Genomic DNA, 144,179 nt, shown 5'->3' with positions numbered 1-144,179 from the left:
CAAAGGAGAGAGAAGCTGTAGAACTCTCTCTCTATTTTTTATACATATAGAAGACCTACTTATTAAAGAGAAATAGACTTTCAAAATGAAGATGGAGAGGTGAACAGAAATTATATTATTTTTCTTCACAAAATTAGTAATCAGAACTCTAAACTGAAGGGACAAAGACAGGCAGAAAATGTAAATAAGAATGTTCTAAACTATTGAAAGAAAAGATGAAGATAAAGCAGAGGAGAAATTAATATTTATTAAGAGCCTATTATGTGCTGACCTATGCGCTGAACCTATGCTACAGAATTAGAGAACTTAACATTAAGTAGAGAACATTTCTTCCAAGAATAATCCTGGGGCAACCACCCTGTAAGGGACTCAGAAGAGATATCAATGGGGAAATTGGCTCAAATTAGAAGAGCCAATTCTTCATTACTGTTGAAAAATTTCAAAAACCCAGTTACAACAGTCAACAGATAGTTCATCAAGTCGGTAGGTCTATTTAAAACAGTGAATTTAAGCAGCAGAAGTACCATAGCTCACTAGTAGAATTCTGAGGCAGAGAGACATCATGGCAATGCATACAAACTGTCCGTTGAAAGCTAGATCAGAGTCAAAGTCAGTCTCCACTACTTATAGCTTTGGCTACCATGAACAGTTCTTTGAGATTCAGTTTATTCTTATAAAAAATAGGAGAATGATGATAGAAAGTAACTATAATGGCTATAATTTTTATGATAATGACATTAATTAAGCTTACAAAATGGATCATAGAAACCAATCTTATCTTAAAGCTAAAAACAATGAACCAAAGGCAAATTGTGTTACTTCAGGACAGCAGCTACCTCAAAATTAAGTCATAATCTTCATAGTACATAAGTGCTTACCACAAGCCTTTGAACTGAGAGAAGACACAATTATATTAAACCCATACATTAAAGGTTTTATCATCAAAGCGCAAGTACATTCAAATGACATGATAGAACAATTTCCATGGTGGGGGATCAAAAACAATGTCCTAAACTAAAGAAGGCACAGTTGACACTTAAGGTCAAAATGAACACGTAACAATTTGACGACACAGAGCTGGAGACAATAAGCTAAGAATAGCAGATGAAGGAGGTTATTTAAGTCTGCTTGTCAGGAACAATAAGTATCATTATATTTTGCCTTTTACAACTGTTCATTTCATAAAAAGAAATTTCATATTTGTAAGAGTCCACTTGTAGCTACAAAATTGGGAAAATTAACACCTCACATCAAAAAGAAAAGAAAGATTCAAACTGGCAACCGCAGAGCTAATGATGAGAGGTCTGTTCTCAAGCTTGGTCTCTGCCTTGTGTACTCTGGCCTCACAACATTACAGTAGCACCTCCTGGGTAAAATAAAAGAACTTGATTTAGAGTCCACACATTCTCTTTCCAGTTAGATGCACATTCAATTGCTCCTAGGAGGATATTGTATGACACTAAGTGTTCACTGCCACAATATAAATAGGAAAAAAGTGGAAGAGAGCTAGCCCTGGCTGAGTAGCTCAGTTGGTTACTGGTTAAAGTGTCATTGCCATACGCCAAGGTTGTGGGTTCGATCCCTGGTCAGAGCACATACAGGGGTCAATCAATGAATACATAAATAAGTGGAACAACAAATAAGTTTCTCTCTTTCTCTCTCTCCCTCTATCCCTCTCTCCCTTCCTCTATCTCTAAAATCAATCAATATATATATATATATATTTTTTTTTTAAAGTGGAAGAGAAGAAAGGAGCAAACTAAAAATTGTTTTATTTGGGTTTAAAGTTCAGGTTTAGAGCCTCAGAATCTATAGTTTTAGCTCTGAAAAAATATTTAATGGTGTTAGTAGAGGTATGGCTAAGGAACTTCATGAATTATTTATCTTGAACTTAAACACTGCACACACACAAAAAAACTTTTGAATCCATCAGGAGTCACTAGAATAAAGACCCAACAAAATGTTGCTATATGAAATGCATATAGACATGAAATTCTGAGAAGCTATTACTATATATCCAAAAAGAGACATATATTTTTAGCACCATATGTTCTTTCACCTTTTGGCATCCAAAGGCTAGAGATATATCAAAATTTAGTTTATATACTATTAAGTTCAATGAAAATCCCAAGTTTACAAAAGCTCCCACTACCAACAAAAGGCATTAATATCTCCAACTAGTTTGTGGATGAGCAATTAATCTTTGCTGACCACAAATGCAACAAGGAGTGCAAAAATGCATACATCTTCTCCATGTGTAAACTTTAGGAACAGTTACACAGATTGGTTTGCAAAACATAATGCCCTAGACAGTTAAGATGAGAAACTTCCTCCATATAATTTTTCTTTTTGCTTATCTAGTCACATAGCTTGCTAAAGAGTTTTATAATTTAATATCATCAGTTTGGGCAACTTTTTATGTAGCTGAGGTAAGATATCTCAGATTATATTGCAGTGATTCCTCATAATGTACTGGAAATGCATATTAATATTAATAATTTCTAATGGGGCTTAAAATGGATATAAGATTAAAATGTGTGACAACCTGTATTTGTTTTCTGGGACTGCCATAACAAAGTTCCACAAACTGGATGGTTTGAACAACAATTTATTGTCTCACAGTTCTGGAGGCTAGAAGTCCAATACTGAACTGTGGGCAGGACTGGTTCCTTCTGAAAGTGGTAGCCTCAGGCATCCCTTAGCTTGTGGATTTCATTTACCTGTGCCTTCACATTGATTTTGCTCTGTACATGTCCCTGGGTCTAAATTTCCTCTTATAAGGACACCAGTTATATTGGAGTAGGAGTCCATTCTACCCTAATATGACTTCATCTTAATTAATTACATCTGCAATGACTTTATTTCCAAATAAGACCACATTCTGAGAAACTGGGGATCTGGACTTTAATATATCAATTTTGAGAGGGATACAATTTAACCCAGAATACATCCATAACCACAAAGTAAAAAAAAAACTGTTGAAACAGAAGACTATATAACATTTCTTATTACTCTATTCTTCTAAACCTACATCATACTTAATTCATACACTCCTAGGTTTATGTTCTCTGTGGAAATTATTAAATAATAAAAGGGGCTTTAATGTTAAAAATCACAGAACTAAAGCATGAAAAATCATCAGAGTTATTAAAAACGAACTATCAGGGTGTGTTAGAATAAGTTTTCATTTAATGGTTCCCAAAAGTATGTTAGTTAATTATGGAAACAATTAATTACGGAAAGCCTTTAGTAGCATTTTAGCATCTAAGGAATCTGTAGATAACCAATGGATGTATACACATCTTCTAGCTAACTCTTGATTGAGAGTTATGCAACATTACTTTTTCAGATTATATTATTACATAAACAATTTTTCCAAACAGGCAAAAATTGGGGCAAATTAATTTCCAAAAAGTGTTCAATTTCATTTCTCTTTCAAAGTAAATCACTAAGCCACCCAAACCTACATTACTTATCTGGGTGATAATCAGATCATATCTACAACATCAAAAAGGCTAGAATATTGAAAGAAAAGCTCTTTGAACAAAGAGCATTGGCACTGGGGTAGAGGTTCCTGTATGACCCATATCTAGTTCTGCTCGCGCTCCCCGTTTCCTGCTTTTATGTCCTAGGTGGGACCTTGGGACTAGTGTTATTTGAAAGACTGTGAGAAGTGGCCTATATCACTTCTGGGCTAAGGCGGGAAAAACTGTGTCACCCTCGGAGCGCCCGTGCCCTGGAAACTGTATGCTCTGTGTTTCTGGATCCCTGAGCTACAGTCTGAAAGGCAGTTGCCTTGGTGTAGCCTGCAGCAGACTTTGTAAACATCAAACCACTAAGTATCTGGAGTGTGTTTATACCAGAGCATAGCCTAATCTATCCCGACTGACACAGACACATCAGAATTTAGGTTTTATTTATTTATCTGTCACTTCTAAACTTCCTTAAGATTTGTCAAAAATTTAACAATTCCACCTGGACAGTCACAGAAGGCCAGCACACAGGTGACTTCTTAGAGAAATCAGACTGGCAAGACAAAAAAGGAAAGGCCTACTTGCATAGTATGAAATCCATTCTTCACCTCCCAACCCCTCTAAATGTATGGGACAGATGGAGAAACAAATTGCCATTAAAAAGTTGCCAGCTTTGACATTCCTGGGACAAAAAAATGCTTCCAAAAGGGCATAGCTCCACAAGCCTTCAAAATCTGGAGTACTAATTCACTTCATCGCCCTCATCAAATTGTTAGGAATAGTACAATGTTCACTGGAATAAAACTAATGGAGAAAACAGGGAATATTCTGGTCCTTTTGTGCAAATTAAGCATTTTATTTTAACTTTAGAACTTTTCACAAAGTCACCAAATAATTATTTTGAATTTAAGAAACTGACTGTTGACCAATCCAATTGCTCTAAAGCTATTGTTACTAAGTTATATAATTATCTATAAAGACTATACAATGTCAGACACTATATCTGGAAAAAATGTATTTGTTATAACCTGGATATTTGCTGATATATTTAAACTGAACTCTCAACAACTAACATTGCTGGGTCCAGAGTCTCCCTGCCTCTGGCTCCCAGCTACTCTACTTAATAGGAATATGACTTTAGACAAAAAAATTGTTTTGCTTCTTGGAAAATGGTAATTATTCCCACATTATGGTGAGGCTTAAAGGGGGCCTATATGTGATAATCTGTTTTCCACAGGGCCTGACACACAAAATATACAGAATAATTTTAATTAGTATTATCCTTGTAAGGAAATACATAACAGAATTAAATAAAAGACAAGTTACAAATGACTTGTACTCTTTAATTTGGGTGGGAGTAGGTGAACTGTGTTGGTGAATAGTTCAGGCTCCTAAGTTTGACTACTGGGTTTAAATCTCTATTCCACAGCTTTCTCATTATGTGTACCTGGGTGAATTGTTTAACTGCCCAATTCTTCAGTTTCTTCCCCTGTAAGCAGCCATAAAAAATATAGCCCAACTTAGAGGAATGTGCGAAATAACTGAAAAACCATGAAAGGTCCTTTTGTCACAAAATTACTATTTTTGAGATATCATATATATCATTTCCATTTAGAAAACTGTTATTAAATCTAAGTACATAAAATGTCTATTTGATCATTCTGTTGTAGTTAGTTATTCCTGAGGATAATTAAGGTATAGCATTTAATAATATGTGAGGCCAGTACTCAAAATGGCAGTAGACATATTATGGAAAATTACTATATGCTTTAAGAAACACATAAAGAGGAAATATTAAAAGGACATTAACACTTTGTTTCTAACAGTTGCATTATTTTTCATGGCTCATAATCAGATGTAGTCAAACCTGTCCACAATAATAGCATTATTGGATATATTAAAAGGAAGCTATGAAATAAAAATTCAAATCAACTTTGCATTGCTCAGCATTTCAGATAGTTACAGAATTGTGCTGAGACAATACACACAGTTGAAATAAACCATATTTTCTCTGGGGAAGGAGTTTTAAAAAAAAACAGAGTAGAGCTGGGAACACAGAGCGGGATCAAATGCAAAGTATCTTTCCATGAATTTTTCTTTGCTTAGGCAGAGTGCTGTTAAAGTAGAAAAGAAGCTGGGTAATCACATTTCTACTTTGCCACTAATCTTTTTACTAGGGAAATACTCTGCCAGTGCCCAGGAAAACGTGCACATGCCACCTGTGTCCTGCTGCCTCCATTTAAGAAAACGTTCATAAACATGGAGCTGCTTTTATCCAAATTCAGCTGAGCATCTCTACAAGGCCTCAGCCCAGAAAGGAAGAAGCTGCCCTGGGGGGCAAAAGTGTCCTCCCTCCCCAACAAGTCTCCTCTCCACACATCCTAAATGCAATAGTTGTTTTTGTTAAATTGTGGATTCCAAGAAAATCAACAGATTTTTAAAAAGCTATTTCATACCTCACTTATTTCATAATAATGGGCCAAGAATAAATGTACAATTTAGGGGTGGTGCTAAGATCAAGCCTCCTTGGCTTTCAGAACTCATTTTCAGGGGCCCATGCATTCTAAGTAACAGCTGATTTTCCTGGAGTCCACAACTGCAGCCCAGGGACTGCGCGGGAGTAAGCACGCTGTCAGTAAACTTGTCCCCTAGCCCAATGGAAACCAACAGTTGAAGTCAGGAACTCCTCTCTAGATGCCCCGCTTTCATCACCCACAAGCAGGAGTGGTCCACTTCCACTGGGACTAACTAAACTCATCTCCCCCAATCTCCTCAACTCCATCACCAGGAGTCGCATCATTCGCACTTCACCCTGCTTTCTCCACCGCCCAACCCCACCCAAATCACAGACTGGCCAGCAGTCGGCACTAATTCCTTCAAACTTTCAGGTCTTTTAAAAATCCAGTCACCTCAAGAAGCCTTAGATGGGGGAGGGGGGACAACTCAATTTCCACCTGCTCATCTCTGCTTCCCCTTCTCCCACCCACTCCTCAGCTCCCCTCAGTTCCTTCTATTGAACTCTCCGGAATACACAGTCCAGGATTAAAGAAATCTCCTTTATCTTCTACCTCTTTCCAGAATGTTGTCCGGCTCTAGAAAGCCCTAGCTCTTCCTTGAAGTCCTTAGTTCCTCTACAGCTCTCACCAGTGGTGCCTGTTGTTACTCCCACAGCACTTGTCCCCCTGGGTCTGGAAGTGGAGTGCACATCTTGGCTCTTCATTGCTGCTCCCAGACCATTCTCCCTTCCTTCTCCCTAAAAAGCAAGCCTACTTTAAATCTATCACCCATGTATATCACTCACAAACTCTCATCACTGCAGCATGTGGTTCCCTCACATTTTATCAATTTCTTCCCTATATTTTCCTTGGAATTTACTTTCCAGCTCATTATCAATCTCTGGATATATGTTTGTGGGTTCAAGATTTATGCTGTTCCTCCTTTTAACACCTTAGCCTCTCAGTTCCACAAATTCCTCTCCTGCAATGGTCCTGTCCTCTACACTTCCATAATTACCAATGCCCATGGTCAAACTCTAGTCCTTGTCAGTGCCAATAACTGCAATTCCTTTATCATCACAATTTTACGATTGCCATTTGCTGACCACCTATTTCTATAATTTTATCTCATTTCCTTTAGTAAACTGACTCCAAATATTTAGGACATACTGTGATCTCCAGTCCATTGATTCTGCTACTGTTTCGCCATTCCTCATCTTGATACCTTCTCTCTTTTTTTTACTTAGCTTTAAATTCCATGGTTTAAGATAATCATTACCTTGCTTCCTCTGTGACTTCCTGCCCATTCTCTCACTTCATTGTACTCACTTGGCAAAATCACAACACTTGTTAAATTCAGTTCTCTACCTAGTTTCACCCGACATTCATGGTTAGGACACCGGCTCTTCTCAACGTACTTTCATGACTGTGAACCTCAAGTGCACATTTACTGCTACAGGCTATCTCACTGTATGTCCTTAATTTATGCTATCACATTCTGTTCATTTTATATTTAGTGTGAGTAGAAGTGACATAAATTATATTTTCTAAATAGAAATTTAAAATTTTCTCCCACAGCATTTCAGAACTAAAAACAAAACAAACAACAACAAAAAGCAATTTGTGATAATTTTTTAAACAAAGGAAACCTTTTTGAAGTCTTTATAAATGTTATTTTAAGTGCACTCCCCCCTATTTACTACTTATTCTTTTTTTAATTTATTTTTATTGTTGAAAGTATTACTTCTGAACAAAGTATGATATATGAATCTGATGCTGATAAAATAAAATTCTTGATTTAAAATATAAAGAAATATATCAATATTTATTAAGTCTTAATTCCATCTGGATCCACAGTTTTATAAAAATGACAGAGAAAATGAAAAAAATAAAACAATCAAATAAATAAATAAAAATTTCCTGGCATAAAAAACAGTATGACTTTTCATATTTAAAAGTACTTGAAGAATGCTAAAAATGATAAAGGAGTAATATAATATCCACACCCAGACCTAACATATTCTCATAAGTTATTCAGTGCTAAGGAGAAATTCTAAATTCTAGCTTCTAAGCGAAAGATAGATATTATCTAAAAGAAGTAAGAATCAAGCGGACATCAGCATCATTGGATATAATAATAGAGTAATGCATTCAAAGTGGTGAGTAAGTTTTGAATTATATCTAAAATCTCATATTCACTTGAATACTTAATTATGTGGAAAAAGTACATGTTTTTCAAAACATGTAGAAAAAAATAAGAGCCTACCAATTACAAATTCTTTGTAGAAAAAATTTATATTACGTCAGGTGTACTCCAATAAAAAGTAAAAATATATCCAAGAAGTTAGGAAGAAATAGAATCCAAGAAACAATGGAACTAACTGGGGGTAAGTCATGTTTGGGTGGGAAAAAAATGCTCTAATGTGTAGCTTACTAGAACCCCATAGAGTAGGAGAGAGTGTCCCATATTAAAGTCGAAACAGGAGGGTGGGTGAATAAAAGTATAAAATTATTTAATGTTATAAAAACAACCACTAGAAACATGTACAACAGTGATATTACTGATAATAATTGGGGGAATGAGGAGGGATGCAAAGGGTAGTGTGGGTCCTACATCTTCATATTTTACAATGGAGAATAAATAGGTGTTAAGTGATAATTTAATGCTTTTTGTTGTTGTTTGATTTTTATTTTCCTAGAATAAATAGTCGCCTTTTAAATTTTGCTTAGCTAGTTTTGGTTGCATACATATTATTACAGTGAGCACCACACCTTACAGTGTTTGCCAAGTACCTTGATGCATTGACGCGAACTCAGAGGGGCGCCATGGGGTGTCTCACATTGCTGAAGGCACAGCAATACTCAGCATCTTCCAGAACTGGGCAAAATATTAGCTCAAGGTAGATCACAGTTTTAGTATTAAGTGAAGCTACATTCTTTCTGATGGTGTGATATCTACATTCCTGTCATTGACATATCTTTGGGAAGCCATGTTTTGCAAGTTTGCTAAGATAAAAATCAATAACTGTGGGGAAATCAATGTGCAAGAGGAAATAAATTTGTCAGTATTCCCTGTTCTGAGCATTGTACCATACTCACACTGTATGAGTAAATAATTACATCTATTTAATAATGGCACATAGGCCATAGTTTGCTGGCCACTGAACTTGACAAAAATAGTTTTTAAATTAAACAATTTGAGAAGTTGATAATGAGATAAATGTTCACATTTACAGGAAAAGTAGTTATTAGTTTATATTACTATTTATATATTTAATAAAATTTATTTAATATTTTATTTTTAGTTTATAAGCCTGAGAATTATTTAAACTTGTAATTAGTGAAATTATTAATTTGTTAGATCACCCTTATTTTAACCTGTTTAAAGAGTCAGGTGAATTTTCATTTTTATGTTTTATTCTAATCATTTCTATTAACTTTATTATAAGAAGTATTCTTGTTGAGAAGTATGTCAGTAGTCATTGTGGCTCCCACTTGATGTCTAGATCATGTTTTAATGACCCTGTGTGTAATCTTAGAACAAAAGGAAACTGTGTGTAATGCCCACTTTCAGTCACCAACACTTCATCAGAAGGAAAATGTTCACATAAACTCCAATGGCATAACCAGAACAAGTGGAGGGCAGAAAACCTCACTGGTTTCTATTTCTTATTTCTCCCTATTAAAATTCTCTGAGCTGTTGATCAGAAAATAGAATTATGATGAGAAGGTGGTTTAGGAAACTGGCAGCCATAATGTGTTTTTGTCAGTGTTTTGAAATTTTGAGACCATCTCGTCACCAAGGTAGTGGTAAATAATAATTCTCTACATGAGGAGTATATATAAAATAAAATTTAATGATCTGTCTGCACTTGCCCCTGTAATGTCCTCACACAATTTGAAGCATGAATTCTGGTTGAAAATGTATTCTGTAAAATCAAGCAAAGACAAAGTCAGAAGAAATGTAAATGGGCTATTAGAAATTGAATCCAGTTTTACTCCTGACTTTTCCAATGATTTATGTGCCCTTGTTCTTTTAAAGGTTTTGTCTAAACAATAGGATCTTTGATTTCATACCAATGAACATGGCCTTAAAAAGTCAATCTTCCATCTAAACTTTAGGGGAAGATTTTGTTCTTCAAGACACTCTAAATTCCTTGGAAATAATGTAACCAAGAATGAAAGAAAGTATACTATTTTATACATTATATGGACCTCTAAAATTGATATAAAATGCCTTAGAATGTTTGAAATGTGCTGGAGATTCTTTAAGTTTTTCTCCCTTTATTCTGACCCTTTGAAAAACCAGTGCTAATTCCGGGAAAACATCACTTAATATGGGATCTAACATTCTGCTTAATATTAAGATTTGATAACATGAAAATTAGAACATAAATACATAAAAATGTAACATCTTAAAATGTACATTTTAGCAGACCCAAATTAAACTCAAATATTTTGAGTTGAGCTATAGTTTTAGAAGTTATAATGTCTCGCTGCACTCAATGTTTGCAAACCCATCCATGCTCATGATAAGCAGCTGTAGTTTCCTGGGGAACCACACTTGGAAGGAATTCCCTGAAGACTGACACCAAAGATTTGGTGTCAGTTATTCTTCACCTTCTTCACCAAAATCTGTCTGCAAAATTCTCAGGGAAACCAAGCCAAAGGAACAAAAGGCTAGTCTTCACAAGCACGAGAAATTTTTAGCATTGTCATTGCAATTTAACCAGTTTTGGAAAAGTCAGGCTAGATTCGTGTTTTGCTTATTTTTAAACCCATGCTGTAGTTTTTCATCTCTTCCTCTTTTTAAAGAAATAATAGATAGAAAAAGAAAATAATACAAAAAAATGTAATTACTTTCATTAGATATTCTTATCAAATTTGGAATAACCTCATAGCCAGTTAATATTCTAATAAATAATACTATAATTCTGTTTTTTCCAGAAATTTTGGTTTTTTTCCAATTCTTTATTTTGTTCCTAGTATAAGTAACACATAAATGAAGACATTACTTCATTGGTTTTTGCTTTTGAAATTTCCTTCCTTTATAAAAAAGTATCAGTAATTTAAGATTGTTTTAAAAATATGAACGTTTTGTACCTTTTGAAAATATTTTGCTAAACTGAATTTCAAAACTATAGTAACTTACACTGTTACTACTTTGGATTTACTAGTTTCATGCATTTGGCTGGCATTGTTTTATATTCTTTCTTTTTTACATATTCAGTCTAAAATAATTAATTATTTTATTTAACAAACATTTTCTGACCACTTTTGTGTCAGGCATTGTTCTAAGTTCAGAGAAGCCAAATGAAGAGATACAAAATGTATCTGCTCTTATGGAGTTTAAATTCTTGACTCTGGAATCTACAGTAATGTACATTTCAGTTTTAATTCATAAGAAAACACATAACATTTGTTTAGGCCAGGAACAAATTCTAAGTGCATTTACATTAAATCATTTAATATTCAGAATATCCTGTGTTACTGAATAAATGATAGATAGATGATAGATGATAGTTAATAGATAAACTGATTCCCATTTTTCAGATACACATTTCCCATTTTTCAAAAATATTAAAGAAAAATTAGGTCAAGATAATTTTTTCAAGATCACAGCCACACAATGGTACAGACAAGACTGAGACCAGGTAGTCTGACTCCAGAGACTTTGCACCTAAGGATTATATGTTGTCTCCTCCACGATTGTCAACAAAGATGGATATTTCTCAGCATATATTTTGTCAATTGTTTTTAGATACCTTCTCATACTTATTTATTCAAATGTTGACATTGTTCTTATAAATGTGCAATAACAAGTAAGATAATATTTAAAGGAAGTGGTTGCCAGTATTAGTTGAAACTACACAGAGGTGAGTTTGAGTTTGTTATCTTGGGCTAAATACTCAGTGTCTCTAACTCTCTCTTTTCCCATCTGTAGGGATAACGCTAGGCCTATTGGAGAGTTGCTATGAGGATCCAGTGGGATAAGAATGTCAGCTTTTAGCTCAGTACCTGGCACCTAGTGACTGTACACTACATTTGGTTTAATATAAATACCAAAAGGCCTCAAATATTAGATAATAAGAAATTTACTAGAGAAGGCGTGAAGCATGGAACACTTTGGCAAAGCACAGATACTGCGGCATCAGAGAAGGGACCTTTTGGCCACAGAGAGAGATTGAGGAAGAAGAAAAGTATCAAAGGCAAGCTTTGTAAATTTTAAAACTTTGCATTGATGGAGAGAACCCTTATACCATTAAAATGTAAGACAGGCCTTCTGGGCCACTGTTGTCTGGCTTGGGGCTTCTGGCTGGACCACAGCTGTGACAAAAAAAAGTCATGATTTGATAGCCTTGGTCTGTGTGTCTCAAGGTGTGCTGAACAAGAAACTCTGGCCGTGAAGAAATTTACAACATTCGCCTTTGATACTTTTCTTCCTCCTCACTCTCTCTGTGGCCAAAGTCCCCTCTCTGATGCCGCAGTATCTGTGCTTTGCCAACGTGTTCCACGCCTCATGCCTTGAATAAGAAGCTCTGGCCGGCCCCAGCCCGTTTGGCTCAGTGGTTAGAGCATCAGCCTGTAGACTGAAGGGTCCCGGGTTTGATTCCACCCAAGGGCACCTACCTCCTCCTCGGTTTTGGGCTTGATCCCCTGCCCCGGTGGCGGCATGCGTGGGAGGCAGCCAATCATGTGTCCCTTTCACATCGATGTTTCTCTCTCTCTCCCTCTCTCTTCCTTCCACTATCTCTAAAAAGCAATGGAAAAAATATCCTCAGGTGAGGATTAAAAAAGAAAAAAAAAAGCAGCAGCTCTGGCTGTATACACATGGGTTTTCAGAGCTCTGGCACTGCTGTGTTGAATCCAATGACAGTATTTAGATTGCAGATATTTGCAATGCACTATATACTATCAATATATATCCATTTATATCTATAAATGATAATGATAGAGCAATTTCTAACTTGAATTTAGGTATTTGATGAAGAGATAAAAATATGCTGACCTCCTTTGGGCTCCATGGCATCTCAATGATCTCAGTGGTCATTTAAAGATTGTCACTTGAAGAATCAGTGTTTTTCAGGTCTTAGAGTGTCCTCAAGAACAAGCCCCAGATTTCCTTTTCCAGGGTTATTCATTACGCACACTCCCTCTCCTTTGAGACAGAAACCTGAGTAAACGCTTTTGGATCTTCTCCACCTGAGTAGACTGCATATCTCTTTGGGCCCATTAAGAGAGATGAGTGGATTTAGCCCTGGCCAATGTGACTCAATTGGTTGGGCATCATCTTGTGCAGCAAAAGGTTGGCTGTTCGATTCCTCAGTCCCAGGTAGAGGGCATGCAGGAGGCAGCCATCAATGTTTTGCTCTTGTATCCATGTTTCTATCTCTCTCCCCCTCCCTTCTTCTCTCTTTCCTAAAATCAATAAAAAATATTAAAGAAAATAAAGAGAGAAAAGTGAATTTAAATTCCTTACTCTACTCCCACTTCCTTTTTTCTTCCTATCTGTAAAGATATATGATTAAAAAGAAATGTTTGGGGCATGGCAAGTTCATTTTCAACTCAAATGGAATTATGAGTGCATTCAGTTCAGTAAAGAAGTTCGAGAGAGAATAATCCTGTTTCATGGTCTTCTCATGAACCAGGTCCCCATCATCATCTTGGTCAACTTGGTGAAACAACATACCAGTTTATTATTTCCTCGCTGGAAAAGCCCTAAGGACAACCTCCTCTACTCTTACTTCCCAAAGAATAGATACCACATGGAAGGAAGTGAAGGATTGTATGCAACTTAGTTTTACAGAAACCACATTAATTTGACTGACGGGTGGAAGAGAGTGAGAGGGAAGCTGGTGGATGTCAGCACGAAACAGATCTCTACGGCTTTGAGCAGCTTCTTAGCAAGCTACCCTCACTTGGAACTTCAGAGCTAGCAGCATGAATATAATGGACGCCTACATCTAAAGCCACCCCCTTCATTAACCATCACTGCTGTGAAAAGTTTTACTTTTCATGATAAGTAAACTGGTTAAGTGCTAGCTATTGGCCACATGCGAAATTTAGCACCATTATTCCTATTTGAACATGAGGAAATTGTATCACATGGGGAAGTCAAATTACTTTCCTAAGCCCACAGAGTCAACTAATGGCCAGTGTCAACCCCCCAAATCTTGGTCTTTTTCATCTGCTGCTGTTCTCATCTTGCCTCTCTCTTTCCCCTTGTCTTTCTGAAATTAAAATCAAGAAAGTTCTTTACACAGCCCTGCACTGATGTGTTCAACAGGTAACAGCAATGATAAAGCTTACCAAATTGCTTTTTGAAGTGGGAATGATATAAATAAAACCTAAATAAATAAACACCATGAGCATTTTAAAAATGATGTCACATAAACGCAAAGATGGAGGGAGCTGGAATTAAAGTGAGAGAGTGACAGGGTTGCAATTGTCATTTAAAACAGTTCAACAAGGAATCTCAGAAATTAAAGGATCTGTGTTGTTGCAATAGAAACAAACATGGATTGTAAAAGTGCTCAAAGAGCTAAAGGTTAAGTGTGGAACTGAAAAAGGGATGCTGATAGTTGGAGGCTCTATATAGCAATCATGTTTTCATCTGTCTCTGACATAGAGAAAACAAGGGCTAATTTTACTGTCCTCAGTTCATAACAATATAAATGAGCCTATAGGAGAAGGTGGGAATATATAGGGTAGGGGCACAAGGAGAAAAGGAAAACAGACTTTGTCATTTCAGGAGAATGGAGGGAGAGGAATGATGGCAAAGCATTTTAAGTGTGTTTTCATTCATTCTCCTTTTTTCTTTATGGTCCCAAACTGTAAATCTTAGAATGGCATTGCCTAGAAATCCTTTAAAATGCTTCATGAATTTGTTACTTTATTATCTCCTTTTATGGGTCAGTCTAAACAATACACACACATACACATATATATATTCACATATGCATACATACATATATATTCTGACATACTTACACATGGGTGTGTGTATATATATACAGGTGTGTCTGCACACACATAATTGAAAACATATTTATCTTGAGTACCACTCTAATTCAAGAACCATGTGTTATATCAGAAAACAGTAAAGACACAATCCCAGGCTTCATGGAGCTTGTAGTCTGGTGAAACACAATAAAAAATACTACAGTTTCATCAATCAACAAGAAAAAAATAGAAAAATGGTTAAATTATTGTTAATATGTTGCCAGAAAACTATTTAACCTAGTGCATTAATATGGTAAATAAAAAATATGAGTCAATTTTTGCCTTCACTAATAATTTTAAGCATTAATCAGCTACAAAAATAATTCAGATTCTTCATGACATCCAATAATAAATGGAATATGAAGTTAACTATCAAAAACAAAGTCATAGATAAGCTGAAAAGAAACATGAAGCTAAATTTGGCTTCATAAAAATTAAAACTTTTGTTCTGCAAAAAGATATGCAAGAGAAGAGAAAAACAAGTCACCTACTGGGAGAAAATATTTGCAAATCACACATCTGACCAAGTTTTGTTTTTGTATCTAGAATTGATAAAGAACTCTCAAATTCAATAGCAAGAAAATAAACTACAATAACCCAATAAAATAAAATGTGCAGAAGATTTGAAAGAAACATCTTCAAGAAATTATACTGATGGCAAATAAGTACATAAAAGGGTACTTAAAATCATTATTCATTAAGGAAATGCAAATTAAAACCACAATGTGATACCCCTATACATGTATTAAAGTGGCAGAAGGAAAGAAAGAGAAAGAAAGAATTCAGAACAACTAGAACTTTCATGTATCGCTAGTGTCAATGCAAAATAGTCACTTTGTAAATCAATTTGGCAGCTTCTAATGAAGCTAAACAAATACTTACTATTCAACCCAGGGTTCCCACTCTTAGGTAGTGAAATAAAAACCTGGGCTCACACAAGAAACTGTACATGAGAATTATACCAGACTTATTGTAATCACAAAACCCTGGGCACATCTCAAATGTTCCTCAACTGGAAGTACATGACGACACTGTGGTACATCTACACAGAGGAATTCTACCTAGCAATAAATATGAACTGTGAGACACTCCACAGAAGAATGAATCTCAAATGCGTCATGCCCAGGTAAAGAAGCCAGACTCAAAAGGCCATGTACTATATGTCTCCATTTATATGATATTCTAGTAGTGACCTGAGAGATCAATGGTTTCTAGCTGCTAAGAATGGGGGGAAACTTCAACTACAAAGACACGGCATGAGGGAAATTTGAGGAATGATGGAACTGTTCTATATTTTGATAGTAGTTGTTTTATAGAACTCTATTTGTCAAAACTCAAAAAGAGTAAAAATGATAAACAATGAAAGAAAGTGATATAAATTTTATAGTCTTCCAAAACTTTCAGTATGTCTGATGGATTTCTAATCAGTGTAGGGTTTAACACCTTTTAATTTTTAATTCTGTTCTCAATTTACAATTTTTCACTCAGTCATTTTGAATTTTAAAATCATGGAATTTTTTACACATTGGTTAAATTACTAGCTATATTATTTTGAGGAAGCTATGTAATTTCTTTGAACCTTAATTTTTTCATCTATATAATAGATACAAAAAATGCCACTAATGATATAGATTGTAAGAAATTATCTATACACACTGAGAATTACTATAAAGATGTAAGGCATTATTAATATTTTCTTAATATAATCAAATACTAACAAAGACTGCATTTACTAGAGAAAAGCATCTATGTCAATTCACAAAAAAATAAGAAAAATAATGTTGGTTAAATTCTATTAGTGAATCATGTAACAAGTCTAAAAAATAGACCAATGGACTTTGGGGAATAATCCAATATTGGCAGAAAGATGAATTAGATAATTTAATATGTATTTTCCATGCCTGATTCGCATGATTATGTAAGCAATAAACATATTTCTTCTATGATTAGGCCAAGAACATGCCAGATAAAAATATGGTTCTTTGAAACACTGGGAGAGTTTAATTTGAGAGAAAATTATGTGAGACACATTGTAATGTGTATTGCAAAATAAATAAAAGTGCATTTTTTTTCTTACTTTTCTCATCTAATATTATCAGAGGTTAGGTTTACAAAACAAAGGTATCTAATTACCAAGGCTGGCAATGCAGTTTGAAGGGCTAGGTAATGTGTAGAAGTAGAATTCATAAGCAAAATCAAATAACTAAAAGAAATTGCAGTTCCCAAATCTGCAAAAACACTGAGCTAAAAAGATGCTCCTAACAACACCTGGTACACATGCAGCCCCAGAAACTAAAAGATGAATTTGGATGAACCCAGACAGGTGGATAATTGTTGTTAAACTACTTACTTCATAATTCTTTTTCTCTTAATTTTATTTTATTTTATTTATTTATTTATTTATTTATTTATTTATTTATTTATTTATTTATGTATTTATGTATTTATTTATTAGCTTTATTTTTATTCTTGACACTATTACAGGTGTCCCACCTCCACCCAGCCCCCGCCCACCCTTCCCTCTGGCCATCACCACACTGTCGTCTGTGTCTATGGGTTATGCAGATACGCTCTTTGGCAAATCCCTTCACCTTCATTCTTCCAATCCCTCCTCCTGTCTGACAGCTGTCAGTCTGTTTTTCTCTTAATTTTAGATGTCAGGAAGAATTCAACATGTAAGACTTCAGGACATTATTCTACAGAGAAAGGAAGGAAAGAGGGAAGGGAGGGAGAAAGGGAGGAAGGAGGGGAAAAAGAAGAAACTACATGCTAGAGGCAATCCCTTTCTCATGGTCCTATCTCCAGAAGATGATGTTTTTACAACTGAGAGCTCAGGGAGAATATTTCTTAAAATTGTATTAATCAGGGGGAAATATGCTGCTAAAGAGCTGCTCGAAGCTTGTGAACAGCTGTTTCGCTTGACCCCTCAGGCCTGAGTCCCTATTAGAATTCAAATGATCATTTCAGGTAACATCTCCCAGTCCTCCTTTTTCCCCAAGAGACTGCTTCTAGGCCTCTCTTTACACTCTTCCACTGGGAGAATCAAGGGCGGGCTGTCCCCAGCAAGAGGGCACATTTCCTTCTGGAAGCGACTATCTCCTGCCTGCAGACCTGGGCAGCCGGCCCCTGCGCTCCAGCTCTCCGGCAGTGCTGGTGCGACTCTGCGGTGAAAGGACTTTTAGGGCAGCAATGCAAGGAAGGAGAGAGTAATTAGGCTGCTGAGTCCTTTTTTTGCAAAAGGGAAATCCACATCTGCCCAAAAAGTAATTCAAAACATGAAACTGTCATATTTCTTTTATTCAGTCTTCTATGGTGCCTGACTCTGGTGACCTCATTAGCGACAAATGTCTATTCCTACTCTTTTGAAATTTTTGCCTCATAAATTTGTATTTAAGTAAAGTTGAGCTACAGATATTATTAAGATTTAATGCATGAGAGAATTTAACTATCTTTTCTAATCAATACCGTCCTTCTTATGATTACCATCCTACTTTGGGGAACTTGAGGATTTTATTTCAATTTGACTTTAGCACATTCGTATTTTATTTTATACAACAGTGTGATAAACTTGTCAATGTGTTTCCAAAATTAATATGCCATATCTAATCTTAAGATTAGAAAAGTTCTTTCAAACTCAAAAGAAAAACTCCTCTTAAAGAGAAGATGATTAGGGTGCATTTTGAATTACCAAAAATATATTAAAGAAGTTAAATATTACCCTGAAAAAATATTCATATATATATAATAAACAGAAGTTAATCAAAATAAAGAATAAATAGTTTTTAAGAGTAAAAAAGGAAAACATACCAATAGAAAAATGGCAAATATATAAACTGATAATTAATTAATATTCATTCTCACTTTCAAAAATGGAAACAATTCAATATGAGAATAAAAAAATATTTTTTATCTACTGGGCAGTCAGATGTAAAATAATTGAATGATTAGTGATTCTGCAAAGACAAAGAAATCAACACATAAATACATGTGTGCACACTCGGTAATACTAAAAAGATTTCTAGAAAAACCACTCAAAAGTGTACAATTTAAACTCATTACTGCATTTGACTTTAATAGGTGAGGCAGAAACAGAAGAAATTTAACCAAAGCAGACTTTAATCTTGTATGTAATGTGCTATTTTTTTCTTCCTTCTTGTTTTATTCTATTTTAAGCAGACACTCTCTTATAGTACTCAAATGATTAAAAACTGACCAAAAGAAAACTATGCAAAAAATTCATACATTATGATGGCATACAGAACTCAGAACTTAGTAATAAAACATACATGCCGGTCACAGCAAACTAGAACCAAGAGAGACCCATGCATTAAAAATTTTAAAAGTTGACAAACTTATAGGAGCCAGCCAGGTGCTTGGGTAGAGTGTCCAGTGTACCTCAGTTTCAGCCCTTCTGGATTTACTTGGTGCTAGGTTGAGGCAGCAGTCATTCAGATAAAGAAAACATCAGTGGAAACTCTCAGGCCTCGCCAGGAAGACTACCATGCAAACCTCTGCAGAGCCATTCACCCTGCCATTGACTGAGATGTGGGGCAGGGACTCAGGTCAGGGCAGAAAGAGGAACCACATCCAAGTGGAGGAGCAAAGATCCTGAGAACAATCATAGGATACGTGTATATTAGATCCGAGCTATTAAGCAAAAGTGGAGAAGCAGGCTAAAGCCCGATCCAGCAGACTAGGACACCACTTAAGCACTCAGGAAACAAAAAGTTGGGACCTACAGACAAGTCAGGCAGCCGGGAACTGCCCCTGGGTTACTGAAGGACAGGTGGCATTTCAACAAGATGATCTGGGAAGCAAGTTCAGAGGCGTGGCTTTAATACTGGCCAATCCATCACAGGGCTAAGTCGATCACTTATCCCTTGTTTCCATTAGACAGTAAGACAGTAATCAGGACTTGAGAGGACAAAGAGAGAACTTCATGGGCATAGGAGCAAGAGGGAGTGGGGGAGGAAGCGGAGGCTAGAGAAACACAGCCGAATTTGCCTGCATTCTCTCCACTTACAAAAACAATCCGTGTACACCACTTCAGGAGAGAAAAAGCTATCAACAGCCAAGTTTTCATCCGCTGCTACACAGCGCCCCTTCTTTTTAAAAAAAAAAAAAAAAAAAAAAAATTGATTTTAGAGAGAGAAGGGAGAGAGAGAGAGAGAGAAACATTGATGTGAGAGAGAAACTTTGATTGGCTCCCGCCTGCACACCCCCTGCTGAGATGGAGCCCACAACCTGGGCGTGCGCCCTGACCTGAAATAGAAGGGGCAACCTTTTGGTGCATGGGATGACACCCAATTAACTGAGCCACACTGGCCAGGGTCCCAGTGCCACTTCTGATAAGTGACCTCTGCCAATCACTGTTGGGTTTAAATCTTGCAATGGTTATTACATACAAATTCCAAATAATTCAGTTTTGTATTGATGTGTTGACTTACAACCCCCAGAAAACGTATATGTCCTTTTGCTATGAAAAATGATATTTCTACCTACCCACCTGCATGAGTTCTGTTATGTTATTTTTAATTTTTCTATTGGCTACTTTTTACAAATGTATTTAATACTCTTAAATTGCTATGTCTTTTTACCAATTTTGAGAGTATGTAGTGAGTCTCCACAATTTAACATTTAACAGTCTTAGTAACTGCCATATCACACAAACCCACAATCCAAATGGCTTAAGATAAAAAAGGTTTTTCTCACCCACATCACAGTTTCTCAAATATTTTCTCACTTTGAGTTCCAGACTGATGGAGCAGCCAGTATCTTGAAACATGCCAGTTGATATGACAAAGGAAAGAGAGCTTTAAAGAGTTTCAAATCAGTGTTTAAATGCTCTGGCCTAGAGGTAATGCTTGTCACCTTTTTTCAAAATTCACAGGTTAAAATTGCAAAAAGTTTGAATTCATCTTTTACAATCTATTGGGGGTCCTGAAGATAAAACTCACCAAAAGCTAAGCTCTCCAGTTTTTTGGGTAGTGCTTTGTGTTTGCCTGTAATCTCAATTCTCTGGTGGATGTAGGAAGAGTTGTTAATTTTCAGTTTGCTCAGCTTTTCTCTTAATGTGAGAATGGGATTGACACTTTCCAAGCTCTTCACATCAGACCAAAAACCAGACATCTTCTGCTTTTACTTATCTCTGTTTTTAGCATACAAAATTGTAAAATTGTCATCCTAATATTCATTTTTAACAAATACTGGGTGTCTCCTTTGTGTCTGATACTGCTCTAGGTACTAGTGATTCAACTCTGAGTCCCTGTCCTCCTGAAACTAATGAGCTAATTGTCAACCATGTGAAACCCTACCGAGAGATCAACTTAGCCAAGGACAGGAGCAACATCCATTGGTTTTGGCAACGGAGAGCAGCTTCGATCAAGAATGAATGGGACAGCCATAGTTTAGAAGCTCGTAATTAAATGGAAGGAATGAGGTAGGAGATAGATGGATAAAAATATCAAGATAAGAGCAAGATCTTTTTAAGATCATGAACATTAAAGAATTTTTAAACACTGATGAGATAAAATAAGTTGCAAGAGAAATACTGAAAATTCAGGAAAATGAAAGGATAATTAAAGCCCTCTAAGGAAGAGAAGGGCAGGACTCAAAATGCAGGAGGTAAAATTTACTTTTGTCAGGAGAGAAACAGGAGGTCAATTGAGACACAAATTGGTGTCTGGTTTTGGTTCAGAAGCTAATAGTTTTTTTTGTGTGTTTTTTTTTCAGAAAATTCTAATTTCTTTGTGCCGTCAGAGACATAATCTCTACTACAAAAAGAATGTCTTCTACTAAAAGGGAAAGTATTTTGCCAAAAAAGAGAGAGATAAAGAAGGAATTGGAAGTTCAAAACTTTGAAGTACAGATCTTTAGTTATTAGTACTGATGATATTTGACTAAAAATCAGCAATAGAACATAATGACATTGTCAAGTTGCACTAGGGCCTCCTTGAGTCGGTTACTATGATTGTGTGAAATGACCAATATATCTCTTTATGGAGTTTTCTCCAGGCAAGAAAAAAGCAATTATGGGATTCCCCCATGAATGTGCAAAAGGAATGTCATTCAGCAAACCAGTTTAAAATACAATCGGAACCATCAGTGATAGCCCAGTTTCAGCAGGGAGGAAATAAAGTGAACAGAAATAAGATGAGTGGAAGTTACGAAGTACTTAAAGAGCACAAGTTTGGCTTGTAATTATGTCCACAACTCAGTTGGACTCAGAATGATCTCTGAGTTGTAATTTTAAAGATAAGTTTAAGAATGTGGCTATGTAAATGATGCCTCCCCCCCAAAAAAAAAAGGAGCAGAGAAGAAGATTGCTGGAGTTACGGAGAAAAAATGTCCAGAAAGGTGAAATAATCAGTCTTATGGATGTTGGTTTTGCTTGGGGCAACGTTAACACTTGGAGTGTTAAGACATGTGCCCAAGACTTCAAAAATTAGGAGACTAATCAGGAAGTGTATAGAATTTAGTGACAAGATGAGCACATAATTATAGTCTCATGCATTAGCTTCAGAAAATCTGGAATTTTTCACGAGGGAGGGGAGGAATGTTCTGAATAAAACCATGGAAGCAATGGGAAAGAGATGAAATAAACACAGGACACTGCCCCCAGATATGCCAATTACAGTACTATCTGAATTATGTGTTTATTATTTGATCCCTTATATAGCTTGAAGGTAGAGACATAACTTTATCATTTTATGTGACATAGAAGATGTCCCCTAAAGGCTTTTATTATATGTAAACAAATACTGATTTTTTTTTTCTAGAACAAATAGAAAACTAATTTCCAAAAGGTTTATACTTGCTGACCCCAACACTTCCTGCCACCACTGCAGGCCTCTCAATCATGAGAATCTTATTGGAGAAAAGCAAGCTATAGATCTTCTCTACTCTGCGATTCAAATCCCAAATATACATAAAATTCCATTATGCCTTTCTTCACCTTCAGGATGCAGCCCAAAGTGCAGAGCAAAAGAACTCACCTATTTTTTATAACTTACAACCAGACTATTTTTTTTTACAACCCTTTTTTCACCTTAACCTTGAACTAGTGTTTTAGAAAACTGATAATTCAATGCTGTTGTCCTTCACCTTCAACCTGAAAATTCACTCTTAGAGAAAAGAAAGAAAAATGGCCCGTGACACATGACCTAAATGAGCAGCTCAAGGGAATGGGTGAAACATGGCTCTTGGTAAAGAGAATCTCTTGGTCGTGGTAGCTAGCACATTATAAGAGGATACAGAGAGGAAGCACAGAAATGAGAGTCAGCAGACTTGAGTTCAACACGATTCCTGTGTCTTTCATGATGCAGCTCTTTAAAAAGTCATTCCATTTCTCTGGGCTACCTTTGCTCACTCGTCAAATTAGGTTAGACAATGATCTGATCACAAAGGTCCCTTTTAAAGTCCGTGATATAAACAATTTTATTATGCTTTCTAGATCCTAAATAAATTCATGGCACCTGTCTAAAATAGTTGATGGCACCTAGTTCCCTACCTCAGCTTTTCAGTACATTCTCTTCTTTGCCTTGTCATAGGATATCTCAGGTCTCTCAATTTCTATTTTGAAGCCTTCTACTTGGCAAAATCTAGGATAAGATCCATAAGACTGCATCCAAACTAGACAAGTTAACTTTTAATCATTGCTAGCTAAAGAATTCTAAGCAACTATCTCTTCCTTCTTGTGTGGTGAAATTGCCTTAGTACAATACCTGGCATGTGGCATGTACTGGCTAAGTATTAGTTTACTTCTTTATGGGCCATATGTGCCTTTGGCTAGAGCCAAATCATATGCCTGCTTTTAGCCAGGGTACAACAGAAGTACCCAAATAGTCAAACAGAAATTGACTTAAGCTCAAGGCAAAAACAGTAAGGTTGCCTGGCCCTAGTCCTGTTCCCATGACTCTATTTTTTACTAAGATATGGGGCTTGGCTTGAGAGTGAGGTAGGAGTGACTTTCTCTCCTCTAGTTACACTTACCTAAAGAGCAAACAGGAAAAATTAAACTGTTCCCTTTAACCCTTAGCATCAATTCAATTTTGCACACAGAGGAAATTTTTCAGTCTATAGTTGGTAATATAATAGCTGTTTTCAGTGTGACGGCTAAATTTGGCTGCTACTGACAATACAATTGCTGTATAAAAGAAAAAACATTGTATACAATTTTGAATAATATACCAATGACCATATATATCTACATACATATAAATATATACATATATATATACACACAGATCTGCAGTGTCCTTGACAGCTCTGCCTGACCCTCCCTTCTCAATTTGGCTGTCCTAATCAAAGAAAAAAAATTAACACTATAAGAAAAGGAAAATATGTTAAATCACCTTTTAAATATCTCTAGTAAGAATTATCAGGAAAATATTCAAGTACCAAAAAGGAAAATGAAGGCAACTGAGAGCTGATTGTGGGGCCAAATCAATTCAGTCTGCTGCAGTCACTGATGTATAATAAAACCACGTGCGATGTGAAATGGCCTGCGTATGTTCACAGTGAGAAGCAATTGGCACATGGTGTCATAAGAACTACGTTGATGCTGCAGAGTTGAATAGAGTTATTCAACATGGAATAAGATTATCTTGTATCATTAAGAATATTAATAATAGATACAGAATTAGTATCTATTTTTATCCTTAATTATTAAAGCACTGGAATCTAATTGAGAGTTTTAATATACAGATTTTCCTACAATTTTATTTTTCATCTAGAAATATAGTATAAACCCCAAGAAAAAAAATGACAAAAATAAAGTGGGTTGAGGTATAAGTATTGAACATTTGCACACAATGAAATAAGTGAGGGTTCAAACAAGTTTTACTTTTAGTATGTTTTGCAAGGTATATAAGGAGAAGAGGAAGCGGGGAGAGAAATCATTCCTGAATGACAATCTTAGGAACACCACATTAATCAGAATAAAAGACACATTTTTCCCCTGAGAATTTTGCCTCAAAGTTACCCTGCATTTACTGCCCAGTTGCTGCAGATGGGACTCTGGCACAAAAATCAACAAACAGCAGATCGATTTAACTTCAGAGAAAAGTTCACATCCTCTCACCGAATCTCCTTCGCAATACAGAGAATACACAACAGTTGTACTTTATTACTCACTTACCTATTGGGACAACTCTAAAAAAATATGGTTAGATTATCTTTGTCTTATCTCTTTTAAACTTTTTATAGTTAATAAAACAATAGTAAATATCTCTAATAAATATTCATACTTGATTTTTTTACATGGTGCACTTTATTTATACAAAATCATTTTCTCCCCAAAACTAACTTAAAATCACTTTAAGTGAATGTAACATAAAAGTATTTCAATTATTTTTTCTAAATATTTGCATTTTTTAATTGGAATTTTTTTATATTTCTGTCCCATAAAGGAAAATATGAAAAATTTCTGAAGACTCAATTCCATCATTAACACAATCCTAGTACTCTAGAGGCTCTCTATAAATATTAAATATTAGTCTCATTCATAAGCAATACTACTCAAATTGTGAAAGAAAACATGGCCCTTTGGACATTTCCTGTTTAATACAAACTTAAAGTGGAATAAAATGTCAGGTTGTTAAAAATGACAATTGTTCTATATAAAATATGATGCTTTCTTCACTTTGATTGAATTGAATACATTAAGGGAACAGAGAATTTTTTTCCATTTGAAAGTGTTAAATGCATAAAAAATGATTTAAATATACAGATTTTTAATATATAGATTTTCCCACAACAATTTTATTTCTCATGTAAAAATATAGTATAAACTCTCAGAAAAAGGAAAAATGTGACAAAAATATATAAAGTGGGTGTTAAACTACGTAAAGAGGTGTTAAAACCAGGTTACGAATAACTCTGGGACTAATTGCTAGAAACCTAACTTCTGCCTACCAAACATAAAGTAAATGTTACCTCTGAAAAGGTCTTGTTCCCTATATATTAGCAGCTGTCCTACAGCACAAACAAGATGGAATTGGCCTGGGCTACCCTGGCTCAGCCCTATGAAAGTTCATATCCGAGCCAGGATAGCGAGGAAAGTAATGTTCCAGTGGAACCATTGAGTTGTGGGTATGGAGTCTGATCTCTCCAGCTTTTCCTACTTGTTTTGTTTGTTTTTTTCCTGTTCTCTGGAACTCTTCGGTGAACCATATTTATTCCCACTTTGAAATATTTTAGCTCTTAGGTGTTTCTTCTCAAGAACATCATCTAGCTTGGTTGATATTTCTGTGATATATATGAACCTATGCGCGTGAACCATGGCTGTATGCCGAGGCAATACTGACCAGTGCTTAAAAGACATGCTCTAGAGTCTGAATGTTCAAGTTCAGATCCTGATTTATCACTTTAGAGTTGTGTCATCTGGAAAGAATTAATCCCTGTGTATCTTGGTTTCCTTATTTGTGAAATAAAAATAATAGAACATTGCATCAAAAATGTGCAACAACATCTATAAAGTGTTAGAAGACTGCCTGGCACATAGTAGGCACTTAATGCATATTAGCATTTATTAATTTGTAGGTGTGGACGGTGAGGCAGACAGGGAGGGAGAAAAGGGTTCGTGCTTCTTCTTTGGTTTCTGATATGTTTTCTGATTATCCTCTGCTCCCTTAGGGTAGAGCCAGTGCCTTCAGAAATAGTCTAGGATAGAAGACACATCGCGTCCTATATCATTATATGCTGGATAACTCATATCTAACATGCATGATTTATCCCTAAAGCCTCTGTTCTACTCTTACAAACACTTCATAACACTTCAGAGGCCCATCAGCTCTGCACTTGTTTACACACAAGAGACACATGTTTTTTCAAACATTAGATCTCTGCTGTTCCTGATAAGATACAAAGGGCTTAATACAGTCTTTCTATAGGGAATATCATTTCATGTAGTTTGCCATATAGAAAAGTTACATTTCACCTCTACATTTATTTTTAATCACTAAGATATTTCCCCCAGTCATCATTAAAGATTTCCCCTAGTCCCTTAATAAATTATTTTAAATAACATTGGCAATAAAACTTTGGCAAAGAAACATTCAAAATCTATTCCTTTTCTTTTCCAACACTGAGATAACATCCAGCTGTTTCTCTTTTCCATATGTTCACATGCCCAATTACTTCTGAATTTGTTATTATAGAGAAACAGACAAAAGGGGTCAAGATTAAAGTGATTGAAAGCACAAACATAATGAAGAAGATAAACTTAGATTTGCTGGTCCAATCCCAGCAGACACTAGCAGTTCTGGGGATTTCTCTTGAATTCTATAGAATGAATTTTATAGACAAAAAATATTCTACTACTCCACTCAATAGGCAAAAAATTGAAGAAATATGCCACTTTGAAGAAATAGAGCATAATACTCAATAAGTATATAAATCAAATACTTCCCAGGAAGATCCCATTCTGAGATACTCAGGAAACCTAGAATTAGCTGATGTTTATTCTTAATGATAATTATTCTGTAATTTGCCTAGGTATCATCATGCTTAGACAGATTAAATAAATACTAGAGGAAAATTCCACTTTCAGTCAAGCCTTTGCCGATATTTTTTTAGTTCCACATTTTTCCTGAACTTTTTATGCAATGGTCATTGCCAGAGTCCTTTGGTTGTTTAATATCTGGCAGGAGTATCTTGAGAATCTGGTTATTTCACTTATGTGGGTACTAGGGAAGGGAGGTAATTCTAGCTATGCAAATCACGTGAGCTTCAAGTTACAGATCAAATCTACCTTTGTATATTTGAGTTCGTTTTTCTTTGGCAAAACAAGCCTTCCTGTTCCTAGAAGGGAAAATTACTGAAACATACCTTATTGAGAAGGAAGCTAAAGTTGGTCGTACATCAAAAAGCTCATTAAACCAATATTTGATTATATAAATGTAAACGAATTAAAAGCACATGGGTGAAAATTCCCTTAAAAGGCACAAAGTTATATGAAATATGTATTGGGTTTTTCTTAGCCTGGCAGAGTAGAATATTAATTTGAGATGATTGGAACGTTCAAAACGAGGCCAGGTTCACTGGTTCCTCAGACGTATGCTGAAAGAATGGCATTTTATTTCAAGACAGAATTCTTGTGGTCAAGAGAGCATCCATCCATTTCTTTTTATGGGCCCTCCAATTATAAAGAGCCTCTGGGAGACTTCAAATATATGCATTATAAGAAGAATGAGGAGCTAAGGATTACTTGTTACAACTGAAACAGATAAAAAAGAAAAATCGACCTCTGAAGGATCCATGCCAAACCTCTATGTAGCTCTCTACTTATGATCCATTAAACTCATAAAATGTTCCCATAGTTCATGGATTATCAGCTCATGGCTTGTACATTTTATATGGAGTCTCTCTTATTTCTACAAAACTCTGATATTATTGCTATGCAATTCAAGTTGGTTAGTGTTAATGAAACAACCTTAGGGTCACGGAAAGTTGCACACTTGTGTATTAACCTTCATTTCCTTTGTCCCAGCTAAGAGCCGTAGTCACAGAGATAGTGCTGCCAATGAAAACAGCTTTATAGAAAACTACTAATTTTAAGTCTCACGGTTTCTGTATGTGCATACATACAATCCGCCCCGCCCCACTCTGTGAGACATGCAGCCCCGCGGTCAGGACACGCCAAGGCTTCCCCAGGTTTGCTGCCCCGCGCCCCTTGCACATTAGTTTCCACGTCACTCCCTGAACCCGCCCTGCTGTCACCCCTGCGCTTGCTGCTGCACGCTCTCCTCTCTGTTTCCTCCCACTCGTCCACTCTAGAGCCCTTTAGCCCCCTGACCACCTTCGAAGTGTTCTGTTTCCATGAAAACATTCTAAGGAGTAGCGGCCTGCGTGGATTACTCTTCCCAAACTTTTATATATTTTGTTATTTTACACGTTCCCTATACACCTGTTTCCTATAGAGAGACAATGCCATCTCGGCCTTGGCAGGGGGCGGGACGATGCTCAGTATTTTCTTCGTATCTTCACAGGGAGAGGGAGTTGCACAGGAGGAGATGTCGCATGGGGTGTTGTCTGTCATTAGAAACCGCCTTACCTTCTGCAGGATCGGCGATGTCAATTCTTGGTTTTTGAAAGTGGCACTCTCTTCCTGCCCAATGGGTGAAAATAACCCATTAGAGTAAAGGGAAGGCTGAAGTACCCACTTTGGGGCACAAAAAGAAGGCCAAGGAGAGCGCTGGCAAGGCAGGACTCTCTCGGCCTGGATACTTTCTCCATGGAGAAGGAAGGGCTGCTGGTGCAGAGGGGCTCTTCCTCCAGGAAGGCGGGCCTGCTTCACGGCGACAACCCCACAGACTCTGTAGGACTCTGCGTACAGTCTCTCCCACCCTCGTTTCCCCTCACTCCCCCCTTTACCATTTACTATTACGGTTGAAATATAATATCTGTTCTAGGATTTTCTAGGATGGAATAATAAAGAAAAACAAATCAATACTTCTCTATTCAAAGCACTTTCTGCTTATATTGTGCATATTTAAGTAGAGATTGGAGAAGGTGACACACAGCTTCATCTGATATATATGTTCCTACAACTTTCATTATTTTGCTCTTTCCGTTCTGTATGCTTTTGTATTTCCTGTCTATCTGGCTTTTCCTATTTGGATTCTGCTTCTTTTGCTTTTATTTTCTACCGAGTTTTGGGTTCCATAGGTGTTCCATTTCTGAAGTTACCAGATTTTAGATTTAAAACTCAGTAAGCAGTTAAGTTCTAAAGAGCATGAAGATTTCTAGCTCATAGCAGAGGCATGATCTCACATTTTAGCGTCCCTTCTATTCAAGGTGAAAACTGAATCTACCTTTATTCCATGTGATTTCCCCCACCTATGCACTCATCCACTTCTTGGTTATACTGTGATTTAATTCCAGATTATTGAATTATTGGTTTCACATGATATACCATTGTCATTTTTGACATTTACATGCACTTTTGAAATTTGGTGTCAGTGATTAAAAGGAGATAGAGGCTTTATTTTATTTATTTTTTGCCTCTTAATCCTCTGTGAAGTAGAGAAGACATTTTATAGGGAAGTAACTAACCTATATGTAATAGACACCAAGTGCAGTGTCTGGCCATAGAGTACTTAAAGATAAGAGCCCAGCTCTGGACAATCTGTGATTTCTATTTTTTAAAGAGTATCAGGATTCTCCAAATCAGAAATACCACTTTCAGGGCCTGTTTCTTCATTATGATCATTACAGACAAGCTTAATGATTAGACATGGGCTGCTAACTCCCACAGCCTCTGGTGACTTCTAGGCTTCCTCATCAAATGCCTATTTGCACAGCCCTAGAACTTGTAGTTTATATTTTAGAGATTTCAAGACTTCAATTTTCCTTTATTTTCCAGTAATAAGGGTTTTTCTTCAAATAACTTTTTTTCCCCTTAGGAAAACAAAATGTGTGCTATATTTTTAAGTCCTGACATATTGGAAAAACTTTTATTTTTAAATATATCTTTATTGATTTCAGAGAGAGGAAGGGAGAGGGAGAGAGAGAGAAACATCAATGATGAGAGAGTCTTTGATTATCTGCCTCCTGCACGCCCCCGAGTGCAGATCCAGCCGCTACCCCGGCAAGTGCCCTGACCGGGAATTGAACCTTGATCTCCTGGATCCTAGGTCAATGCTCAACCACTGAGTCATGCCCAGCGAGGCTAGAAAAACTTCTTATGAAATATTTAACTTTATACCTGTGCTGTACATAACTGACATTTTAAAAACATTTTCAATTTTTTTTTATTGAGGTAACATTTACATAAAATAATAGCACCCATCTTAAATAGATAAATTTTGACAAAGGTCAAAACAGTCCCATCATCACAATCAGGATATTATTCCAAAAGGTCTGCAGTCAATCCCACCTGCTTCTTTGGCCTCAGCTGACCAGACCACTACTCTGCTTTCTATCACTATAGGTTAGTTTTACCTGTTCTGGAATTTCATATAAATGGAATAACACAGCAGTGTACATCCTTTTAGGTCTGGTTTATTTTATTTGGCCTGTGTTTCAGATTCATCTAGTTGTTTCATGTATTAACGATTTGTTCCTATTTCTTCTGAGTAATAATCCATTACATGGACATACCACAATTTGCTTAACAATTCACCTGTTGATAAGCATTTAGGTTGTTTCCATTTTGGGGAATTATATAAAGTCATTAAACAGTCATGTGAAAGACTCTGTGTGATATATGTTTTCATTTTGTGGGGATAAATACATTACAGTGAAATTACTAGGTTATGTGGTAACTGAATGTTTAAGTTAAGAAACTTGCTAAATGTTTTCCAAAAGCGTTGCACCATGTAACATTCCTGTCAGCAATACTTAAGAGTTCCAAGTGTCCACCTGTTCAACATAGTTTTGTTCTTATGTAGTAGTTTCTTTAAATTTCAGCCATTCTTGTGGGTATGTGACAGTATCTCATTATGATATAATTTGCATTTCCTTATGATTAATTATGTTGGGTAACTTTTCATACATCTATTGGCCATTCACAAACCTTCTTTTGTGAAGTCTCTATGAAAATAGTTTACCTGTTTTAATTAAGCTAATGAGTTCCTATTATTTTAAGAGTTTTTCACATATTCTAGTTACAAATCTTTGTCAAATACATGAATTGCACATATTTTCACCCAGTCTTTGGTTTGCCCTTTTACTTTTTTTTTTTTTTTGTCTGTGTCTATGGGTTTTGCATAAATGTTCTTTGGCCAACTCCTTTAGTCATTAAATAGTTTTATTTCCTTGTACCAAGTAAAGAAAGTGGTATTCACATCAAAAAGTCATCTCCCTGAAATGGAGGCTTAGCCATTGCTTATATACATTATTTGGTTAATTACATGTTGATTTCTTCTTTGTAGCTGGTTACTTATCAGGTTGGGTTCCTGTCAAGCTCATGGTATTTACAGCTCTTTCTACAAAACACTGTGCTACATTTTAACATGCAGCAAGAATAGCATTTATTAAGAACTACCCAGACCTTGAGACCCTTGTCCTATCTAACAAATGGAGTTAAGCTGACTTGAATAAAACATTTTAAAAGATAAGAGATAAAATGAAAACTTAATAGTGCCCATTTTACATTTCTCTTACAACAGAAGATCAAATTTAAAATCTAACAAGGAAAACAAACTAACCTGACAGGTCCTAGAGAAAGTACTCAGAGCTCCTACCAGCCAATGGGAACTCAGCACTGTGTGAAACCCTTTTAGAGACTCAAGCATGGTGCACAGTAGGTCTTTGAACTTTAGGATGAATCTTTTATTTTATTTTATTTATCTTTATTGTTGAAAGTATTACAGATGTTCCCTTTTTTCCCTTTGATCCCCACCACCCTGCATCTACTTCCCCCCAGGCCTTCACCACACTATTGTCTGTGTCTGTGGGTTATGTATATATGCATAAAGTTCTTTGATTAATCTCTCCCCACCCACCCACTCTCCCACCCCCTCCTTCCCACTGAGACTCGTCAGTCTGTTCCATGCTTCCATGTCTCTGAATCTATTTTGTTCATCAGTTTATTTTGTTCATTAGATTCCACATATAAGTGAGATCATGTACAATTGAATCAGGAAGAATCAGAAAACCTGAATAGGCCAATAACAACTGATGAAAACAGAGCAGTAATCAAAAAACTCCCAGCAAACCAAAGCTCTGATCCGTACAGCTGCACAGGGGAGATTTACCAAGCATTCCACTTCTTATTACAGCAGTCCCTTTAACATTTCCTGCAGTGCTGGTTTGGTGGTGATAAACTCCTTTAGCCATTTTTTTTGTCTTGGAAGCTCTTTATTTCACCATCTATTTTGAATGATAGCCTGGCTGGATAGTGTAGTCTTGATTTCAGATACTTGCTTTTCATTACCTTGAATACTTCATTCCATTCCCTTCTGGCCTGTAGAGTTATCTTCTCATTTAAAGACATTACTGAAAAGAATATTGCAAGAGGTCTTTGTGTGTTAAACTCCTGAGCTTTGGTATGATACCATCATGTCCTTTTTGCACATACATTTTAATATAGCATCTCCCTTTTTCACTGTTGAGATATCTGATATGCAGTCAATTCTTTTTATTTTGTGAGTAACCTGCTTTTTCCCAGTAGAAGCTTTTACATTTTTCTTTTTGTTTTAATTGTTCTTAAATTTCATAATAATCTATCTAGGTGTAGTTTTTTCTCTAATTTAATTTAATAATTTATTGTTGTGGTAGATTACTTGTAAAGATGACCCCAACAATTTCTCCTTCCTTGCTTGTCTGCTACTTTGCAATGTGACTTTAATGCTCCTCCTTCCAGGAGAAAGAGTCTATTTCTCCATCTCTAAATCTAGGCTTGGTCATATAACTTATTTTGTTAATAGAATATTAGCCAACAGGATGTAAGCAAAGACTTAAGCAGCATCTGCACATTGAGTCTTGCCCTCTTCTGCAACTCTTGGAATTCTGAGACCACCGTGTGAAGATGTGAATGAGGCTGAGATAGTCTACTAGAGAGACCACAGGGAAGACAACTGAGGGGTCCTGGTTTACAACCTGACACCTGCCAGCTATGTGAGTGAAGGCATTGTAGACTAACTAATCCCAGCTAATCTGACAGTCTACTGCAGACCCACGACTGAGCCCAGGAGAGATCAGAAGTAAAACTACCCAGGTGATTCAAACTCACACTGCCAGCTCTCAGAACTGTAAGCTAATTAATGATCGTTTTATTTTAAGCCACTAAGTTTTGGGGACAGTTTGTTAAGAAATCATGGAGCTTTGCCCAGCTGGGAGTGGCTCAGCAGTTGAGCATTGACCTAGGATCTAGGAGGTCGTGGTTCGATTCCCGGTGAGGACAAATGCTAGGGTTGCGGCTGGATCCCCAGTGGGGCATGCAGGAGGCAGCCGATCAATGATGACTCTCTCATCATTGATGTTTCTATCTCTCTTTCCCCTCTCCTTTCCTCTCTCTGAAATCAATAAAGATATATTTTTTTAAGAAATCATGGAGCTTTGATATGAGATCTGTTTGACTCCAAAGCTTTCTCTCAATATATCATTTTGCTTTTATGAAGTTGCACTTACTATATGGTTAATAACTTCAGAACTTTATACCTCAATTTCCTCATCGTTAAGAATGATTCCATTTCTATCTACTAGCATAGGAATAAAGACAGAAAAAGTTTCAGGAGAGTACTAATTATAAAAATAATATTGAACTAAACTTATGATAAGTCCTAATGCTTTTTACCAAATAAAATTCTGACTTCTTATCTTTCTGTTTTCTTTCTGAAACTCATTTACCTCTTCAGTAAGTCAGTTTCATTTAAGAAAAAAATATAACCCTGAAACTATGAAAAAAAAAAGTGTATCCTAATTTTTTTTTAGTGTGCTATGCTGTGGATTTGCTCATAATTTTTTTCCTAAACTTTTTTCCTTAGTGATGAAATAATATTGTCATTCAATAAAAATATATAATTGTTATTATTATCAGAACACTTAGTGCTTTGACAATGCAAAATCAAACAGGTTTCTCCTAAACAGTTTCCAAATGTCTCCAGCTGTTTAGAAAAATCAGACCAGACAATGGCTAGACGATGGCCACATCAAAGTGACAAAGAGGACTCCCTCCTCCAGCAGCCCCAAACAGAGGGTCTGTGATGATGAGATCATCCCACCAAATACTGTTTGTCTTGCTTTTTCTTTATTTTCTTAACCAGGATAATGTTTGTCTATGAAATGGCTTGGCAAGACCTGTTATCCCAGAGGCTTTCCTAAACTAATAGTGCCACTGTCAGCCTAGGAAGAAAAGCAATTACATTTGAACATAGAATATTCTCTATTCTGCATTATCAAATTATTTTTCTTTTTAAGATTTCTAAAGTTTTCTTTTTCACACTATTCATAGTTAGGCCCAGCATGATACTATCAGTGAGAAACCTCTAAAATTGGTTATTTTTTAATCCAAAGTAAAATAGCTTGGGGCTGAATGGGTTCCCCAGTTCTCTGACGAGCTCTTACAGGGCCTTACTCCTACTTGTTTTCCTTTCTTCCTTGTTGAAAAGTCAATGATGCCTTCAGGGAACTCCCTGGAAATGAGAGTCAGCAGTGGATTTGTTTTCCAAAGCATTACCTGTTAGGATCTGTCCAACATGCTTGTTCTCCAGACAAGCACATTTGGAATTTTCGCTTCCAAAATAACTGGACTGAAATTAGGAAAAAATGCTCCCATCCCATTGCTGTCCTTCTTTCTTCACCCCACTCTCCCCACAGAGTGACCAGGCTCCGTGCCTAAGAAAACAGTAACAAACTCATCAGTTGTGAAGGGTAAAGAAAATTACTACTCAAAATGTAATTCATCTGCCAACCACAATTCACTACTGGACCAACCAACTACTGATTCACCTAATTTTACTCCCACATTCATAAGAATATTTTATAAAAGCTTAAATGCTCTTGAGCAGATTCCGCATAAAATACTCCTTGCAGTGGGCAGATGAACCACACTGTCTCTCGCCTCCGTGGCTTTGTACAAGCTGCTCTTCTTATCTGGAGTACCCTGATTCACCCGGTTAATTTCCACAGGGCTTACGCTTCCACTCAGGTGCGTCTTTCCCAGCCAGCTTCCCTTCCTTACTCTCCGTTAAGGCCACTCCTATTAGATGCCTCTGAGTTGCTGCCTTGTGGCTGCTACACCAATACCTGTTACACCTTATTTTAATTGCTAGTTCATCGGCCTTCTATAATAGACCATGAGCTCCTTGAGGATAAGTGTCATTGCTGGCTATATAACCAACCCCTTACACAGGGTCTAATACATTTTATGGTCAAAAAATTTTGCTGCATGAGTAAATTAATACAAGAAGCATTCATTCGGGATAAAGTATTCATATCTGATTGATTCTCCATTATCCATTCGCCACCACCTACACCATGGAAATCTTCCTCAAACTAACAGATAATTAACCCCTCCTACATTTTCAGTCTTGTGGGGTTTAGAGAATCGATCTATGATACCTTCAAGGAGTGGCTTAAGACAAAGGAACTGCTTCAGGGGTGTGCATGTGACCTGATAAGAGCTAGTGAGAGTTGGCTGCAATTCAAGGGAAGGAGCAGTCCTATTCTTTTGCAGAATTTATTGCAAGAGATCATTTCTTTTCTGATGCTCGTGATAAAGGAAAGTTGAATGCAACCTCAAGAGCTTCTCATGTCCATCTTGTGATGAAAACAGAACATTCTCGAAAATGAAAAGCAGAAGGAGAAAGCAGAGTCAAGAAGTGGGAGGAGAACTATATCCTGCTCACATTATTTGCACCTGAGGGGAAGACGCCCTGAAAGTTAGAGAGTCCCTGGACTATTTTGTTAGGAGAGTCAGTCTTATTTTTTCAATGTAGTTTAAATTAAGTCTTCTGTTCCTGCAACATAACAATTCATTTCACTTACATGGGTCAAATTTTCCATCCAAATCTTACTTTAGCTCAATCTCCCATTTGATAGAAAATGTCATCAGCTGCTTCAGGTCTTTCATAGTGACATAGAAGTAGCATAGTGGATAGAGCATGCGTTTTGGATTCAGATAAACAGACATTTTTATTTAAGTTTCACTTTTATTATCTGTGGACACCTGGCAAATCATTTTACCATTCTAGGCCTCATTTCCTCAACTGTGTCTATCTGGGAAGTTTTTGGAGGATTTCACAAGATAAACATATTTAAAATTCTTAACTTTGTGGTTATGACTTAGAAGTTCATAAGATGATCTACATTTTTGTTTCTTCCCTTGCAATTACCTTCGTTAACTTGAATTATCTCATGAATGATACGTTTCATATTCTGACATCTTGAACTTCTCAAGCATCAACACCCTCTCCATTCTGCATTTACTGACTACTGTATTAGAAAACCCTGGTCTTATCATCATTTGAGATAGCCCCATCCTATTATGTCTTCCTTTCTCTTATTCAATGTCTTTGCCTCTCTTACCACTCACATTTTCACGCCATAGTTTTGCCTTCATTGTAAATGCCAGATCAGCAACTTTCCCCAGTCCAAGCCCACATTCCATATTCATTGTTTTGATCACGTCTCTGTTTAGTTTCACTTGCACTTATTGAGCACCCACTGGACGCCATCTCTAGAGAGACACAGCTGAAGAAGACATGGGTTCCTGCTCTCAGGATCCTTACAATCTAGAAAAAGAGACAGTTGGCAGATTCTAAATTATATATAGAATAATAGAAAATTATGAAGGAGGGAGGGAGGGAGAGATAGAGAAAGAGAGAGAGAGAGATGCATGAGGCGGTATATAAGTTCACTCTGGAAGATGAACTAGCGTAGACGCAGACAGTCAAATTAAGGGGCAATTGTAACAATCTAGGGAAGAGATAATAGTAGTTAACTCAAGCTGATGCCAATGGAAGTGAGAAATTGACTGATTATGAGCATAATTTGAAATTTGGCCCTGAAATTGTTCTGGTGCCCTACATGAAGAGTGTGAGAGAAGAGAGGAGTCAGGTATAGTGTCCAGCTTTGGGGGAAGAGACATTTCAAGAATATAATTGTCATTAAGTGCAGTGGGTAAGACTGTGGAACAGCTCAGTGTAGATACCCAAAATGCAGTACACACACACACACACACACACACACACACACTCATACATACATACATACATGCATATAGATAGATAGATACAGATTATGGATATATAAATAGACATACATACATACATACATTTCTGGAGCTTACGGTAAAGATATGGGTAGAGATATACATTTGGGAACTATATGCATATCGATGGTATTTAAAACTTTTGGGGCTGGATACAGTTATCAAGGGAGCAAGTGAAGAAAGAAAACAAAAGTGGCTTAAAGACTGAGAATTGGACTCCAACATGAAAATATTGTGGACATAAATACATATGTAGAGAAAATAACTAAAATTACGTGCACTGAAATTGTAAAAATTAACAAGGTTTTTTTCTCCTCATTCATTAAAGTTTTTGATAGTGAAAATGTATTCTTATAAAATAAAGCCTGTTAAAATAAAAATTTGCTAATCATACATAAGTTTATGGATAAGAAGACAAATAACTGATTACTGAATCTTAGGTTTTATATCTTTCAAGAGTTTTTAAGTAATTCCAAATCCTAAATTGTTTTGCGAGGCAGATGGTTCCCAGACTCTCCAGCCAGTTCATCCACACTGGACTCCTGCACCAGCCCTGCCCCAGCCCAGTCTCCCAGAATCAGTTTGGAAATATTTGTGTATTATCTAAACGGATCCAGCCCCAAATCCCAAGGCCCTGTCATCTCTCACCCTGATAGAATATTTGGGCTTCTCTATATTGAGAACTAATCTCCACATTAGACCCTGCTCGGCAACTAAACTTCTGTCTTCATTTTTATTCCTGTCTCTCCTTTCCCTCATCACCTGTTATTAAAATGCACCTCCAGGGTGCTTTATTACCAAAATAAAACAAGTAGTCAGACTATGCAGAGAAGCTGTTGTTTTCTTTAACCTAACAGACTATTCTCCTTAAACACTTAATATTTTATTTTGATGGAATAATACTTGCTTTTGTAATTTTTCCTGAAATCATGTGGCTGAGTATAAAGATACAGATCACAAAGATCAAAATTACAGGTATATAAACAAAGGTAGCTTTTGCATCATCAATTTATTTATAATAATATTGGTAACAACTTCTTTTAAAATTTCCCTTTCAACATGTTTTATAAGAAACAGTTCGAAAATTTATCAAATATTGTCATTCACAGTAAAAATATTTAACGAATATACAACATCCCCCCAAAAATGTATACACACTTTAACAGCTGATAGCTCAATTTTGAAAATAAAATGTATTTTAATAAACACTGCCTTTATAATTATTCAAAGTATATGTGTACATTTTGGGGGACATCCTATATTTATCTTGAAAACATACAAACCATGCTTTTACATAAAATCAAAATTATTTATCACTATTTTATTTAATGAAACATCTTTGAGGTCATCGATGTTCTCAAGTGACAGACATATTTTTTTATCTTATATACAGTGCAGCAGCACATGGAGACCTTATATTTGAAGAACATGGATTTTAGTAATTACACTCTGGAATATGTGTTCTCCTGGAACTAATTCTTAAATGCTATTGGCTGCTTAGTTTGATGCTTGTGTTTTACCAAAATAATTAATTTTATTCAGGTCCTTCCACATCCCAGGCATGGCATGTAGAGTTAAAATAATAGAGCTCTTCCTGCATATTGCTTACAGTCTAAAACATAAAATAAATTTTATTAATTACACAGAATCAAATCATGTAATTTATCATTGCTGAGAAATGGAAAGCTTTCCAACATAATTCTTCTTTTTTATGACTTTCGAATTCCCACACTGAGTTGACAGTTAAGCACCTTGATTTCAATTTCTCAAACCAAGGTATGAAGTGAGGGAACAAATACATAACAACGGATCACTACTATTGGCCCATTTCACTTCTGCAAGGTTTTCAGTGCTTGGTGGAACATCCATTACTCTGAACCTTTATGACTACCTATTGCAAAACAACTTGATTTTACAAAATCCTCTAATAGATGTGACTATCCTCTAAGAGTCAACATCATTAATTTATTTGTTAAATAGAACATGGAAGACTTCACTGAAAAAAAAAAAAAAAAAAAGATTTTTAAAGGAAGTAAGATGGCAAACCTGCCTGGGAGAAATGGTTCCAAGCAGAGAGAACTATAGCAAACCAGTGGGGCTGAAGTTTGTCTGAGTGTTTGAAGAGCCCCAAGGAGAGTAGTGTGGCCAGAGCCAAGTCAACAGGGGTGGAAGCAATAACAATAAAGCAGGGATGTGCCTGCAGGTGGGCATTTTAGACCCTGGGGAAAGTATGAATTTACTTTGAGTGAGTTAGAGAAATATAAGAGAATTTTGAGCAGGAACATTACATGATTTGACCCATTTTTTAAACTCTTAAAGGACTGCTCTGGTAGAAAAGACTGAAGGAAAACAGTATGAAAGTCAGTGAGGAGACAGCTGCAGTGATGCAGGTAGAAGGAATGATGGTAGAGGGGGTGAGAGTGGTTATTTTCTGAATATATTTTGAATAAGTTTTGGCAAAATTTGATACTGATTAAATATGGAGATTAAGAGAAAATTAAGAAAAAAAGAATAATTCCAAGAGCAGTACAAATATGGAGCAGCCATGATATGAGGCTAGCAAGATTCTAGAGGGTTGTTGATTTGGGGTGAGGTTAAAAGGTTAACTCTGTCCCCTTTTAATTTAAGATGCCTATTAAACATTCAAGTGCAAATCTTGGAAGTTATTGTGAGAGCTGTCAGAGGATAGATGGTGTCTGTAACGGTTAATTTTATGTGTCAAAGTAACGGGGCTAAGGGATGCCCTGGTAGCTGTTAAACATTATTTCTGATGTTTCTGTGAAAGTGTTTCTGGAAGACATTATGATTTGATTAGTAGACTGAGTAAAAAGATCCATCCTCATCAACACTGGTGGGAATTATCAAATCTTTTCCTAACACAAAGAGAACAGAAAGTTGGAAGAAGAGTAAATTATTTCTCTTTCTTCTCAAGCTGGGACATTTATCTTCTGCCTTTGGACATCGGAGCTCCTGGTTCTCAGGCCCTTATACGTATTCTCATATATATAAGTTCTCCTATATATTCTGACAGGTATGTATTAGTTCTGTTTCTGTGGAGAACCCTGGCTGATACATTACTACAGCCATGAGAGTAAATGCATTCAACAGAGAAGGGAATGGAGGTAGAGAAGGTGATCCTCGAAGAGCGACAATGACGAGGTCAGGCTGGTGAGGTATCAGCTAAAAGCCCCTTGAAAATAAGTGACCAGTGGGGTGAGCAGCAGACCAGAAAGCGTGGTGCACTGCCATCACCGCGCGTATCGACGTTATCGCCATCGCCATCAAGCAAATACACAGGCGTCATTCATTAATTATTTCAACTAACTACTTATGAAGGAAGTACTATTATAGCCTACATAGCAGTTAAATAAATTTCCCTTAGTCGATAAACAATAGATTAAACAATAGAAAAGTCAAAATTTGAACAAAGTCATATGACTCTGGAGTACAGGTTCTTTAATACTGGAAGTGGCAACCAAAACTGAAGCAAAAGCTTTAAGGAGAATGAGAGTAATAACAAGCACACTGATCATATATTTTGTTCTTTATAACATTCTGTACCCAAATATCATAATCAATCACTAAAAGAGCAGAGAGGAAATGTTTACTAGTGTATACTCTTTTTCAACAGCACTCTACGTTTATGTGCACATACTGACCTGAGAAGAGGAAATGCCATGTCCTTCCCTCAAACCAACGAGTCTGGGTGCCATACTGAAGACGTGATGCCCACGGCCTTGTTCCAAGCGGGCCAAGATGTAAATGAAGAAACTGAGGTCAGGCTGCTGCCCTAAGGCGGTCACCAGCGAGGCCCTGAGTAAATCTCCGGGTTTGCTGAATCACCTCGCTGAATCTGAGAAAGGGAAGTTATACTAGAAAGATTAGGTCTAAAACTCTGTCTCTAATTCTTAGCTACTCCAAGCAATGTCTGTGCATTTTAAGCACTGAAAATTTTCATGATGTGGATTAAATTGTTCGTTAAGTCTATAATGAAATGTTTCCTAGGTCTTATTTGCTTCAAGGCTACATATAAGATAATGGGCCCCATATACAAAGTGCAAGTTTTAAAAATATAACCCTAAGGATCACATCAGTGAGGTTATACTTGCGTTCATAACTCTTCTCAAAGCATCAGACTATTTGAACTTTATTATGATAATCAATGCTGATAATGTTATAACCATCTCCCTATCTGGAATAGAATAAGGAACCCCTATCTTGGATTTTAAAAAGACCAACAGGATGTTTTCCCACTGTTCAATAATACTTAGAGAGATTGCCTTTTTTCATCTAATTATATTTGTGAAAACTTAGCAAATACAATTTAAAGAATGCCAACTGTTGTAAAACATTGTTCTAGACTTATCCACTTATTCATGTCATTATTATCAAGCCACATGTTTAAGTGTAGTTTATTAAAAACAGATCTTTGCTGGCCATTGATAATATGAACCTTTGTAATTTAACCCAGAATAAAATTATAGAGGCACATTTCCCAGTTTCTGTAATTGTGCTGGGGGGTCTCTAAGGATTTATTCAGTAGCTGCAACTCAGACATTTTTCACTAAATTCATACTGTTAAAATAATGATATAATTCCTTTAAAACAGTCATTCACAAAAGAATTAAAAAATTCATACAGTAAGCAAATCCCTCTTCCAAATAACAATTAAGCAATATTCGAGGAGATAAACTAGAATGATCCCAGGTCTGCTGGGTTACCCCAGGGCCAATTCAGCGAAGTTTATTCTCAGTGAACATTTTATTCCAGGCTGAAGTCACCCTTTCCAGTACTTAAGTCACTAGCATTCTAATTCACTCAAAACTACCCTTTTCTGCAAAAACATAATTTTTTTTTCTGTAATTTAGCCCGTTTGTTTGCCAGTCAACTATTCTATTTTAAAAGTCTCTAAGCGCAGCATTTATAGTACTGCCTCGAATCCTATCATCCTTAAACAAGTGACTCATGTGCTCCGTGGAAAGCTTGTGATAAGCTCACACGGGGATGAGACATGAGGAGGTGGGGCGGGAGTGAGGGGCCTAACCAGGAACCTTGTCACTGTGATCTAAACTAAACAACAGTGTGGTGGACAACACATTTCATGTGTGCATCATAGGAACTGACTAGAATTCAAGGTACACATTACAAAATAGTGGCCTGTAGGTGACAGAAAAAATGGTTGAAATCAAAGATCAAATTTGTAACATAGAGTATCATAAAGCATGGGTATTATTCAATCATCCCATTATTATCTATATAATTGAAGGGTGAGTACTATGACTAGGATGATACTCAAGAAGATCATAAAACCTCTTTCCAGCTTTCACTTTCTTCCTCTACCTTTAACAATTTAGTAACAGGTAATAAAAGGCAATCACATTCTGCTTTCCTTTCACATAATAGAAATACTTAGAAACAGTAAAATTCCAGAGGTATATAACAGAAGGGGCTAAGAAGAAACATCAATACCACCTGGAATGCTTGGTAATTGAAGTCTCCAAAGATAGCATTCAAAAAGTGAAGAAATGCCAAAAGCATGATCTACAAAAGAAAAAAAAAAAAAAAACTTAATAAGTTAGACTCCATTAAAATCAAAAACCTCTGAACATCTGTTCAGAGAATGAAAAAGAGTCAGTGTTCATAACTGCACAGATTGGGAGAAAATCTTTGCGGAAGATACCTAATAAAGGACTGGTATGCAAAATATACAAAAACCTCTTAAAACTTAGCAATAAGAACATAAATGACCAATTTAAAATGGACAAAAGAGCTAAACCGGCTCACCAAAGAGGACATACATATAGAAAACATGCATATGAAAAGACGTTCAAGATCATATATCATTAGGGAATTCCAAATTAAAGCAAAATGATACCAGATGCACCTATGAGAATGCTTAACATCCAAACTGTGACAACACTGAATACTGGTGAGGACCTGGAGCAACAGAAACCATCATCACTGCTGGTGGGAATGCAAATGGTGCAGCCAAGTTAGAAGACAGTTTGCCAGTTTCTTACAAAACTAAACATATTCTTACCATATGATTCAGTAGTTGTGCTCCTTGGCATTTACCCAAAGGAGTTGAAAACTTCCACATAAAAATCTGCACATAAATTTTTATAGTAGCTTTATTCATAACTGCCAAAACTTGGAAGGAACAAAGATGTCTTTTAATTAAATGAATAGATAAACAAACTGTGGTACATTCAGACAATGGAATATTATTCAGTATAAAAAGAAGTGCTCCATCAAGCCATGAGAAGATACGAAGGAACCAGAAATGCACATTGCTACGTGAAAACCAAAAGCCAATCTGAAAAGGCTAAGGTATTGTGTAGAGAGACAGAGGGGAAAGGATGAACTGGTGCTGCATAGGAGATATTTTTAGACCAGTGAAATTACTCAGTATGATACTGTAACGGTAGCTACATGTCATTATACATTTGTCATTTGTCAAAACCCATAGGAAATACAATACAAAGAGTGAACTAAAAAATCTAGTTAATAATGTGTCAATATTGACTCATCAATTATAACAAATGTACCACCCTATAACAAGACGTTAATTAATATAGGAAATTGGGGAATGAAGGTGCAGGGATATGTGGGAACTCTCTGTGCTTTCAGCTCAATTTTTCTGTAAACCTAAAGCTGCTCAATTTTTCTAAGTGAAGAAATGACCAAGATGCTCTCAGTGTTCATGAAGATAAATAAAGCCAGACTAACAGCATTGCTGGTGTTTTGCTTTATTTTGTGTGGGGGTTTTTTCATGCTTCTTTAGAATACTTGTGTGTTCGTGAGAGATAGATAAGAACATAAAATAAACAAAGAGATAAATAAATAACAAGTCTAATGTGGCACTCATAGAGATAAAAGGTGAAAAATTTGGACAATTTCCTTCATATTTGTTTTGTGTGCCTTTGGGGGCTGATCAATAAATACACATTAAATTAATTGCCCAAGTTTTTATAAAAAACACAAAAATAAATGAGCAGACATGAATGATATTCAAAAGATAAAGTTGCCAGAAGTAGTAGCTATATGCTGATCTAAAATCATTTTAGATAGTTATAATTTATATTTACAATAGGAGAATTCTAAAATTGAATTGGTTTCTGAAGTTTATCCATATATTAAAACATCTAAAAATATTCACAGTGTAATACTAATTTTAGTCCAGATTTAACACTAAGTTTAGGCCAAATGTAACTTTAATGATGCAGATAGTTCAAAACTATTGTCCATTAGTTAATGACAAAAACAAGTTCTTGAGCATCTTTTCGTCATCATTGGACTCCAGCAAAAAAAAAAAAAAAAAAATCAATATAATGTAATCTTAATAACTATACCCTGTATTTGATGGAAGTGGAAAAGCAGGTTCTAAAAAAGAAATAAACAAATAGGATTTAAAAACTACACCTCAAAAGGTAAAATTCCATGTTCTTTTACCCACTGAAATAGGAATATTGTTTACAATAGAGATATGTAAATAAGAGTGAAAATAGCAAAATTTGCTATGTATTATTATTTTTTAAAGTTAGCAAGAATTCTGCCCAGCCGGGCGTGGCTCAGCGGTTGAGCATCGACCTAGGATCCAGGCGATCAGGGTTCGATTCCCGGTCAGGGCACATGCCCGAGTTATGGGCTTGATCCCCAGTGGGGGGGCGTGCAAGAGGCAGCCGATCAATGACTCATCATTGATGTTTCTATCTCTCTCTCTCTCCCTCTTCTTTCCTCTCTCTAAAATCAATAAAGATATATTTAAAAAATAAATAAAGTTAGCAAGAATTCAAATTTACCCCTATATAACCTCTCACTCCATAATGTCATTACTCATTTTCTCTAAAGTGTGTTGTAAATGCAATGCCAGAAAAAGAATCAGTGGTACTAATTGTTTTACTACTGATAAGACTTGAAGAATTAAAAATCTGGTAACATCTTTTGCATTGTGTTATATATGAAAATACCCTTCTTCGTGAATATCAAAAAAGAAAACCCATTCGTAATATGCAGTTCACAGTCAAAAACATCAAGTCATTAAAGTGTCAGGAATGAGGACTGAGTTACTGAGCTGTAGTCTGAAGCTGGAGATCATAGTTTAGGAGAAGCCTTGCAGAAATCAAAGGACAGGGTAAAGAATTCAGGGGAGCGGTGCTCTTTCTAGCAGAAGTCAGATAACTGACAGGCGAGGAGGCTGGAAGAGGGCGGAAGACACCCTAAGATTTCTTGGAGATCAGACCCGGAGACGAGGGAAGACCACCTGAAGCCCTGGCTACACTTAGCGATGTCTTCTCAGCTGCTTACCTTGGAGTCACAGGTTGAACTCAGGAAACCAGCCCTGCAACTCTGCCTAAGGGCTCTGATGTCATCAGAAGTTCATCAGATGTTACCGGCACAGGAGCCCTAGTTCCTGTAACTGTCGCTCAGTATTATACTATGTCCACATGGCCACAGCTAGGGAGAAAGAGAGAGAGAGAGAAGGAGAAGGAGAAGGAGAAGGAGGAGTAGGAGGAAAGGGGGGGGAGCAGGAGGGAGAGAGGGAAACCAAGCTCTGAAGTTTTGGGGGGCTTCCCAACAAGAACCCTTGAAGTTTTGCATGGTAATGCGCAAAATTTTATGACCATAACACATGTTTGCCAGGACTAAAAACAACTGTAAATCAGTAATAAAGTCAGAATTTAACCTTAAGTTATGGAGTACATGTTGTTTTAGTAGAATTTGCATAATATTTAATTAGTAGGCCACCGACCACAGTTTCCATTAGAGTTCAAGTTATCTGTGCGTCATACTATCTCTAATGTGTAAATATAAGGGGAAAAAAGTAAGGTGGAAAACAAGATAAGGGCTAGAGAAATGAATGATTCACAGTTTGATAAATACTATAAATATAGTATTTAAATAAATATAGATGTTGATAACACTATATTCTTGCATTCACTAGAGGATATTATTCTGATTTCCTCAAATTTTTGCCTACTGATTTTAAGCACTAATTAGATCTAGCTTGCAACAATTATTATTGTGGTGTTTGCCTAATGGTGATTTCATGCATCCCTCAATAATTCTACATTTATTAATTAAAAATCTTGTGTGGGGAGTAGTCTCTTCAACCCTATTTATTTATTTATTTAGTCACTTATTTATATCAATATAAACTCATGGATAGCTATTTTGTTCTATAGATTATGGGCTATAATCCAATCCTATATTTATTATTTATTTATTCTGTTGCACAAATTTTCCACTTCTAACCATAGGGAGCTTTTTACAATTAGTTTCTGTATTTTTGGGGCATCCCAGTCCTTTTCATTTCTTGCTTCCTACCTTTGTGATTTGTTGGGGGGCGGGGAGTGTAGTGGTTTGATTTGATTCCTTCTTTCTTTTGTGTATCTCCTATAGGTATTTTCTTCATGGTTGCCACGAAGCTTGCAGAGACAGCCCATATTCTCTCTCCTTCCAGTGTACAAATCCGTTCGTTCCATCGGTGCCCCATGTAAGGCCATAAAGAGACCAGCCCTCCGGTTAGACAATGAAAGATGGGGGGCCTTGGAGGCACACTTCATTCCTGTCCTCTCCTTGGGGGGAGACAGGAGCAAGGTCTGCGCCTTGACCCAGCCTCCTGGAGCAGGCCCTTCCTTTCCTTTGCTCCTAGCTCGCCCGGGAGCTCAGGCTAGGCTGGCTTTTTCAGAGCTCCCCTTGCAGCAGTGCAGGAATGGACACCCTGCCTCCTAGAGCACTGAAAGGCCCAGATGGGGGAGTCTGCCCCCTCTCTCCCTGTCCCCGGGAGAAGGCTCGGTTCTGTCCTTTCCCCCAGTCTCACAGGGACCTAGGCGAGCCACAGCAAGCTGTCCCCCCTTTCCTTTGCTTCTAGCTGCCCAAACTATGGAAGCTTCCTCAGCACTCTGCATAGGGCAAGACAGAAACTGGCCCCTCAGCCACCCTGAAAGACGGGATGCCGGATACTTGTCCAGTTACTCTCTCCCCCCTCAGAGGAAGCCTCTGGCAGAGGTGGTCTCAGCACGGAGCTGTGCGGCCCTGGCAGTGCTGGGAGCAGAGTGAGACTCCTCGCCCGCCTCAGTGCAGCCGCTTCTGCTCTGGGCTCACCTGGGCCCTGCAACCTCTTCACGGGAATCCCGGCCTCTCCTAGAGGTATTTTGGTCGATATATCGTTGCTAAATTGGTGTTTCTGTGGACGAATGAGAGCTCAGACTTCTTATTCTGCCATCGTGTGACATCACTCCTTGTATCAACAGTGAAATTGCCTCAATAATTTGGGGCTGAGTATGGTCGCTGAATATGGAGAGTATAAAATGTATATGACAGGTCACTATCCACATACAGTTAGCAAGTGGGGGAGACCAGCATAGTCACAGGGAATTAAAATTCTAGGTCATTACAGGATTATTTATGTGATGAAAGAAGTATAAAAGGAGAGATGTGGAAGCATGAATGAGGGAAAGGTTAATCAGGCATTGTGGTGGTGAACAGGAGATGGTGTCACGAAGGGGAGAGCATGTGCTCGACTTACATCAGAATCCAAAAGGAGGAAAACCCAAGACTGTCATCTTCACAATTCCTTACCTGCCTGATTAAGCCCTGAGAAATGCCTCTCTGGCTTATGAATGACCCATTCGTCTCTGATAATGACACTAGAATTTCATTTTATATTTTATAACAGGTTGTGACATGACATTTTCCTCAATATTTGTCTGTACCCTGAAAAGTCTTATCTTTTCTTTAATAATTCACTATGAGGACCATACATGGATCTTAACATACTGCAGTACAGCACACACTGCCAGCCCCACCATTACCTGTCTGCTGCCTAAAATGCAAGAAGTGTTTGTTTAAGCGTCTCTTCCAAGCTTCAAGGAAATTCTGACAGTAGAAAAGATTGTTAAGCCCGGCCGGGCGTGGCTCAGCGGTTGAGCGTCGACCTAGGATCCAGGCGATCGGGGTTCCGTTCCCGGTCAGGGCACATGCCCGGGTTGGGGGCTGCAGCCGATCAATGACTCTCTCATCATTGATGTTTCTATCTCTCTCTCTCTCCCTCTTCTTTTCTCTCTCTGAAATCAATAAAAATATATTAAAAAAAAAAAAGATTGTTGAAAGATGTGGGTTTTGGCCAAGAGAAGGGTGGGTGTAAACGCTCTGAGGTTATTAACTAACAATGAAATGACTTAACTCTTTCTCTAAACCCATTAACTCATCTGCAAAGCATTGTTTTTCTTTATAATCCTAACGCCACCACAGTGGAAGCATTTTATAAATATCTGTTGGATGAATATGTTTCAATTGATATGCTTCTACAGTTCTGATTTGAAGATTTCCTTTTATTTTAGTAAAAGACTCCTGCCTCGGATTTGTCACTGTCCAGAAATCTTGCCATGCATATAAGCCATGATGACAAGAAATTAAAAAAAACAGTTTTCTTGGACATATTTAAAAGAAAACTGTGACACATTTCAATGTTTTGTGATTTAAAAACAGCAGTGTTGTCATTATCTAGCTATCTATTATACTGGATACTATAAAAATGATTTAAAATGATTGATTATATTCCAGGAGTTTAAAATAAATGGGGTATTTATGTCTAAAATTAGCTTATATATATTACTTTCAAGTAATATGTATAGAGTTATACTGTCTACTTTTAATTATATAATAGCTTGACTTAACATTTCAATTATGTTAGGTTACATAGCTAGAAATTAATTTGTAAAGAAAGAACATTAATGTCTGAGGTATATATCTAAAATACAGTTGTCCTTATGCTTTTTATTGTATTTCTTTTATATATATATATTCCTTTTATATATACAATATGCATATGTTTTTATTTATTTTAGAGAGAGGAAGGGAGAGTGATAGAGATGGAAACATCGATGAGAGAGAAACATGGATCGGCTGCCTCCTGCACGTCTCGTACTGGGGATCAAGCCCACAACCCAGTCATGGGCCCCGACCAGAATCGAACTGGGGACCTCTTGGTTCATGGGTCAGTGCTCAACCACTGAGCAACACCAGCCAGGCTGAATTGCATTTCAAATGTTAGGCAAGTAATCCAGTATTTAAAAAGCAGTTTTTAATAATATATTTTATCTTTAAACTTACTGCTCTTGTTATAGCAGAACCAATATTAATATAGTTTTATCTTCAGTTTTCTCCTAATTATATAGTTATATAGGTTATAAATGGCAGTGAGCAGTTAATAAGAAAAGTCCTACAGTGTTCTAAGAATTTACTTTTCAGAGAAATTTTTCATAAAGTTCTGTTTCATTTGTATTTATATTATCAATCTTTAAATGTTCTCATTATTATTACCATTAGCCCTATTCCCTCAATATAAATTTATAGGCTGAAAGGATATCATTTGGGATATATTTCATAATGTTAATACTGTTGTTTGCCATTGAAGGGTCTTTGAGGAGGCTCAGTAAATGGCATTCTTTTCTCCACTCAGGTTCTGAACCAACTGGGAAATGAGACAACAGAGTAAAGCACATGGGATCAAAGTACCACCAATCATTAAGCTGATATTGATGAATGAGACTTATTTCCAAATAGGAATGGATTTTCTAATCCTGAACATCATAATTAAATCAATCATGGCAGTGCTGCTGGTTAAAAATAGAATTATAGTAATAAAGGTACAGAGAAAGCTGGCCTGGGGGAACATGTCCAGGCTCCAGAACAAAGGGAGATAAAAGAGCTGAGCTATTGTGTCCAATTTATACTCCCAAGGTCAGCAGCCAGCTGGTCCTCCCCTCCTACCTCTCCACCCTCAAATCCTTGTCTCAGGGAAAGGGTGCCTGGAGATGGAAGGCGGCCAGGATTGTTTGCTAACTCTCCCTGCACTGGGCAGAAACATCAGGAGAAGAGAATTCAGTGCTCCAGCTCTGTACAATATAATTTGAAATTCTAAAATCTGACCTGCTGAAAAAACAAACTAATGACCTATCTCTGTTAAGCCACAGAGAACATGAGAAACTGTTTGGAAAAGTTAAAGATGAAAAGGAAATTCAAATGTTATTAATTGTTGTGTAACACACTAAAGTCAAAATATAAACTAAGAAATGATTTACTTTTTTTGTTTTTTACAATGACGATAAATGTGAACACAAGGCAAGCCTGGCATCTTTGATACACAGAAAATCTCATTCTTAAATAGTCCCTTCTTCTATACAGCACAATTGCTTTCCAAGGTAAATCATGACATAAAATAAATAAATAACAACAATGGGAAGAAGATAAATGACTTTAATAATTTATTTGTATTAATTTTGTGTCTATAACACATATATACATATATCTTTTATGTATAAAAATATGCATAGAATCATTCCATCAAAAATACTGAATTAATACTTTTAATTAAATTAATATCTCTTTGACAAAAAAGGGAAAAATCTTATACCTACATATTGACCTGTCACAGTTATAAATAACAATATTGTGGTTACCAATTGTTTCATTAATATGGATTTTTTTAAATGTTTATGTTCAGCCCTGCCGGGCGTGGCTGAGTGGTTGAGCATCGACCTAGGATCCAGGCGATCGGGGTTCGATTCCCTATCAGGGCACATGCCCAGATTGTGGGCTCGATCAATGACTCTCTCATCATTGATGTTTCTATCTTTCTCTCTCCCTCTCCTTTCCTCTCTCTGAAATCAATAAAGATATATTTAAAAATAAATAAATGTTTATGTTCATAGTCAATATATCCAAATATTTATTAATCTATTTTCACTCCCAGCTGATTAAAAAAACTTTTTTATTAATGTTAATTTTGAAAAGTTTCTGTGAAGCAGCAGATATATAAATAGGAAAGAAAAGTGTTAAAGGATAAGTTGAATAGAAATTAATTCAAACCCCATTTCACACTGAATTCCAGAATATGCAGTATTATTGAATGCCTATTTCATCAAGATTGATTCTAGCAGCTTGGAAATACCTTCACATTTGGGGGGGGGGGGGATTACTAAAATGTCCTCACCAAAAAATGTACTATAAATCTAGATTATGTTCTGTAAAAACTTACAATTTTTTTCCTCCTCCTGCAAAAATCAGAACAAAAGACATTATTCGACCCACCTTTCTTAGAAAAAGTGTTCAGTGTTTGGTGAAACAATGGCTACATTCACCTTTGTCTTCTTTATTTCTCCTAACAATTCAAGACCATCTTTTGTCATTTCTCCTGACATTCTTCTATATTTGTGACATTTTCCTATGTGATCATCAATTTCCTTACGTTTTATTGTTGCATGGCTAACATTCTTCATGGTTTCTGATCACCACTGATCATCAGGGAGTAATTTCAGAGTTTGCATTTAAATCTTCAAGGCTAACTGTTTTTTGCAAACATTTTTGTGGTCATGGAGAAGGTAAGAATTGAAGTAACTACCGTTATTTTTCTTTTTAATACTTACAAAGTTCACTACCGTTGTTTATTTCAAATGTTTAAATTTAGGAATATGTAGTACTTCAGGACTGGATGTACTAACAGTACTCATAGGTAGTTCAAATGGTTTATAAACTTAGACTGGAAGCTAATGCAAGCAGTGAAATTCTTGTGTGTTGGAGCCTTCTTTATAATTCCTTTCCAAATTAACAATGCTATTAAAAGATAATTAAAATATTTTCATTTCACGCTTATGTCTGAAGCTCATTATATTTTACATATATAAAAATGAAACATTAACCATGACAATTGTTTAATGTAAGGCTCAACCAATTTCTTATTTAAAGAACTATATATTAAAAATTTATTCATTTTTGCAGGCCAAGAAGCAAAACTCAGAATATTCTGTAAGTACTTAAATAACAAGAGAGAGAAAAAATTGCTACAATTTTTTGTCAACCCCTCAAAAATGTACTTATGTTACACTTTTGATTTAGCCCATAGTTTGCCATGGTCTCCCTGACTTAGAGCTTAGACAAACAAAGAACTTGGGGGTGAGAAACATTTTGCTCACTGACATTTACAATGACAACATACACATTGTGATTTTTAAGAATCTGGACTCAGTTTTATTATTTTTAAATTATCTACAAAAAATGCAATCCCCCTTTTTGTTTGCAATTCAACAATTTCTATTAGGCTATCCTCCCGTATCATAAGAGAACAATAGAAGTTGGCTCTTGAAAACATTTACCCAATAGAATATGGTCTGTCTCCCTCTCCCTCTTTTTCTTCCCATCTCTTGGAAGGTCACTCTCATGTTTTGTCTATATTATCAGAGAACATAGTAAACTGTAGTAAAGGTGGCAAAGCACACTGAAAGTTCAGAAAAAACACAGCTTAAAAATGATGGCTTTATCTTTCTTTCTTTTTTTTTGCCTCTTAGCTACATTTTTTTAGTTTAGTAGAAAAATTCTTTGTGCTGTGCTTGAATTCAATAAACTCAGAATGTGGGTGCCTATGTCACCTCTGGGGGAGGGGGTAAAAGGGGAGAAAATGGGGGACATCTCTAATACTTTCAACAATAAAATGAATTTTTTTTAATTAAAGGAGGTAGAAGATTAAGCAGTTATAGATAGCTTACTTTTAGTAAATAATTTTTTTACTTGAAATTGTTTTATTATAGGATTTAATATGTGCTAAAGCTTAGTTCTCTGCCTATATTTGCTGACAATGACATGAATACAAAATGTCCACTAGTCCTCAGCAGAAAAAAAAGTGTGGACAATATCCACAACCTGCTGTTGAATGAAGAGAGGAAACATGCCTTTTAAGTCCCCTTTACCTCTAGGATTCTATGACATTGCCACATGATGTCATTAACTGGCAAATTAAAGAAGCAATTATCACTATAATATTTGTATAAAGCATTTATATTGTGATAGAGAAACAAACAATAAAAAATAAATTAGAATAAATAACAAAATCTGATGGAGCAAGTCATGGAAGCTCATTGGTCTGTGTGACCTTCAGAATATCTAAAAAACAAAGGTGGCAAATATGGGCTTTTAGAGCAGAGCAAATGAATTGTATAATAACATCTAAATAATAAGGGTTAGGAGATGATGAATGGCCCAGTCACCTTTGCCTGGCTTCTCCCCTTAGCTGATGAAAATTCCCAACTGCCTGGAAATTTTTCCTCATTGTGATTCAGGGCATTAGACTTTATCAATAGTTCAAATATTGTGTGAATATGTTCAGTAGACACCTTGAGAGACAGCTTCCTATATGAGACAGGTTTGATGCCGTAACCGAGAGAGCATTTGAAAGTGTTTAGATGCTCCATGGGAGGGTGCTCGCAGGACGCAGACACAGGCTCATAACTCAACTGGTGTCAAATTACTTGTATATTAAGCAAAACCAGAGTTGAGTTTTAAGACACCTCAAAAAATATTTCAGGATTAGACTATTTTTAATTAACCTGTTGCAGGTTTAAAATACATGACTCAAGCCATAAAAAAACCCATAATATCAAGAATTTAGAATTTTTTAAATATAGCAAAGGTTAAGAACCTAAGAGAACTCATCTCTGGTCTCTTTGCCTCAGATGGGAAGAACCCTAGACGGGAGGTGTAAGCTGCAGCCTCCAGGCCAATTCAGTCACTCCTATTTTTGGAAATAAAAATTTAAGGAACTCCAGCAGACTCATAATTTACATATTGTCTCTGGCTGCTTTCAAGCTACCACAGCGAAGTTGAGTAGTTGCAGCAGAAGTCATATGGCTTAAAAGGCCTAAAATATTTACTTCCTGGCCCTTTATAAAAAGTTTGGCTGACCCCTGGCCTAAACTAACAAATTCAACTTTTTTAAAAAGAAGAAGAAATACTACAGTAACATAAAAAATGAAGTGGGTTATGTTGTTTTAAAATTTGTAATCTCTATACTAGAAGTATAGGACATTTCTGACACACATATTAACTATCAAAGTGACTTTGCGTCTTAGTGGAAAAAAACAACTGGAGTCTCTAAATCCAGGTGCAGGTTAGGTCCCGTTTTTAACATTCTGTTTTCCCCTAAGCCTCAACTTTCCCGGTCAAAAACTAATCAGTACCTACCATCCAACTCTCCATTCTAAATAGCTGCCTCCCTGGTGAAAGCAGACATGGTTAGTTATGCCACCGTTTTCAAGGTTTTCCATTTCATGCAACATTGGAAATTTTCTAACTCCAAAGCTCCCTCTCTGTGGTGAATCATAATAATAATATGCTCTGAATAATTTGTTTGCTGCAGTATAGCAATGTGGTAGCCAGGGTCTAAACTGTTCCAAAGAGTTGAGAAAATACAACCCAAGCCGGAGCGTACTCAGAGGAATAGACGTGCTAGCTGCAGCTGTCTTCAAAACAATTGAGAGAGATAACTTTGGTTTTATAAGGTAAGTAAATACGACCAATAAACTTCAGACTCTTGCATAATATTCTACTTTTCACTCACAAGCACCCTCATGGGTACTAAAAGGGGAAATTCTGCCAAACTCGTTGGATGTTAACAAACCTTATTCATAACACAATTTTGCTATTTAGATCTTTTCTGGATCACACCAAAAAGGCATTTCCCCCAGTTGAGAATTCAGATGAGATTTGTTTACGTCCATGTGTGGGACTGAATTCAGCCCAGGAACTAAAGCGACTGGACTGAGAGGCAGATAGCTTGGCCGGCTTCTTCCACGGCTACAAAATGACAGCAAATATCTGGAAAGCAGGGAATGACTAAAGTAACGCCAAGCCGATCAATTCCTTGGTTAATGCCATAAGTTTATTGGGTCTAAGAAATCAGAAACAACAACAAACAGACGCCAAGGGAGAATATGACCTACTTTATTGGGTGGGGGTGAAAGTCATATAAATTTTTACCTGGCACTGGAAAATAAATAACTAAATCTTTATTTACTTGTGATTACCTAGTGCCTGTCAATTTAAAGCTGTAGATAAAAATGTACTGGGCTGCAATAACCACAGGCGCCTCTGTTGAAGTTCCAATCTATGTTCTAATCTGACTCTGTCTTACCTTTTATTTTTCTCTGTAATTTGATTTCAGGAGAAGCTTCATGAAAGAAGAGCTGTGAAGTTTGACAGAGCCAACTATCATAACACATTGTAGTTATCACTGAAATAAATTTTTGCTACTTTACATTTTAATCTCTCATTAATTTGGACTAGTTTATGATAATAGTTTGTGTGTGTAGTCTTTAAATATTATTTTGTATAATTTACATTTATTTCAGGAATATATTTTAATGTCAGCATTATATTTTATATGATCATTTAATGAACATATAATATTCCTTAATATTCAATCCTTTATTGTTGATATTTATACTTTTTTCTAAATTTTGCTGTATAAACGGTATTATATTTGCCACAACATGGATGGACTTTGACAGCAAATGCACTAAGTGAAGTAAGTCAGAAAGAGAAAGAGAAATACCATATGCTGACCTCATAAGTGCAGAGAACAGATTGGTCGTTACCAGAAGCAGAGGCAGAAGGGGGGCGGAAAAGGGGGAAAGGTGGTTATAAAGTACAAACTTCTAGTTATAAATAAGTAAGTCCTGGGGATGAAATGTACAGCATGATGACTACAGTTAATAACACCGTATGGTATATTTGAAAGTTACTTAGAGAGTAGATCTTAAAAAAAAAAAAGTGTAACTACTACGTGTGGTGATGTTAACCAGACTTATTGTTGTGATCATTTTGCAATATATACATATATCGAATCATCATGTGTACATGTTAAACTAATATAATGTTATATATTAATTATATATCAATTAAAATAGAAAGAAAAACTGTTATGAAGAACATCCATCATTTCTTTATGCTGAATATGTTATTTTCTCTTATGCTGGTCAAATAATATCATCTAAATATCTAGGCTCATATTAATCTTCAGAATCATATACAATTGCCATTTAGTAAGGTGATAGCAGTCTTCACTTCTAGCCTAGTATGAGGGGGATCTGGAGGTGAGTAGGCCTTTCCAGGGAAGACACTCCATTATTATAATCATATTGTACTGACAGAGCAAACATCAGTTTCCATCATTTTTTGTGGCTTAAAATGGTAGGACCTACATCCACCCAGGGCAGCACCAAAGGTAACACAAGGCCAGGCAACAAAGTTAAAGTAACTACAGCCTCTGACTGGAGCGAACAGGTCGAGTGACCGAGAAGGAGCCAGCACCAAGTCCTTTACCTTCTTGCATCTGTCTTTTTCTTTCATCTGTTTTATGATTCACTTTTCTTGCAAGAATACAGGCTTTTCAACCTCCCAAGCACTTCTAGATGTTCACTGTGACCTAGACCTGCAGCAATAACTGTTCTTTCTTTCATCAGCCCACGGTGTTTCAAACTCAACTGATATTTGAATAAAAATAAGGAGACCTAAGTCCTATTCTTGACCTGTAACTAATTAACCTTTGGTTTTCCATCTCCAAAAAGGGTGGGGAGGGTATCTTAATAATTAACCTCTCAGTTCTCTTCCAGTTCTTTCTGTGATTGCCTGTTCCAGAAAAGGGTTGGGGGAAAATTAAAACACACAACACTCTATCATTCTAAAAATTATTTTAATTGTTTTTCTCTCCCTCTTGTAGTAGTTTCTAATAAAAATGGAAATTTTTAAGATTCTATCTTGCTAAATAAGAAAAGTTGCATAAAATTAAAAGCACGGATTTCCCCCAGTATCAGGTAAATAATGAGATTCATTAAAAACATACACTTTCTACTTCTAAAAGACAATTTACTTTTATTGTCTGAGTTCCTGCATATTATTTTTTGCTGTCTTCAAAAAATGTGTTGCATTTCGCCCAGCCGGGCGTGGCTCAGCAGTTGAGCATCGACCTAGGATCCAGGCTATCAGGGTTCGAGTCCCGGTCAGGGCACATGCCCGGGTTGCGGGCTGCAGCCGATCAATGACTCTCTCATCATTGATGCTTCTATCTCTCTCTCCCTCTCTCTCCCTTCCTCTGTCTGAAATCAATAAAGATATATTAAAAAAAAAAAAATGTGTTGCATTTCTACACACTAACAAAGAACTGTCTGGAAAAGAAATAAAGGAAAGAATCCTATTCACAATAGCATCGAAAACAATAAAATACTTAGGAACAAATTTAACCAAAGAGGTGAAAGATCTCTGTACACTGAAAACTATAAGGAATTCATGAAAGAAATTGAAAAAGACACAAATAAGTGGGAAGATATTCTGTGCTCATAGAGCAGAATAACTCATATTATTTAAATGTTCATAATGCTCAAAGTTATCTATAGATTCAGTGCCATCCCTGACAAAATTCCAACGTGATTTTTTAGAAGCTCAGTAATTGTTAGTTTCTTCACTCTATATTCTATTCACCTTCCACTTTTTTATTTAAATGTTTAGTGAGAGATACAAACACCTGATTATTCTACTTGAAAGCTAAAAAAGATTTTGCCATAAGTGATCCACATGTTCAAAGTAACACTAAAGTCTAAAAAAGATTTTACGTTTCCCTTTGTTTGGAACGAGATTATGTCATGAAAGATGCATATTAAGTCTTTGTGATATTACAGTTTAAGTGGTGCAAGATTTTTAATGTATAATGATTTAACTCTACCTAAAAGCACAAGAGATGCCAACCAGCAACATTTTTTACAGTTATTTTATAGGTCAATTTTAGTTTAATACCACATGTAAGACCTGGGAAATTACTTGGGTTATTTGAACTTTAATTTTATATGTCTGATTTAAAAAATAGAGATTAATACTTATTTTACAGGTTGTTATGGAGAGTAAATGAAATAAAATTAAAGCAATTTGGAAGTAAATACTATATAAATGACATAATTTAGGTTTTATATGCTGTTAGTAACTCAAAAGTAATTACTTTTTTCAAAGAGCACTAGCAAAAAGGGTAATTCATCTACGTAATAATAAACAGGGTAGCCTAAGATTCTTCATAGCAACATACCGTGCTAAAAGACAAGTAGGAATAGCTATGTTATGAAAGAAAGAAATTATGACTCAAGACATTACAACTAACCACTATAGCCATTAGTCATAAAAGAAATAAATAGATATTCTCAAAGGCCAAGCAACTTGGAGAATTCATCATCTAAGAACATGTCTTTTAAAAAATCTCCATCAAATAATCAAGTTAATTCAGTCCAAGACAAATAAATGTGAGGGGGAAACTGTCAAACAATGACTGGATAAATTACTGATTAATTTTAACATTCATATAAACACGTGTGGGAATGACAGTTACAAAAAATATAAATGTTCAATATCTTGACAATGTAAAGTGGTCAGCATAAATTTTAAATATTAAAAAAAATCAAGCTATGAGGGACATAAACGTGCTAATTTTCTTTTAAGATCACAAGTTAATTAGTTCAGTAAATAACTGAAATATATATTTTAAAATATTTTATTTAAATTTAATAGTTTTTATTGATTTTTTTCCTAATTTTACAAGTATCTTTAAAGAAATAATTATTTTAGTGAGAAAATATTTATAGAAGTTCAGTATTTCTTTGAAGTTTACTTTGGATTTTTTATTTTTTAAAACTAAACTTAAAATGTTTTATTTTAAAGTATCAAGATTAAATATGATTGCATTTTGTGCATTTTGTAAAAATCTATTTTGACCTTACTGCCTTCTCTTATAAAGTCTGCACAAGCTAATTCCTCACTTTTTCAGCTCTGTTTTCAGCTAGAAGTGAAACTTTAATATAGTTCTGGTTCATGAACCTTAAGCAGAAATCTGCTGGAGATAATAATTGCCTGGAAAAAAATGTCCTTCCTTGGTAATAAAGAAAAGCACGTTTCTGGCCAGCACTTTGCTTTGTTCATGCCTTGCATATAGATGCCTGGATGTAAAATAGTCATTTTGTCACCATGAAGCAAAAAAAAAAAAAAAAGATACAGAGTTTTTTATTTGCTCACTGAGCTGCTTTCTATACCATTTCTAACTTCTTGTTATGTGGGAGGAAAGTAAAATTCACTTATCTAAACTACTGTTGATTTAGTTTTTAGTAGCTTGCAGATGAAAGCAACCTTAATTTATACTATGCAACCATGGAAAACAATAAGCATGCGCACATAGAGAAATATGTAGTATGATGTCCTATTAATTATATATCGAATCTGGGTAATGAAATCCAGAGTGTGTTTTCCCTGTTTGTACTTTGATGAATTGCTTGAATTTTTCAAAATGAGAATATATCAGTTTTCTAGAGTGGTTATTCTGAAGTCTTTGAATGTTTTTTGAGGCTTGAAAAAGTTATTAACACAGAACATAAACAATATTTCTTAATATTTGATGGAAAATGATTTAGGAGACGATATTTTCAAACTGCTATTTGTAATGAAGAAAACTCCCAGATAGGTTCAAACTGACAAAAAGTATTGCTCATGCTTAATTCAATTGAGTGAGCAAAACCACTGTTTTAACAGATATGAGCAGTGCTAGCTTTCCTTTACATAACCATTGTTGACCGGTAGTACTGATCATTTTTAGCAATAACCTTAAACTGATAACATAGTGTTTCATTGACTTTTATATCTTAATTTGGTCACAGATATGAACACTTTTTCACTATATAAATGAATAGGTATGCTAAAACAAATTCATGGTATAACACACCCTAGAGAAATATTTAACTTATTTAAAGGAACATCTGGCACTCAGGAATGTTAGAAGTGTGCATTTATTTAATAATAATTGAATATGTATTATCCATATTATTTATGAGAGAAGTGTAGCTTTTAATCAATATGTTTTTTACTTAGCTCATGTTAAAATAAATGTAATTATTCTTCTTTTCTATAATTTGATAACGCTATCTCTTCAATTTTCCTAAATTAAAGAGGTTTTATGGCAGATGACATAATTAAACTGAGCATTTTTAGGATCATATAATTCAATCAACTTCAGACACTGAAATATTTAATGCTGAGTTTTGGTTTGCTTGTTTTTGCCTCCTAATTTAATTCATAATATTCTACATCATGTTATAAAAAAGATAGCCTAGTTTTATTATTTATAAAACAGATTAGTGAAGCAGAAACAGCTTAGAAAGTCAGAATACTAATCTCACCTGCTTTAAGTGAAACATATTCAGTGTGCATCAGTTAACACCTGTTAATTAGGCAAGAAGTATCTCTATTGCAAGTATTAAATGAAATAGAGCAGATTAGTTTTATTAATACTGTTGCCCAATTTTAGTAAAAAATCCCAAACTACAGCTAAGATCTTTTAGACTACTCAAAATATGTGGGATTTTCTCTCTTTTTCGCCCCTAAAATGCTGTCTCATGAAATTCTCAATCTGTTTTTGCCTTTTTTCCTCTGTTTCAAAGTTGTTTGATAGAATTCCTTCCAGAATACAATAAGGAACAAATACAAAAGTTTGCCAATAGGATTATTGAATGGAATAAAGGCTCTGCTGGATAGCACACATCTGGTTTAGCAGTGACCTTAAAAAAGAGAGCTTCTGAAGTCCACACGTTATTGTTAAGTTGTTACAGTCTTTGGTAATTCTTTCTTGATTCTGGATCTGGAAAGAACAAAAGCACAGAAACCCAAGCAATTAAGGGAAATTTTGAGGCAAAATAACTACTGTGTGCACATGAAAAAAAAAAAAAAGTGGTAGCACTTTTCCCTGGGGCGGGGGGGGGGGGGGGGCAGAGAAGATGAACCAGGCAATGTTTTTCTCATTATTGCTGCTCATGGGTCAAATGGATAAAGCAATGGAAGGAGGTTTTTCCCCCATAAATAATCAGAAGTTCAAAATCAGGTATGTTTATAAACTGGAAAAAAATAAAATTATTCATATATACATATATACATATGGTTAGCTAGATTTATATGCTGCAATTCTGTGAAGCTAAGAAAAATGTATTTTAGAGCAAATGTATGATTACATATCTCTGGCTGAACAGAGCAAAGCACAAAAGAAACCAATTATACCCCATGTTGTGAAATTACTTTAAATTCCTACTTTTAATTCTTGTTGGATAAATTCCTGATTAACTGTTCAAAATGTGTTATTACAAGTCTGCCAGCGCTCCTGGGGTCATTAAATCTCTGTGGAATACCTTACTAGCTAAAAAGGCCCGTCTTTCTCTTCTAATGGCTGATGTTGTGGGGAGAGGAGCACCGGAGGACCATGAAGAGAGAGCAGCCGCACCACAGATTCTGCACTGGCACGTTTGCTCCTTATATTCCCCTCCATCCTTCCACTACAGCATTTTCCAGATAATATTAAATAAGTCTTGTTGAATTAGTTACTAAATGAGGCTGGCTGAGCCTCTTTAATGTTCGTAGACCCACTGAGGGGGCGAAAGGGAAAAGCAAACTCCACCAGATAGATGGGATGCTCTGAAAATAAAAGACCGGGGGAGGCCCTGGGAGCTATCCAAGGTGCTAACCAGCCACGGCTTAAACTCTGTTCCCATTCTGATGAGTTTATCTTTGGGGAGTAAGGATGGGTGGAGAGAAGGGAGGAGCGTTCTTCTATCTACTATAAGTTCAACTCCTGCCTTTGACTTACAAGTTATGCACACCTGGGAAAGTTATTTAATCTAATCAATGATACGCCTGGAAATGGACATCATAGCAGTACTTATCTCATGGGGTCATATGATGTGAGGATTAAATCAGTTAACACATGTAAAGCACTTAATGCAGTGCCTGGCACAGAATAGGTACTTTATAAATGTTAACTCATTAGTATTCATACATTAAAAAAAAAAAAAGTACAAGACTCATTCATCACTACCAGAACTACTGTTACATTTTGTTACATCAGCCCCAGGTGTATGCCCCTCTCCTATTAGAATTTTATACTCCGTACAGACAGAAAGCATGTTTGCTTTTATCCATTACTTGCCCAGTGCCTAGTTCTAAATAGACTCTCAGTGCCCATGTGCTGAAAATGAGTAAATGAAGGTTGGAAATAATGGAGTAGCCATGAAGAAAAGAGAGGCTGCATTGCTAAAGCCATTTAAAAGGGGAGAAACGTGCACAGTATGCCAGCTTAGGAAAAAATGGGGTCAGGGACTTTACCAAAAAAGGGTCCCACATTTGTTGTTACCTATTAGAAGTCCTTTTAAGGCATTTTTGAAGTGTAAAATTATAAATATGTGGGCCAATTTTCACTATAAAATGCTCTGGTAACCAAGGTATTTCCCAGCTTTGTCTTAAGGCTCCCTCACCTTACAAGTTTCCCTCAGTTCACAGGCTCTACCCCAGCATTACACACAGGCAGCGTAGCATAAAAACATTACACTCTCTTAATGTTTATGGTCTCCTTGTATAGGCTGCATAAATGTTTGCTTTTTCTCTTTAATTTTCATATCATTTATTCTTTTCTTCTTGTAGGATGTCAGCAAAAAGAGACAATAGCTGATCTTTAATAATCAAAGATGAAGACCCTGCTTGTAAATAAATATATACACAGTCATAATTACAGACCAATTGATTCTGAAATCTTGCAGAAAACATATGCTTTCTTACTTATGATTGTGACAACTATGCAGAACTAGAACTGAGAGACTAAAGATATCTCCCTATGCATAAAATAACTGCATAGCTACACTGATTTGCATTTTAGTGGCATGAAAATTTCCACTCCTAGAGAAAAAAAGTTGTTTTTAACTTAAGTTTTTAAAAGTTGATAGGACTAGCTGCAAGGATCAGTGGGAAGGGAAGTATGGGTGCTATAAGTTGTCACCAAAGCCTTTAAAAATAATTTCCAAAATCTTGATTCAAATTAAGAATAAGTCATATTTTAACGACCGACGTTATCAAAGCTCTCATTCACGTTCTGTGAATTGCCTCTGCTTTTTCATGCTCATTTCAAAGAAATTAAATATAAATACAAGCGTACTATTTCAGGGATTTCTTTGGAGAACTCTGTTCAACTCATTGGCTTCATGAGACATTTAGGAAATGTACCTTCAAAAAGGCTCATGTAAATATAGATTTCCACCCTTCTCAATAAAGAAGGTAGAGTTAATTGGCTTCCAGAGTATTGCAAATTTGAATATTGAATCAATAGTATGAACTAGAAGATGAGATATATTCAAAACCACTTTAAGAAACTGAATGGTTTTCAGGTATAAAGAAAAATGTTATGATAATACAATTAATGGCATATGGATATTCTTAGGAAAGTATGTATCTCTCAAAATTTGGGGATCAGTGTAGACCAGAAAAACTTTATACAGTGAAACAAATTTATAGTGCTCACCTAGTACTGTGTAGAGAAGCAGTAACCAATTATATCCAATTTGTTGTAGTGGAAGGGGTTTATGTGTCTTATGGGAATAGAAAACTAGTTTATCACAGCTCAATTTTATTAGCCATTTAAATCAGTCAAACAACTCTTGATCCAATTTTATAGTATCTGAACATTTTGACTTCCTGCATAGAGATTTCCGAGCAGAGATGATGGGCAGAACAGCCAACATAAGTATTCTTAGTTCATTCTATGTTGTAAATCACTATGACTTAATAAGTAGGCAACTTGTATAATATATTAGTCTTTTATGATGTTCATTATTATGAGTTTCTTAAAAACAGATTCACTTTCATGGCACTGAATGAATCAAGTTTGGGGTTCCCCAAGCCATTGATAGGTGACACAAAACCAAGGCACAGCTTTTGAGTTACACTTACCTGAACCTAAGACAACCAGGCTTTTCTTAGATGCTATCTACCTCCTGATTGCCATCTAAACTGCAATAAGAAGTGGCATAAAAAGTCCATGAATGCCAAGCATGGACATTCTCCCAGGTGTGATTTTAGGAAATAGAGATATGACCCTTGTTACAGATATGACCCTTGCTGAACGCACCATTCTTCATTCTTCATGGAATAGAACAAACATGTCATGCTCAAGGATTCTTTAGGCCAGGAATTGAGAGGGCACAGGGGATGTCTTGTTTCCTTCTCAGGAGCCTCAGTTGGGAAGACTTAAGTGGCTGGGGGTAACTTGCATGCCTGAGCACTGAAGTTTTACGGAAAAATCTTCACTGACACATTGGGCACTGGGAGTAAAATGACTCAAAGGACTAGTGCAACTGTGACTGTTGAGCAGAGCACTTCCATTTGGTCTCTTCCCTTGGCTTATGATTCCCAGAGCATGGGGGTATTGCCTCTGGGAAGAGGCAATATTTGATGAGAAAGCAACCAGAGAGTGGCCATTCTAAAGAATCAAAGAAAGGGGCACAGTCACTCTCTGACCTAGCTTCAGAAATCATGCAGTTTCACTCCTACTACATACTATCATTGAACTCATTTATAACAAGTCACTAAGGCTAACCCAGAATTCTATTTTCCCCATAGCACATATTTATATGTTATTACTTAATTATTTATTGTCTGCCTCTCTGAACTAAAATATAAGCTTCATGAGGGCCAAATTTTGTTGTTCATTCATTGGTGTATTCTCAGCACTTAACACTATCTTGGCACATAATGGGTGCTAATAAATCCTTATTAAATGAATTAATGAGTGAATAGATTTCCTTGCTTTCCTTTATAGCTATTAAAATAAGCATAAATATTTATGAAACTCAAGACTTACTGAATTTTCAATGCTGGAAGTTATATTAAACTTGAAATTGGTACTCAAAAAATATTTCATAGTACACCAGACCAAGGCTATGCTACACAAAATAGGTTTCATGGTTAAGTATATGTAGGAAACACAATGTCAGTTAACCCCTTGAAAATTACTCTGCTCTTTAGCACATTAAAGGCTCTGAGAAATCTTAGCATCAAAAACAAAAGCTTAATTGTGCTCTATTTACTTTTCCCAAAGTATCACAAACCACCTCTATAACAGAGTAGTTACTTACCTCCCATGGAGCTAGTTTTCCACATAACACATTTTAATCCAACCTCTCATTCTAATTTAGCTAGAATTAATTTCTCGATATCTAGGGGTCACAAGGATATATAGATGAGGGCCCACTCTCTGGAGGTGTCACAATATGGTGATAGAATTCAAGGTACTTACTTAAGGTCAAGAAAAGTTACTGGAAAGCTGAAAACTAAAGCTTAGGTCTGCTTCCTATTAGTGAAATATTTCTTTCACAACACCATGAGCTTTTAAGATTCATAGACACAGCCCTACCTTGGACTCATCATGGACAGATGGTTATTCTCTTTGTAAAACCCCTTGAGAGATGTAATTTGTAATGTCCCTCAGTAGCCTGTCCCATTATTTATCAAGTTAAACTCAGATTGCAATAGGGTGGGATTCCATTCCAGAGGGAAAGCATTTTCTTTGTCTGATTTAAAATGTTCCATTAAAAATAATTTATGATCAATTCACAAGCACAGTTTGCACTTGTGCCTTGGCCAATAGGGTGGTGGAGCTTGGAGCAGTGTCTTCATCATGCACTCAGTCCTTGGCTCCCGGCCCCCGTTTAATGACAGCCTGAGTCTCACACACAGGCCCAGCCCAGTGAGGCTGCCAAGCCTTTGTCATAGTCATGCACATCAGTCAGTCACGGGAACGGAATGTGAAATGGTGGAGAGTGCAGTGGACCCTGAGGCAGAGGGCCTTCCAGCTCCAAACTGCTGAACACTTAACATCCAACTGCTGTATATTCTACTGAAATAATAAAATATGTAATTAAATTACCAGATTCTCTCTTCACTTCCTCAGTCAAAGATTTTAATCATTCCACTTTTATTTAGGAACATACTTCATTTATAAAATACTTTTCTATAGGTAGACATTCATTCATTTGTTTCATTATGTAATATAATAAGCAGAGTCTTAGAAAGCTGGAGGTGAAATATTACACAAGGTAAAAGACTTTGCATTCCCACAGGTCCAGTTTGCCTTCAATATCTGCCTCACCAATTGCTATGTAACCTTTGACAAGTCACTCAAAAAGCCAAGATTCCCAAATCTGAAAAATGGGAACAGTAACTACAGCTTCACTCTACTGATATAAGAACTAAATAAGAAAATGTATTTGAAAGGAACTGACAAAATGCCTGGCACATAGTAGATTTTCAATAAATATTCTTTCCTGTCTCATATAAAATTAGAATTGTATTTTAAGTGTATTGGGGAACTTAATAATCAAAAGAATCTTGGGATAAAGAGGTAGAAATGGGAGAAGTTGTTCAGTGGCCATAGAGTTTCAGGTTTGCAAGATAAAAAGAGGTTTTAGATGTCTGTTACACAACAATGTGAATATAGTGAACACTACTGAACTATACACTCAAAAATGGTTAAAATGAGAGGTCACATTAGCAAGATGGCAGGACAGAAGTTCCCCTGCTTATATTTCCCCTCAGCAACAATAATTTGACAGCCTTTCATAGACAAAAGTACCTTTAAGGGGGTCTTGAGATCCAAGTAGGAGATTTTGAAACACCGGTGGAGCCCAAGACCAAGAAGGAGCATTTTGAGAAGGTAAGTTTATACCCAGGTAGCAGACTTTTTGTCTCTAGTCCCAGCTACTGGCCTGGAAACAACCCGGCCCCCATGTGAGCAACGAGCCACCGCCTCTTTTGGTGTTGGTTTTGTGACCAATAACATCTGCAAAGGAACCCAGCAGGAGTCTTGCCTGCCACTAACCTTGGTCCTGGCTGTGGACCCTGAAGGATCCCACAGACTGGCTCCAGTCAAGCCCATCCCCATGCTGTGAGGCAGGCCCAGGCCCTCCAGCCTCAGTCCTGCAGCGTGGTGACTATAGTTCATACTACTGTGTTGCATGGCTGAAGTCTTCTACTAGAGCAGTACCTAAAAGTTCTCATACACAAAAAATAATTGGTAACTATGTAATGTGATAGATACGCTCAAATTGGAAGAAAAAATGGTTAACGTGAGTTTTATGTTATGTGGTTTTTATCACAATTAAAATATTTTAATTAGAAAAAAGAAAAAAAAACCATCAGGAAAATCCCAGTTGAAGTGCATTCTACAAAATACCTGACCAGTGTTTCTCAAAACTCTCAAGGTAATGAAAACAAACAAAAACCTGAGAAACTGTCACAGCCTAAGGCGCCTGAGGCTTGCTGACTAAACATACAATGGTGTCTCAGATGGGATCTTGGAACAGAAAAAGGGCCTCAAAGTCTATGGAAACTTAAACTAACTAAGAACTTTAGTTAATAATAATGTATCAATATCAGCTTATTAATTGTGATAGATGTACCATACTTATAAGATATTAGTAATAAAAGAAACTAGGGGGTATATGACAACTCTATGTACTATCCTCTCAATTTTTCTGTAAATCTAAAACTTCTAAAAATGGAGTTTTTTAAATTTATCTTTATTGTTATAAGTATTACAGATGTCCCTTTTTTCCCCCCAGTCACCCCTTCACCTCACTCCCATCCCTTCCCCAAGCCTTCACCACACAGTCTGTGTCCATAGGCTATGCATATAAGTTCTTTGGTTAATCTCTTCCCGCACACCCGCCTTCCCTCTGAAATACATCAGTCTGTTCCATGCTTCAGTGTCTCTGGATCTATTTTGTTCGTCAGTTTATTTTGCTCATTGGATTCCACATATAAGTGAGATCATACAATACTTGTCTTTCTCTGACTGGCTGATTTCACTTAGCACAATACTTTCCAGGTCCCTCCATGCTATCTCAAAAGGTAAGAGATTCTTCCTTTTTTTACAGCTGCATAGCACTCCATTGTGTAAATATACCACAGTTTTCTTATCCATTCATCTACTGATGGGCACTTGGGCTGTTTCCAGATCTTAGCTGTTGTAAATTGCACTGCTATAAACATAGGGGGGCATAAGTTCTTTCTGATTCGTGCTTTGAGATTTTTAGGATATACACCTAGGCATGGGATCACTGACTCAAATGGTAGTTCCACTTTTAATTTTTTAAGGAAACTCCATCCTGTTTTCCATAGTGGCTGCACCAGTCTGCATTCCCACCAGCAGCGTACTAGGGATCCTCTTCCTCCACACCCTCGCCAGCACGTGTCATCTGTTGATTTGTTGATGGCAGCCATTCTGGCAGGTGTGAGGTGGTGCCTCATTGTCATTTTAATTTGCATCTCTATGATAATTAGTGACATGGAGCATTTTTTCATATGTCTCTTGGCCATTAAAAATGAAGTTTATTTTAAAAAATAAAATTGAAGTTGATTTTAAAAACTTGAAGTCAAACCTTTTTTTTTTAAATAAATTGAAGTTGATTCCTTTGTATAGCAAGACAGTGTTCTAATGTGAATAACTATCCATGTATTTACTTGTTATGAAATGTCAGATTTCAACATGGACAACTTTTAAAAAGAAGCACAGTCATGTTATGTTATGTTGTTATGCTATGCTAATATTAATATTTCATCTCTATAACTTGTGTCTAAAGCCTAAATACTAAAGAGATTAATGTGTGAATTTTTAAAACCACAAAAAGGGCTGTTGTATTCTTTACCTCCTCATTAAAATCATAGCACTTATGTTTCTGAGTTAACATTTAGCAAATTATAAATATATAACAAAAGAAAGAGTCATAATTAAACTTCCGTGTATAGAACCCTTGGCAAAAGTAGGCTAATATAATCATCTACAGCAAGGACAAGATAGATGTGTTACATATTTGTGATCATAGGAAATTTTTAGAATTGGTTAACTGATAAAACTCAAACTTCAATAGCATTTAAAAAACTTTCACTGACACATAACCCAGCAATTCCACTCCAAAGTATCCACAGAAATGTGTCTGTACGTTTACCAAAACACATGTACTAGAATATTCAGAGCAACACCATGCATAACAGCACCATTACAGGACACTGCCTCAGTGTTTACCAACAGAAGTGACAAAAGAAAGTATGGCCTGTTTCTACAATGAAATAGCCACAGCAATGATAATAAATGATCTGTGACTAAGGACAACATTGAGGAATCTCACAAGCATAATGTTGAGCAAAAGAAAAAAGACAAAAATATATTTTTGTATGGTTTACTTCACATAAAGTTCCAAAACACACAGAACTGATTTCGTATCAGGAGAGTGGTTCTTCTTTGGGCATTAGTAAGTAGAGGGGGAATTAAGAGGCCCTGGGCTGCTGATAATGTTCTCTTCCTTGATCTGGGCAGGTTCAGTTTGTGAACCTTTATTGAATTATACACTTATAACGTGTACAATTTTCTCAATGTATTTTATACTTCAATAAGAAGCCTCAAAAATTTTACTTGAAATTAATTTGGACATGACCCAAATATTTAAAAATCTATTTAACATCAAGAAGACCCTATAGTACTAAATACTTCGGATAAAAACAGGTTTAGAATTCCATTTGTAAGAGTTCAAGATCATGTAGAAGAAGGAAATACCACATACTTTAGATTTTGTTCATACAATTCTAATGTAAAAGCTTAATGCAATTAATCAGAGCAATGAAAAGGAAAACTATAAAGCTAACCAGTTGACTGAGTTGAAAATATTTGTTTTAGAGATCTCATGAAATTCCATTTCTGCGTATCCATCATTAGACCGACACCCCTCAGTCATAGGCTCAAGACTCTTCAATCCTCAAGCCAATGAGAATTACACTGAGAGACCATATCCCAGGAAATAAGTGGGGTCTAGAGTCAGCTGAAATCCCCATAACTGGATCACTAAAACCCAGCATTTGCCTGTATATCCCTTATCTGTGAAAATTCTGTATGTTTTGGCTTTGCCTCACTTCCTAGTTTGTGTGCCAATATATCTCTGACGCTAGGGCCTTGAACTCCAGACAATTTGGCCACGATCCTGATAAGCTGCCGGGATCGAGCCAGTTTCCTCTCCTTTGGGAGATGGGTTCTGTCCCAGTCCTTTTGAATACTAGCTGAGGTCTTACATGAAACTTTTTGAGTTCCCCTTGGATCCAAGAGAATGTCACCAGCCTAACTACCTGCATTTCATTTTCTAAGTACCTACCTACACGCAAGGCCAAAGCCCTGTACACCATCGCAGCTCAGCCCAAGATTGCATTGTGCTCTTAAATATTATAACTTTGCTGTCTGACCTTCGTTCTTGAGCCACAGCCCAAAACCAGGCCGTTTTTCCAGGACGGTATTTTCCTATTCCTGATATGCCACCATTGTATTCCAAGAGCCGCAGGCAAAGCCAATGCAAAATATGATTTCATGAATAAAGCTCATAGTCACTGCCTCTTTGGCTACAGATTCAACCAAACGTACTAGTTTACATTATTTTGATTCTTAGTAACCAAAGGCATGGAAAATTCTCTAAATAAAAAGGCATTTAGGCCTGGCAAAGTCTGGAAAATGCAGAAAATGATTGTAGTTCTACATTTCAAATCATTTTCCATAAACATGTATAATCATTACAAGGTTCAAATTGAAGTTCACTTGTGCCTCACACTATAGAAATCACTTTCTATCAAATGTCAACCAAATCTGCAAGCTATTTTCATGGAGGGAGGAAAAACATACTTGGACACTTCACAGCAAAAATATGTTTTCTGGGCATGGTCAAATCAAAATAAAATTATTCACCTTAACAATTCAATCTGAAAGTAAATTGAAACAGTTATATAACATAATTTGAAAAGACTGTCGAATTTTAAAAGAAAAAATTCAAAAAGGCTGAATTCCTAAACTATATTTCAATGTGAGAACCTAAAGCCACAATTACCTTTCAAATGAATCTATTACAATAAAGTCAAAGTAAACAGTTCAACTAGACTCTTTCTGTAAAATAATCAATTTTTACTGTTTTGTAGTTCCCATTATTCAGATCCTCCTGTTTGGTCTAAAATCCCTACTGCACCGAGGTGTACCAGACCTAACTTTCAAGGCATGGAACTTGAGCCAATCCACTTATTGTCAGCTGATAAAAGGCATTGTTCATAGGTTAGGCAAGATAATGAAAGGTCCATAAAGTGGGTGATGTAGGAACAGATATAGATATAGCAGTTGGGAAAAACTCCAGATAATGTCAAAATGAATACATGACCAAGATCGAAAGAAGCAAGCTGCTTCAGGGTTTAAGTAGTTGCAGAATTCAGTAAGTGGCTGCATCTCTAAAACCTAATAACAACTGAGCAAAGAAAATAGATTTTGGCACAAAGAGGTGCTATGGATAAGTTCTGTAATTATGGGATAGCTTTGGTAAGTTGTTGTCCTAGTCAGTTCAGGCTGCTATAACAGAATGCCAAAGACTTAAAGACTTAAACAGGAGTTAGCTATTTCTCATAGTTCTGGCAGCTGGGAAGTCCAAGATCAAGGTGTTGGTGAGAGTACTCTTCCTGGTTTGCAGATGAATGGTGTCTCCAAGAGGGGGAGAGGCAGGCGGGGGGGAGGGGGGGGGAAGAACTTGATCTTTTCTCTTTTTATAAGAGCACTTATTCCCTTCATGAAGGTTCTACCCTCGTGACTTAATCACCTCCCAAAGGCCCCATTTCATAATACCATCACACTGGGAATTGGGGGTTTTCAAAAATCCTTTTGAAGAGACACAAACATTCAATCCATAACAGTTGTCATTCCTAGAGCATAAAATTGGATTAAAAAAAAGAAAATCTCCCCTTGAAACCAGTGAATGTGGTTTCTCTGACAGAAATTTAGAGAAAGCTACATCCCTTTATTAAAATTGTAAATACTTGCTGTAGGCAAACAGGATCATGAAGTTTCTATTTCATTCTGATTAACAGAAAAACTTACCTATAAGAGGTGTCTACTCTAAACTATCTAAACTAATATTTATCTCTCTTTTTCAACATTCATTACCAACCAACGTTAATGATGGTTTCAATGAATTTTAAATAATAGGTTATAAATTTTCTTGATCTCTTTATATGAATCACTTTATATACTCTGCAATGCCTAATGAATTCAAGCTTCCGATTATTTAAAACTAGCTTAGTTGTAACCTAATATACTGTCTTAGTGTTTTTATTATATTAGTTTTGGGTATGAGGTTTATTCTGCAGTTTCCCATTGACTCTTTTAGGTCTCTTAAGTAGTTTATTTACTTTTTTGTCATCTTATTTTCTTATGCATGCAGGCAGTAGGACACATTTCTATCTATTTTACAGATTATCGAGCCCACTATATTCTTCTTTTTTCTCAAATAAATAAATAATACTAGCATGAGGTTACAATTTTTCCAAATGTCCAATAACTATTTATTATATTCTCTATAGTCATAGACAACATGTTCCAATATTCTTTAAAAAGTTTATAAACAAGAAGAAACAATTTTAAAAGTTTAGGAAGAAACACAGGTCAGTAGCAAAGTAGATGAGGTAGTATATTAAATAAATAATTCTGATAAGGAAAATGAATGAAAAAGTTTTCTAGAATTAAGACTTTACTTTGGCTTCATTATCTTTAAGACTATTGAATCTAAGAACTGATTGTTGCCATAAGACTCGCTTGGATCATGAAATCAAAAGTGGAGAAAAGGCGAAAAATTACCATTCACATAATTCTTAGGAAGTGTGATGTATAAAAAGACCTTTGGACTAGGTACTTTGATTTCTGAAGATTTCCAGTTTATGGTAATAAATTTACCTGTCTTAGAGTAAAATAAATTAGGGTCAGACCTAGATTTGGAATAAGGAGTTCTCATTCTTTGTCTAAGATTCTTTCCATTTTCCCAAATTATCTCTAAAAGTTATTTTAGTTGAACATGATAGTCATTGAATTTATTAAATTCTTACTAAATTTGTATCTTTCTATTTTCTATCAAGGGGTTATTTCTAAATTATGAATAGTTTTAAGGAGTTAGGTCTTATCTGAGTTTATAGTAACTCTTCTACACTTACATTAATGAACAGTCACCAAAAAAAACTTGTATTTCTTTTGCTCTAAGTAAAATAGATTATTTTTTAAAATATTAGCATTTAGCTCAACTGACATGGCTCAGCGGTTGAGCATTGACCTAGGATCCAGGAGATCGCAGTTCGATTCCCGGTCAGGGCACATGCTCCGGTCGCGGGCTCGATCCCCAGTGGGGGGTGTGCAGGAGGCAGCTGATCAATGACTCTCTCATCACTGATGTTTCTCTCTCTCTCTCTCCCTCTCCCTTCCTCTCTGAGATCAATAAAGACATACTTAAAACAAAAACAAAAATTAGCATTTATATTTAATTTTTAAAAATGTCATACCAAGCCAAATTAATCCTAACACATCAAAATTAGAATTAATTACAATAACATTATTTATATAAGAGATTTGTATAATTCCATGTTGCCTGTTGCCACAGCTCTTGGTCAGCCACAAGATCATGAGAGTAAACCACCAATGCAATAAGCCATGCTGTACGGTGTACTGTGTCGCCAGTGTTTGTTGAATATTGTGTTCTGAGCATATTTAAGTTAGGCTAGACTAAGCTATAATGTTGGATAGGGTAGGTATATTAAATGCATTTTCAACTTATCATAGCTTTATTAGGATGTAACCCCATCGTTAAGGGAGGAGCACCCGTAATCATTAAAGCAATGGCCTAGGAGCTAAAACAATGGTGTGCCTGTTCCCTGCCTACTCCTCTAACTAATGTACCCACATCTTATCACCCTCGTTGCTATACTTAGTCCTGCCCCAGGGCTGGTACCCATTTGGCCTCAAAGAATCGATCTTTAAAAACTGGTCTATGGCAGTAAAGTGGCCGCTACGAATCTATTCTGACTTTTGATTGTATTACTTCATTCATTGATTTATTTTAAAAATATTTATTGAGTGTCTACTATGGACCAGGGATGACATCAACCCTAGAAATGAATAATAATTTAAAAGTGCACATTACATTTCATCTTCTATAGCAGAGACATCAAGGTAGATATTGACAAATTATTACCTGAAAGATATAAGGTTAGTATTTCATTTATTCGTTCATTTTTTAAAAAGCATTTTAAGTATATGTTATGACGCAGGGCATATCCTGGATTTGGGAATATGAGGATCAAAAGAGCAGGCAAGGTATTTTCTCCCTGGAGTACTTGCATTCTAAAGAGAAAGATGGGGAAGGGAGATAGAGTTGTACAGACCAGAAACAAATAAAATCAGTTTTTAAAATGTGAAAAAATATATTGTGGTTTGTGGTACATGTTGTGAAAGAAAAAGACTGAGTGGCCTGACAGAAAATAAAGGGAGATGACGCTACTTTAGGCAGAGTAAGGGGAGGCCACTTTGAGGAAGGTGATGTGAAATCCGAAGATTCTTTTTCAGATTCAAACAGGAGAGATTTCGAACATATGAAAACCATGTAGAATATGCTCTAGATGGAGGAAACAATAAGTGTAATGTTCTGGAAACAGAAAAAGTTTGTGATTATTCAAGGGAAAACACAAGTCTCCTATAACTGGAGCATAGTAAGTGAGGCAGAGATTCGTAAGAGAAATTACTTGGGGAAATAGACAAAGAACTCTGTAAGCTGTAGTAAGAAATTTGAATTGTATCCCAAATGAAATTGGGAGGTATTAAAGGGCCTTAAGTATTAAAGTGAAGTCATCTGATTTATGTTTTGAAAGATCAGTCTGCCTGCTTGGTAACAAATGGAGTACAGAAGGGTAAGAATAAAGTACTGAGCAAGACAAACTAGAAAAGCTTCACTATGGTCCAGGCAAGAGATGATGTGTTGGAGACAGTAAAAATTAAGACAAGTAACAATTTTGAAATATTTTAAGGCAGAAAAAAACAGATACTATTTTTTTAAAATATGTTTATTGACTTCAGAAAGAGGAATGGAAGGGGGAGAGAGAAACATCAATGATGAGAGAGAGTCATTGATCGGCTGCCTCCTGCACGCCCCCGACTGCAGATCCAGCCCGCAACCCGGGCATGTGCCCTGCCCGGGAATCGAACTGCCATCTCCTGGATCCTAGGTCGAGGCTCAACCCCTGAGCCATGCCTGGCTGGCCAGGGCAAAACAGATACTGATGAATAGAACAAAATAAAGTTTTGAGCAATTGGCTAGATGGTATTAACATTAATTGAAATGAGGAAACCTAAAAAAAGGAAAGGCTTATTTTTTGATGAATTGCTTATTATTGTTGTTGTTCTATGGATGGAGGGATAACAGGGATCAAGACTTTTATTTCCCTGTAAAATGTGAGATATCAATAAGACCTAGCTATTCAATAAGGAATTGTATATATGACTCAGGAGCTCCGGTGACAGGTTATGGCTCTAGATAAATATTTGAGGGTAAACAAAATAAAGATACTGGTAAAAACTGGGTTGCCTGAATGGCATCACTTATAGAGAAAAGCTAATCATCAAATAGAAGTAGAAACCAACCAATGACACCAAGAAACAGCTATTAGATCAAGAAGTGGTGTTAAAGGATATTTTTCTGAAAGTAATCCTTAACTCTTATACAAACATACATTATAAAATGAACATGTGTCCAAACTTTATTTCACTCACTAATTGAGGAAACCAGACATGTCACAACCAATTCCAAGGAGAAATCAAAGAACCATGAGTTTATATGGGAATTAAAGGATGGTGAAAGGAATTTAAAAATGGACACAAAACTCACCTTTTCAGGAGGAAGGGGAGAAGGGGAGAATTGTTCTCCCCCCCACAAGAGAGAATTTATTTTCAGATCTATAAACAAGAATCATGTCCATTGCTTTCAGTTGTCTATAATTCCCAGTTGTAAAGTAGCTCAGAGGCAAGGCTCAGAGGCCCCATGGAATTAAATAATTCCCAGAGGCTCCAGCATGGCATTAAAAGAATATCTAGTGATCTCTTTTACTTATTCCAAAGTCAATGAGAACTAAGAAAATAAGGCATCCTAGAAGCCAAGAAAAAATTGTTTCCATACAAAGCTAATGGTCATCTGTGTTGAATACTAAGAAGTACAGGGCAATACAGACAGAGAAGGATCCTTGGTTTGACAACATGGAAACCATGAGGTAACAATTTTAAAAGGGAATGGAGAGGGAAACTGGACCACTAGAGGTTGAGTAAAAAGTTGAGAAGTAAAGACTTAAAATGTAAATAGCTCTGAGAGGTCGGGGGTTTTGTTGTTACTGGTGTCTGTTCTGTACTACTAAGGACAAATATTGAAATGGAGTAGAATCTGGAACCGGACTTTGTGGTGAAGGTCTTTAAAAGAGCACTTTATCTTCCCCTTGGGCTGATATTTACCTTTCCCTATGGCAGCAATAAGTCAATGTTAATATAAGGTTTATATTAAAGTTACATTAGAAAATTAGCATTATTATTCCTAGAAAAGGGTTACGTCAAAAGGATATTTGAAGTTCAACCTTAAGTCATATAGAACAAGACTTGAACCACAACACTACAATGACTTACCTGTTATGAGCTCTCAGGCCAGGCAATATCTCTGACATTCATCTTTATGATGCGTGAAATAAGCCATCCCCACAGGTACGAAGGGATTAAATAAAATACCATTTATAAATAGCCCAGTGACTGGTATATACTAGGTGGTAGATAAATGATGGTTTCTTCCTTCCCATTCAAAATGGGAAAACAAATGCAAAGAAGACACAGGGAAGTACTCAGCATCTCACAATTAGCTAAAGCAAAAATGGTTCAAATCAGCCTCTTTTGTCTTACAAATTAATCAGTTCAAACACGAAAAGTCCAGTCAACCAATATGTTGGTGTTCCTAAATATTAGCACAGTTGGTCACACACAATAACTGCTCCTTGTTAAGGACCTCAGCCCATCCATTCCCCCAGTTAGTTCTCCAGAAATAGAAACTATCTGAGGACCACACATAGACATTTATTCACAGCCAGTATCTAAGACTAAGTGAAGGTGCCTGTAATGGTGGGTCAGTAGCGCCATCTATGTGTGAGAAGAATAACATGCCCTTTGGTGACATCTTTTCAACAGTGACCAGTTGGGTAATAAAGAAAGGAAACAGCTACAGTCTACTGCTGGGATTCTAAGCTACCTAGCTTCTGCAGAGGCCTTGGTGGTATTTTTAATTTCAACTCTTTTAAGCCAGGGATTTAGGTTAGAAATAGGCACAGTCATACGGGGCAAGTAGGAAAAATTGTTGAAAAGACCTACACCATGCTGAACAACATTTTATGAATAAAGAATAAAAATCTTTGGGCATTGGTTGGCTTAGAGAGATAGCCATGCCCTACCTAAACTACTAATAAATAATGCCTACATAAAATGAAAAATCTAAATATTTCTAAATATTTTTATCATACTTTAGTGTAGAAGAAAGTTTTAACATCTTTTACTCTTCTGAACCTCACAATAACAGTAAAGAGTAAGGAAGAACACCAATTGATATACTTTCTACTTTGTAGAAAAACAAAACTACCTTTAATTGTACTTATTTTAAACTAAAATAGAGCAAAAATGCTGACGCCTTCCAGTTATGGAAACAATTAAATAACATTATTAACAATTAAATAACATTAGTACATTATAGTTATCATTTTCATTTCTAGGCAAAAAAGTAACTTTCCATCTTTTCTAAAAGTTATCTATGTCAAACAATTTGACCTCCATAACTGAACTCAGGGCTTTTTAAAAAAAAGAAATATTTTTTAGAAGATATATAAATTCATTGAAATTTTGAATTAGATAAATTTATCTCATTCAATCATTTTCAAGCATTAATTTTTTGTGTGAGCACAATAATAAATACATCATGTTAAATGTAAGTATAGCCTTATTATCTAATATACTGACATTGTCACAGAGAACACTATTTTACTAAATTTAAGAGTCAGTATTTTATGAGACTCACTCAATAGCGGATTGGGAAGAAGATGGGGAAAGAAATCACCTTTGGGAGGTGGAGGTTTACACTGAATCTCCTGACTTCAGTTAGAATAATCATATGATCTCTTGACATTTCCTTTGGCATTTGGTAAGACCTGAATGTTTTATCAGTAGAATGTCAACATATTTAATTTTCCAGAATTTACAGGAAGAAAAAGAAACTAGGTCTTTCAAAATTCTAGCAAAGATTATTGTGTTCCTTTGAACAATATATGGGTCTCCCATGACAAAACCTTTTTTAGCTTGTAGGTGGAATAATAACTTTTTTCTCACCAGTACATTTTAAAAGGAAGGGTGGGAGGGGAAAGGACTAGAAATTACTGAGCCGCTTCTAGTTTCTAGGTACTTTACATGTAGTATCTCATTTAATCCCCCCAGCACTCATTTAAGAGAATATTAATATTTCCATTTTACAGGTGAAGCAAATGAGGCCCAGAGGGGTTAAGAAGCTTACTGAAGGCTCGTACAGTTAGTAAATGGCAGACTCAAGATTTTCATTTCAGTTTGCTCAACTCAAACACCTATGTTCCCTCGGGCACCCTGCAAAGCACACATATAAAAGTAAAAATTAATATGAAAACATCTACATTAATTTAAAAGCCAGCCACAAAAGAGTACATTATGTATGACGTTTTAGTAAAGTGTTAAAAACAGGAAAAATAATGTACAGAGTTAGAAGATAAAATAGTTGTTATCCCTGGGAGGGGGGGGGTGAGGGGTAGTGCCTAGGAAGGGGCACCATAGGGTCTTCTGGGGTGCAGATCATGTTCTGTTGTTAATCTATGTGCTGGTCATGCATAAATGTTCATCTTGTGATAATTCTTCAAGTTGTATAGTTATGATTCTGCACTTTCTACTTGTATGTTGTTAAATACTCATTTTATTCAGTTGGATGAGATCCATTCTATGACATTTAGGCTTGAATTGTTTCCATCGAAATGCTTGCTTCTCTTTAGCTTATATAAAGCCCAAATATCTTGAATTTGAAGCACTAGGCAGGCCATCTTTCCAAAATGACTTCCATCTGAGACATCTGTATTCCTATTTTTGATCCCATCAGCTCCTCAGAGGTCAGAGGTAAGTACTTAAAAATAAAAATATGAACTCTTCATATACTTCCAGCCACATCAAAAGTGACTCAGATCAAGAACTGGCTTCTGTCTTGAGAATGATGTATTTTTACTATTGTTATATCAGGCTGCTTGGCCCAACTATAACTAGAAAATACACTGCACTACTGACATAATTCTATATTTAATATAAGAGTTGTAACAAAAAGAAAGTATTCACAGTACTTTAAGTCAAGAAATCCCCCTGTTCATTACTTATTCCTGGACTGAATGGTTTTATAACCCTAAAGTCTTTGTATGAATAGCAGCTTTCATATAACAGATCATTTATAACCTCATGGAGGAAAGGAAGGAAGGAAGGAAGGAAGGAAGGAAGGAAGGAAGGAAGGAAGGAAGGAAGGAAGGAAGGAAGGAAGGAAGGAAGGAAGGAAGGAAGGAAGGAAGGAAGGGAGGGAGGGAGGGAGGGAGGGGGGGAGGGGGGAGGGGGGGAGGGAGGGAACAATAGAAGGAGTTAGGAGTGAGCTCTGGTTTTAGAGATAAATTTTGAAGTTTCTTGATATGTCACAGAACTTTTTTCCTTTGTCCATATTTTAGAGATAATACTTCTATATTATAAAATTACAAATTTACAAGTGGGAAAATACAATGTGTTCTACAAACATTACAGTAAAACAGTTTGAGATACGATTTTTAAATGAGAGAGTAGGCAACATCACCAAATCTCACCAAAAATATTTAACGTGACTCCTAATCAAGCCTTTGCACCTTATTGCTGGTCTGCAGAAAGGAAGCGGGAGAGAGCAGCAAACTAAATGGCATTCCTCCCTCTTAACCACCAGAAAACCCCCAAAATGTACCATCTTTCACAGGACAGCTGATTCACTCTCCTCAGTAAATTAGCATCGTAAATAAAAATACCATTAAAGAATGAAAGAGACTTAAGGGGTATATCAATCGATGTGCTGTGTGGTGCTGGGTAGAATCCTGGTTTGAGCAAACCACCTGTCAAGGACAGTTGGAGGACCCACCAGGGGAATTTCAGTATCGACTGAGTAGCGGTTGGCACTGTCACAAATTCTGTGACGTGTGATGATATTATTTTACTATCCCAAAATAAGGACTTAAGTTTATAAGATGTACACTAAAATATGTAGAGGCAAAATGTTATGATGACTATAATTTACTTTAAAATACATTATATTAAAAATAAAAGGCTATGAAACTATTTTTAATATTTATATGAGAGTTCACAGAACCCAGTTTATACTTACTTCAATAACATCAGAAAAATTTTTTGAAGAAATTATTAAAGGCATATTCTTTTAATACTATTATGGAACCTACTTACATCATTTACAGAATCAGCTTAAGAAGTGGTTGGTTTGAAACTGGTTCCCATTCACAGAGGTCAAAGAAAGGCAAACCACTCCAGATTGGGGAGTGGTTCTTTCAATAAGCAAAGGAACTTATGAGGCATGTCTTGAGCAATTACAACAGGAATGGATTTCCAGCACTAATCCTACAAGATAAGGGCCCCACCCTCATAACCTCCTGTAACAAAAATTATATCCCAAAGGCTACATTTCCAAATACGATCACATTGGTGGTTAGGGCTTCAACATATGAATTGAGGGGGGGGCAGGGGGCAACAACATTCAGTCCTTAGCAAGGCATGTATACATGCAATCCCAAATTATTTTTTTTAATTCTCTGCATATGAAATTAACTTAACTCCCAAGACCCTATTTTTGTGGGTAGCAAGAATGTTCAATTAACTAATTAATAATATCTACATGCTTTCAGGTAAGTTCAGTTCTATCCAATGGTTTGAAAGCCAGCTCAGGATTATTATCTCAACCTTTTTGCTGATCACAGATACCACATAATCTTTTTCTTCCTCCATTCCCGGCACTGATGTTTATTCTCAGAGGGAAAGATGTAGAAGAACTTCTTAAGGAATTAAGTGTATGTTCATTGTGAGATGAAAGGTTATTGTGGTTTCTCTTGCTCAAGTCTACTGTAGATCCAGTTACTGAATCTTTGTAATCTGTTTTCTTAGTGGGGGTGATATTGGTAGCACATTGGGCATTGTATGGATGTCCATCTGGCCTCTGGGCTGCTTCTTGGTATGAGTAATTTCCCGAAGCCCAGCTCTTCTCTGCATCACGTAGACCTCAGCTTAAAGTGTCAGTTCTCCCTTCACTGATTCACTGAACTTGCTCCTTGTCATGATTAATTATTTGTCAGTTTGGACAGACTGTGGTACCCAGCTGCTGTGTAAAACACCAGTCTAGATGTTGACATGAAAGTATTTTTTTAGATGTGATTGACAATTAAATCAGACTTTGAGTAAAGCAGTTTTCCCTGCTCAACGTGAGTGGGCCTCACCCAATCAGTTGAAGACCTTAAGAGCAAAGACTGAGGTTTCCCAAAGAAGCAATTCTGCCTCAAGGCTGCCACACAAATACTCTGCCTGAGTTTCCAGCCTACAGATGTTGAACCCAAGATTACAACAGCAACTCTTACCTAAATTTCCGGCCTTCTGACCTATATTACAGATTATAGATTTACGAACCCCCAACACTCCCCATAATCACATGAGCCAATTCCTTAAAATTAATCTGTGTGTGTGTGTGTGTGTGTGTGTGTGTGTGTGTGTGTGTGTGTGTGTGATTTCCTATTGGCTCTGTCTCTCTGGACAAGCATGACTAATATAATTTGTGCTCTACTACTCAGGCCTGTAAAAATGAAACATTTCAACATTTCTGACCTTCCTGCCTTTCTGCCAGGCAGGGTGCTTGTTACCTTTCTCTTCCACTGCCCTTTCATTAGGCCTCTCCTGGTACCTTGGTTTCTCCAAGCCCTCAGGGGATGGAACTTAACTACGAAGTGGAACCTAACTATGCTGGGCTTGCATATATTGGAAGTCTAGGCAAAATAGGGTGTGATACACGTCCACAGTCTCCAATTAAAAAAAATTCTTTTAAGGGAAAATCCAATTGTATTTCTTTCTACCTGTTCTTCTCTGCCCCCAAACTACTTTGGGTAACAGAAACCCTCGTTGTCTTCATCTCGGTTCCTTCATCTTTCCCTTGGTTCCTCGGCCTCCCTAAAAAGCTAGAAACAAGTATGGGAACAGGAAGGATGACCACCTGTTCCAGTTTTCCCAGGACATTCCCAACCTTAGCATTGAAATCCCCATCCTACGTACACTGGAATGGTTCCCCACACTAAAATGGGGACCCGGCCAGCCTATCAGGTTGTCTCACTTTAATGCTATCTTGTAATCCTCTCCATCTATTACCCACACAGCAGGCTTTTACTCGCAGAGGTCAAGAATATATATATTAAGCTAAGGGCATACTTTTATAACTTTCCAAATATTTTATAAATCCTCAGGAATTATGAATCTAGCATAAATTATAAAAGAAGGTATAGACCATGGCACTAGCAAAGTGTCTTTTTGAGAATGAATAAATGTAAGTTAGTGCAAGTTTATAATAAAATTGTTGCATATATTTAATATGGACATCCTACATCGAAGATATATCTTAAAATCAATAATATATTAGAGCCTAGAAAATGCATTATTATTTTTATTGATCTAGTAAAAACAGACAATGTGGGAATAGAATCATCAATACACAATGTTCCTCAGTCACATTCAGGACATACAAGCAAATGGACCAAGTTAGTCATGAACAGAAGACTGAGAGTCCAGATAAACACGAGTGACCTTTCAGCTGTCACTGAGTGCATATGCTCAGGGAAATTAACTAAGTAAAGCAGCAGCAGATCCTATAGATATAGGAAGGCAACTCAAAATCAGGTGGTGTGAGAAACCGTGGTTTCCAAGATATTGTATGTGCTATGACACTAGTCCTAGTTCTAAAAGTAAATTCTGTCCCTTATTTATACAGGGGCAGAAAAGCTAAAATGCAGGGACTAGAACAAGAGGGCCTATGGGCTGACACCTTGCTGATATACCTCTGCTCTGAATAGATTTTCAAAAAGTTAAGTGAGAGCAAACTGGTGCAATGGAAAATGTGCCACATAGCCAATATCATTCTAAAGTTCTACCATTATAATTATATTATACATATTATTCAGTATGCCCCTTCAGTTAAATAAATACTATTCTGACTTATACACAGTGTATTTTCAATATGAGATCTGATAATTGTTGGAAAAACAAATTCTTACTTTTTTATTTCAATGCACTTTTCAAAAACTTCACAACTGTTTGTGCTACCTTGGCTAAGGTTTTATTATGAAATAGATTGAGCAAAGTAAGTACTTCAGAATAAATGTCAAAGTGTAATTTGAGAAATAATATTATTTGCTAACAACCAAGGTTTGCCATTTCAGACAACAAATACTAATATACAAGGTGGAGCAAAAGTAGGTTTACAGTTGTATGTAAAACATAGTTTTTTAAATTTATCTTTATTGTTGAAAGTTTGATAGATGTCCCTTCCCCCCACCATTGAACCCCTCCAGCCTCCTCCTGGCCCCTCCCCAGGCTTTCACCACACTATTGTCTATCCATGGGTTATGCACATATGCATATAAGTTCTTTGGTTAAGCTCTTCCCCGTCCCCCCTTTCTCTGTGCTATATGTCAGTCTGTTGCTTGCTTCAATGTTTCTGGTTCTATTTTGTTGGTCAGTTTACTTTGTTCATTAGATTCTATATATAAGTGAGGTCATATGATATTTTTCTTTCTCTGACTGGCTTATTACACTTAGTATAATACTCTCCAGGTCCCTCCATGCTGTCCCAAAGGGTAAGAGATCCTTCTGTTTTACAGCTGTGTAGTATTCCATGGTGTAAACATACCACAGCTTTTTTATCCACTCATCTACTGATGGGCACTTGGGCTGTTTCCAGATCTTAGCTATTATAAACTGTGCTGCTATGAACATAGGGGTGCATAGATTCTTTCTGATTAGTGTTTCAAGCTTCTTAAGATATATACCTAGAAGTGGGACCACTGGGCCAAATGGCAGTTTCATTTCTACTTGATAAGGGGTTAATTTCCAAATCATATAAAGTACAATTCAACAAAAGGAAGACAAACAATCCAATTAAAAAATGGACAGAAGACCTGAATAAACACCTCTCCAAAGAGGACATACAGATGGCCAAGAGACATATGAAAACATGCTCAACATCATTAATCATCAGCGAGATGTAAATTAAAACCACACGAGGTACCGCCTGTGTATACACCTGCTAGAATGTCTACTACCATCAATAAATCATCAAACAAGAAGTGCTGACAAGGATGCGGAGAAAAAGAAACCCTGGTGCACTGCTGGTGGGAACGCAGACCGGTGCAACCACGATGGAAAACAGTGTGGAGGGTCCTCAAAAAATTAGAACTGGAACTGCCAGTTTATTTTTGTATTATTATTTCTTAATTATTGTATCATTTTTCATATGAACAACTATAGACCTAATTTTGCCCCTCCTGTGTAAATCATCCAAAAGGTACAAGCAGAGTTCACAGAAGACAGAACAAGGAACTACATGTATTCCGGATTTAGTACAGACGGCATTTATATCTTACTGGTTTGCAAAGGTTAAAGGAAACTAAACTTCTTTGTCAGTGACTTTTTTATTTGTTGGGAAAAGCTCTATGATAAAAAGACAGGGCTTTATTTCACTTACTCTTCTTAAAAATTTATGAAGTGTTCAATACAGATTGAAAAATGCTACTCACTTGAAATCTTCATTAATAGCATATGGGTCAAAATTCCTTGGTGAGGGAAAAATAATAATTATTGAGAAATTATTAAGAAAACAAATTGCTAAAATTATCTTAACAACATAATTAAACCAGTAGTCATAATAATATAAAAAAGAATTCATGTGGTTAATTATCCATATTACTGGTATTTTTATTGTTCTTTGCTGAGTACCCACCAAGGGACAAATTAAATTGATAAGTGATAGCATATTTTACTTTTAAAGTTTTATGCACAAATGAGGGGATTTAGTTAATTTCACAAGGAATCTATTTCCACTTGAACATGATATTTTTATAGAAGTACATTTATTAAAATAAAAGACAAATTCTGGGCATAAAAGTAAAAGAGCTTATGGAATTTGTGAATCCCACTTTCCATGGTTAAGTTTCTTAGGCCTGCCTGGATCAGTACCCACATTTCCATCCTCCTGAAGCCATATTATCCTTGCAGCTTCTCCCGAAGGCTGGTGTGGAAATCCCCTACGAGGTCTTTCTATCATATTTTTGTTGAACTTATTAGCGTTACATTGGTTAATAAAAGTATGGAGGTTTCAAGTATACCATTCTATAATACATCATCTGTATATTGTACTGTGTTCATTCAAAGTCAAATCTCCTTCCATCACCATTTATCCCCCCTTTACCCTCTTCTACCTCCCCCCAACTCTGTGCATATGAGTTTTTGTGTGTTTTTTTGGTTTAATCCCTTCACCTATTTTTGACAGCTGTCAGTCTGTTCTCTGTATCTGAGTTGGTTTCCATTTTGTTTGTTTGTCTATTTTGTTCATTACATTCCACATATAAGTGAAGTCACATAGTACTTGTCTTTCTCTAACTGGTTTATTTCACTTAGCATAATAATCTCCAGTATTATGCAGTCTCAAAAGGTAAGATTTCCTTCTTTTTAAGGCCAGTAGTATTCCATGGTGTAAATGTCCCACGGCTTTTTTATCCACTCATCTACTGATGGGCACTTGGGCTGCTTTCATATCTTGGCTACTGTAAGTAACACTGCAGTGAACACAGGGGTGCATATGTTCTTTTGAATTAGTGTTTCGGGTTTCTTCAGATATATTCCCAGAGTGGAATTGCTGGGTCATAAGGCAGCTCCATTTCTTATTTTTTGAGGAAACTCCATACTGTTTTCCACAGTGGCTGCACCAGTCTGCATTCCCACCAACAGTGTGGAAGGGGTCCCTGTCCTCCACATCTTCACCAGCACTTGTTGTTTTGTTGATTTGTTGATGGCAGCCATTCTGACAGGTGTGAGGTGATATCTCACAGTGGTTTTAATTTGCATCTCTCTGATGATTAGTGATGTTTAGCATCTTTTCATATGCCTCTTGGCCATCTGTATGTCCTCTTTGGAGAAGTGTCTATTCAGGTCCTTTGCCCATTTTTTAAATTGGATTGTTTGGTTTTTTGGTGTTGAGTGGTATAAGTTCTTCATAAATTTTGGATATTAACCCCTTATCAGATGTATCATTGGCAAATATGTTTTCCTATTCAGTGGGTTGTTGTCTTTTCATTTCTGTTGATGGTTTCCTTTGCTGTGCAAAAACATTTTAGTTTGATGTAGCCCCATTTGTTTGTTTTTTCTTGTGTTTCCCTCGCCGGGGAGATTTATCAGAAAAAATATTTTTATGAGAAATGTCTGAGATTTTGCTGCCTATGTTTTCTTCTAGGATTGTTATGGTTTCATGTCTTACATTAAGTCTTTAAGCCATTTGAAGTTTATTCTTGTGTATGAAGTAAGAAGGTGATCTAGTTTCATTTTTTTGCACATATCTGTCTAATTTTCCCAGCACCATTTATTAAATAGACTGTCATCACCCCATTGTATGTTCTTGCCCTACATGATCTTAATACTGCCAAAGTTTTTCTTAACCAATTTTTTCTTGCATATTATTGGAGATTTTATCTATCAAAATAAAAACAAAACAAAACTCTGATCATGTCACTACTCTACTCAAAAATAATTAATAGCCCTATTGATTAGAAAATTAATCTGTCCCCTAGTCCAAGGCTTCCACAGGAAACCCAGTCCTCACTCCAGCCTCATCCTACCCTCTACAGAAACCTTTGTCAGTCACACTGATCTACTTATTCTTTTATAACGTGCCCTAGACATTTCTTTCTCTGCTTATCCACCTGAAATATATTACTCCTGATAGTAAAAACTATTTTTAATCTTTAAAATTCCACTTAAAATGCCATTCTGTCCTGCTTCCCTCAATTAGACATGATCCCTTTCACCTCTAAACGTCATGGCACTTTGGTGCTATTTACCATATCTGCCGATATTGCCTTTAGTTAAATAAAAAAATGATATGGCCTTAGAACTTTAGAAGCTTCTTGAGAGAGGGAACTGCATCTTAATAGCAATTCTTTTTCCAATAGCACTGAGTACTGTCTAGGCCCAAGGAAGAGGCCCAATAAAATGTTTGCTAAACTAATTTGTAAAGTGACACCAAATGTCAGCATACAATAGGGTTGAACATATAAAGACTGTGGAAGTAGGATATTTCACAAAAGGCAATAAAAATGCCCTAAAATGTTAGGAAGATTTTTGTACAATTAAATCCATAATCTTGAAAAAATATTTTGTCCCTTGCCCCCATTGGCATGTGTTCAGACACATTTGCTTCTCTGAAAAAATAAGAATATGTTCTTTCATTTTCTCATAAGGCTAAAATTAGAGAAATCCTAAAGTTTTTTTTTTATATCAATTGCTTTCTCAAATTTATTATCAAATTTTTACTTGGGTTGAACACTCAACTTGTTTCTTTAAACTACCTATATACCATATAAAAATAATCCGGGGTGGGATTATGGAATCAACAAGGCTGCCCTGGATATCATTTTGGCAAAATCAAGAATTTGCCACTTAAAACAATAGCTGCTCTTCTTGTGCTCAAACATAACAGATCATAATACCAGCAAGTTAAACTGTGGCTACTTCCATTATCTTTTGTAGATATACTCTCCTGAATTTGCAAGCAGTAAAGTCCTGAGAACGTTTTATTCACATTTTCAAAATTGTTTCTCTCACTTAACAACCACATAGTAGAAACAAGTCACTAAGCCTTTCACAAAATGCTACCTGATGTTCTTTAAAATACCTAGCAGCCATGGACATTCATTTTGGTTAACCATCATAGTCATGTTTTGCATTTTTGTATCTTTTTTCCAAAGGAGGAGAAATATGGCCCTATATAAACCTAATGCCAAGAAAAATGTAAGCTAGTACTCATTAAAATACCCACTCTTTGCCAGAGCTAAATTCTGCCTCAGAATTGTGAGGGAAACGCCCGTCACAATGCCTTTGATGCCACAGCAAATTGTTTCAACCATATTCGTGCTATTTAAAGTGCGGAAAAAATACAGGCAATCTTCTGGAATGTACTCATTACCTGGAAAGTGCTCGACATGCTGGTCATGCTGAAATGAATACAATTGTAGCTTCTGTGGTACAAAACACTTTTACTTCATTATAGTCTCAAGACAATTTACATTATAATCCTATATTCATGTACAACTGCTCTCAAAATTCTCCATTGAGAAACTTTTATACTACAAAAACAAAAACAGACTTAAATTTACCTTTTATATGAAAGGGGGGGCACCTCTTCCTCCCCCCAAAAAAATCCTTAAGAATATAAGAGATTAGTTATAAGATTTGAAGATTTCAATTATCAGAATCATGCCTACAGAGCACAAAGAAAAGAGAAAATAAAATAAGTTCTGAGTTAGTCAAAGTTCATGATTAATTAGTATTTGACTTGGTAGGATAAAATTTGAAAGTAAGGTGTGAAAGATATTTCAATTATATACAAATGATCTATGCCCTCCTTATACTATTTTACTTGACGCAAATAAGGAAATTGATATTCTTGCCAGAGTTAATGTTATCATTAGTAAAGGGTAATATGCTTAGAGACATTAACAACCTAGATAACTAAAAATTTACATATTATAAACTTTAAGAATACAATATTTAAACTAATGGTTTCAAAATTGATTGAACTATGACTAAGCAAAGATTCAAAGATCAACTGCTAATAGAAAAATTTACTACTCTTTCCCAACCCTATAATAATGCTGTCTTCTTCGCCCAGGTAACAAATCTCCCCATATTCTTCCAGCTAACACTTAAAGTCCTCAGTGTGACCTGCAGCGCCTGACCCTGTCCGGGCTCTTGCCACGTCTGCTCTTACTCAGCACCCCACTGTCCTTTCCACGCACTGTCCAAACGACCCTTCCTCTGCTCTACCCCTCACTGCCTGTGAACACACTCATCTTATAGACTCCTCTCAAGCGTTACCATCTTCTTTCAAGCCTTTCCTGGTGTTCCACACATTTGGAGAAGGATTCGCCACTTTTCCATTTGGGCCATATAGCATAACACCGATAACACTTTACTGCATATATCAGTTTCCATTCCATCCATCAGCAAGCCACACCGGTTCTACTTCTAAGACATATCCTGAATTAACCACTTCTCTTCATCTCTTTTACTACCACTCATCTCAGTCCAAGCCAGCATCATTTCTGATCTCATTAATTACAATAGTCTCACTTACCTCTCTTATTCCACCCTGCCACTTTTCCATCCCTTTCATACTCCATGCAGCCTCTAGAGTGATCTTTTAAAAATGGCATCAAGCACCAGCCACGTGGCCCAATTGGTTGGAGCATTGTCTGGTACACCAAAAAGGTGGCAGGTTCAATTCCTGGTCAGGGCACATACCTAGGTTGTGGGTTCAATGCCCAGTTGGAGACACAACCCGATATATCTCTTTCACATCAATGTTTCTCTCTCTCTCCCTCTTTTTCTGTCTCTCTAAAGTCAACAAACATATCCTCGGGTGAGGGTTTTTTTTTTAAATCAAATTAGATCAGTAACCTGTTTTAAGGCCTTTAATATATTCCAGTTGCTTTCAGAATCAAGCCGAAAGCCCTCCCACAGCCCTGCAAACCCCTGTGAGTGAGACCGGCCTCCTCCTGCTTCTCCAGCGCCAGCTCGGATCACTCCCAGCACCTAGCTGCTCTCCCATGGAGCTGTGATCGTTCTGCTTCTCAAGCTCTCTGAATCCCCTTTGTTCATCTCGGCGACTCCTCCCAGCTCCCCCTCAGCATTGTCATTGTCACTCCTCAGGCCTCTGCTTAACATCAGGTGTAGAGGAGCTCCTCATCCTCTCCACAGGCTAGTCCTTCCCTCTCTTGCTCCAGGTAGCATGACCTCATTTCCCCACATGTACAAATACTACATGTTAACCCATTCGCTTGCTCCCTCTTTGTCTTCTGCCCTGGAACAGGGGGTCTTCGAGGGCAGCACTCTTGTCTGGTTGGGTGCTGCTGTAGCAAACCCTCCAGTCCCAGTTCGCTGTCCACCCCATGATGGAGGCGCGTTCAATATTTGTTAAAGAAATGAATGGCTTAGGTTTTTCTCCCTGTTCCACTCTAAACTCCTTGGAAAAAAGTGTTATTTGTTTTTTATCTTTGTAATCCAGAATCTAGAAAAGTGCTTAGCATAAGATAAATTGTCCATAAGTAGTTGTGGAATATAAAAATGAAATACTATATTTAAAAACTTGGTCAGTGTTCTTATATACACAAAATGTATAAATCCAAGCCTAGAACAGTGTCTGGGTCAGTGAAGGTATTCAACACATGTTTCATAAATGAGTAACGGGACAGAGTAGTCACACAGATAACTTATTCCCCTTGCTGCTTTTGTACCTTAAAACATCCATGATAAGCCAGGACTTAAAACCACTATACCTAAGGAGAAAGCCCCACTTCAAGTTTTAGTTTTGTGCTCATAGTTATAATCTCTCATTCGAAGCCCAATGTCTTTCAGGTGTTTGTGTTTACGCTTCTTCCCAGTTATAGCAAAATCAGAAAACATCTGCAACTTTATACAACTATGATGTATGATTTCAGAAAATGTTACTGAGTCCAAAAGTCTGGCCTTGAAATCATTTTTTAAAGTAAAACAGGCTAATTTGGTAAGCAGTTGCTGAAGAGTGCATGTTCTTTAATCATTAAAACACTCTAACTTGTTTCAGTTGTCATTTAGAACAATGAAAAGAATCTCTTTGAACCAAGTCGTTGATAAAAAACTCATAGTCTGAAAGTGAAGTTTGAGGCTCAGAGGGGTGTGAAGGCAGAAAAAAATCATTCTTTGTAAATAGTTTTGTTGTTTTTTAAATGAAACATGTGTTTGGATTAAAAGCAATCATTCTTTCGTGCTTATATTTTGGAACAGAATCTTATGTGGCAATCACAAGATTAGGACCATAAGTGATAGACTAGATCAGTTCATAATAAAACAAAGAAAACAAGTGCAATTAAAAATCTAATATTTTCCTATTAATCTTGACCCTACCTGGAAAATGTTTTCTGTACTGATTCCACGGGGAAAACAGTCATACACTTTCTTCCCTTTAGGTTCTGCTTTCAAATAACTGCATATACCTTAACTATGGGATTATAGGATTTGTACATCACAAGAAATAATAGTTTACACAGGTCATATATGACAAAATAAATTTTAAAAATATATAACTTCTCAGAAGTGGGATGAAGTCATAGAAGACTATCAAAATGCTGTTTTATGAAACTTCAGAGCTTCCAGAAGGCATTAAAATTTTAGTGTTGCAGTTGGGTCCTCTTGTTTGCATCCTTTAACTGTATCTCTCTTCGCACCATAGCTACTATATTTTGAATTGCTAACAGGAACCAGACACCATGCTAGGCATTTGGCACTTGTTATCACTGATTTTTACTCCAGACATTCAGGGTAGATATTATTTCCCTTTTGTCAATGAAGGAAGTGAGGCATGGAGAATCTCAGTCATTTGCCAGGCAGGATTTAGTACTTTCAAAATCCCCATGGAACTCTCCTAGCCCCTCATGTGAACATGTTCTCCATGTCAGTAGTTCTCAGCAGTTCAGTAAGAGAATTCTTACTGAAGACCTTGCTAGAAATGTATGTTCTCAGCCCTCCATTTTGACCTGGGGCATGGAAGTCAGCAATCTGTTTTAAGAACCCCTCTAAGTGATTTTGCTGCATGCTCAAGTTTAAAACCACTGCTCCAGTTGAAATCACTTGCTTGGAAATGCAACTTAAAGACAAGTCTCTGGCGTCTTTCCAAAGAAGGAGTGCTTCTCCTAAGCTCGAGTGGAAAAGTTCTCTAGCACTTCTTCCACTCCCCGGTCTGCGGACCTCAAAGCCTGTCCTTTCCTCCACACCGCCTGCCTCTGGATCTGTTCTGCATTTCTTCCCCCTTATTCTTTGCCTAAATCTCTTTTCCTTGTGATTTTCTCCTCTGGGAACAACCTTGGCACTCCTGAATCTGACACCGCTATATCTCAGTCCTGTGATCACTCAACTACCTTTGCCTAGGTCTTTTACTTGTAGAAGACTTCCAACTCTGGGTGTGACAGTTAGAAGGCTACAGAGAGCCTACAAGTCCATCAGAGAACTACTCCAAAAAAAATCCTTTCCATCAAAGGCCACTCTGCCATCGCGGGCCTCACCTGGCTACCTACAGCTTGCTGACCTTCACCATTATCCACCTGGGGCATCAATCATTTGCCTTGGCCAGTAATGGCAAACTCAGGTAAGGTTGGGCCCAGGGTTTACTGATATGACACAAATGTCACAACTTACCCAGCTAGTTTGATCTGACACTTGTCATCTTATATAAAACTAATATCATTGTTAATATGTGTACTTTTCAGGCAGAGTTTCAGAAATCATGAATAACTTCAATATTATATCAGCTTTGTAACCAGAAACTTAGGCCTTTTTAGGATAAACATCAATGAGGGGAAATGCCAAGATTTAATTTGCTAATCCAACACCAAAATGGCCAAAGTATTGTGGTAACCCATCAAATCACATAGTTAGGCATTCAATAGAAACAGAAAACAATAAATTGATTGATCATCGATCAGTTGGATATTTGTCCAATTAAGTATATTATTGTCTGGAGGCCCTAATAATTGTTAGAATATAATACAAAATGAGCTGATTGTCAGATAGTTTCTAAGTGTTTGTTCCCTAATTTATAAAAATTTTCAAAAAGAAAAAAAATAATCACAGAAATCTTAAAATACAGATCCTTATTGTTCTTCCTAGGCTCAGAATATTCATGTGTTCAAATATTTGGTGGAACCCTGTGACAATGTAAGGCTATCTGTATATTATAATTGTATGAACCAAGTTAAACATTTTTTTTACTAACCATGATTGATTTCCCATAACTGCCACGGGAAGAAAAATCAATAATTATGAAATCCTAAATCAAAGAATCTTTATTGATTACATCACAATTTTTTAGGAAAGGAAAAAAGATGAATGGGTGTTCACTGCCCCTTGTAGCTATATTAGAGAGGCAAAGGCATAATCCATCATGTATTCCACATTATAACTTGAAACACTGGGATCAAAAGAAAAAAGAAAAACACTGGGGTTGAAGTTTTAAGATGTACTATTATAAATGAATTAAGCCAGTTTTATCTTTAATTTACTTTAGGACAGGAAAAATGGTACCCTGCCATAGCCTAGTTTTGCCATCCTTTCTGTAACTGTATGATGGAATCTTTTTGAGGCAGGAAAACATTCTCCTGAGATTTTACAAACATTTCCACATTATTTTTATGAAGTACTAGGTCCTGGATGTCACAGTTAACGCTGGATCATCAATTTATAAACAAATACCTATCAATGAATTAATTTCTCAGGTTATTAGTAACAAGAATAATATTCATGCTTAGTTTTTGTATATTCCCTAGAGAAAACTGGATGGAATCCATTAAAAACAGCTCATTGCCAAAGCACCAACAAAACAAAAGAGAGTTAAAAAAGAGGAAAAATTTTTTTTCAATATGAACCACAGAGCTTGCTAAGGAAATTTCAACTTCCAAAAAATTTTTAAAATGAAGTTGCTCCAATTTTTATATCCAAATATGTACAGCTGCTTAGCTCTTGGCAAAAAGACTGATAAATGAGAATGTGTGTCAGAATTTTAGGAGAAAAAGAAGTGTATCCATAACATTAAGTAAAATGAATTATCAGCTCTCTGTCAGTTGAAAAAAAAAAAAATTTTCAATAAACTATTCAAAAAGTCCTGTGAAACCAAGGTGATTTAATGCTACTGACCTCTATTTATGACATAATTATCATAACTAATCAAATAAGTAAGCATAACATGAAAAGTGCTTAATAGTTTGATGCCATCCAAAGGACTGGCAAATTGAAAACTGTTTTTAAATTACTTATTTAGACAATATAACTATTACCAGATTAAAATTCCACAAAAAATGTTTCTTTTTTACTTATATGTTTGCTTCTTTGTTTTTGTTTTGTTCTGACATGCTGTATCATTAAGGAAATATTTAATTAATCTTCCAATTGTCCAAACAAAATCTGAGACCCCTAAAATCCACCCAGAAAAGACAACTAAAATTCATATTACTTAACAAAACTCATGCATACGCTATTTGAGAACATGTGTGACTTTAGCAAGTTATCAAATGGTTGGAGAAAAAAACATGTAAAATTTTTTTAGAAGTAATAAAATGTAGTAGTTGAGAGTTACACTTTGGCTATGAATTTTTGCTTCTGAAAAAAAATTATTTCAAAATTTTTAAATAACTCATGTTCCTTAGAAGCTGATAAAACTAATAAAATGTAAACTCCATTTGCACAGAGATCATTGTCTGTTTTTTCATTAATATATTCCAAACACCAAGAACAGTGCCTGTTACTTGATAGGTACTCTATATTTGTTAAATAAATAAACAAATCATGCCAAAATATCTAAATTTCTTTCTTTAACAAATTCTGACCTTATTGATTTTATGAAAGAATAGCTTTGACTTAAGATTTTCAATGATTTGTTATACCATTTTGTCACTTTAATAAGCATAATACAGAATATCACTGTGCTATGTATAGATATTAATATGTTTCCAAAATACTATTGTATCTCATTCTCCCTATCAATATTTAAAAGTTCTTTAAAGAAGTAGATAAGGTATTATGTTCTTCAATAAATGAAACTTGCTTCCCAAGGGGTAGGAAGTCTTGCCCCAAATCACTCAATTATTTAATGAAATATTTAAACTATCATAATTTCTCACTTAAACATTCTTTAATTATATAGAAATTCACTTTTATTCTTAGCCTATACTCATATATATCAGATATCCTTGAATAGGGGCTTAATCCTAAAACCTCAAAGAGAAGGTGTTGAGTTGCAAGAGGGAAAATTACCTAAAAGATTAACCATTTCAAGTCAGCCTTTCAGGTTGTTGGGACTGGGAACAGGAACCACTGTCCAGGTAAGACAGGCCACTGTTGTAACTGATGAATTTTCAATTTGAGACTCAGTACAGATCTCAGAGATCATTTACTCCAAATGTTTCACTCTACAGTTAAGAAAAACTGAAGTTCAATGAGGGTAAGTTAGTTGCCTAATAGCATATAACCAACAGAAAGTGGGACTAGATTAGAATTCCAGATTTCTGACTCTTTCCAGTTCAATATTTACTTCATCCATACAAAGAAACATAGAAATGGAATAATGTACCTTTCATGATCTCCATTTTGGAAAAAAAAAGATATTGATGCTTGAGGGAATCAACTACTACCAGAATGCCAGATTTTGAACAGACGCTATATTATGTGAACAATGGAAACAGTGAGATCTGCCCATTCTTACACAAAGCAGCCCACATGCAATTGACAGTGTCAGCCCCGTATAATGTTTCTGTGTTTCATCACCTACATGTGTCTCCATGCGCCCCCACCTCTCCCATCCCCGTCTTACTTCTTTTCTTTTCTTACAAGGTAATATTTCATGTGTTGTGAGAAGTTTATTTCTGCTATAACAACAGAACCCCAGCTCAGAGCAAGAATAGCAGCCCATTTTTCTGCTATAGACTTGGAATCTGACAACTGGCTGGTTTCACAAGCTGCCAGGGGAAGGAGATTGAAGCCATGTGTCAAGTCCCCTCCTCCAGAAACAGCTCAAGCATAAGCACCGCCGTTAGCAGGAGCTGGCTCAGAAACACTGAATCAGCAGTCTCATGTGCAACCATAAACCAAGGCAATGCACTACGTTTGAGAATAACCTACTTGGGTAAGCAGTTGTTTAAAATGAGTAATCGGTACTTTCTAACAGGCCTCACAGGGATGATATCACAGTGATGCCCACTAAAATTAGTAAAATAAGTCCAAGTAATTCCAGTTGTGTCATCCCTTGATGATTTCATTGCCCAGAGACCACTGACACAAATGAGATTTGGATGCATTATCTTCTTGCCTTCTGAAAACTTTTCAGGCATTTGTCATTATTCCATGAACACAGACCACACACAATGTTAGTTGTTCCTAGCACCAACCCAGAATTGCCCAAAGGAATAACTTCAGCATTGTCACTGAGAACTGGACTCAAAATACTTCACCCAAAATAGATGTCTATTCCAAAAAGTAGAATGCTTTTTGGGTGGCTGGAAGGTTGTGGTTCTCCGTAACCTCAAGAAACTTTCTATTTTAAGAATCATTATAGTTTGGTTTAAGAACATTTTTATTTGACTTTGGACTGAATACATTTATGGGGAATGTACTTGGTCTGTGTCAATCATGTAAAATGGTTGAATTTTGCTTTAGATGCTTTACATCAAGTTACAAGTCACAGTGACCTTCGTCTTAGGTTAGTATCTCTTTTCAAAGTTGTTTTTCAAATGGTCAGGATAAAACCTAAGAGCTATTTTGCAAAGCATTTTAAACCTATGTTTCTAGTTCCTTTAAACACAAGTCATCAAATGTTATTTAAAGAACAATTTTTATGTCCAAAAAATATATATTTTCAGCACTTTAGGGACAATTTTAAAATATAGTTTTAGCCCTGGCCTGTGTGTTTCAGTGGTTGGAGTGTCGGCCAGCAGACCCAAGGGTCCTGGGTTCGATTCCCGGTCAAGGGCACATATCTGGGTTGCAGGTTCGCTCCCTGTCCCTGGTCAGGGCAAGTGTGGAAGGTAACCATTGGTGTGTCTCTCTCACATCAGTGTTTCTCTCTCTCTCTTTCTCCTCTCCACCCTCCTCCTTTTCACTCTCTCTAAAAATCAATGAAAAAAATAATCCTCTGGTGAGGATTAAAAAACTACATATATAGTTTTAAAAACTGGAGGTCATTTTTGACAAATGAATTCAAACTCAGATCAGCTCTCCAAATGCAAAAGATTTTAGGCGGGCTTCCAGGTTTGAAGAACAGAATTCTTTCCTGCTAGTCTATTTTCAATAAGCAAATGGTTTTAATATTTTCCCTCCACTACCATAGTTGAGATTTAAAGGCATGCATTACTATTCCATTTTATTTAAATAATTGTTTATTAAATAGCATATTGTGGGATTTCAAAATATATGATATTTATATAAATTGGAAAATAAAAGTAGGTGCCACATATGAGTGAAATTATGGTTCTTAATATTTTCTGCTTGAATTATTTCACCTAGAATGATATTCTGAAAGCAAAAATGAACAAACAAAAACTCATAGACACAACAGTATGGTGGTCACCAGAGGGAAAGGAGGAGGGGGAAGGCAGTAAAGGGAAAAGGAAGGGAGTTAAATGTGGTGATGGAAGGAGATTTGACTTTGGGTGTTGAACACACAATGCAATATACAAACAATGTATTACAGACTTGTACACTTGAAGCCTATAGAATTTCATTAACCCATATCACCCCAAAGAAATTAAAATTGAAAATATATGAAAATATATATGAATAATTATTAACAGGTAGAAATATTAAATCTTTTATTTTTCTAATTAAACATGTTTTCATCTTGTTAGACACATACACACACAAGGTGGAAGAAGATAAGCAGAACTTGTAATTTTGCCACACAGATAATCACTATTAACATTTTGTTTCACATCCTTCCAGTTTTTCTATGGATATTTATGTTTGTATTTTAAAATTTTAACTTTTATATTATAATAAATATCTTTCAGTATCATAAATTCTATAGTTTTCCCTATTATAAAACAAAAGTGTAGTATAGAGACTTAAATAGCACCTGGTTCTTTGACTTTATAGATACTCAATTTTTTACACTACCTTGTTTTCAATCAAGTTTATATTCTACTTAAAATATCATTTCCCCAAACACTCAATTATCTTACTTATTCCTCATCTTACTTGAAATTTTCTGAAATATTTCATAATCCCTTTTCAGTCTTTCTGAAATTTTGTACGTTTGCCACCATTCCCTCTATAAATGCCTTCTTTAATGTAGTGCCTGTTGTCATTTTCCTCTGATCTGTTCTGACCACACTTTCTCAGCCCCTTTTGCTAATTTCTCTCCCACTATTACCCTTTAAGTCTTAATACTCTCAGAGCAGTATCCTGCCACTTTTGAAAATATTTTTCTTCTTTTAATGATTCCTCCCACTCCCATGCCTTAGAGGGATCATTAAAAAAAGAAAATATTCATGTATTATTTTGTTTAAATATTGGGGGGCATAATATTTTGTAACCAATTCTCTGGTTTAATTATTCATTAAACATATTCCTAAATCATTTACTATTCTATAATATGTTAATGTCTAGATACAACTTTATTATATGGGATTATAGTGTACTCAGTCCTCTGTTAATGAACATTAGGACATTTTCAATGTTTATCCTAAACAATGATGCTATGAACATATTTCTATAAACATCTTTGCATATGATCTGTTTATGTTTCTAATTTAATTTTTAAATGAAAATTTCTACACTGATGGGTATAAGTATTTTTAATCTGCTTTATTTATTTTGCCAAAATGTGCTCCAGAAAGGTCATATAAATACATGAAATTATTCCTTTTCCCTAGCCCTCAGCTATATTCGGCATTAACATTTTATTTAATTGTTGTCAGGTTTGTTTCGGGAGGAGGTGGGAAGAGGGATGAAGAAGAGTTAATTAGACTCTTCTTTCCATGAGTCATGATGGCAGCTCTCCTGGTGAGCCTCCGATTCTAGCCACACAGGCCAGCTGGGACCTAATCTCGTGATGTCTCCTTTTCCCTAACAGTGGTTACATTCCTCATTGAGCTCCAAGGAGTGTTTTTAATGGTTTTTGAAATACAAATCCTTGTTGTCAGGACTCAGACACTTCCTAGAGACATGTAAAGCCTGTTTGTTCCAGTTGATGTAGCAAAAGGATAAGGGATAGTGAGGGGTAGGGGGAAAGCTGGGGGACACATCAAAGCAACCTCTGTAGTCTGTGTTCTTCAAAGTGTTTGGTTTCTTTTAAAGGAACAATTATTTTTAGAAGCAGTTCCAATCAACTCCTCAAAAATTTGTTATAAAGCAAAACTTTGGAAGTGGAAAGCTATCTGCTAGTCATTTCCAACTTGGTATTTCCAGCTGTCCCTGACTCCGGGTTTTCCTGTCGCTCTTAATGACGTAGCCATTGTCCTGTACAACTACAATTGAAAATTGTGAGTCATCCTTAAATCCCTACTCTGTTAATTCTATATCCAAAATGTTTTCTACTTGTTTTTCTTTTCCATTCCCCCTGACAACCATTTTAGGTATGGAGTTCATTGCCTTTCACTTTGACCAGGGGCTTTTAAATAATTATTGAGGGCCTACAAGAACTAATGAAAAATTGGAGGTGAACCAGAGAGAGGGGTGTTTACCAGGACTTTGAGACCTATCTCTACTTTAACCTTATGCAATAGATGGGGTTGTGGGTAGGATTGACAGATTGAGCAAATAAAAACTGGAATTTCACTAAAACATTAAATATTTTTTTAGTATAAGTATGTGCCAAATGTTGCATGGGATATACTTATACTAAAAATTCCTATTGTTTATCTGAAATTCAACTTAAGTATCCTGTATTTTATCTGGCAGCCCTAGTTGTGGGTAACAGGGAGAGGGGTAGGTGGTGGTACCTCAGTCAAGGATTCAAGGTGCCTTAATATGTGTCCTTTATCATGTCCAACACATGGCCTGTTTCACAAATCAAGGTGATTATTTTCACAGCTGTCTACATTCTGAAAGTCTAGATCCCTTGGAACCTAAAACTTTAGGCAGTTGTACTTCATGGCATACAAATAAATATTTGACCAGGATCTAAGACTAGTAGAGAATATAGATCACTTTCTCTGGTTAATGTGAAATAGGAAGTAATTAGACTTTATTTTAAAACCAGGGTACACTCACCCCCCAAAAAAGAGTTTTAATAAACAAATAAAAATATTTTACAATATGAAGTTAACCAAGAGAGATACAAAAACTGTATCTATATAATGCATATATATCATATATCTATAGATAGAATAAATATATTAATATACATAGTTACGTATTTTATACAGACACATATATATGCATACACACAGTAAAAACTAGAAGAAATGACACCAATAATGTTTATTCTGGTTATTTCTATGTGGTGAGGTCATGGCTAAATGTTTTTTAGATATTTTGGCATTTTCAAAATTTTTTTATGCAGTCTAAAAAAGTAGATTTCTAATATTTCTCAATGTGGAATTTTATTTAAATGCACATTCTAACTTTTTAAAAATTCCATTTCCTCCAAATACTCTTAAACACCCAATATATCTCCCAGTCTTTCTTTTTCTACACTTTAAAATCCTCTCAAATCTGACTGTATTAGTCAAATCACCTTCAGTTTAAATCTTAAATAACCAATGCAAACTAAGTTACACTTTAAAAAAAAGAAAAAGAAAATATATTGGTTTCTATAACTAAAAAGTTCAAGGGTGGTTTTGACTAAAAGCATAGCTATATAGCCAAGTTGAGTTTTTTTATGTCTTAAATGTGAATTTGGGGAGACAAAACCATTATTAACTGAGAACCTTGGTATATTAATATTCCATTTTTAAACATTACCAATTCAAAACACTTCTTTAAACTTTTAGTTCATTTATAAATCTTATTCTACTTATCAATTGAGCCTATTCTAATATTATTTATAATAAAGGTTTTGCACTATAATCATGTATATTCCCTTAAATACTTTTAAAATGTAGTTATGAATGTAATATATTTGATTTCCTTTTGAAGTACACCCAGATGGTTAAAGAAGTGTCTATGTATGTCAGTAATTCTCACTAAGCTATACTTATAAATATGATAAGCTTTGGGATTTCCTATATGTTCTAATATTATTTTTAAATGCTTTAAGACTTAATTAAAAAGCAGAAGTTTAAGCAAATTACTCAATTCATTACTTAGTTGCTCATTTGTTGCTCTAATAGGATAAAAATCTCCCATTTTGAAAAATGCTTAAAGTGTCAAAATCTGCACAAATTATATTTCATCACAAAAAAATTGTAGTACTGCAGGTTTGTTTTGTTTCATCACTCTATCCTCATTTTTCAGAGCTTGAAATTCAATTTACATTAGAGTTAAAGTTTCTTGACCCTTAGAAGGCAACTATATTATCAGTTGGAAAGGTTTTTGTTTGAAGACCAGGGATATTGTCTTGGGTATGAAATTTGGAATTGTAGACATCCAAGGTAATATTTGTCATAATCCTAAACTTCCTTTTATTATTAGTGTGCCATGGGGTTTGCTTAGAAGTTCACAGAGTCCACATCTTTGAGTTATATTCTATCATGTCCTAACTCTTCCACTTCATTCCAGAAAATTTTCAGATAAACTATCTGAGTGACTAATGTACACATATATTATGTAGTGTATATGTATGTGTGTATACTATATATTTATGGCTATTTATATATATGTGCATGTACACACACACAACTAAATTCCTTAAATGATCTGTTGGTCTCACATTCTTCAGTTCTCTAAAGATATTCACGTGTTATCTATTGTAGCTCTATGTACATGCACAACTACAAGAGGTACCATAAGCTATAATGTGAACTGGACTTTCTGAAACTGTAAACTTTAGACAGGACCTCTAGAAAGATATCAAAGCTATCACATGGGACCTCAACATTCTTTTAATTTAAAGAAATCCTGCAGTACTTTATATTAATCTCATCAGCTAGATTTACAACTCTTAAAAAGGATAAAAACACTTATGATTAAATTATGTCAGGTGTGTTAACCTTCACTTACAGCTTTTAATGTCATTCCAACAACCATGGAGAAAATCAAAAGTCCAGGAGAAGTGAATCTTCAGACACAAGTTGACCCATTACTATCAAGGCTGTTTCTTTCCATATCTCAGTTCTGGTGTTTTTTTTTCTCATATTCTTGTGTATTCTCTCTCTCTCTCTCTCTCTCTCCCTTCCTCCCTTCCTTCTTCCTTCCCCCCTCCCTCTTTCCTTCTCTCCCTCTCTCCCCCTCTTTTCTCTCTTTCCTTCTCTATCGTCTTCATTCTAAGGCATTCTCTTCTCTAGGAATGTCAGAAAAGGTAGACATCAGCAAAGCAGCTCTAGGGTAAAGATTAATTCTGAGTTAGAATCCCATCCCCATCACTAAATAGCTGTGAGACTGGGGCAAGATATTTAACCTTGAGTTCCTTATTCATAAATGAGGATAATAAGAGTTCTTCTATTGCATAATTTTGTGAGAACTAACAAGGTATACATAAAGCAATTTTTAGCACAGTGACTGAACGTGAATATAAGTTCGCGACAGAAGGAAGAACCTTCTGTTATTCCATTCTCTTTTTACCTTCTATGTTGTCCCACTGTTCTGCCAGTTTCTTTCTTCTCTTTCTCCTACACATTCCCAATCTTCTTTGATGCCTCTCATTTTTCCCCACTGTGTTTATTCTTCTGACTGACATTAACAGCCTCCCTGAGACTTTATAGGCAACCCAGAACTTGAAATCTTTTATATTCAGACAATATCAATGTTATAATTTTTAAGGAACACAAATACCTTTTTTAGAAAACATCTTTAAAATTCTCTCCTTAAGCAGAAATTTAATTGAAAAACAACAAAAGAAAGTATTAGCTAAAATTTTAGGAACATTTCTTTATTTCATTTACTATCAGAGAGGCTTCTTTAATAACTAAGTTTTGTGCCTGGCCGGCATGGCTCAGCAGTTGAGCGTGAACCTATGATCCAGGAGATAGAGGTTCAACTCCCAGTCAGGGCACATGCCTGGGTTTCGGGCTCGTTCCCAGTAGGGGGCGTGCAGGAGGCAGCTGACTCATCATTGACGTTTCTATCTCTCTTTCTCTCCCTCTCCCTTCTTCTCTCTGAAATCAATAAAGATATACTGAAAAATAATAATAACTAGGTTTTGTTGACTTATACATCTGTTGGGTAACTTTAGCTTTATTTAACATAAAATCATTATTTTCTCTGAGCTACTATAGTATATTACCTCTCTCTTCCCAGTAAACTATAAAAAGACTAAATGGAAGTCAAGTACCATGTTTTTTACTCATCTTTGTATTCTTCCCAAGACCTAGCACAGGCACATGCATATATTAGCATGCACTTAATTTCCTGTAAAAATTTCAATAAAATATAGGTAATATACTTATCAAAATCAAAAAATAATTTGAACCAAGAGGACCACTCATTTTGATTAATGGACTGAAAAAAGATCCAGAGCAGTTTTAGGATGTTGTGGAATGATAAGAAAATCCAAAGAGACAAAACGTAATAGAATAAAGTGTTGTCCTTAGGGAGTATTGAAAAAGTATGTAGTAGTGTGTCCAAAAATCAAAATTAGAACCAATTCTGAAAACTTTTACTCACTGTAAGAAAAAATATCCTAATAAACTTTTGTAGATTGATCAACTTATTCTATCTTGTTATCAACTTGTTCATGCCAAGAACATTCCTTCAAACTCTTTCTACCCCATAACTTCTGAACTCAATCTAAAGTTGAGAGTGAATGGTTTTAGGTGCAACATTATATTCTGAGCAGTTTTCTACCATAGGTCAGCTTTCCCATTGAAAATAGGAGATTATTTTAATAATATATTTGCATAGCATATTGTAGATTACAAAGTTACTTTACAAATGTCATTTTATTTCATCTTTGGAGTAATCCTTTGAAGTATTCAATGGAGACATTATTATCCTCATTTTTATGAATGGTATTTGCCCAAGGGCATAAGAGACAGAGCCAAGGTTAAACCAAAAGTGACAATAAAAATAAAGTTGGTATTAGATTCCCAATATGGGTGTTTCTTAATAACAAGCGAGTGAAAATATATGTCCTCATGTGAAAATACAGATGAAATTCTTTGATAGAAGCATAGAGAAACGCTGCCCAAGAAAACATCATACTTTATCTAGCTCTAAAAATGACCTTGAGTGAATTCTTTATCTTTTAAATGCCCCTTCTTACTTTCTTGTCTGTCTCTAAAACTTAACTATTCTATAACTAATAAAAGCTAGTAGTTATATGCTAGATATCAGCCAATAAAAGAGATAATAAAATAATTAACCCAAAATGTGTTTCCTTGAACATTCATATTTTTCACATAGAGTCTTTCCTTATATATTGTGTATATATGTATATATTACATATATAGTATATGTATATATTACATATAATATATAGTATATATACTTATAGAAAAATTCAGCCCTATAAATAACCCCATTAACCTCATTAAACTAAAAGGATATTTTTCTATAGTAATAGTGATCAGTCAACACATAAATAGCTACAACTGAATTTTAGAGAATTTCAGTATGTAATTTGAGGGCATGGTTTGGCTTACATTACTGGGTTGTCCTAGGGAAAGCGTGACCAGACCATAGGAACTGAGAAACACATTTATCAAAAGTGAAATGTTCAATGACTTCTTTTACTATGTACCACCAAACACACTGTGTACCTATCATGATTATGAGGTTATGACTGAATATTTAGTCTTCTGGTTTTGAACATAAACGAAGGTCTTCATTTACATGCCAGATGATATTTTTCAGATGATGCGTGAGGTTCCCAAGGCAGGTAAACTGAGAATATACAGAAACCCATGTAAATACCAGATGATTAGTGATAAAAATTCCACCCATTTTTGCAGAAAGTCCTTTTTGTAGAAACTGAAGGAAAGTTATAAAGTTAAGTAACAGACTAGAGATGTGTGTATCATAATTAAATAAATCTTTACTTATTACTTACTGTCGTGTTTTGTTTTTTTTTTACTATAATTTAAAATATCAATTCCAGCCAGGTTAAATGGGGCTGATTCACTTCTTGCCCTTAATGTTAGGTGCCATGTGTAAAAAAATTGTTTTTGCAACATCACAAACTTCATCATAGCTCATAACATTCAACACAGCTTAAATTTCATATTTGTGTGATGATTTCTTTAAATCTTATATTCCCACCCCACTCCCATCAGATCCTGTGAGGACAGGGACCATGTTTTTGATTCATATATCATTGCATCTGAGCATCTAGCACAGATGTTAAGTGGGTAGATCACCAGAGGGACAGAGGTGTGGCCAAAGGCAGGTCTTCAGTATACTGAATGCAATAATGACATACCTAAGATGGCCCACTTGTCCTTGGAAGAAGTGGTGACCAGTCCCAAAGAGAAAAACAATGCATAGATGCTTGCAGTGTCACAGCACTTTAGCAGTCCTAGCCAAAATTTTCTAGCCTTCTCATTTTCTTTGCTACATTTTTGTTTAAAATATTTTACACACACAAATAATGGCTATTCCTGAATATTTATAATTGTGTGAAAGGTGAGGTTGAGGACACTGGAAACTACAGCAATGCTCATGGAAGAAGAGCAGCTTGGGACCTCATGGGAATGAAACAAACATGAATGGGTCAACAGAGTCCTGTGGCTAGAGGAAGACCAGGGTGGAGTTTTATAAAAGAACTGAAGCACTGTGTAGGAATAAAAAGACGCTCAGTATAAACTGGACCTAAAACTGACAGAAGTGGCCTCTGGCCTACACCCCTCTCTCATAAAGCACAGGGTACACTGAAGGAAAAGTTCTAGCTCCCATAGACCTCAGCCCAAAAACAACTGCAAGAGAGCATGTTGTATTCTTTACAGAAAGAAAAAGCCTGTCATCTTAACCTATGTTGCTCCACAATTTTCAAAATTTAAGTTTTGTAGACAATGAGTTCCCTATGATGGACAGTTTTACTTGTTCTCAATTTACAAACAGTGTTTGTTTTGAAAATAACAAGTTCATACACAAGGGTACACAATGGTAGTTGCTCATGCTCATATTTATAGCTTTTCCAACTCTGTACTTTTCTTTCCCTTCCTTAACTTTTCCCATTTACATGAACCCCCACTGTGTCAAAATCAGAGTGGGATCAGAGATCTGGATTTGCACATGTAGAAGCAGACATTCCTATATTGAGCTTCCATTTCTTACATTTTCCATTTCTTCAGTAACACATACGTTGTATTTAATAAGAAAAATCAAAGTAAAAATATAATAAGTCACTGTTTACTGTGAAAGTATTTGACCAGGCTCAGTGCCCTCATTAGTCATCTCCTTGCTAAGGATTCCACTGCAAATACTCTTCAAAATCCTTTTTTTCTTATATGCCATGGCCCACATTTCACCTCTATCATTTTTTCTCATCTACCTTGATGGTAAACCTCTCCTATGAATTCAATTCTTGCTCCAAAATTCATGTTTTGAACATACCACCTACTGTTGAACTCCCAACCCTAGTCCCTTAAAAAGACTCAGATCTTATTTTTGTTTTGTTTGTGTATGCAGCCATAAGCTAGTCCAATCCCATCCACCCCAAATTTCAGGAATGCCTGCATGGGTCACAGCCTGGGGCCCTTTATTTCTCCATTAGGGACATCCTCTGCAGGGCCTAGGAGGGGTCCTGATTTTAAGGGAACTTCTATTGAGTTTAAGATCTGAAAGTTGAAATCAACATATTAATAAAAGAACAAAGAAATTAAAAATCAATTTTTAAGGTTGTCACTGGGTTAAGCCCTAGAACATGCTCAGAAGCGTTTGAAGTTGCAATATTTTAGAATGATATTTTAAAACTTCAAATGTGTAGACCAAAAAAAGCAATCTGGATTATCTTCTACTCATATATGTGCTCTAATGATAAGAAATTCAGTTATGGCCTAATATGCTTCATAGATTCAATCAGGAATGGAGTTTAAAAATGAAATCAGATAAATCGAAAGTCTCCCTAAGGCTCCCACACTATTTCTTCACCTAAACTATTTTTAGTGGATAATCCCTTTTGCAGGGGATTTGTACACTCACTAATATCTGCCTATCAAGGACCAACATGAGAACTTTTCTTGGCATTCCATTGAGTTTATTATTTACTGAAACTTAGAATATAAATGTTGCACAGAATCAGTACAGCACCAACCCACAAACCACTACTGGTATATTATCAAAGGAGATCTATTGGAGAGCCTCCAAAGGGCTAGAATTAAGACAATTAAATTGGATTTCACTAGAAGCTGGAAACTCATGGTGCATCATGGCATGGATGCCTTGGGGAAAAAGCAAGCTTGGATTCCTGGGCTATAGAAATAAGGAAAGGTAGTGAGAGAAGAAGAGAAAACCAGAACCCTGGACCTGGCTAAGGCCACTAAAGGAGGAAGAGCGAGGCTATGTGACCCTCAGGTGGCTGTGCTTCTCTGAGTTGCCAGGGAGATGCATCGGGCTCGAAAAGCATCATGAGCAAGCTGAAGGGAAAGAGGTTCCATGGCCTCATCGACAGTGCAGGGAAGTGCACAGCAACTAGAATCAAGTCACGGATGTTAATGTTTCATGGGCTTGAGCCATCAGCTGATCTTAGAGAGCTAAAATGATTTTTTCTCAGTGACACAGAATGTGTCTCTGAGACTAGAATTTCTGACTCCTACTTCAGAAGCCTTTTGAGTGAAGTGTGGTCTGATGAGAGACACATCTCTGTCAGCAAACTCTAACTTCAGATGCCGTGATCTCGTGGTCTTTCTCAACAGACACTAAGGAGGCATAATCTCCTTCAGCCCTAACCTCAGCATCTTTCGATGTAAGTTGAAAACAAAACAAAATCAAAAAGAACTCGTGGGATTTGCAATGGTGAGGGATGGGAAATAGAGATCTAGGAGCTAGAGTACAAAAATTTTAATGAATATTTTTTTAAAGGCACTGTGTGATCTGACTAGATTTAATATTTTCATTATTTTACCTTAACCATCTAGAACTTCTCTGAAAATTTTCTAAATACATTACCATTAAACAATTTACAAATTACATAGGTTAGTCATAATCAAACTTACAGAAAGAAGAAGATTAAAGGGCAACAAAAAAAATTACTGTTTAATTGAACTGTGTAACTGAACTCTTAGACACTTAGAAAATTTACATTTAAAAAGCAGGGCTGTATACCTCCATTGTTTACTTTAATAAGAAAATTTTACAGATGAAACTATACCAGTAGAAAAGAAACGAAGATATCATTTATTGCTTTAGTTCCTCATCTGGGCTTTGAACTATTTGAAAATAAAACATATATATGCCATGTTAGACTGTTGCTAATATTTTAAATAGTGAGTGTTATTAATTTGAATAAGCTTATTATTTTTATCTATATAAACATAAAAGAAAAGCATATACTTTCTATGAAAAGGTAGCTGGAATAAAGACAAACTTCTGTGGATGTTTTCTTCCTCTACTCCCATTTAATTTATATTCCAGTGGTTTATGATCAGAGTTGAAGTGTAAAATCAAGTGTTTAGTGTTAACTGCCTGATGCTAACTTACAACCCAAATATTTTTTTAACCTATAAGTGCCAAATTCTTGAAATTATAGCTGAACCAGAAGCAGGGCATGCAGGGAGAGTCCTGGAGAATGACAAGGAGGGAGACCCAAAGGGATATAGCAACTCAGAACAAAATACTCAGCAAAAGAATCAGCTGCTTGCCAGATCATTAGTTATCATAATACTTCCAGGCCTTGTATCACCTGCTGAGATACTTGCTAACAATTCAAGGCAGAGATAACATGATCATAATATCATTTTGTGTAAGGACCACCCCAAAATCTCTTAAAAACTGAAAAATTTTAACACAGAAAAATTTAACTTAGTTATCCCACCTCTATCACAGAAAAAGAAAATGACTTAACAATAACGCAAACTGAAATTGTCACTTGCAAAATGTGTGAAATTAAAGCAACTAAATATGTTGTACTAGCATTGACCCCCATTGATCTGTAGGAATGGAGAACAGGTCTCTAGAAAAATTCTGAGTGATAGGAGGGGCAGAAAAACACTTTACACTATACTTCTCAAATGGCAAGAGCTGAAACGACTTTTTTTTATTCAAAATTATTTTCTGCAAGTTTGTTAACTAAACGGAGGCCTGCATCCCTCTTACAAAATACATAGCGGCACATTCTTATACCAGAGCCTCTAGAGAGGATGGCCTTATCAAGAGTCCCATATTGAAACAATTTGTTCATGAATGTTTAGTTATAGATTTCATATTTTTACCCAGAAAAGCAGTACAGTATTTCCATATTACAAAATATGTTGGGTATAATTTACAGTCTGGCATATGCTATATGCTAGTCTTGCTGAAAGAGAAAATGTCAGATGCTTCTAAAACATGTTATTTGCCAAATTATATTCCCTTCCTTATTTAATGAAACTCAATCACCTAAGAAAGAAATCTGGAAGTCCTCCCATTTTTTTTGCCTCTCTCTCGTCATTCATGTCACATAGATCATAAAGTCTTGCCTATTCCCCTCCCTAGCGTCTCTGAAATCTCTCCTCTCTTCTGCATCCTCACTGCTCAGGATGACATCAGTTTCCCCTTTGGACCACGGGAGAGCCTCCTAAGCCTTCACCCTGCCTCCTTTCTCTCTCCCATCCCTCTCATCCTCTGCATTCTAGGCAGCAGAACAGCTCTAGATGCTGAGTGCACTGACTTTTTGACCTGGTTCTGCCTGTCTCAATTTTCATTCCGGTCTCCCCACCCTGTGTACACTGCTATCTACTGAAATAGCTACCATTCAGTGAACACATCCTGTTCTGTCACACTTCACTGTTCTCTCTGTTTGTAATGCCCTGACCTCCATTATTCATCTTTACCTTCCAACTCTTGCTTACCCTTCAAAAATCCGCAGATATCGCTCCTCTATAAAACTTTTTGTGTTCTCGTTTCCTTTTTCTGAATTCACTCCCTCCCCCAAGCCCTTATATGCCTTTACTTACCATCGCATTTAAAACCCTCTCACTGAGCTATGTGAGAGGAGGCCTATTCACCTGTGTCCCCATGGCCCACTGAATGCAGTCCCTCATGGACACTCAATAAACATTTGCAAAACTGAACTGAATGAGCCAACTTGGATATTTATCAAAACTGTTCTTAAAGAACATCTAATGGAAACAAACCAAAAAAAGGTAGGAAAATTATTAGGAGACTAACACTGCAAGCAATTGAAGTTTGTCTTTGGGTATTTTGATACCCATGAACCAATTAATCTAAACCATATACAATACCCACCTAGGCAGAATGTCCATACAATACAAATATAATAAATAAGGTCCTTTTAATGTAAACATGTCTAATTTATTGACTGTTCTGAAATTACCATTGTTCCTAGTAACATGTAACCTGAATCTTAGGCCTAAATTCATGCAGGGTGCCTGAATAATATTAACAGGGTGCCTGAAAGCCGAGGCCATTTTCTTCAGCCGAGGCGAGTTTGGGGTGGAAGAAGCCAAGATCTCAACCTCATGTCCCGAATTTTAAACCTAGGTGCGTTAGTCCACAGACGAGCCATGGTCTACTCCCTTGCTCCAGCTAATCCTTTTATCCAAGGTTTCCTGAGTCTCTGAGGCTATCCATTCATCCACTAAGTGCCTACTGATAATTTCTTTTTAAACACTGCCAAAAGCAATGATTTCCAGACTTGCTCCATTAAAAACAAGTGAAAGAAGAACAGACTTCTTTTTTTCTCATCAGTTTGGTGCTCAGGGTCTTGAATGTCTTTTTAGTACCTTTTCCTTAGATACTGGATACAGATTACACACTTGGAGACATTACAAAGTTTTAAACTTTGAAATATCTCAACCATTTTGTTGTCTATTTCTTCTGCTCCCCTTCTTCCTCAAATCCCTCTAGGTCCTGCTTTCCTTCTTCAGTTTAAGAGACAAAACTCATTGAAAGAGCCCTCTCATCTGTGCACACTACTGTATAAAAGCACTCTAGAGGTTCTTTGCAGCCTGAATAGCTCCAAAATATTTTTCAATCTTGTGTAATTCACATTTTGTGAAACACTTAACTAAATAACACCTGTGAGTTTTTTCATTTATTTATTCATTTAATAACTATTGATTAAAGCCAGTGATTTTTCCTTTAATTTTCATTAATTCTCTGAGAATTTAATGACTCTTTCCAGAAAGCATGTCTATACACACAAAAATCTTACATGTAATTAATTTCAAGTGCTTCAAGGACTCTCTGGAGCTTGACCATGCTGTGTCTACAACTGCTACTCAAAATTTTGACATTCATGATCCACTTAATGGGTTTTTACTCTCATGCAGAAAAATCCATAACAATTGAGAAAAATTAAAATAACATCCAATTTGAAATTATTGTTAATAACTGTTTCATATTCATGAGACAGCAGCAAAGCATTTGGTGTCTCTGTCAGATAATTTGCATAGTTGGATAGACATGGACCCAGGATAATAGAACAATAGCTTACTAAAAAACATTTTCAAAGTTCCATTAGTTGATAAATAGATGACTATTTTCTTCTCAAATGTTGGAAGGCTGACTGTTTAAACTTGGGATAAGCACAGATTTCTTATCTACTCTCTAGTTGTATTTGAGTCTGGAAAATTATTACTTCATATTTTGTAACAACATTTGGATCTGGTTCTAAGTTATGATCAGGCATGTGACTTCAATTTATCTTTTAGACGAGTGAAGAAATTTATCATTCTTTGGGCACATGACTGTAGCAGAAGCTGTAACACTCACTATATATGCCCACCAATTATTCTCTTACATTTTCCAGTCCCTCTGCAGTTAAGCAGAACCATGTGACTCACTCTGGCCAATAAAATGAAAGGGACATTGGTACACATCACTTCCAAGTTGAGGTAATGAGAAGCCTGCCTGTGAGGACAGATTCTCTCCTTCTCTGCTGCAGTGGCTGGGAGGTTGTGCATTTCGGATGAGGTAACTAGAGGATGGTAGAACATCTATTGGATTTGATTCCTTGTGGAGCCATCACTGCCACACAATGGTCAAGAGTAAGAGCAATAAATAAACCTTTATGATTTTAAGCCACTGAGCTTTCAAGGAAACTTGTACACTGAAACATCGCCCTCAGTCTAACAATGCCATGATGGCAGCTACTGGAACATTTGCACCCAAGGACAATCTATTTTAGCAATCCTTATATCCTCAGCTCTTACAAATCATATTTCAAAACATTGAAAATATCATTCCTTAAGTGTGACCATTGGAAATCTTGGACCTGTTTTTTTAGCCTTAGTGTCATTTTAAAATATTTTAATTTTTTCCTCATTTCAAAAAGATTTTGTACCTTTTTTTCTTCAACAGCAGGCATAGTTCAATGTCAAAAGCAGAATCATCTTATATTTGCAGGAAGTATCATTATATTTCATGTTGAAAAGACATATGTCTAGTGACCAGATTCTGACTAGATTGTCATTTTGTGATTTTCTTATACTATTGAATCAGGATCCAGAGGGAAACTGTTGCCATCAGTAGCTAAATAATATATGGATTAGAGTCTAGGTTATATAGCAGAAACTCTGTGACTCTCAGTCCACCAAAATATTTTCTTCCCTCCATGTATGCCAGATTTGAGACTGGAAAGTGGCTGGCCATCCAGGCCTCACACCTTTCCATCTCCATGGAATTAAGTGTGACCATGTCACTGAGTTCCAACCACTGAGTTATGAATAGAAGTAATGAGTGCTACTTACAGGTCTGGCCCATAAAATTCTCCAGCATGGTGCTCCTTAATGCTTTTCTCTGTTAGTGGAAGGCCAGCATGGAGAAGACCCCCAGAGTAACCTTAAAGAGGGCAGAGACTGTCAGCCTTGGTCCTTGAAGAACTATGTAAAACAAGGATACCCCCAATATTTTTGCCCATCCAGTACTACTAGTAGATTGAGAAAAGTCTATTATAATCTATGAAATTAAATATTAAAACATTTGGATATATTAGTATAGAAGTTAATCTTTTCTAACTAGTTCACATAAAACCTCTTCTGTTCAAATGCCGATTGCATTTCTTCCTAAGTACATAAAGGTGCCCAGTGGATACTTACCTTATACCTTTTCAAGTGTGTATTAAATAGCACTACATATATTTTAAGCTAATTTTTAAAAACTATCCTATACCATGAGTTTTCAGTGTTGAATAAAACAAAAAATTGGTAAACTCCACTAGCTCATATTGGCATCAACCAAATCCCAGAAGTAATTCATATTCAGTATATTATCATGCTTGTCTATGCCATAGTCTTGCTAGTGTTCTGTCATTGCTGTTGGCTCAAATTGTTTTCTAAATTGTGGCATGTCCAATATTATTTTCATGATGATGGTGATAATTATGCTCTAATTATTTAATAGTAAGTACTATTTAGGGCACTAGAAACACAGATGAGCAGGCCATCTGGACTTGCTCACAACCTAGGCCAACAGTTCTTAAATGTCTTTCCACACACACTTAGAAATGTTAAGTGATTTTTATGTGCACAAAATGCTTCTTGTCAAATGAACTTAGGATGCTGTTATGTAAGAGAATCAGCCCTGGAGCCAGATTACAGACTCTGCCCCATCAGCTCCATGACTTTGGAAAAGCTGTTTAACCCCTCTACTCTTCTGTTTCTTTATTTGTAAAGTGGAGATAAATATTACCTCTTACATTATGTATAAAATCAAACAGTAGATTTAAAGTAATTAGCACATTGCTTAATGCATAAAAAGGGCTCAATAAAAATAGTTGTGATTATTATTCTCTGTTCATCTCTGTCTTAGAGACCCACCATATACAATGGCCTAATATAGTCTCTGAGACATGCTGCAGTAAACCAAATCAGACATGGGAACAACAACAGAAGCCCTGCTTACCAAGGTGAAGATAGATAGATGATTAGATAGATAGATGATAGATAGATGATAGATGATATAGATAGATGATAGATGGTAGATGATAGATAATAGATAGATGATAGATAGATAGATGATAGATAGATAGATAGATAGATAGATAGATAGATAGATAGATAGATAGATAGATGATAGATAGATGATAGATGATAGATAGATAGATAGATAGATAGATAGATAGATAGATAGATAGATAGATAGATAGATAGATGATAGATAGATGATAGATAGATAGATAGATAGATAGATAGATAGATAGATAGATAGATAGATAGATAGATGATAGATAGATAGATGATAGATATAGATAGATAGATAGATAGATAGATAGATAGATAGATAGATAGATAGATAGATAGATAGATAGATAGATAGATGATAGATAGATGATAGATGATAGATAGATAGATAGATAGATAGATAGATAGATAGATAGATAATAGATAATAATGATGATGATAGATAGATGATGATAGATATAGATAGATATAGATGATAGATGGATAGATAGATGATAGATAGATAGACAGACAGACAGACAGACAGACAGACAGACAGACAGACAGATAGATAGATAGATAGATAGATAGATAGATATAGATAGATATAGATAGATGATAGATGATGATAGATGATAGATAGATAGATAGATAGATAGATAGATAGATAGATAGATGATAGATAGATAGATAGATGATGATAGATGATGATAGATAGATAGATAGATAGATAGATAGATAGATAGATAGATAGATGATAGATAGATAGATGATAGATATAGATAGATAGATAGATAGATAGATAGATAGATAGATAGATAGATAGATAGATAGATGATAGATAGATGATAGATGATAGATAGATAGATAGATAGATAGATAGATAGATAGATAATAGATAATAATGATGATGATAGATAGATGATGATAGATATAGATAGATATAGATGATAGATGGATAGATAGATGATAGATAGATAGACAGACAGACAGACAGACAGACAGACAGACAGACAGACAGATAGATAGATAGATAGATAGATAGATAGATAGATATAGATAGATATAGATAGATGATAGATGATGATAGATGATAGATAGATAGATAGATAGATAGATAGATAGATAGATAGATAGATAGATAGATAGATGATAGATAGATAGATGATAGATAGATAGATAGATAGATAATAGATAGATAGATAGATAATAGATAATAATGATGATGATAGATAGATGATGATAGATATAGATAGATATAGATGATAGATGGATAGATAGATGATAGATAGATAGACAGACAGATAGATAGATAGATAGATAGATAGATAGATAGATAGATAGATAGATGATAGATAGATAGATGATAGATAGATAGATGATAGATAGATAGATAGATAGATAGATAGATAGATAGATAGATAGATAGATAGATAGATAGATAGATGATGATAGATGATGATAGATAGATAGATAGATAGATAGATAGATAGATAGATAGATAGATGATAGATAGATGATAGATAGATAGATAGATAGATAGATAGATAGATAGATAGATAGATGATAGATAGATAGATGATAGATAGATAGATGATAGATAGATAGATAGATAGATAGATAGATAGATGATAGATAGATGATAGATAGATGATAGATAGATAGATAGATAGATAGATAGATAGATAGATAGATAGATGATAGATAGATGATAGATAGATAGATAGATGATAGATAGATAGATGATAGATAGATAGATAGATAGATAGATGATAGATAGATAGATAGATAGATAGATAGATAGATAGATAGATAGATAGATAGATGATAGATAGATAGATAGATAGATAGATAGATAGATAGATAGATAGGATGATAGATAGATGATAGATAGATAGATAGATGATAGATGATGATGATGATAGATAGATAGATGATAGATAGATAGATAGATAGATAGATAGATAGATAGATAGATGATAGATAGATAGATGATAGATGATAGATAGATGATAGATAGATGATAGATAGAGATAGATAGATGATAGATGATAGATTAGATAGATAGATAGATGATAGATGATAGATAGATGATAGATATAGATAGATAGATAGATAGATAGATAGATAGATAGATAGATAGATAGATAGATGATAGATAGATAGATAGATAGATAGATGATAGATAGATAGATAGATAGATAGATAGATAGATAGATAGATAGATAGATAGATGATAGATAATAGATAGATAGATGATAGGTAGATAGGTATTTATGGGGAAAGACTTTATTTTTTTATCATTATACTCATGTGGATGTGTGTATATATCTTTATATTTAGTTATTTGGAGAAGTCTCTATTTTTCATATCATTACACTTATTAACATTCAACAGTACAGTTTTCCATTAACAGAAGTTTGTTGCTCACTAGTCAATTTACATACTGTTGCACTGTTCAACACAGAAACAGTTTTCAAGAAGAAAATGTCTTCTCGGCTAACTGCATCTTGGAAGATACCCCTTTACTCAAGACTATAAGTTAGTTGGGCACTTAGTGACAATCTAGTTAACAAACTATATATCGCTCATTTCTGCTTCATCAAAGACCTGTTCCTTCCTTCACAGATTGAACCTTTCCTTGCATATGACGTCAGACTGGTCCCAACACGAGTGTGCTGTGCTTGCTCAGATTTGACATTCCTGCCGTCTTTACCTGACCAGCTCTTCCCTGGTGACAGCTGCTGGAATGTTTCACTGTTCAAGACTCTTTGAGAGTACATTTCATAACACGTGTCTTCAGTCTACTTTCTAATTTTCTTTTGCAAATTTCCTGGACAAATTGGCAAGACAAATATTTCTAAGTAAAGTAATATATTTAAGTCCAGCAGAGTACCAGATCTAAAGTAGATAATAAATGATGGTTCTTTTTCTATTTTTTGACCCCCTTCATGTATCATGTTAATGGCACTATATGGTAAATTTCTTAATGTTGGGAAGTTCTTATAAAATAGGTCTGGCTGATAAAGAATTCCAGAGTTCCAAGCTAACTGCCTTTATGCACCAATATTTTTTATTATTCAATTTAATAAAACAATTAGAATATATACTTACTTCATTTTAACTTTATTTAAATCATGTTTAACACCTTGTTTCATTCTTATAAACATCAGTTATTATAGTAATATTTGCAGGAAGTGATTAAAGAATAGAAGTTTGTCACTGAACTAAAGGAACCAAATTACTTTTCTATGGTTATTTTTATAGTTATTGTTTCTTTTGTTGTTGTTATTGTTTGGTTTAGTTTGCAAGAAAATTATACCTAATTTGTTTTTTGATTTGCATTTCCCTACTATTTCTCAGATCTATCATCATTGCTTTCAATGTGTCTGGTCACACAAGATCTTGTTTCCACTTCAATGTTATTTCTAAATTTTCATTATCTTGGAAAATAAATAACCAAGTTATTAAATTTGAGGTTAAAATGTACATAAATTAGGTATGAGTGCAGGCTTGAAATATTCCTCTGACAAAGTACTTTGGGTGCATGAAATCTGAGGTCTTTCTGTTAATGATTAGATTCTTAGTGGAATTTTAGAAAATGATGTTGCTGGAGACATAAATTCTGGATCGGAGCTATTTTACTATAATATTAATGAAACAAAACACTAAGACAGAGAACTTTAATGGTAAAATAATTTAAATAAGAGGTATAATGTTATATATTTGTTTGCATAACTGGTTGTTGGGAAGCTAAAAAACTATGGGTACTAAATCAGATGTGTTTACTTCTGTAATTTGAAGATTTCTTCTGCAATGTATCAAGTAACATTATCATTTATAAATCATTTTCTATTTGTTCAATACAAACCATGAAAATGTGCCTTGAAAGTTTTTGAAATTATCTGTTTCTTATTTTAGTGCCTTTTCAGAGAAATTTTAGTGAACAAAAGCAGTTTTACTCCCTAATGTACAAAAAACAATTTCTCTTGAACATGAAATGTTCTAATGTAAAGCAGTAGAAAATAAAATATAAAATAGTCATGTAAAATATGGAAATATATTTATATATCAAAATATATGGTAATTAATGTTAATTATAACTTTTTTGGTTTGTAAATACATAAAAATATGAGTCAATGGAATCAAGCTTTTGAAAATGTCCCTAAAACTATATAATAAACCTATGGAATAGAGTCAATAATTCCCAAGATGGCTAAATTTGAAGTCTGCCTGATTCCAAATTCATTATACCTATTCCAAAGTACAAATTTACAAAATAATTTTATTAGAAAGAAATTGTGGAACAACTTCTGTACCTTATATTTGGGAGTCTTCATTACTAATTTGGATTCCTATGATACCTTTTCCAGATATTCCTACAATATGTTTTTAACAGTGTATTTGGAAAACATAATTATCTCAGTGAGAATATATGATAAGGATACATAAATAGCAGATTATTTTAAAGATGACTAGTTTAGTTCCTTAGGACTTTGGGATATTGGCTAATGGATTTCCCATTTGATTCTAATTTAAGAAGGTGAGTTTTAATCTGATTTCTCTCAACATTCATGAGATAGTCCAGAAGCAATTATTTGAACTGAATAAAGCCTATAATTCACATGCATATAAATTGGATCCTATGAAATTGCCACTTTTTTATGTCAAAATGGTCACACCATCCACATTTCTCAATATAAATACTAAGTTTTATCAATATTTTCATCAGCCTTAGGGATGGGCTAGTTAATACATATTGGTTCACCTCAGATATTTTGTGGAAAAAATAATATGCTTTTTCTAAAAGAGGTAGGAAATTTTCTTGTACTAAATTTTCTTCAGACTTTAGGGACCAACATTACAAATCGTTTTACTTCAAAGGATGACCAAACTGATAAATTACTTGTGACAAGATAATGTTAAGAAAGAGCTTACAATTTCCTTACACATTTGGATTCAACCTGCAAAGTAACTTTCTAGAAAAGAAAATTAGAGACAAGCTAAACATAGAGAAATTGCCTTACAATTTCCCTGTGATCAAGTAATTGAAGGAAATTGTTGCCCCCTCACTATTCTGAGCCAAACAGGTTCACTTATCTTTGTTATTCCAGGTGTGAAAAAGGAAGTTCCATATAAAACTCTTCAAGATACAGATGAGAATAAGAATGTGAGAGATATATACTTATATATGGTCGATGGCACATTTCCACAAATACAAAAAGCAAGGGCCCCTTAGCCACAAACACAAATTGCTAATGTGTTTCACCTCAGTTGAATACTTAATTAGCCTCAACTCATCATCAGTTTAAAACAGATGTCAATATTTCCTGTTATAATTCAATGAAACACCTCTAGGTTTATGTAATCCTTTGAGTATTTGGTAATCATTTAAGAGGAAATATTTTGTTAAAAATTTATTATTTAGTCCCTCATGCTACTGGTTCCAAAAGTGCCACATTCACTTTATGCATAGCAACAGGTATCCAGTGTTAAGTTTCAAGACTATTGCTTTATTTGGAGAAGGTGGCTTTATAGCAGTCAAAAACATGTTGGATTATGAAGCAGATATATAAAAACTTTAGTTATAGTCTTGATGTAAACATCCATAAGTAAATGCTATTATTTTTTCAATCAGGCAACAAAGCTAATTTAGTTTTCATGTTGTAGGTTTGCTGAATTATTGTTCTAGAACAGCAAGGTATAACTACAATATAAATGATTGAATATAATGTACATTAGAATGTACATTATTGTCTATATAAATGTTTATCCAACACTACCTCTGGGGCAAGTACAATGTTAGAGGCTAGGAAAAAATAGACAAATAAAGCTCATAATCTTTCTAAGAAGTAGTTGTGTAAGCATCAACATGTAACATGGTACAATTGGTTCTTGTTATTTGTCATAGTTGTCTTCTACAAAGTAGCCAGGAACACTGAATTAGCAAAGGAAAGCAGCTGATTCTCAGTAAAAGTAGTGTACTTTGTGACAATTTAACTTACCGTACTCTTCTTCCCCTTTTCTCAGCTCAGAAAATAATAGAGGGAGAAGAATGGATCTCATTCACAAGGAACTGTAATTTTTTGTTTTGACCTGTCTGGCAGCTCCCTAGAGGATAAGCTCAAAAACCTTGTCTTCATTTTGCCTAATTTGAAACTGACTCAGTGTTAAAGTTGCATCCTAGAGACATTGGTCAAGAACATTTGCAGGCCGATGTGTTGGTTACTGCTGCCTGAGGCAATGGGTGACAGCTGAGACTGTCAGGGACAGTTATGGACTAGCCAAGGAGCTTTGAAGGGAAGGCTGGAGGAAGAGATGTGCAGAGGGGCTTTGAAAAATCTCCAACTTACTCTTGTAAATATAGAAGGCTGCACACTTGGTTGGGCATGCGTCCATGCACAGGAAAGACCTGAGAAGATCCTAAGTTTTCACTTCCTGCTGACCTTGAAGTTCTATGGAAACAGGAAGTGGAAGTTAAGGCAGAGTTTTAAATGGTCTGGCTTAGCATTGAAGGTGAAAAGAAATTTCCCAACACAGAGCTAAACTGCAAAGACTGGGAGATATTTTGTTTGTTTGTTTACTTTTACCTAGAGACATCTAATGAAATCTCTGTAAAATCACTAGCTAAGCAAACAGAGACTTCAGAAGAAATTCCAGGAACCATGCACAACAAAGATTACAGAATTTGCAAAATTAGTTTAGCAATGTCACCAAACAAACAACTACAGAAGTAGCAACAACAATGAAGCTGAAGAAAGTAGAGAATCTGATTTTTCAGAGTTGTAACATTATAATATTCAAGGTGTCTTGTTTTCAACACAAAACTACAAGGCATCCAAAGAAACAAGAATGTGTGCCCCTGCACAGTTTAAAAAGGGGGGGAGGGGCAAGATATCAATAGAAAGTACCTGAGGAAGTTCAGACATTACTAAACAAAGACTTTAAATCAGCTACTACAAACATGTTCAGAGTGCTAAAAGAATCACGTAATGGAAGTATGAGAATGATGTCTTACCAAATAGAGAACATCAGTAAAGAGATAGAAATTGTTAAAATAAATACATAAATAAATAAAAATTTTGGAGTTTAAAATACAATAACTGAAGTAAAAATTCACCAGAAGGACTCAAGAGCAGATATGAGTCCTGTGGGACACCAAGTGTGACAACATACACATCATGGAAATCCTAGAAGAGGAAAGAGCAAAAAAGGCAAAAGAAATGTTTTGAAAAAAATGACTAGAAACTTCCAAATCTTGATGAAAACCACATATCTACACATCCTAGAAGGTCAATAAATTCCAAATGGGATGACCTCAAAGAGACTCACACAGAGCACATTATAACAAAACTGAAGAAAATCTAAGACAAAGAGGGAACTGTACAAGCAGAAAGAGAGTAGAAACATCACATACAAGTGATCCCCAATAAGATTAACAGTTGACTTCCTGTCAGAAATCATGGAGACCAAAAGGCAATGCAATTACATATTTTAAGTGCTAAAAGGAAAAATAAAAAATCTTTCAAACAAGAATTTTATATTCTGCAACCTATCCTTCAACAGCAAAAGAGACATTAAGATATTTCCAGGTAAACAAAAACTGAAGAAGTCATTACTAACATATATACCCTACAAGAAATTCTAAAGGTAGCCTTCGGGCTGAAATGAAAAGACACTAGTCAGTAACTCAACTCTACATGAAAAAATTTTAAAAACTGGGAAAGATAAGTCACATAGGTAAAGATAAAACAGTATAAATATGTATTTTTATTTTCAACTTCTTTTTTCTGTCTTATTTGAAAGAGAACTGTATAAAGCAACAATTTTAAATCAAAGTTGATGACTACACAATGTATAAAGATAGAATTTGTGGCAATAAGAGCATAAAGGTTGAAGATAAGCTCCACAGAAACAAAGATTTTGTATACTATTGAAACTAATTTGGTGTTAATCTGAACTAGATTGTTAAAAATTAAGATGTTAACTGTAATCCCCAGAGCAACCAATAAGACAATAACAAATAATATAGTAAAAGAAGTGTCAAAGATATTTAATAGGCACAATAAAAATATCTATATAATATCTACATTATACAATATAAAGCAATAATAGAGAAATCAAGTAACAAAAAAGACATAAAACATTGAAAACAAAATCTAGACTATGAGCATGAGTGGACAAAAAAGCATATGGAGAAAATTATTATTGGAAACGAAAGGTCAAGGCATGAACAATTTGGAGTAGTAGAGTTTTTATCCTCAGGGGTATTAAAATGGCAGAAACAATAAGAGATATCAGGTAGGAGGTGAAGGTCCAGGAGAAAAGGTCTCCTTTGGGTGAGGAAGAATGATGGGAGGAGAAGCAGTAACACCAACAAGGAGGCAGAGAAAATGTTCTTGTCCCAAAAGAACAGTAGACAGAGCCGAAACTATGGCTCGCAGCAGTGACAGGAAGCAGCAAGGCACCATCCCACCCCTGATGCTGGCCAGTGAGAAGTGACAGGAAAGAAATACGCTGCTGAAGAAGACAACTGGACAGCAGAGTCCTCTGGGGTGGGGTGGGGTGGGTTTCAGTGAAAGCTAGTAAGTGATATAGTCACACACAAAAATGACCTAAATCTATTTCTCCCCTTTTAGCACTACTCCTACAATGTTTCCTTTCCATATGCAGCAGTGGTAAGACTTGGGTTCTCCAGAAATAACCATTAAGTAGAACTTTGAAGAAACAAAAAGGGTGAAATAGCTCAGACTCAATTGATTAGCACAGTGTTCTAAGTAACAATTAACAAAAAACCACAACTCTGTTTTAAAACAGATAAAATATTCTCAACCATACCTATATTAAGACACTACCTATTGTAGTAAAAACAAAACAAAACTATTTGGCAACAAGAAAATATTCCATATTCAAAAGACAATCATGTAAATTATAATTGAAAAAGGAAATCTGAACAGCAAAATAGTTTGGTAGGCTGAGTAATCATGCAGAGAAAACTGCAGTTCATTAAGTAAAGACATTCATTCACTAAAGATGCTTATAATTATGTGCTATTATTAACTTTCAAAGAGCTAATCTACTGAAATGAGCTTATAAAGCTAAAATTGTGCAAAAGATAAGAATATTCAAATGAGAGGTCCCTGTTGACTGAGAACTGAAGCATTTCAATTTTGTCTGCTTCAGTTCTTGTTCCTGGCAGTTCCTAAATACAAATAACATCACATCAGAAAGGAGTTTTGTTTATTCTCCTAATGAATTACTTAAATTCCAGAGCAATCCCCATATTCTACTGTGTTCTATTCACATTTTGAAGTAACCATCTTATTCTGTTATTGTATCACTTTAGTACACGGCATATGACATTTAATGTATGTGTAACATTGGCCTAGTTTCTTAACTTGCCTGTAACTGTTTCCTCTTATGTAACATGCAAAAAATAATATCTATCTTATAAGATTGTGGTAAAATTAAACCATTTAATACACATAAAATATTTTTATAATGCTCAGCACATATCAAGCATCAAATAAATTTTAGCTGAAATTGTTTAATAGACAAATGTGCTTATTTTTTATTTTATTTTTATCCAAGTAATAAATGCACATTGCTAAAAACAACATTTTTAACATCCTTTCCTCTATCTAGACTAATTCCCCAAAAGCAACACCTTAGGGCAATCTTGATAAAAGCCTAAGATTTAGAGAAGTTACATAGTTAACTCGTATGACTTTTGTCTGATAGAGAATGTAACCAGTTTGGGTCCAGTTGAAAAGATAATCCTAAATGATACAGTTTATTGTCTTGCAAGCCATTAAGGTATTTTATATCTGACTCAAGAAAACAAAATACAAATTCAACATACAATACAATAATTAATTTTCTCTATACTATAAATACATAGAAAGTAAAATAAAGACTGGTATTTTATAATAGTATCAAAAATACCTAAAATACTTACAGATAAACTTAATAAAAATTGTGCAGACTTCTACAAAACTATAAAACATTGTTGAAAGTGATTAAAGAAGGCCTTGATAAATAAGCAATAGACTATGTTTATGAATTGGAAGAGTTAATACTATTAATGTGTCAATTTTCCCCAAATTGATCTATAGGCTCAAAAGAATCTCAAACAAAATCCTAGCAAGTACAGTATTGTTATAAATATTCACAAGCTGAATTTAGCATTTATGTAGAAATACAAAAACATAAACACCCAAAACAATTTTAGAAGACAACAAAATTGGAAGACTTATGATACCTGATAAACCTACAGTAATCAAGACAGTGTGGTACTAATATACAGACAGATATATAGATTAATGAGACAGAATAGAAAGTAAAAATAGACACACATATGATCTAATATGGTCACAGCAACCAAGTATAAGATTTAAAAAATAATACTAAATATTAATTTATGATACACATCCAGGCTAGGACTATTTAGCTTTCCTAGGAATTACTCAAAAGATATAAAGACATATGTCCACACAAAGACTTGGATTCAACCTTTCAAGGCAGCTTTGCTTATAATGGACCAAAACTGGAAACATTCTAAATGCCCAGTTTTGGACAGAATACACGCTTTCAGTGGAAAAATATGGGACTAATTGTGCACATTGCCTAGATGTGCCTTACCAAGAAATAGCAAATTTATTGAATGAATCTGAGGAAGAAAAAATTCACCATTTGCAAATAAAGTCTGTCAGAAGTGGGCTTTGCAATAAAATGGGACTTATCAGTCCACATATAAGGAACAGTCTGAAGCTCACCATTTTATCTCAAACAAAGTACCCCATTGGAATTTCTAATGTGTACACCAAATTATGGTAATGACTAATAGTAAAATGCTATGCATTGTGATCAATAAGGGTTTAAGTGAAGGCACGGATGCTGATGGTTAGAAAATCTATGGACGTCCAGGAATAGGAAAAGACAGACCTGATCTAGTACATATTTTTGTGAAGATCTGGCCATCATGGGTCTGATCATACAAACTGACACATTTCCCTGTTAATTCTCAAGCATTCTTATTCAATGTCATTGTCCATAAATATAACATGACATCACAGAACGACAAAAAGAGATGCTTTGAATCTCAATGGATAATTAAATAGTTTACTCTTTTAAACTCTAATTATGATTTGTTCGTTCCTTAAGAAATACCCATATAAGTTTGACTTATATAAAACCATTACTATATATCATATTTCCTGACACTTCTTATGTTGTTAATTGATTTTCACATACACATGAGTGACTGCTGGGGAAGTACCATGCTCCCAGAAATGCAGATGGAAGGGAATCCAAGTAAATTGAATGCTTCTCATTTCTTCGAGCAGTCTCAAACTTGTCAGTCCCTGCCTGTTCACCGGAGTGATGACAAACTAGTTCATCTAACATCAGTCTATTAAATAATTTCTCCATGAAGATAAATTTCCCTGGCACAGCCCAGTGTGATGTCTCAAATGAAGAAAGGAAAAGCTCATTCAGAAGTAGCTGGTGGTATAAACACAGTCGGGCAACACTTACAGTCCCTCTGCCCTCACAGTCATGGTGATTAATGAAGGACGTAACTAAAAATAACAGCACAGCAGATGGTAAGAAGCACAGCAACAGCACCTGGTTTTCTGCAGTGCTTTTTGTGGCTGCTAACCTGTATAAGGCGTAATGAGGGAACTGACGCAACTTAAAAAAAATGAGACAGTGCTGTGAAAAATCTAGATGTTAGAGAGTAACACAATAAGCATAGATGACTTGCCCCTAGCTACTGGCTAAGATTTTAAATTCCAGGAGCTTAGGAAATCTCGCCAAAGGATGTAGTCTTTCTTCAGAGTCTGTGACAGGACCGTGCAGATGCTCCAAACACAGCATGCACCACATGACCAACGTGTAGAATCACATTTTGGCACCATGTGAAATGTTACAACTTTGACACAGCAGCCAAGAAAAATATGAAATTAAATGAGATGTATAAAAACAAGCTTGTGCGAGCATGAGAACAGCTTTTGAAAAAAAATAGACTCTTACTACATAACCTGCTCAGGCCAAAAAAGAATCTAACCATTGGAAGCTGGTTCCATTGTGATCACAATTTCAGAGACAGCCCTACTCATTAATGACCTAATTGTTGCCTACTTTCTCCTGGACTTTCCTGCTCTTATTTGGCCAGAAATATAGACATTATATGGTCAGGATGATCTTGTACTTTTGGAGGTGGGAAGAGGTGGGGGAGAAAGGATCTTAAAGGCATTTTTCTCTTTATGATTTAAAAAAAAAAATCTTGCTAATTCAAATAAAGATGGAAATAAGCACAACTATTGCTTGGATGCCTATTACTGGTTATATAAGTGCTAGATTTTTATGAGCAGGGTTATTGTACATCATTGCATAGTTATACATATGGGTAACCAGCCAAAGTGCATGTGGGCGCTGAAGTCTTCCTGCAGGACCAAGAGCCTCCTCCTTCTAATTTGTTCCTCCATGGATGGTGCCTATTTGCAATTTGCTGGAGGGTGAGTGGGTGTCTTTCACTAAGTCACACAAACATAGTGGTGTGCAAGCAAGGATCCTAAATATGAAGAAAAACTAATCAAATTTTTTAAAATTGGCAGGTCTAATAAGGGCCAGGGAAATAAAAAAGGGAGTGGAAAGTGGTAGGTAAAAATTTTATAGAAGATCCAGAAGGCTGGGCGTTGAAGAAAGGGCAGGATTAGCTATCTGGATAGAAGGTCATAGGTATCATGAGCATTGGAGTTAAATGAAACTACCACCAGCATATCCCCAAGAGCTACATCATTCATTCAGATTTGTATAAGATTAGAGCTGTGCTCAATAACTGAGAAGACACATTTTCTTATTCATGTACTTTTATCAGTACAGGAAACATTTTAATCTTTTAAAGAAAAATATTCCAAAAGAGAGGAAGAATTTTTATTTGCTTAACAGAAAATATATTTCCGCTCTGAGTTTTGCCTCAAAATAATATAACTAGGAGTTTTATAAAAATAAAAATTGTCAAAGAAAAAAATGGGTTGATTGGTTGTATTTTGAAAAAGTACTTACTCCACTGAATAGTCACATGCATGTATTCTACAAAAATAGATTAAGGTAATCACAGAGTATTGAGAAAGAGATAAAAGATGTACGCCATGAAGATGTGCAATGTTCCAATGTGAATGATTCTTAATGTGAGGAAATCATGGAGAAAATTCCTCTTTTTTTCCTTCTATACATAGATGCATTAGTTCAGAATAACTTTTAAATAACAAGTCTCACAATGGCAAAAGACTTTCATGTTTCTATCTAGTTTTTTACCCAAAGCTATGATTGTCCCACTGTTTAAGTTCACCCATATAAGAGAAACCTTGATTTCCTTCCATGCATATAATCCTTTAATTCTCATTACCACCTCCCTTTCTTTTCAGTGACTTCATTTTCTGCTTTCCCTTCACTCCATTTTCTCCCTCCCTAGTGTCCTATGCCCTAAGCCACTTCCCAACAACCAACATTGTTAAAATCCAACCTAGTACAATCTATGTCTTTCACACTCAAATAGGTATAGAAATGAGGTCAACTATTTTTGTGCACACTGGATTCCTTCCTTATAAACCCACATACCAAAAGTCCTAAAGTGTAACCAAATTGGAACAGATACAAAGGAAACAACCACGATGCAAACAACAATATAAATGAAGCCTCTTAAGGAACAGAAGGGCTCCTCCAGGGTCATGGATATGTTGCTTCTCTGCTTAGGACACCACTCCTTCACGACACCTCCCACTTGGCTGGATTTCCCACCAGTCATTCTCTAACTTGTCATCCCCTCTGCAAAGACTGACCTGACTTCTCCTTACTTTGGGGGCTCTAATAGTCCATTTAACTAACTGTTAAGGCATTTACCATGATTCCTTGCAAGGAAAAAATTATATCCATCCCCCGTGTACCTTGAAAACTCAGAAGAAAAGATGGGAGGGAGGGAGGGAGGGAGGGAGGGAGGGAGGGAGGGAGGGAGGGAGGGAGGGAGGGAGGGAGGGAGGGAGGGAGGGAGGGAGGGAGGGGAGAGAAAGAAAAGAGAGAGGAAAGGAAGAATAACAAAGGAAGGATAGAGAAAACAATGCTTAATTTTGAAGAAGAGAAGCCATTAAAAATATAATAGCTTTATTAAGAGCGTCATGTAGGAAAGAAGTATCCTTCATTGTTGGAAGAGCAGACGAGTGACCAATAATAAGAAGATTCAGAGAGGCAGTTTTTGACTCACACTATAAGGAAGAACTTTATGAAATTAGAGTTGTCTGAAATAGGATAAAAACTATGTACTTTGTCTCTGAAAATCTTAATATAAAGCCTGGAAAATTACTTTAAAGAGACATTGATGTGAGATGAGATTCATACAGTTGGACCAAAATAATAGTTGGACCAAAATAATATTGAAGAACATTCAAGTATGGAATATACTCTTTTGTTGAATTTCCACATCTTCAGGAGAGGTAAAACATTACTCACCTCCCCTCCCCCCCCCCCCCCCCCCCCCCCCCCGCCATTCAGCCCTTCACAGAGGGTAGTATTTTCAACAAATATTTATTTTACAAATCTGCATTGGTCTTCTGAAAGAACAAAAAACATTTCACGAAATCCTTATGGTAAGTTATCACATTACACAGATTGGCATCTGAAAATAGTTTTTAAAAGGACAAGGCAATGAGACATACCGCAAGCAAATATTTTTATGCCTACTGTACATGAGAAAAAGAAATTGAAAATATATGAACCATATTTTTCAAAAAAATTGCCTGAGATTTGTAAACAAAAGCTATGAGCAGAATACATATAAATAATGGTAATTTCTAAATATAGTCATTACACATTTATATCATGTTTTTAGCTTGTTACATGTGGATATATCTAGATTGTTTTGTGTTGATCAAAAGTTGTACAAGTTTTTTGCCAGTATTTGAAATTTGGCAAAACTTAAAGTGAATTTTTCCACTATTTATTAAGCCCATATGAATTTCAAGGATTATTTATGAGAATGGTTTGATTTATTTGGAAGGTTCCTAGTAATGTTTATAAAAGCATGTAAATGCCTAGAAAATGTACTCAGTTAATTTTTCAGATGAATTTTTCCATCAAAAGGAACATTAATTCTGAACTTACCCTAAGGTCTGGGATTCTAATCCCTCTCTGGCCACATTTCCTTAGCAGTCCAGCCATTTCCTGGTACCCGCTCCATGCCAGGGACTTCAATGTGTACCAATGAAGACCTGGCTGAGTTTACTCCCTAAGAAATTCTTTTTGATTGAGAAAAGGCTAATCAGGAATTGGACTGGGCTTGATATAGCCCCATGTGAACTAGACAGCTGATGTCCCAGATGGTCTTACTTAAGGCTAAATAGCCTAGATTTCAAGAAATGAAACTGATGTTCAACTTCTGTGGGAACTGGGCACTACATTATTGATACCACAGGACCAGACTGGAAATCTTACCCAAAAAAAAATGATGGTGAAAATCCAATTATTTCCTATAAGGCCTTAAAACTGTGCTTTTCATCATAAAAGTGCCAAAGAGTTCAAAATCATTAGCATACTTTATTAAAAATAACCTGAGGACATGAAGCTATGCATAACCGCTAATTTCCACGAGCATCTGAACATAAAAGAGACATAGATTTACTCCCTGATTGTAGTATAGGAAAAAGGTTGTACATGATTTTATGGGTAAATGCAAACAAATGTTGAGTAGCTTTTAAAAAGACATTTTTTTTACATGAAAACTGTGTTAAATTGATGATCCAACTTTCAATAGAAACCATCTTTAATTTTTTTTTAATTTTTGGAAGCTAGTTTAATCAAATAGTGTGCTCCAAAATATTTTTTACTATCTTTCACCCCCAAAATGTTAAACATGTTAGGGTATTTTATTCACATGTGGAAAACATGGCAGCCCTGGTGCTTCACATGCCATGCACTAAGCCAGCTGCAAACTCCAGCAGGAGCAGCTTCAGATAATATGATTTGTGAAAGGAGTTGCTGTGCAGAGTAGTCACCATTTAATATGCAGAAAGCTTGGTAGAATGAGATGAGAGCCAGGGAGTTGAAGATTTTTTTTAAATCGCAAGATGATATTTATGATTTTGAATATTTTCATTCCGACTATTGTTTTTTATTTTCTTAAGTTACTAACCCCCATACCTGTTTTTTCCTTCCTCTTTCTTTCATTTTTTCTTTTTTTTCTTTTTCCAATTCCAAATCTTACAGGATTCTCCAGAAAACATAACCTTTAAAATATGAATAATATTTTAGAACAAGGCCTGATTCAGTGACCATGGGATCAGGCCCATTCTTTCTCCTCAGTAACATCATAGCACCTATCATGTGTCAGAATAAAACAGGAAAGCACGTGAAACACCTTTCCTACCTTCAAGTTACATACAGCACAATGGGCAAGATCTTGAAAGCTTACTCAGCTGCTTTTCAGCCTCCAACAGGTTTCAGTGGCGTGCCCATTCCTCTGCTGCATTTATATCTACCCCAGTGTGCTGAGAGCTGGGCTGATGACAGAGAAAGAGACCGAGGAAGCCGCACACAAGCCATTGCCACTACCACCTCCCTTTGACTTACCCTGCCTGCCATTCTAGGAATATGGAGAATGTCTGAGGCAAGACTCGAGCCTACTTGATTTACTTCCTTGCCTCAGAAGCTGCATCTTCTTCGTGCACGATACCCCGGCTCTGCCCACTTGGCTCCTCTTTTCCTAATTTCCCCGACATGGTAAGTTCCTTGAATCTCCTCCAAGTTGCCCAGCACCATGCCTTGGACATAAGTGCTCAGCGAATGCTTCTTGAATTATAAAGCTTGTGCTGATAAGAAGGAAACCATAAACTATTATCAAAAGAGCAAAACAAAACTTTCAGAAGTATATTGATTTTAATAGTATCCCTATCAGAGAGCAAAGTGTTTCTTATTTAATTTTCCATAATGTCATGTGCACAGTGAGCCCACTAAGTGTTGAGTTTCGACTGTTCAGATGATGCATGTGTAGGGGCATTAAAACAAATAGGGAAGACAGAGAATGACTTTCAACACCTTAATTCAAAGTTATTCCTCAGAAAATCCAAAAGAGAGAATCTGATTTTACTTCACCACATGTGGTAGAGGTAGGTTGCTAAGCAAAAGCCATTTCCCTTCTCCTGTTCTGCTGGTCACCTCCCTTCCTCTGTGATCATCTGAAAATTCCAGCTATTCGATTTACCAACTTCACTTGCCAGTAGGTGAGACATGACAGGATTCCACAGAGAGGCTCTTGATGATAATATTCACTTCCTGATTAAAAGAGCAAGACCCCTGAGGATGTTAGTGTTACCCAGCATCTCCTTCCTCTTTGTCTTTCTGTGGGTCTTGCCCTCAAGCAGTGGCAGTCATCTTACATCCATGAAAAAACATGCTGAGGGCCAAAGGCAACACATAGAGCCCAGCAAAGAATAGGGACTGCAGGAGCCTCGACTCCCAATTCCAGACTTCTGAAGCGAGACATGTAAAGCCCCATTGCTTAAGTGACACCTGATTGTGGGTGAGGTGCTCTGCTAAATGCTTGATATGCATCACCTCATTTTATTCTGAAAACAACCCTGTAGGAGATGTCTGTGCCCTGTTTCAACAGAAAGGAAAATTGGAGCTGGAGGAGTGGTACGGCTCCATCCCAATATCATAATAAATGGCAGTCTCGGGGTTCAGAACCACAACTGTCTGAGACAGAACAGTCTATAATTTAACTATATTTTAACACTTATTAATCCACTCAATCCTCATTGTTTCTCAATTTTAAAAGGAAAGTACACACAAGCAACTATTTCAATGCAACTGAGCCTTACTTTAAAAAGATGGCATATGACAGCAATATAGGGGGAAGGTCCTCGGGGATGCCTGAAAAATCAGCACTTGTCGTGCTGGAGAGTTTGCTGATTTTACACCTTATAACCTGGGCAGGTAACATAATCCCCCAAGAGTCTTAGTCTCACCTCAACTCTAGGACTATGCATTTCTAACATTCAGTAGGACAGTTTCATAGGTGGATTCAGTAGCTAGCCATGTATGGACAAGTAAGTGAATGAATGCTGACGACTGGGATACATGAGGAAGCACACACATGAGGATCAGGAGTCTCAAGGAGCATGTAGTATGTCAAGTATTTCTTGAAGGAAGGAAAAAAGAAAGAGAAGGAGAGGGAGAAAAGGAGAGAAGAAAGAAGGAACCTAAGAGAAGCTCCTGCCATAATTTAATTGCAGCCACATCTAAACATTGTAGTGCTGTTCTAGGTCCCTCTCTTTGAATTTTAGGGTCTCAGCAATCACACAGACAAGGACACGTCTTGTTCTTCACTCCTACAGTGTCTACCAGTGGCTCTCCTGATTGTGGCTTCTGATCTCTCTGATCTTTTATGACTGGAAACATGACCCCCCATATCTGTGCTTTCTTGATGCCATCTGGCTCCATGAGAATTTCCACACATGGCTGTTATTTGGTCATTGACCTACCTGCCCAGGCTTATGTTGATTTTCCAGTTCTTGCATTTCTGTCCTGACATTAGTACATACTCTTACTACCCTTTTTACTGTACCCCTTATATTACTCTCTCCTGAGAGTTTCTTCTGGACCTGCACCCAAGATGTTTTGAGGTATTTCATCTCATTCCCATTTGTTATGGTCTGAATGTTTTGTCCTTTCAAAATTCACATGTTGGAGTCCTAATGCTCAATGTGATCATGTTAGAAGGTGGGGTTTGGGGGAGATGATTAGGTCATGAGAGTGGGGCCCTCATGAATGAGATTAGTGCCCTTATAAAGATCCCACAGGGCTCCCTAGTTCCTTCCACCATCTGAGGATACAATGAGAAGTAGGCAACCTAGAAGAGGACCCTCATTCGACCCTGCTTGCACTAATCTTGGACTTCCAGCCTCCAGAATGATAAAAAGTTAATTTCTACTGTTTATAAGCCACTCAGACTGTGGCATTTTTTTATAGCAGCCTGAATAGACTAAGACATCATTCATTCCATTCAAGGTATTGCTTGAACATTAATTAAAGCACACGAATACACTGTTTTTCAGAGTGTGGTCTCTGGACTAGCCAAATAAATACCACTTGAAAACTGGTTAGAAATGCACATTCTTAGGCCTTACCCCAGATCTCCTGAATCAAACTCAGCAACTGGTATTCTAACAGCCCTCCAGTGGATTCACATCTCATGATTGCTAAAAAGTTTGAGAACTACTTTATACCAAAGGATACTTATTTTCAAAGAAACATATTTATTTCATTTTAGGTTCAGAAACTATGAGAAACACTTTTAATAAATCACTGTAACAGGCAAATAATAGACTGAGTTATTAGGCTTAATTTGTGCTTGAAAGCAAAGTCTGAGACAAAAATTAAAATGCAGGTAGTTTTTCTGGGAAATAATACCATGAAGGAAGATTGAGGGAGTATCAGGGTCACTGTTATCAGCAGCAGAAATTCAGCTTTACCAGGGCTTCTCAGATGGATACAGAAAAAAACCTAAAATATTTCATCCAAAGTGTGGGAGTGTGGAACACTTACCCACTGATTCTAGTTCCGCATTATTGGAGGGTTTGTGCAAGGGTTACTAACACCCTTGAACTATGGGCTGCGCCTGCATAGAACTGAAGATAACAGCTTTGTCTGGAGAACCCCTGAAGCAGGAGAGTGGACTGATTCAAGGCAAACCCGAGGCAGGATGTTCCTTGCGCACAGATATGCCCACTGTGGCTGGGACTCATATTCCATGTGGGCTGAGAGGATGGAACATGAAGCACCAAATGCTTTTGCTATGGTTCTTGTCACAAAATTACACTGACTTGTTTTTAGTGTTTCAAAATAACAGAATTTAGTCCTAAGAGAGAAAATATTGGTAAATTACTTTTCTCCTTGTTTGTTTTTGACTTACAGTAATTTCATTTTTTCTTTAGTTATATTTGAAGTGACCCATGAGAAGTGCACTTTAGGAAGAATTACTATTTTCTCCTTGAGCCATGTTTTTGTAACTAGCCACAGTTATTTCGCACATGTTTCATGAACTTCGACAACCAGACAAACTTAAATGGGAATCAGGTCTGAGAACATAATTTAGATAATTGTGGATAGTTACAAAATATGATTAGTAAGCCTGCTGATTAAAGAGTTATTTTCCTAGTGCTTCAAAAATTCAGTTTATTTCCAAACACAGAGTAGAGGCTTTAGGCACAGATCATAAGGAAAGAAAAAAATGTTGAATCAAATGAATTGTCTCATAGTTTCCCTTTAATTAAAGTTTTCCCATTTAAAAGGAAGAGTCATATTTCTGCTTCTTTTTTCCCTTTCTCAAAGATGAGGCTTACAGTATATTGTTTTCAAGGTAGACATTTCTCTATGATTTAAAAAATAGGGTTTAGTGATACAACAATCCTGTCTGATTATGTAATCAGTAAACTCAGTTCTCCTGCCTCTTGATCTTTAAACTCTGCATGCTAAATGCCAGAGCCTGCTGGTTGTCCAGAAGGAGTGTTTCTTTCCCTCTTCCTCCACAAAGAACCTCTAAATTAATGCTTACTTATTCCAGCCTCCCTTGCAGCTAGGTATAATCATGTGACAAAATATGACCGATGAGATGTAAGCAGAAATGTCATGTGACAGCTTTTGGCAGCCTTTCTTAAAATCCAATCTGAACATGCCCTTTGCCCCCTGTTCCTTCATCCCTTCCTCCTTCCTGCTGACATAGACAGCTGTGATAATTTAGCAACCATTTGATGTTTTAGATGACCTGGGGCAGCAGTCAGCAAACTACAGCCCCTGGGACAACTTTGGCCAGCTGCCTGTTTTTATATAGCTGACAAGCAAAGAATGGATTTTACATTTTTAGTTACTAAAAACAAGAAGAATAGTATTTCATGACACATGAAAGTCATTTGAAATTCAAATGTTAGTGTTCATAAAAAAGTAATGTATTGGAACACAGCCACATTTATTAATTTACTTACTGTCTATGGCTGCTTTCACATTACAATGGCAGAGTGAGTAGTTGCAACAGAGATCATATGGCTCTAAATATTTAGTATCTGGACCTTTACAGAAAAAAGTTGTAGACTTCTAATCTTGGCAATGGAGGCCAAGCTATGCAAAACAATAAATACAGCAACTATCACGAGCCTGGGTCCTCAGGACTTTATGCAATTAAGCTTCCATGCGACCCTGGATCGAGTATCTCCAGACCTTCATGTGAGAGTAAAATAAACTCCTATCCTTTTTAAGCCACTGTTCCATCATGTAATAGACTGAAGATTGGCCCCAATTCCTCACCCCTCCCTGAATCCCACCTGCCAGGTGTCTTCACAGTTCCTCCCACAAAAGGCAGAGCATACTAGCTCAGCCCTTACCATTGGCCTTAGCCAACCGGATGTTAGCAGCCAATACACAAGCAGAGGCTTGAAATGTATTTGCGCAGTTTAGTTTTTCCTATTGTGCCGCTGCTATTGTCATGAGAAGAAACTGGCCTTGTAGCCCGCAGGTCCCTGAAGAATGAGAGAGAGAGACTAATTTGAAGCTCACCTTCAGATGCGATAGGAGCAGAACTACTCCAGCTGACCCACTGACCATCAGTTTTAGGTGAAACCGCCCCACTGTGACTATGATAATAAATGCTGGACTGCTGCACACCACTGAGTTTTGAGTGGTTTGTTCTGTGGCAACAATGGACTAATACAAGTGGTGGTAACTTTTAGTCTCTGCTACTTGCAGCCAAACTTAAACCTACATTGTTGTTTCTGGCAATTATCCGATAACCGAGAAGAGAGGAAATTCCAGCTTTCAAAAGATGTATCTCACTATGAAATAGCAGACCTAGGCAATAATAATAATAAAGAAGTTCAGCTCTACCACACAACATTTGTGTAATAATAGACTTGTTATTTAACTTCTCTGAGCTTAAGTTCCTCAATGGAAATATGACAATTATTCTATCTACATTCTGGTGTTCTCTCAAAATTTAGTAAGAGCTCTGGCCGGCGTGGCTCAGTGGTTAGAGCAACGGCCCTCGCACCTAAGGGTTTTGGGTTCGGTTCCCAGTCAAGGGCACGTGCCTGAGTTGCAGGTTCAATCCCCAGCTCTGGTTTGGGTGCGTACGGGAGGCAATCAATCGATGTGTCTCTCTCATGTCAATGTTTCTCTCTCTTTCTCTCTCCCTCCCTCCCTTCTAGTCTCTCTAAAAGTCAATGGAGAAAATATCCTCGGGTGAGCATTAACAACAAAAATGAAAATTTAATAAAATAATGTAGACAAAACACTTGCTAGGTAACATGATTTAAAAAATTAACATTTATTGAGGGTTTCCCATGTGCCTGCCACTGTGCCTAAAAACAATTCACCTGAGAATTATTGTTTTTATTCCCACATTACATACAAGGAAACCAACGCTTAATGGATCTAAGTAACTCACCCAGAGATATAAAGTTAGAAAATGGCAGAGCTAGGGCTCAGTCCCTGGAAGTCTCACTCCAGACTCCATGATCTTAACTTCCAGCATTAACATCTTCAACCTTTTTCCTCTCTTATATCCTTTATATTCCTGGCAGCCTTGTTAATATTTACTTTCAGGACCAAGTCATATATCTGGTAAGCTAAGTGCACCTTTAAATGTTTACCCTGAAAGCAGAGTCAATTACCACCTTTTTTAAGCTAACTCAGTAGCACTCAGGTTTACCGTCAAACTTGTGGTGTCTGGTAAATGTTTAACAAGGAACTCACCTTCCCATCCCCACCATTTGTAGTAGTTATAGATTTTCAGGATGCAGTTGTCACAAGGGCTGATTTCAAACTACCAACCCAGGGGACACTGATCATAGCTTGGGAAGAAATGTGCATAACTGGATGTCTGCCATAGAACTGCCCTCAAAACCACCACATAAAGAGTCAAAGATTGTAAACAACTCAATTTCCCTTCAGATGATAGAGGCAGGAAGTAGTTTGAAGGGTTACAAATTTGCAGATACAAATGGCCTAAGAGCCCAGACAATTAATATTACTGTAACACAGGGCAAAAGTGTTAAGAGAGTAGGAATGATGGGGCCAGTGATGAGCTAAAGAGATAGTGCAGATTACAGCTAAAAGGTATTCAAAGTCAGGTTCATTTAAAATATGAGCTGACTCTACACATTTACAGACACACACATACACCCACACACACACTTGCAAACCCAAATACTGGAATAAACTGTAAGCCACCAGTTTTCAAGTTCTGCTTCTCTGTGACTCAAAAATTAGTAATTAGGCCCTGTGTTGAGGATTATGTTCAAACCAATTATTGAGGAATCTTCAAAATAAATTTTGCTCATGTAGCCTTTATCATGGTCCTGTGAAACAATATTGTCTTCACTGTAACAAAACAAACACTAAGTGACAAAATTCTATTGATGTCTTCATTGCCTGTTATCCTTAATTAACCCAGTAAAGCAAGCCAAATGTCTGCTTTGAATTTCAAGCTGCAATTTTTGTAGATTCTATACTCCTCATGAACACAAAGGTGCCCTGCTTGAGACTGTTAATCTCCAAAGCAGTATTAGTTACTAAGCTACCAACTCTATTTCCATGGTTTTAAAAAAATACCTCAGACAGCGATTTGGAATAAAGATATCCAAAATCTGGGACCAATCAAGAAATCACTCCCTAAAAATCTTGTTAGCTCCATTAAGTGTTTCCATCTAAAAAATGAGTTTTACTTTAGAACAATTCCAAATCTTTGGAATTATTTTTCCATTCTCCTTTTCACTGTTCCAGCACTTCTTTTCATATATGCCTCTGTTTTTTCCAGCCTGGCAGATGTTTTAAAATTTTAATGAGTAAATTCAAGTTCTTAAATTAATTCAAAAGGATAGGATTATACCAATCTACTTTGGACAGTAAATTACCACTTTAAATTAAATCACCAAGCAACAAAAGTCCATATTCCAATAAAAATCATCAAAATACACCAGAGACTGTCTAAACATTTCATACTTTTTTTAAAAATTTGCTGTTGCCGGTCTTTATAATCTACATAAGTATGTAGGGTTTTTCCAAGGAATACAACCTTGGTCAGCCGTTTAAATCTTATCAAAGCCCATCAGAAGGAAAGTGATATGTATGCATATGGTTTGAAGCATACGCAGGCACCCATTCCTGTAAATCAAGGACTTCCACATTGAGTTCTAGAATTCTACAGTTGGGTTTTAAGAACAAGGCCAAGCCAAGGTGGCAAATTTCAGAGTCTCGCACTACCACATAAATCAAGGGAGCTTGGCTTTATATATTGGGGTTCTGCCAAAGATTTCATTTGAAAAACAAGAACAGTTTCTGATGCTTAAAAAATATGAAAACTGTACTGTAATAATGCTATATTTTATACTTAAATCAATCCTGAGCATCAGAAATTTTGTGATTACACTACACCATATTGATTCCAGGACAGTAATGACCTTGACTATTGTTATAAAGAAGCATACGAAGAAACTAGACTGTAAGACTTTTACTGTGATTGCTTAGTCATTACTGAGGTCTCTGTGCATTGCATACCTCAGTGCCCCCATATATAGCAACACTTGAAAAAAATATTTTAGAGTTAAGTTGGACAAGCAAACCTTTACCTATGATATTGCAGAAAGTACATCTAATCATATATGCCTTTTTACTTCTACCTCACAGAAACTTGGAACAAAATCCATGTCACAGAAATAACCAGCTTATGTACACAACTTTCTTTCTTAAGTTCTGGCTTCTGTTCTTGTCTGCATATATTAACTTATATTTTCACCAGGCTACATGTTTTGTTTTTATTTTTTTATTTTATCATGTGTTGTATTATTTAAAATATCAACTTGATTATATATAAAAGAGATCTGAAATAGCTAGGTAGAAAGGTATTTCTCTCTCACATGAAAGGGCTCCTCTCTATGAGAATGCCCAGGGCCTCAGGCTCCATCTATCTCACCCTCAAACCTACGATGTGGCCCTTATTTGCATAACCCATGGTGGTGCACCCACCAGGTCCACATCCCATGTAGGGAGATGAAGGCTGGGCTAGAAGAGCAGCACAGCCTTTCTCCCTAGGAACACCACCAGGAAGCTGTACATATCATTTCCACATGTATCACACTGGACAAGTCTAGTCACTCATATAATCATTAAATCTGTGAGCTCTATTGACATTGAAAGGAATACTAAGTCATTGGTTCTCAAACGTTAGCATACAACAGATTCACCCAGAATGTGCTTATTAAAATCACAATTTCCTGGGCAAGCAACACCAACTTTCTGAACTAGAATTTCAAGGAAAGAGGCCTGGTAATTTTGATCATCAGGTATATTTGAGAAACCATGGAGTTAATTAACCATCTTGTTTTCAGTAAGAAATCTATCCTGAACTAAGTAATTCAGCTATCATTATCTCTTTAAATCATTTGGAGAATAAAATGTAACATAATAAATATTATCGCCCCCATGCTTGCCCTCAACATCCAACACATACTCTTCTAAGGGCCTCTTTTCTTTTCCTGTCCATCTCTTTTTTTTAAATATGTTTTTATTGACTTTTGAGAGAGGAAGGGAGAGGGAGAGAAACATCAATGTGAGAGAGAAACATTGATTGGTTGCCTCCTACACACCCCGACCAGGGACTGAACCTGCAACCTGGGCATGTGCCCTGACCAGATATCAAACCAACAACCTTCTGGTGCTCAGGATGACACTCAACCAACCGAACCACACCGGCGAAGGCTCCTGTCCATCTCTTTTGAATTCGTGCCTGCCATTCCCTCCCAAATTAGGGTTTTTCATCACGGTACTACTTAGCTCACCTCCACATTCCTAAACACAGCCAACCATAATTTTAGCATTACTGTTTATGGTACATGGTGCCATGAGGAAACAGCCACATTAACAAATAATTATGTTGCAATAAATATGACAATCTCTATGGTGGAGGCATGTGCAAATTGCTCAAGATGATGAATAAGGTGGTGACATCCTGGAAGTCTCCAAATGAGCCTCAATGTAAAATCTTGGAGTAAATGGAGAGAAGAAAGAAAAACAAAGAAGCCCAGGCTAATGTGAAAAACAGAATCACCAAAGCCAAAGATGTGCAAAGGCTTTTTGCAGCTCACAAGTCTTCATGGAAACCCTGATCAGAAACCTGTGGGATAATGGTATATTCCCTCCTAACTTCCCAGTACCGTTTTCCTGCTGTTGTTAAGATGGCTCATAGACTTACATCTCTCCAGGAAGCCTCTTCATCAGCTCTCCCTGATGCTGACCTGGTCATTATCAAAATAGGTCTTCCCTGTTTGAATCTTTAGGCCAGACAATTCAGAAAGACAGACACACACACACACACACACAAAGTTCTCATAGCCAGGGCTTCTCACTAGGCTCACAAATCCTGTGGCTTACACACAAGTGCACATCATGGCCAGAATAAATAGTGCTTCTTCCCAGTGCCCCATTAGCCAATTCCTGATTTGCTCCAATAAGTTTGTACTTGATCACATTGATTGTGTTTTTAAAACTCCACTGCATTCTAAAGTATGTTTATTTACAGTTGAAAATTATTTCTTATTTCTAACTTTACAAAGAAATAATGAGAAATCTGAATAATGTTACAGAAATACAGTAGCGGCCCCCCCTCCACGGTTTTGCTTTCCATGGTTTCAGTTACCTGTGGTTAACTGCGGTCTGAAAATATTAAATGGAAAATTCCAGAAATAAACAATTCATAAATTTTAAACTGCTCGCCATTCTGAGTAGTGTGATGAAATCTCACAACATCTCACTCCTTCCCTCCCTGGATGTGAACCATCCCTTTGTCCAGTGCATCCATGCTGTGGGCGCTCCCCACCTGTTAGACATTTAGTAGCCATCTAGGTTATCAGATTGACTGTCACGGTATCACAGGGCTTATGTTCAAGTCACCCTCATTTTATCTATTAATGGCCCCAAAGCGCAAGAGTAGCGATGCTGGCAGTTTGGATATGCCAAAGAGAAGCCATGAACTTTATCACAGGTGTATATGTACAGGAAAAACATACATACCTATGTATATATAGAGTCCAGTACTAGCCTCAGTTTCAGGCACCCACCAAGGGCCTTGGAATTTATCTTGGATAAGGGAAGAAGGACTAGTGTGTATCTATTGCCACATTTTCAGGTTCACATATATTCCAGGAAGTAAGAGATCTACTTACTTATCCTTCTATCTTCAGACTAAAAATCACGTACTCTCAACACCATACTTACCAGGAGGTGAACAGTACAGCTGGTATGTAGAGCTAGTGTGGAGTTAAAGCTGTGTCACAGCACAAGTGATCTAACGAAAAAAATGTTCCCACCCTAGGTATCCTAATAGACCTTAACATAAAACAGCAAAATATTCTGAGATAGAGCCTTTGTAACCCACATAGATAGAAAAAAGGTAAGGAGGATTTGGGAGTTCAGCCCAGGTATGTAGATTCAAAATAAACAGATCCAGACTGTCCCTGGTATTAAGAAATCATAACATTTTGAGTCCTTGCTTTACGTGCAGTTGTAACACTTAAGGAGGTGTTATTTCAGATATAACTGAAATTAGCTTGTGACATACATTTAAAAAATTTACAGGCCTTTGCAGTAATTAAAACTTAATCTCATTTTCCAATGTGAATTTGGCATACAGTATATTCACTAGAGCTAAAATAACTCAGGACTATTTTACCATTACTATTTCTACAATGAAACACAATGAGTTTTAAATATTATAAATCAGGAATTAAAGCATCATATTGTTCAGATGATAGAATTATTTATCAAAAAATTCCAGACAACATAAAAGTTATTAGACTTAATGAGATAGTTCACTAAGTGATTGGATACTAGAAAATGAATGAATATAGAGAATTTTTCCTTATGTCAGCAATTACTATTTAGAAAATAAAACAACACTAATTTAAATATAAAGAAAGTGTAAAATAATTATATAAAATGCATGGAAACAAAATATTAATTTTAAGAAATCTATAAAAATAAAAGTCTAATATTTGACTGAGGAATGTAAAAAGAATTTGAGTAAGTATTGAATCAAATTATGTTCATTATTTGGAATACTCAATATGTATAAGTGTTGACTCTCTATATATTGATTTTATATAGTTATCTAATACACTTCCAATAAAAGTCAAAACAGAATTCTTGGATATATTGAGCTGATTCTAAAATTTTGTAGAAAAATAAATAGATAAAATAAAGAAGAAATTTTGGGATAGAATGAGCAGGGGAGAGTTAATTAGCACTTTCAGATTTTAAAATGTAGTATAAAATTAAAATATCATATATTATGGCTAAAAATATACAATAAAGTAAAATAGAAGCTGAAAATAGACTTGAATATAAAAACACATATCCTTAGAAATCAATAAGACTATTCAATAAATGGTGCTAGAATAACTTAGTTATAATGTAGAAAAATATATAGTCTTCACATTACTTGCTAAAAAGTTCTAATAGGTAAAGAGTTAATTTAAAATCTGAAATAGTTACATGATTATTGAAAAGCAAAAAGGCTTTAAAAACAAAGTAAATAGATTAGATCAGTTGATTTACTTTATAAAAATTTGGAAGTTTTGTGCATTAAAAAATAATAATAAAAAAAACATCAAAAGGAAGGTGACAAGCCAGGGACAAAATATTCATAAAGTATGTTGCAGGGAGGGGGGAAAGCTGAAATTCCTGAGGTATGCAAATTGTTTCGAGAAATAGAAATACCCTAAAAGAAAAAAAATGGCCAAAGAAATACTAAGGACCATCAAGTAAGTGAACAAAATTTTGCTCCACTGCAATCAAAAGCCTACATATTTCAACAAGGATAATGTAAAACTTGTGAAGTTTGGCAAAGATAAGCCAATTGTATGCATGGTTGGAAATGTTGGGAAACAGGCACTCTTTCCTCCTTGCTGGAGAAATACAAATTGCCCATTCTGTAGGGCAATTCAACAGTACTTATGAAAACCCTTAAAAAGAGACCAATACTAGGGAACTGAATGTGTATACCTAGGCTCATTCAGTCTAAAAGGGGCTCTGAGAACCCAATTTCATTATAGAGAGGGGAGTTTTCCCCCCTTTACCACCAAGCAATGCTTCAGGACACCAGCTGGGTGTCTTACATTTCAACCCAATTCTAATACTATGGACCTGGAGACAGCATTAGATTCCACAGGTTAGGGGCTCAGGCCTACAAGACTGCCTCTGCCCCCATTTCAGACGCCAGCCACTAACCTAGGTTATCACTTGTGCTTCTGACTGACTGGCTATATATAGTTCAGAGGTTCTAAGAACCCCCTCCTAAGGTTTGAGTAATTTGCTAAGTTTGCTAAAGTTGTGGCTCACAGAACCCAGAAAAACATTTTATTTACTAGATTACCAGTTTATTATAAAAGGATATAGCCCTGGAACAACCAAATAAAAGAGATACATAAGGAAAAGGCACAGAGCTAGGGAAGCTTCATTATATAGACATAACTGATTAAATCATAGGCACCAAGATAGATTTAATCAACCTCCAGCCCCTCGCCCCTTTCCCCTTTCTGGAATCAGGGATGTGGGACTGGAATTTCCAACCCTCCAATCACAAAGTTGGCTCCACAGGCAACCTTCCCCCATCCTACGGTTTTGTCCAAAATGACCTCATTAACATAACAAAAGACACCTTTGTGGCTTTCAGCACTTAAGAAATTCCAAGAGTTTTAGCAGTTTTGTGCCAGAAACTGGAAGAACAGCAAGTATGTACTTCTTACTACAAATCACACTATCACAATACTGTAAAGTAAAAATCCTAATGTAGAAGTATATTTTTGATATGGAAAAATGACAAAATTGCTAAATGAATAATAAAAA

Source organism: Miniopterus natalensis, chromosome 5 (assembly GCF_054644295.1).
Source record: "Miniopterus natalensis isolate mMinNat1 chromosome 5, mMinNat1.hap1, whole genome shotgun sequence".
Lineage (NCBI taxonomy): Eukaryota > Metazoa > Chordata > Mammalia > Chiroptera > Miniopteridae > Miniopterus > Miniopterus natalensis.
This window is presented reverse-complemented; position numbering follows the sequence as displayed.